General features: G+C 45.1%; 3 protein-coding genes and 2 pseudogenes across 13 annotated transcripts in view; 4 read left to right on the top strand and 1 right to left on the bottom strand.

Moving 5' to 3' along the window:
- The first annotated feature begins 7,504 nt into the window (after positions 1-7,504).
- Positions 7,505-34,505, top strand: YTHDF2 (YTH N6-methyladenosine RNA binding protein F2). The gene is made up of 5 exons (XM_081054856.1): positions 7,505-7,858; positions 8,343-8,367; positions 8,949-9,028; positions 11,825-13,411; positions 32,229-34,505. Exons 1-5 carry the CDS (start codon positions 7,832-7,834, stop codon positions 32,250-32,252), a joined length of 1,743 nt encoding a protein of 580 aa, XP_080910982.1. The 5' UTR covers positions 7,505-7,831; the 3' UTR covers positions 32,253-34,505.
- LOC308500329 (large ribosomal subunit protein eL33-like) lies at positions 20,255-20,588 on the bottom strand (annotated as a pseudogene). The gene has a single exon. The product of its transcript is annotated as a large ribosomal subunit protein eL33-like (transcript).
- A 15,718-nt stretch (positions 34,506-50,223) lies between the features above and the next one.
- LOC308500327 (large ribosomal subunit protein eL28-like) lies at positions 50,224-50,634 on the top strand (annotated as a pseudogene). Its single transcript has one exon. The product of its transcript is annotated as a large ribosomal subunit protein eL28-like (transcript).
- Positions 50,635-57,273: 6,639 nt separating this feature from the next.
- Positions 57,274-105,839, top strand: OPRD1 (opioid receptor delta 1). Of its 3 annotated transcripts, none has more exons than XM_081057843.1 (3): positions 57,274-57,329; positions 95,504-95,853; positions 98,559-105,839. In XM_081057843.1, exons 2-3 carry the CDS (start codon positions 95,514-95,516, stop codon positions 99,080-99,082), a joined length of 864 nt encoding a protein of 287 aa, XP_080913969.1. In that variant the 5' UTR covers positions 57,274-57,329; positions 95,504-95,513; the 3' UTR covers positions 99,083-105,839. The 3 variants fall into 3 exon arrangements, with proteins under 3 accessions (XP_080913969.1, XP_080913967.1, XP_080913968.1); XM_081057841.1 differs by lacking the exon at positions 57,274-57,329 and adding an exon at positions 65,499-65,996; XM_081057842.1 differs by lacking the exon at positions 57,274-57,329 and adding an exon at positions 83,032-83,118.
- Positions 105,840-116,465: 10,626 nt separating this feature from the next.
- EPB41 (erythrocyte membrane protein band 4.1) overlaps positions 116,466-117,612 on the top strand; it is a 171,959-nt gene continuing 170,812 nt past the window's right edge. For 4 of the 7 annotated variants that reach the window (XM_081055614.1, XM_081055612.1, XM_081055619.1 and 1 more), the window contains exon 1: positions 116,521-116,617. The gene's annotated coding sequence lies outside the window, so the exon portion shown is untranslated. Of the gene's footprint in view, positions 116,618-117,612 lie in introns of all 7 variants that reach the window. The other 3 variants (XM_081055618.1, XM_081055616.1, XM_081055617.1) reach the window with 2 other exon arrangements.

The raw sequence follows: 117,612 nt of genomic DNA, 5'->3' as shown, positions 1-117,612 counted from the left end.
GGACACGTAGATTCTAAAACCTACCTTTTACACCCGATTGATTTTTCTACCTATGGTGGGTGTCCCAGGCTAAGACACCTGTTTCCTGGGTACTTTCAGCCCAGTATGATTCCTACTACTTCACAACTACCCCAAATTTATGTTATGTCTTAGGAGCCTCTCAGTCTAAAGACTTCTGATGCCCACTCAACCTAAAGTAGACCAGACCCTACTTTGAAATCGCCTTTGGGTTCTGCGTGTATGTTTTCCAATTCTGTACCTTTATTGATAGTTATGGCTTGTAATGTGGTATATATATGGGTTTATTTCTCTAGTCTGAGGACAAGAATGAACCACAGTATTGGATTACATATAAAGGTAAATGTGAGGCTGGGTAATGACCCTGGAGACCAGTTCCTCACTTTGTAGGCTTTGTACGAGCTTCTCCGAGGAAAGCATACATGAGAGTTTACCTGCATGTCAAAGTATGAGTTTTTTTTAAACTTCTCTAATGTTTTCTCTAAAGAAATCTATATATTATAGAACAAACTAGAATCCCACAATCCTGATTCAGCCTGAAGACTTATTTTGTTTGGCCCATGTTTTTGTTTGTTTTAACTTTTTATTGAAGTATAAATGCATACAGGAAAGGCACAAATCACTGTACATTTTCATAAATTTAACAAATGGAATACACCCATAAAATCAGCTTCCAGGTCGAGGAAAAAAAAAAAACTTCACCCAGCTGGGTTAACCACTTTCTAGCTCTCTTAACATCATAGCTTAGTTTGACCTATTTTTGAACTCTTGTGACTAGCTTTTTTTCCATTCATCTTTATTGTGAGATTCACCCATAATGTATGAAACTGCAGTTGGTTCCTTCTCATTGCTGTCTAGAAACTGTTACTGTGCCACAGCTGATCCATTCTAATGATGGGCACTTGGGTAGTTTCCAGTTTTCCAGCTACTATAAATAATGCCTCTGAATATTCTTGCAAGTCTTTTGATGAACATATATATCCATTTATGCCTACACACAGTTTCAAACATTAGGACAGTTCACATGAAAATTCAAGATACAGTTTTTCTTTAAAAAACAAAAAAAACAAAAGCAAGCTCTGACAACAGTGGGTCCACATTTCCTCATAAAAACGCTTGACTGGAACTGAGGCCTATCTTAGACGGGGCCTAACTTCTCTACAGACCCTGTCACTGTATTACAAACCTAGACCTCCTTATTTTGGTACTTTCTTTTCTTCTCTCGCCTTTCTTTCTTTTTTTTTTCTGATTCAATAATGTCTTAGGACACTCTTCCCCTAGATAACTGCAAAGCTTATTTCTTCACTTCCTTCAAGTCTGTTCACATGTTACCTTATCAGAGAGCTATCCTGACCACCTACCCTATGAAAAATGACAGCTTTCCCCTGCACTCGGCTTCCAATTTTCCATTACCCTGCTTTATTTTTCTCTGTTTTACTTATCACCTAACATACATTTTTTCCCCCTAACTAGAATGGAAGCTCCATGAGAGTAGGGACCTTTCTTGTTTTTTAGTCACTGCTGTTTCTACGTTCTCTGGAACAGTCCCTGGCATGTAGTAGAGCTCATGGATATTTGATGCAATAATAATATAATAATAGTAATAATAATAATAACCAATACTTATTGAAGGGAAACTATGTACCAAACAAGCATCGTTCTAAGCACTTTACAGATATTACTCCATTTGATCCTCACAACAATTCAATGTGGTGGATAACATTATTTTATTCATTTTACAATGAAGAAACTAACATTTATCTACTACTCTAAACCATAGGTACATTTTTAATAATGTACCCATCAAATTTATTAAACAGAATCTTCAAATGTACTAGAGAATCTTAAAACCTAAAAGGTACCCTTCAACGAATCATTTTACAATGATGTTTTATTTGATAACATGTTTAGTTTCTCCTTAAGTTGTTTTATTTACTTTAAACTTTTAGTATATTAAAATTTTCAGTTGTAGGTCTGGGCCTAGATGAGGATGCAACTTAGCTGGGATTTCAGAGATATGGGGCAGAGGTTGCTGACCAGATTTTGCTATGTGATGAGCAGCAAGTCCCATTCACCATCTCTCAAGAGTACTGAAGAGGGATTACTGGAGGGAGAAAAAGTTCACTTCCCTGATGAAGGATTTTAGAACCCGGATCATTTGTCCATCTGTCACAGGAAGCATTGATTTATTACTTTGTTAATGGCCCTGAGTGAAATAATGCTGATGTCAGGGTCCCTGGTTAGAACGCCTTCATTTCTTTGCTAAGCTCCTGCTGTGCAGAGCCCAACCCCATGTACCAGTTGTTACACAGGGAACCTACTCCATAGAACACTGTCAGTATTGTAAAGCCTTTGCCAACTGAGCAAAAAGCAGATATTCCCCGGTTCCAGGAACAAAAATGGAACTACTATGCTTCGGAAATTCCAAGTTAACACTTCCATGACTAGGACATTCTCGTTAGTCTTTCTGAGCAAATTGGACATGGCCTCTCATATTCTTGCTTTATTTATCTGTGGCTACCACCCAAGGACCAAAAGGGAAGGATTTACCTGCAAAAATTACCACAAGTAAATTAGACACACATTCATTGGTTTAATTGTGTTTTCCTTGGCACAGATTTAAAATTTCAGGGGTTCCCTGCCTTCATTTCCCCTTGGCACTATTTCCAGAAATCTTGTTTATGTCCATTTTTCTCTCGAGCCTATTGTCTTAGATTGAGACTGTAATGTAAACTGTTCCATAGCACAGTGCTACTTGGACTTTCAAATGCCATGCATCAATAAAAAACACCATAAAAAAGGTCTTAATTAATCAACATGGGGTTCCCAACATATTTTACCAAATAAGAATTTTTCTTTTTTAAGAATATTTTTTAAATGGCCAACTCTATTGGCATCATTTGAAAAGAAGGGGCATTTTTACATCAAAAAGGAGAGAAATAATCTCAGAATAAAGAACAGTCCTCTGTTCTTGAATAAGGTTTATGAATTTAATACATTGAATTAGCTTTAAGAAAAACTCATTATATTATCATTACCTTTCTCACTTCCTGGAAGACTGCTGAAAATTTCTGCTCTCACTTCTAGACTCTGAGTTGAATCTCAAGGCTCCTTTACTGTTGGCTCTTTCTTGGTCTTGTTCTTTTCTGCCCTTCATGTCTTGAACAGCTGCTCGTGGATGTTCACAGCTGTGAATTCCTAGTGTCCTGAGGCCACCTGGCCCAGCTGTCTTTTCTTCTTTTAGCCTCATTCTCACTATTGCTCTTTTCACACCTCCATTCAGTGATTCATAAAACACACCTGTACGTTAAAAAACCAATCATCAACTTATCTTGGGATTTCCACAGTACCTTTCTTTAACATTCAATTAAGCTAGTTAAGTCTGCACATTTAATTTTTTAACCCAATTGGCCTCACCAGATTTTCTTTAATAAAATGGAGATTAACAGTACCAGGAAGAATTTTGAAGATGAGTGAGATAAATTAATTCAACAAACAGTGCTGGATTATAAAGATTAATAATGAAAAATGTTCTTTGCCCTATAAGCAGTCATAGATTTATTGGAAAGGCAATATGTAAGTTAGGGGTTGGCTTTCTTAACTGGGGCTCATGGGATGAATGGGTCTGGGGCAGGGGGTTCTTGATGAAATCAAGCAAAAATTTGGGTGTATGGCCATTTTTCTGAGAAGATTCATGTATCGTTAGATTCTCAACTGTCCAAGACTTCCAAAAGAAGCATTGATATACACAGATAATGTTAATATATTAAAATAAGTTACCGTAAGGAAATATGACCAATATTATAGGTGAACAAAGAATAGAGCAACCTCTTCCTGCTTGGGGGAAGAAATAAACCTTCACTGAGCACCGTCTAGGACAGATAGGAGGTGGGTGGGAGAGATGGCAAGGACATTTGAGGCAGAAAGAACTGCATGTGCAAAATCATGGGTTCCAGGAAAAAAAAGTGTATTTGGGAAAAAATTCAGTGTAGCTGGAGCATGAAATGCACAGTGGGAAATACACAGGATAAAGAGAGTGGAGAGCTTTGGACACTGTGTGTACTAGAGAGAGCCAACAGAAATCTTTAAAAGTTTTTATACTGTCAGTTGTGTGAAGGATATAAACATTTCTCAAGTGGGGGAGTCTCTTCTATTTCTGCCTTACTAAGGGGGTGACTTGGGTAATGAGGTCTACTGTTCCTGAAGAGTATGTAAACTCTGTCCTTTCCTACTTCTTTTTTCTCTCTTATCCCCATTGCCCCCTTTATATATCCAGAAAGATTTCTTTGGTTTCCACCTTCCAGAAGTCTTAAAATGGTGGAACTAGAAGGAAACTTAGAGGTTGTTTTGGTTCAGCTTCCTTATTTTACAGTCTTGGAAATAGACTCTTGAGTGAGGAAATGATTTACTCTCCTTGTTTCCCCTTCTACCTCTCTGGTTGGGTGCTGGGCCTTTTGCTCTTCTCCCTCTCTTCTGAAGAAATCTCATGGACTCCTTTGGCTTCATCTGCCATCCCTATACCAAAGACTCCAAGATTTGTATTCTCAGCCCTGGTTTTTTCTCTGTGCCCCAAACTCTTTAATTGTTTACAAAATATTTCTGATGTTTTATATTCTCCTGGAACCCAGCATGTCCAAGGTAAATTTATAATTCTTCCCTACCCCCACCAATCTCCAGTATTCCCCACTTTAGAAAATGGCAGCTCATCCACCCAACTACTCAAATCAAACCAGGTATCATTCTTGATACCTGTTTCTTCTTTAGTGCCTTTCCCCCAATCCAATCAGTTTATCATTGAGACTTCTTATTTTACCTCCTAAAATGTCCATTTTGTTCATTTCTTACTGTCTTCACTACCACTATATTAGACCGTTATCTTTTGCCTAGATTTTACTGCAACACTCTTCTAATTCCTTCTAATTCCTCTTTTCTCCCCAAATCTGTTTCCCATACTGCAACCAGTTAACTTCTTAAAACACAAACCTGAGAATGCTGCGCTTTTATTAACCCTTTACTAGCCGATCATCCTTTGTAGCTAACATCTAAAGTCCCTGTTTTTCTCCTTTCTTGCCCAATTCTCCAGTCTCATCTGGTGCCACCCTTTCTTATTATGTGCTAGTCATACTGACCTTCTTTCAGTTCCTCACCAGGGCTAAACTCTTTCCCTGCTTGGGGACTTTGCACATGTTGTAACTTCACTTCCTTCTCTCCTTGTCTCCTCATCCTTCAGTTTTTAGCTGAAACTCCCAATCTCAGGGAAAACGTCCTTGCTCCGTTTCTCGCCCCCCCCCCAAACTAGTCTAGGTCTGTCTGTGCTTTCTCATTGCACTGTGCACAACTGTAATTGAAAAACTATTTGTTTACTGTCAGTTTACCTGACTAGTCTATAAGCTTAAAGGGAAAGTAAACTCTTGAGACTCTCCAGCACGTTGCCTGGCCCTCAGTAGCTACTGGTTAAAAGAGGGATTGAATACTTTATCCACACAGTTGCAGAGCTGAAACTAGAACACAAACCCATTTTCAGGACAATTTCTTTTCTCAAACCATGAGGGGTCTGTCCCATAAGATGATACTCCACACTCCAGACTTTCTCTCCCTTTTTCCAGTGATTAAATATATCAGTCTTATGTGTTCTTTTCAGGGGCCTGTTAAAACCAATCTGGTAAACTTGATCCAGGTTTAGAGACTACCCTTTCCCCAAGGATATTTGCATTTTAATTGGGAAGTCCCAGAAAGTTATCCCAAAGAAACTAATCAAAATTTCAGGCACCATAAAGATATCACTGGAAGGAGGGAATTTTTACTTTCGTGCCTTAATGGGATTACAGAAAGTAACCTACGATGTACCAAACTTGCTTTAATGTCTTTTTTTAAAAAACTATTTTCACAACCAAACTTTTAAGGAGATACTATTAACTCCTTGATTAAATGAGGGAAACTCTGAAAGGTTTAGTAATTTACCTAATGTTGCAAATCAGGTGGGGAGGCCAGCTCTTTAGTATCACCCTCCTCCCGCTCCCTCCAGGATAAGACTCCTGGTCAATCCTGTTATCATACCATGCTGCTTTCAAGGGTAAGTGTAGGCAACTGCTTACAGTTTATATATAAATCTGGGCCATGGGGTTAATTGGCTGAGCATCTTTTTTAAAAAAAGGGGGTTACTAGGTTTCTTTTATTCCCTTGCTGGGATCTATGCTCTGAGACGACGTTTTACCGTCTCTTCCAGAAGTCCATCACATTTGGTGCCTGACCTTATTTATTCCAACCATAAGTGTGATTATGGGCAGAAAAAAAATACTTTGAGCATTTTGAGCAAAATTATGATGCAAAATTCAAGATGCCGTGTTATCATTTATTTCACTGTGGAGTCCACCAAAGCCTCCTGTATTCAGGGAGTGAATGATATCAGGTTGACACTTATTAGTGCATTATTTATTTGTTTACTACTATTTGCAATACCAATAGCTATTAGGAGATGGGCTGTCCTAGGATCAAATATCCCTGCCTGAGTTGGGTTTGCCTCTGATTAAAAATGTTTTCGCACATTGTTTGGATCGCCTCTGTATTCTGGTTCCTGAATACAGGATTTCTCTTGGGGGTGTAGGGACACTATTATGTGCTTGGTGTCAGATACAACTGACTGTTAAATAGCTTTGTGACCTTGCAAACATTACTTAACCTGTTTCACCAGTTGCAAAATGGAGAAATTGATAGCTATTTTGAAGATGCTGAAAGTCTTTCACGTAGCTGAAGGCACCTAACAACAAAACCTAACCCGCAGCAGTAATTGAAGTAGCATTAATTTCCTTCCTTTCCCAGATAAGGACATTCCCTCATGAAGTTTGTAGATTTATAGATTCTCTGGACTCGGTGAAAGTACATGTAAAATTTTGTATAGATATGAGGTGTGTCTTCTTTGGAAGTAAAATCCACAATTTAACAGATTATAATGGGGGGGGGGGCAGTGACTTCCATAAAAAATAATTGTAGATTCTCCTCCTTGCAATGGCAAAGGGTGAATCTCTTTTGCAGGGGATCATATTTTTGTGGATGTTTTTGTTCTCTCTGCACATTTTTTACAGTCTGCTAATAGCGGATGGATAACCAGGCTCCTGGCGGGGGGTTGGGGAGGTCTTTCTGAGGCAGGGCCCCCGTGATGTTTCCCTAGAGGCTCTGTGACCCCTCTTCAGGTTCCCTCCCAGATGGAGTGCCATCTGCAACTGTAAAGCGGGTTTAAGGTCTCTCAGTCTTCAGGGGTCGCTTCCAAACTGAAAAACGAGCTTTGGTAGGTTTTCTCAAGCTGAAGTTACTCCCTCCTGGTGTTAGTTAAAACCTCGTGGCGCGTTCCTGGCCGCCCCCACCCTCCTAGGCCCCAACCCTGAGGCTGCGGGGATGGGGAGGACGCGCACGCCGCTTCCGCTCCTCCGGCCCACTAGAGGGCGGTGCGGCCCCGCCTGGTCCTTCCCGAGGTGCTTCGCGCCCGGCTCCTTCCGCGTGGGTGAGTGAATATGAGAGTCAGCGTCGCGCCGCACTCGCCGTCCGCCTCCGCCGCGCGGCGCCCTTATTTCGGCTGCGAGGGGCGGGCGCGCGCGTAAAATCATAGAGACGGGCGTTGAGCTCTCGGGCTAGAGCGTCGCCGAGTCGGAGCCGGAGCCCGAGCCGCGCGCTGTGTCTCCGCTGCGTCCGCCGAGGCCCCCGAGTGTCAGGGACAAAAGCCGCCGCTGCGCCGCCTGCTCCCGCCGCCGGGGCTCATCCGCCGCCGCCACCCTGAGGAGAGTCTGCCGCCGTCGCCACCCGTGAGGATCCGAGAGCCATGTCGGCCAGCAGCCTCCTGGAGCAGGTACAGGCCCGGCCCTCATGCCTCGGCCATTGTGTGAGGCGAGAGGGAGCCTGACTAGGCCCCGGCCCGCCGCCCCCGGTCTGGCCGAGCCGAGGCGGCGCCTCTCGCGGGCCGGGTTTCGGGCCTCACAGGCCGGCCGCGCCCTGCGCCTCGCCCTCAGCCCGCTCTTCCCGCTTCTCCCCGGGCCTCGGCTCTCACTGGCGGCGCCGCGTTCCCTCCTCCGCGGGCCGCGTTGTTCTTCCTTGTTCCCTTCCCCTTCCTTGAATCCCTGGCCCCCTCGCTTTGCTCCTGGCGCGTCGTCCGCCGTTTCTCCGCGGGCGCCCCGGCCTCGCGTGTTTTCCTGCCTCCCCCTCGCCACCATTCCCGACGCCTCCCCGCACGCCTGCTCCTTTATTCCCTTCTCGGGCCCGGCTTTAATTTGTCTTTCCTTTTCCGTTTCTTCCTCGGACAACTTGCTGCTCGGCGACGTTTCCTTCGCCCGCAGAGACCAAAAGGTCAAGGAAACAAAGGTGAGCCCCGCTCCGCCGGCGGCCCCGGGCTGGGCGGGGGCCCCGGAGCGGTGGGGGCGGGGTCTCCGGGAAGCGCCCCCGGGCGAGGAGCTTTCCCGAGCCGCTCGGTGCGCAGGTGCCTCCGACTGAAGCCTTCGACTCTGTCGGTGTGTTCTTGCAGCTGGCTAACAGCTTTTTAGCGAACAAGGAGTAATTCATTAAAGGTGGGGGTGGATTCGGTTTTGAAATGTCTCACTCAGGTCCTTAGTTTCCTGTGGGTCGTAGAAGGCCTTTGTTTTTCATCCTCGTGGATCACCCTCTGGAAGTACTCACGTGTGACGGGGGAGGGGAGGCGGGAGGACATTGAAATCCAGAGGAGCCAATAAAAGGACCTTTTTAGATCAACTTGCTCTGGGTGGAGGGAGACTTGCACGGACGAATGTTGTGCAGCCGTCACTCTCATCTTTATCCTTTTGAGATTCAAACTTAATTGCTCTGTGTAGTGAGGTTTTTTTCCCCTGGTTAGGATCTTCTATGTGATTAGTTTGGGAGGGGGAAGTGTACGATTGAGGCACTCCTCATTTGAATTTTTTTCCCTTTAGTACAAAATGGATCTGTGCATCAAAAGGATGGATTAAATGATGACGATTTTGAACCTTACTTGAGTCCACAGGCAAGGCCCGTGAGTAGTTAACCATTTACATACCTGATCAAAGGGTGTATACCATTGTTCTTTCTCTGCTTTATCGATAAAGCTTCTTTTCCGGGGGTGACTTTCTTAATGTTAAAAAGTTGTTACAGATGTCATAGATCATTAAAATTTCCATCTCTCTTGTCAGCAAACATATTGTACTGAGACTAGTCCTGGTGACATTTTACAACGTACTAACAGTAACGTCTGTTTGAGTGATTCTTCCTCCTCACCAAGAATATACAGTGCAAAACTTAATACTTTCCAGTGTTAAACATTCTGAATTTTCACCCCCGAAACCTTTTCTGTTTGGAAAATTGGATTCATTTGTGATGGAAAAAATCTAATATAAAATCACCTGAATTATATTCAGTGCTATAGAACTGAATAATCTTCCTTTTCTGTGGCCACAGAGTGGTTTTTAGATTAGCAGAACTATTTTGGAGTTAGGTACTCACATTTTCGAGTATAGCTGTATCTGCATCAGTGGAGACCAATTTTGTATCTCTCTGGAGTCTCACTTAAGGGAGCTATAGTATTTACAGAATCAAGTTAAGGGAAGATAAAATACTGTTCAGCACGAACTAAGATCAAGAATGATTGAGGTTTTGCAGTGTAAGTTGTCTTCTGATGTGAACATTAATCGCATCCAGGTACATGATCCTTGCATGTAGAAACTGTATAGTTCTTTTGTGTAAGTATCTTGGGTACCAAAGATAGTCACAAAGTTGTAGCAATTAAATATGACTCGCCAGACAAATAATTCAGAAGGAAAATTGGCAATAACTCATCCAAAATATCCTAAAAGAAGCTTATGGAACATTTATATAAATTCGGAACAGATGCTGTATGATATGTGTAATAGTCTAGAGTAACTTGACATATTAGCGTATGCCCATATTTGGACCCAATACTTACATAAAAGTTTTAGATTTCTTATGTAAAAATTTCTGCTTTGAATGTATAGAAACCACTTAAGCTAGTGATTGGAAAAAAGTTTTTGCAGAAGACAACCAGTTAATCAGGAAAAGTAGGAGAGGAAGTAGAGGAATGAACTATTAATAGGTTCCTGCTATTGAAGTAGTTTGCTTACGTAATTATAACAGGGAGAGTGGGAGCATTTGGAAATATAATTGTAGGTAGTTCTTGTGAAGCATTGTGTAATTCAGATTTTTGAGCTCAGGGGCATGTGAGAACCTGCCAGTTCAGGTGTAAGCATTCAGCTATATAATGGCATAACCTGTGATGTTAAGTGCATTTTTTTTTTTCTCAAGCTAAAGTTGAAATGTCTTTATTTAAAAAATATTGGGGAAAATATAAATCTTGGTTGAATAGACAGCCTGATAATTTTGACCATTGTAGTTTGTCGTCAAGAATAATTCATTTATTTTTTTAACCAATTTTTCATTGCCTTATGTTGGAATAATCTTTCAGGCGTAATCCATTGATTTTTATAGACTGAATTTCTTACACATAATGGGTTTGGGTTTATTAAAATATGAACACTATCTTTGAGAAATACTTTTAATTTTAAGAGAGGATACGTGTGAAAAGACAAGTTTTGTGTTTTGTTTTTGTTTTTAAGGAAAGTTTAAGTTGGCAGAGAGAAGCACTACCATTTTATTAAACCACATTAGTGGAAACATTTACTTTTGAAGAGATGTATTTTAGTGACTAGGGAGGAATACTACTGGTGTTAATACAAACCCAAGGCCTAATGTAGTTATGGTCTTCCAGATATCTTAAGAGCAAAACTCCCTATTTTGACTAGTTAACGGATTCTTATGTTCAAGAGCTACTTTGAAGTCAGGGTAAAGTATTGTTTACTTTTGAGTTGAGCTGTATCTACAGCTATAGAGATAAATTTTAGGTATCTCTAGCTTATTTAAAGGACTATTATGTGAACTACAGGATTCATTAAAAAAAAAGTGAAAATGCTTTCAGCACAAACTCGGATAAATGATTGAGGTTTTTGCAGTGTAACCTGTCTTGTAATGCATGTAAGTTTATATTTCTGGTTGTTGAGGATGATTCCTTTTTAAAAGGTGATGGACTGTACAGTGTCTTTGGAGTTATACTCCTGTTTTTAATGAAAAGGTTAGGTGTGCATTTCAGCTTACAGCCATTAATTTTATAGGAGAAGCAGAACAGGTAGTAACATTTTTCTAGTTTTAAATGCTCTGGAAGCTACTCTATATTTCCTTTCCAAGTTATAATTTAATAGTGACATCTGTTGATGTTCCCAGGTAGCTTGCCAAGAGGCTGCCACTGTAAACTAGGTGTAGTGAACCTTGTCTTTTGGTTTGATTGAGGAATGGCTGCACAGGTTTTTGGGCTAGAACTTGAAATTTCCAGTTCTTTTTGTTTTATCTGTTATAGTATAGTTTTAATAGGAAACTTTTGAACACTCCTTTGTTGTGCCAAAATTCCCACTCACACCCAGAGATACTGATTTTAATAAAAGCATCATCTCAACACTTTCTATATATAGAGCAGTACTTCACTATTGGTGAGATCTGGGCTTTTCCCTTTACTGAATTATAGTGCTAGAGTTAAGACCTATATTCACTGTAAGCCGGTTTAATTTTAAATATTTCAATTATTAAACCAAAATATCTAACAATACAAAAATAGCAAGTTTATGGGAAGAGAACATCTGAAATGGTTACCTTTTTTATGGTAATAGTGGAAATATTTGAATCGTGTAAATAATTGGAAGAGTAAATATCCTGATTGTTTATTTTTGTGTTTAGTTTTGATTTGCCCCCCTTTTTTCTTCTTCCACAGAATAATGCATATACTGCCATGTCAGATTCCTACTTACCCAGTTACTACAGTCCCTCGATTGGCTTCTCCTATTCTTTGGGTGAAGCTGCTTGGTCTACTGGGGGCGACACAGCCATGCCATATCTAACTTCTTATGGACAGCTGAGCAACGGAGAGCCTCACTTCCTACCAGATGCAATGTTTGGACAACCAGGAGCCCTTGGTAGCACTCCATTTCTTGGTCAGCATGGTTTTAATTTCTTTCCCAGTGGGATTGACTTCTCAGCTTGGGGAAATAACAGTTCTCAGGGACAGTCTACTCAGAGCTCTGGATATAGTAGCAATTATGCTTATGCACCTAGCTCCTTAGGTGGAGCCATGATTGATGGACAGTCAGCTTTTGCCAGTGAGACCCTCAATAAAGCTCCTGGCATGAATACTATAGACCAAGGGATGGCAGCACTGAAGTTGGGTAGCACAGAAGTTGCAAGCAATGTTCCTAAAGTTGTAGGCTCTGCTGTTGGTAGTGGATCCATTACTAGTAACATTGTGGCCTCTAATAGTTTGCCCCCAGCTACCATTGCTCCTCCAAAACCAGCTTCTTGGGCTGATATTGCTAGCAAGCCTGCAAAACAGCAACCTAAGTTGAAGACCAAGAATGGCATTGCAGGGTCAAGTCTTCCACCACCCCCAATAAAGCATAACATGGATATTGGAACTTGGGATAACAAGGGTCCTGTTGCAAAAGCCCCCTCACAGGCTTTGGTTCAGAATATAGGTCAGCAGCCAACCCAGGGGTCTCCCCAGCCTGTAGGTCAGCAGGCTAACAATAGCCCACCAGTGGCTCAGGCATCAGTAGGGCAACAGACACAGCCGTTGCCCCCACCTCCACCACAGCCTGCCCAGCTCTCAGTCCAGCAACAGGCAGCTCAGCCAACACGCTGGGTAGCACCTCGGAACCGTGGCAGTGGGTTTGGTCATAATGGGGTGGATGGTAATGGAGTAGGACAGTCTCAGGCCGGGTCTGGATCTACTCCTTCAGAACCTCACCCAGTGTTGGAGAAGCTACGGTCCATTAATAACTATAACCCCAAGGATTTTGACTGGAATCTGAAACATGGCCGGGTTTTCATCATTAAGAGCTACTCTGAGGACGATATCCACCGTTCCATTAAGTATAATATCTGGTGCAGCACAGAGCATGGTAACAAGAGACTGGATGCTGCTTATCGCTCCATGAACGGGAAAGGCCCCGTTTACTTACTTTTCAGTGTCAACGGCAGTGGACACTTCTGTGGCGTTGCGGAAATGAAATCTGCTGTGGACTACAACACATGTGCAGGTGTGTGGTCCCAGGACAAATGGAAGGGTCGTTTTGATGTCAGGTGGATTTTTGTGAAGGACGTTCCCAATAGCCAGCTGCGACACATTCGCCTAGAGAACAACGAGAATAAACCAGTGACCAACTCCAGGGACACTCAGGAAGTGCCTCTGGAAAAAGCTAAGCAGGTGTTGAAAATCATAGCCAGCTACAAGCACACCACTTCCATTTTTGATGACTTCTCACACTATGAGAAACGCCAAGAGGAAGAAGAAAGTGTTAAAAAGGTAACCAGCTTACCATTCTTAAGACTTTTAGGGAAGGAGAAGGACTAGAGAGAACAGGAGAGGTATTATGTTGACTGTTAATAAAAGCTCTGTAAATAACACAAGTATCACTTAACAGTTCAAGCCTTTATGGAAGTATAATTGGTCTTACTTTTTGAACCTCAGTGTGAAGGAATGTGGGAACATTAATGGAGGACAGATATTTGGGCTTGAAAACAAAGTGTTGAGAAACTGGATTTATATGATGCAGAAAGGGTTGAAGAGTGTGTTTAAAAGAAATGCAAGGGGAATGATTGATGTAATAGAATCATGGAAATTAAAGTAGGAAAAGATTGAGGCTGCAATAAGGCAGAAAAAAAGATAAAAGTTTTGTTGGAATTAACTTGGCCTAAGGGGTACTGTGGTTTTTTTCAAGAGTTGGTGTGTCATCAAGCCTTGACATTGCCCTTCAGCCTGCCTGCGACAACTGGCAATGTCAAGAGGATGTTTCTTAGAACTTACTTTCTTACTTCTATCCTTAGTAGTGTTCTTACTTTTTTCAAAATCCTTTCCCCATGGGAAAAGTTAATGTTTATTATATAAAACTTGGAAAACAGCTAATCAGGAAAAGCTGACCTCTTGCCTTTAATATTTTGTATTCCTGAAGGGTCACTTTCTCTTGTTTCCTTTGTAACAAGTAGGAATGTTGGGCAGAGTGATGGAGAATAGGTCCAAAATAAAGAGTTGAGTTTATTTGAAAGAATTGGTAATGTCTGGTCCCTGTGTATTGAGTGAATGTAAACTTTAGGACCAAAAGGAAGTGATAAATTACTGGTTGAGGCAGATTATACATTAATATTATCTAGAACTCAGACATAAATAAATATAGGATGTGGGTGAAAAGATTATGGGCAAGGAGGAAAATTTTAAAAAAGATCTCTATAAAATGATTGAGAATCCTGAGTGGTTAGCCTTAAATATAAAATAAAAAACAACCTAATAAGCTTATGTAAATGTATTTTCCTTAAATTTGTCATGAATTCATAGGGACCTTATATATTTGAGCAGTGGGAGGAGGACTCTGGTGGATTCTCCACCTCTATAACAGAATCAGAGGTGCATAGTTGTCCAACTAAAGCCGGATGGTTGCCATCTGAGATTCTAGTGTGTACAGACAAATAAGAAATGGAGATACACTTGTCAATGATGCTCAAAGTGTTCGGGAAATGTTGGCTGTCAGAAACATTCTCCTTTTTAGTCCTTTAAACTCTCCTCTTCCCTTCTCCAAAGTTTTAACTTAAAATCTGCCATAATCTTGTAGAAAAAGATAGTTTACTGGTTATTTTTGCCAGATAGCTGAAAGGCTCTAAAGATGCCTTCAGAAGCTCCTGTTTCTAGAGGTGCAAGGAAGGGGGCCATTACCATGTAGTGGCATGACAGATTTTCAATGTGTATGGAGGGCACCCAGGTGCTTAGTTTAACCACTAGAAACATGCATAATATCCATCTCATACTATGAATCTGCTTCCTTTCATCTGCAAAGTTCTGTCCTACATCTTGTGATTAAAAGCAGGATGACAAAGACAGGAATATTTTTAGGAATGCATAGCATAGATGGTAAGATAAACTGATACGTGTTAGAGCCAGTGGGGAAACTTTTTTTTTTTTTTTTTAAAGGTGGGCGCAGCTCACAGTGGCCTATGCGGGAACGAAGCACCACTCTAACCAACTGAGCTAACCGGCCTTGCCAGTGGGGAAACTGGTTTAAAAACAAAGTAGCCCAGATAGGCAAGAAGGTCAAACGAAGAAGTAGGAGATGAGACAATGAAAGCAAGAGGTTGGAGTGATGTGAGAAAGGGGTCATAAATCAAAAGTGTAGGTGGCCTATACAAGCTAGAAGGCAAGGAAATGGATTTCCCATAGAGCTCCAGAGGCATCCAGCCCTGCTGAAACTTTGGCTTAAGCCCAGTGAAACATTTAAGACTTCTGGCCTCCAGAACTGTAACAGGATAAACTTGTGTTGTTTTAAGCCACACACACACATCATAATGATAAAAACGAAGTAGCAAATTTGAGGAAATAGCAAATCTGAGGACTTAATTTATGTAAACTTTTAATCAAGTATGTGTTTGTATTAAGTTCACTTGAGTGGTTCAGTGAATGATAATTTTAATTTCTTAAGTAGGTATAAGATTTATATGTTGGAATTGGCCAGTCTTGTGATGTTTTCAGAGTGAATGTAATAAGGTTTAGGGTCTTTATTAAGCTAACTAATGGATCTTCCTTAAAACCATTCCATAAAGACCTTTGAATAAGTATCCTAATTGTTCTCAGGCAAGTGAACAAACCACCAAGAAAAAAAAAATAAAAGCTTCAATTATACTTGTGTCAGATTACCTTTTAGTTTACCCTTCTGTGAGAAGAACTTGCTGGGGTTTCAGAAAGGTCCCTGTGATTACTTCTAAACCCAGTTACCATTTCAGTCAGTATTGCCTTACTTCGTTGCCCACTGTTATCCTTAACATCCTTACATAACTGACTGTGAACTGTTCTTCCAGTCTTTGTTAGGCTTCCAAGACAAAACAAGTTTCATGAGAATGGGGCTGATACGTAGCTTATTGAGGCAGTAGATTCCCTTAGGTTGGGTGTGTGTGCCTTTGTATTATTTACAAGATTGCAAAACATCTTCGTGCCAGATGGGCATGGTAATTCAGTAAGTAGGGAAAGACATAAATGATGATGTCACAGCTATTCCAAAGTTCTGATACTGGGCACGTGTTTTGGCAGAAACACTGAAGCAGCATTACAGCCATTTTTGCCTAGTATTATTACTGACTTGTTCTGTCACGTGATCTAATTCAGTCTCAACTTTGGAATAGTCTGCGTTATTTGTAATAGTCCTGCATTAATGATAATGTTTTTAAATAAACCTCATAATTGTTGGTTTAGTTTTTGTCTTGTATTTCTAGCCTTTTGACTACAGGTAAAAAGAATAGTAGAGGGGACTAAGAACTGCATAATTCTCTTAAAGCCTAGGCCAGTGTTATACTCAGGCACTTGGGTAAATGAATTTTTTGAATAATAGGAAAGCTAACGGGCGAGTAGAGATAGACATCTGGAGACGATGTGGATATAGTGACAACAGTTCAAGGTGTATAGTTTTAAAAATTTCGTTCTGTTAGGGGAGAATACCAGGATTTCTTTTTTTTTTTTAATTTTTTCAATTACAGCCGACATTTGGTACTATATTAGTTTCAGGTGTACAGCGTAGTGGTTAGACATTTGTTTAACTTAGGAAGTGATCCTCTGCGAAGTCTAGTACCCATCATCTGATAATCATAGAATTGCAGGATTTCAGTACCTCGAAAATTAACTCCTATTTTCAAGCAGACAACTTAAAAATGGTGACTTGGACATACTTAAATTTTATTGTACTGTTTAAGGAATGAGATGAAGCTTTTTATCTTTTCTTTGAACAGCTTTACTGTGTGCTAGACACTACAGAGAACCCAGGAGTGTATTATCAGGGATCCTTACTCTAGTGACAGGTAACAACACAAAACAGAAAAGTGTATTCTCAAGGTACGTACAGGGTGCCAATTGGGAAGCTTGAAGATTGCTTACCCCCAGGCTGGGCTGTGGGTGGATTGGTCATAGAAGGGTCCTGGAGGAAGGGATCTCTGAACTGCATCTTGAAAGATGTAGAGAAGATAGATGTGTTTTGGGAAGAGTGAGCATAGGTTCAGAACAGCCCAAATCTGTACTACTGTATAGATAACTTGGAACAGGAATTCCTGTACCAAGGAATTCCTGTATCAAGTCTAATGGGTATTTATGGAATGAGTTTCTCAAGAGGGAAGTTTGGAGATTAAATTAGTAAAAAGGAGTTGAATGAAATGTTTATGCAGTTACTTTGATATAGAAAATCTATTAAGACAGGTACAAAGTTGGCTTTAAAAAAAGTATTGGAGTCTAATTTGAGTAAGGGTGGAGGAGCTCCTTGATGTAGCCTCTGCAAGGAAGGCGAACAAGTGTGTGGGAATAATAGATATGTTTTTAGATACATACCGCTCACTTCTTCCCTTGTTTCATAATATGTTGCCGTTATTTCTCATCATAATGTGCCTTAGTGTTTGGCAGAATGTTTAGCTTGGAAGAGATGATTTGGAAGAGGAATATGATAGCTGTTATCAAATGCTTTTAAAACTGGTAGGTTTATTCTCTGCCAAAGAGCATTGGAACCAATGGGTAGAGGTTATAGGGAGGGAGATTTTTGTAAGTGAAAGGGAGAACTTTCTAAAAATGGAGTTGTTAGTCACAGGGTTTCTAAAAGATCTTTTATTAGACAGTGTTGGAGGGAAGATTCACACATAGGATAATCTAAATCAGAGACACCAAGGATAAGAGAGGGTTAGCTGGTCCAAGATAACATTTGAAGTTCGTGGAAGAGGAAGTGATGCTACTAAAACCAGGTCTTTTTTGGAAGGTTATTGTTTCTGTTCAATAATTTAGTACCTAAATACTCATGACATATAAAAAATAAATGACTTGAGGCTAGAAGGACATGAAGGCAGAAAGAATTAGTGGATTTCCAGTGAATCTTACTACAGATTAGGTATGTGGGTATTTTTAATACATGTACTGCGTTAAGTATTAGTGAAAAAAATTGTTACCTAGAATGTACTAAAGACTTGCTCATTAAAGGAACATAGGCATGATTATTGAAGAGAAATGTTTTCTTTTTCTAAAATCCAGTTTTTCTATAGTGTTGGCACAAGTAATGTTTCTCTTTATAAGGAAGTATATTTTTTCCTCACAGCCATTTTCCCCCCCCTCATAACCCTTTAATTTGGGCATTTTGCCCCTTGTTGAGAAATATTCGAAGTAATCACCATGGCTCCATTTTCAACTTTAGAAAAATTTAAAAATAGCCAAGATTTAGTGATAACAAAAGTCAGAGAGGAAGAAAACATCACTTTAGCCAAATATATTGTTTTCTTCTTATTAAGTCCTTAGGAAATAAATAACCATGGGTATTGTTCCTTTCCATTTAACATTTCCCCGCTCCACTGCTGTTTTAAATTTCCTCTTCACAACTAGCTAGTGGATATCCTGTTTTAATTGGGATGGCAAACCTGAACTTTATGTAAAATTCTAAGGCTTTCTCTGTCTACTACTGATTTGCAGATTAATTTGTCTATCTGCCAGAAGGGTTGAGGAAATTCTATTTGTATTACTCATCACCTTCCTTGCTTTGTGGATGATAAAATAATGCCTTTCTGCAACTCCTTAAAGGAGGGCTAGAAGAGAATAGATGGCACTGAATTTGGATCTCTTTGAATCATGCTTTTGTATCCATTTTTCAAAAAATGTTTTTGTTGATTGCCGGATAGAACAGATAAACAAGGCACCATCCTTGCCTTAGGACCAGTGATGTTAAGAGGACAACAGAATGGATATGGTATAAGAGTTGTAATAGAAGAATGAAGAGATGTTTTGGCTTTTTCTGGAGAAGAGTGATAACTTTGGGGAAATTAAGGAAGGCTTCATGGCGGAATAACATTTGAACTATGTCAAATAGAATGAGTAATAAGGACTCAAATGATAGCACAGTGCTCAGCCTGTAATTGCTTGGGACATAGTGCACATAAAAGTAAGCTATCTCATCTAATATGTCATTCTCATATTACAGATGAGGAAGCAAGTGCAAAGAGGTTATTTATACAAGGTCTCATAGCTAATAAATGGTGGAGTTGGTATTTCAGTGTAAGTCCAAAGATGTGCCGGATCTGGCTAATTGTGAGCCAACTGTTTAGCTTTCAAGAATGTTAGCAAGCTGGTTGTTAAAAAGTCATTATGAAACAACTTACATAAACTTAAATACATTGTATTAAAAGGTGTTACATTAAATTACATTATAAATTACAGCTTGTAATATGAATTAAAATTAAACTACATAAACTTAAAATACCACTGTTATTACCACTGAACCATAATAAATATTCAGATTCATTCCTCTTGATGTTATTTACACCTGTTGTATCAATATATAATACTGTGCTATTTATACATCTCAACGCCACATTCAGTGATACCACATTGGTATTTGAAATCAGCCATGTTTACACAATGGAAATTGGCAAAGGCGAGATACAGTTCAGGGCTTGAGTTACGTTGCTTTTCTAGACTTAAAGTGATGGAAAAAATGTTAATGCAGTTAAACTTAAGCGTGTCATATTTGTACCTCTGATATGTTTTGAATAACACAAAAATTTGAGGAAATTTTAAATTAGCCAGTTTTGCAAAGAAGTTCCTCAAATCACTTGACGAAACAGTGAAGTTCTGACATGTCTTTGTTTTTTCACTTTTGTCTTAACAAATATGTTGGAACTACGCCCAAAGAGCCACAGTCTTTCTAGTCCCCAAACCCAGAAAAGTGAGCAGAAGGGCGTTCTAGGAAGAGACAGAATGTCTTGTGAATGCTTAGGTTATGTTTTCAGAATAATGAGAAGTTTAATGTGGAAAAGAATGGTAAATGATAAGATTGAACAGGTTGGTTGGGCCCAGTTTATGCAGGATTTTGGATTTTATCCTATTTAGTTTTAGTTGGATTGTGGAGGAAGGGTAGTAGTTAATGTAGAGTGACAGTTTGGAGGACAGGAAGGATGAAATACTGAGCTTTGACTTTGGTAAGTACTTTCACAGACTTTAATCCCTACACCAACCCTGGAAAGCAATCTCCTCCCATATTTGCAGATAGGGAAAGGGAAACTCAGGTTAGCAATTTATCTAAATTCGTCTATTTATTTTTTATTTTATTTTTTTCAAGAGAACAAATCCACTTTATTTACTTTTCCAGTAAGTTTAAATCCTTGAGGGGTACAGCATTACACGGATTCTGTGTCCTATGGTTTTAGCAGGAAGGTTGCTTCGGAATTTGGCACGAACCATACCACTGTTTCCATGAGCACGAGTTACCTTTCCCCAGATTACTCTGGTTTTGTTCGGTTTGCAAACAGGAGTCACTGTGTTATTCTTTGCCTTGTACACCATACGCACATCTCTTGCCTAGATAGAATTCAGTTTCATCTCGAGCATAAACACCTTCAATTTTAAGAAGAGCTGTGTGCTCTCTCCGGTTCCGGAGACCCCGCTTATAGCCAGCAAAAATGGCTTTGGACCACAGCCTTCCAGACATATTTGTCGCTTTAGAAGTCCTGTTTCTAGCAGGGCCTCCCCAGGCGCCAAGATGGCGGAAAAAAAGTAAACTCGTCTATTTAAATGAAGAGAGATAGGTGTAAGTGACTCAAAGATTAAGTGAGAGGCTAGTCTGGGAGAAAAAGACAATGAGAGCATGAACCAAGATGATGGAGATGGGGATGTTGGATTTGAAGAATGTGGTAGATGTGTTTGCTGACTAGTTATTAAAAAAAAAAAAATGGGATGAGCAGCATGTTAGGGTTAGGGTTTGGAGATGTGTTGGCTTTTGGAAATAGTGTTTGGGGTGCCTGTGGGACAATAAGCTGAGCGTAGGATCTGGAGTTCAGGAGAGAGATCTGTTGATCGAAAATTGGGAGTTTTCAGCCCTCAGTGTAGGCAAAGGCATGAAAGAGTTTAAATTATTCAAGAATATTGGTAATAAAAATAATGGCTAAAATCATATCGAACACTTTGTATATTGTCAGTACACAGCTGTTCTGAATACATATGTAAGTTTTCATAATTCTCATACTGTGAGGTAGGTACAAATTGTGAGGTAGGTACAACTAGCTCAGTTTTACAGATGAAGTCACTGAAGCACAGAAAGGAGTAAATAGCGTTGCAAAGTCTCACAAGCTAAGAAAGCAGAGCTGTTCCTACTTCTGCAGTGTGGTTCTAGAGCCAACATGCAGTGAGAAAAGAGGGCCAAAGAAAGAACCCCTAGAAATAACAAAATTTAAAGCATGGGTTAAAGAGGGAGCAAGTGAAATAGGTTGAGATGGAATAGTCTGAACTTTAGAAAGTGAACAAGAAAAGGGGTTATATCTTTTCTTTTTTAAATTTTTTTAAGTGTGTTTTTCCAGGACCCACCAGCTCCAAGTCAAGCGGTTATTTCAATCTAGTTGTGGAGGGCGCAGCTCACAGTGGCCCACGTGGGGATCGAACTGGCAACCTTGTTAAGAGCACCGGGCTCTAACCTACTGAGCTAACCGGATGCCCGGAAAAGGATTATATCTTGAATTAGAATTTCAAGCAGTGAGGTATAATCAATTTATTCAGAGACTGCAGATAGCTAGCACATGATGACTGCAAATGCCAACTGGCTATCTGTTGAATAAAAGTAACATCAGAGTGCTTTGTTCTTAGGAGTTTGAAGGTTTTAGTCTTGACACATTTAACAGACTGCATTTGTTGATTCTATTATTCCAGCTCTTCCTACCCACAAAGTCTTTCAAGCTGTCTGTTACAAGCCTTAAAGAAATTTAGTGAAGTAAAACCAGCTTTTATTTAGTTAGTATGGGCTGTTTTGGTAAATTAGACCATATAGAAATGTCTGAAATACAATTGAGTATTAAAAATGGCAGTATTCTGTTTTTGATATGGCTAACAGATATGGCTAACAATTTTCAATCTTGCAGTGGAATTACCCCCCCCCCCCCCGCTCCCAAACAAAACCTTAAATAGAACCCCCATTTATGTCTAACTTTACATGCTTAGCTTCCTTTCCCTCCTGGGAGATCCCCCAAGCCTCTTTCTATGAAGCATACGAGTAATTTGGAACTCATTGGATGACGTGAGATTTTTAAAACAGGAATGGTGGATGGAAGTTCGTGTGGGAGTCTTGAAATTGAAGAAATGTAAGGATTCTGCAGCTTCAGCATCTCATCTAGGTGTGTTTGGTTTATTTAGTCTGGAGGGAGAAGGCGATGAGGCAGACATACATCTCACAGGAGGTGGAGATGGTACCTATCTGGCTTTGACTGCCCTAGCTTAAGAGATAGTATGGCAAGGAACTGTTACCTGCAGCTGTTTAGGAGTTTCATTCAGAGAAAAAGCGCTGTTCCCTGGGTCAGGGCATACAAAACAATCTCTACATTGAATCCTGCAAGTCTATAAGTGAGCGAGGAAACCGGCTCTGTGGTAGCTTAGATCATCCCTTCTGCCTTTCTCTTTCACAGAAACAGGTAATTCAGTTTAAATATGCATGCTGCTGCCACCTTCCCGAACCAAATTCTTCTGCTTATACTAATTAGTTCAACATATAGTGCTCTAATCATTTTTGATGCTGAATAATCCCGCATTGAACTGATTTAACTCCAGTTAACCACAGGGAGAAGATGTCAAGTAATGAGATGACATAAATGGGACAGTATAGGACAGTGTAGTATATTAAAGTGATAATTTTACAGTATGAGACCAAGTGCAGAAGAAAAGAATAGCAAAACCAGTTATGACTAGAATAAAGACATTTTTATGGAAGACCTGATTTGAGTAGGGTCTGGAAGGATGGATGGGAAAAGATAGTGGAAAGATGAAGGAAGAAAATGGCTAACCCCCAAGTTTGAATTGTTGGATATGGAGGGGAAAGGGAAGAGGCAGGCAGTTTCTTTTCTTTCTAATTTATTTGCACTTACAGCTACTGTAGTATCTGGTGGTTCTTATGGAATAATTAGTACTCCTCTACATATGTTGAAGTTAAAAATTTGGCCATATCACTTGTGTAATCATGAAGTCATTTAGAAAAGGTAGACATAAGTTTTGGCTTCATGTGAACTTTTTTGGTAATCGATGTGCATAAGCATATAGAACTTTTAAAGTGTTTGCATGTAAAAAGTTTGCACTGTGCAAATTTTATATTACTATTTTCAAATTTTACCTTTGCACTTGTTTTTCATTGTAAAGTATAACCAAATTATAATGTATAGGAAAAAAGAAAAATCACCCATAATTCCTCTACTCTGAGAGAGCCATTCATTTTGACATTTTTCTTTCTCATCTTCACCTACACAAGTGGTTTATACGTTTATATTCTGTATAGTATTTTATCCTACTCTTCCCCTTACTGAAGTATTTACCCGTACTTAGTCATTTTTTGACATCTATATATTAGGCACTTTTCATATCTTTACCCTTACAATAATCCTGTAGAATAGTTAAGATTATCTCCATTTTACAGGTAGGGAACTGAGATTCAAAGAGAAATAACTTTCTGAAGACACTTAGCTACGTTGTAGAGGAGCTGGAATTTGTTTTGCCCCAAAGCTTTGTTCTTATACTTTGCTGCACCTTCACATTTATTCAAAATAGCTAACAATAATGTTCTATTACCTATTGATGCCAGTAGCCAGTCACCTCTTTGTGGGTCTGTGAGGAGAGCATAATTGAAATTTCAACTTTCATTTAAGCACTCAGGTTTAATTGTCTCTCATCAGGAGCATCAAAATGGAGTGAATTGGATCTCCTCCACCTAACCTTGTGAAAGTTGCTGTTAATGACAGGCAGCAGGAATAAGGGGGAACAAAAATGTTTCTGGATAATGTTGTAAAATTAAGCGGGAAGATTTAAGTATACCCCACTCTCATTTTGTACACAAACTGCAAGATTACCTTACTTTTAGTGTCATAGCTAGAACTAGAACCCAGACAAGTTCTTGGGTAATTCAGTCATTTATGACACGTTACTTTACTTGGAGTCCATAAGCTGGCAAAGGGATGGGGAGAGAGGAGCAGGGTGGACCTGGGTGAGAGCTTCATTGTATAAACTCCTCCCCCCCCAAAAAAAAAAAGATTGAAAACAAACTGAGTCATCTGGAAAGTATTTATAAAAATACCGATAACTAGGCTCTGCCTTCAGACTTAACTAAACTAGAAATTTTATTTAGTAAGCTCCCTAGGTATCTTACAGGATTAGAAGTGATTGAAGAGACGTTTCTCCTTTTGTACAAGTTACCATGTGGGAGTATGTTCACTGATTCTTATCCTCCCTCACATATTGAATGAGCCTCTTCAGAGGTGAGGCTCTGGAATCTGCAGTCTATCAGGTCTGTAGGTGATTCTCTTGTATTTAAAGTTTGAGAACTCCTGGATTATGCATGTCATTAGTCAGTGTTTTGAGTGCCCCCCACCTCACATTCCTCATGCTCATTTTCCTGCCATTTGCTTTCTGACGTTTTCTTACTTAGTGCTGTAATCCTGCTTCCCCCAACCCCCATTACCTGCTAGTCTCAAGACTTCATCTTTAGAAGCAATGTTATAATTCACATGTGTTTGATAAGTCGGGCTGGGCTGTACCTTTCAGCACTCTGGCCTACCTTAAGGCTAAAAGGGTCTTTTGAGTAGTTTGCCCATTTTTCATCAGCTATCAGTATTATGAGCCTCTGGTGAATTGCCTATACTTTTTGTCCATTAAAAGGTGGCAGTGTCTTTTGCCTAATAACATGTAACTTCATGTTATAACCTACTCTTTAGAGGTATTATGGCTACTTTTAAGAGGCTTTAATGTTTTAAGTTTTACATTTTATTGTACCTTCCTTTTTGTGGGCACACTAATTTTTTAGAGTTGTTAAAGATAATTTTAAGCTATAAGATTTTAATCGCCACTAGCTATCCTGAAGTTGCCCAGACTAAGATGTTGAAGGCTGATTTTTAAAGGTAATCAGTTGTTGGGATGTGGGAAGGGATTCTATATTACATTGATGGGCCTTTAAAATATTTGGATACATATGTATTAGGTTGATATTCTCAATAGAGCATGAATCCTAGGTTCTGTGGTCTTGTTAACATACCATATGTATAGTAGTGGGAAGGCTGGGGCTCTAGATCAAGATCTGGTGTCATATCTGCTATTACTGATTTGAGCACATAAACTCTGAGCCTTAGTATTTTTTAAAAGTAAGGAAAATACCTTACCAGGTTGTTAGGAAGATCAAATGTATATATGAATGAAGTGTTTACATACAGGTCTTTTATGAATGATTGTGACCCATAATGTCAGGCTTATATATGCATGTGTACACATAAATTTACACACACCTTTGTTTACTTGGACTAATCAAATTCTTCAGTAACTTCCATGGTACTTAATAGCTACTGGTTTTTTATTTTTGGGTCCAACCCTTGGAATAGACTGAAAGAAGGTACAAATGCAGAGTATGCTTATTGTGGGAGTAGAGGGGATTTGACAAGCTATTACATACCATACTTGTTAAATTATAACAAATGTTCCGAAGTGTTTTGAGAAATTGGTTTTATTGTGAAATTAGTTTCGGTTCAAATGTAGTTCTTACTGGAGAACCAAGGAGTGATGTGGAGAATGGTCAAACCTGTCAAATCACTTCATTTGGTTTGGAGCTAGTGTTTTCTAATTTTACTTTTAGTTAAGTTGAAAAATGTTAACATCTGTTTATCTTATCCCTTGTTCTGTTACTAGTCAGATTTATTATTCAAGGACTGAAAATAGTGTTTATCCAGGCTTTTTACTTCTGACCCTTTTGGTGAAATGTATATAGTTCAGGTACTAATTAACAGGGTTTTTCCCCCCCTTCTTCCGCCTCCCGCCCCACTCCAGTTCAAGCCGTAGTTTCTCAGTCTAGTTGGACACAGCTCGCTGGCCCATGCTCGTATTACGAGCCTTGTACTCAGCAGCCCGCGGCAGCTCACGCCAACCTGTGGCACAGCTCCAGGGAGAGCTGTTGTTCACAATGTTAGCTGTAGAAGGCGCAGTTTACTGGCCCAGGTGGGAATCAAACCTGTGACCTGGGCGTTAGAAGCACTGTGCTCCAACCACCTGAGCCACTGGGCCAGCCCCTAATTAACAATTTTGATAAAGAATTTGAAGGCAAGAAAGGTTATTAGTTAATGCATTTACTTTATATTGGTGCTCCTATTTCAGTTCCCACAAATTCATTCCAGCTAAATTTATTCCAACTAAATGTCCATTTCTGCACCTGGAAAAACTCAAAAGTGTTGGTGCAGATAGAAGATAGTTTTAATAAAATATTACAGGCCTGCTTTAAATTGGAGAACTGATGAAAAATATTTTTGTTCCTTTGTCTCTGGAAGACAGAATATTACATATAAGTCAGTCTGTGTGCCGTTAGCCTCATTTAACTCTTACTCACATATCAGAAACTGTAAAGATTGATAAGCCATAGAAAGCAATGAAAGTGATTTTAATATATAATCACATTTTTTTCATGTTAACCTGTCTAAGAATTCTCATTTTAGCCAGAGGTACAGAAATTTGTGTTCTTTTCTATCAAGGGAGGGACATAGGAAAAATTAGTTGAGGGCCATATTAAGTAGGTTTAATTGGGGGAGTAAACATTCATCAGATTTTAAAGTTAATAAAATTATACCCAACAAATAAATATGCCTCGGTTGTGTTTTACGGCCCACTTAAAAGTGAAGGGAAAGGGTCGGTAGTAGAAACGAGAAAGGATATTAAGCTAAATAGAGAGCAGATAAACAGGTATCTTCTACAAGTGACCCTTGAGCAACACGGGTTTGAACTACACACGACCCTTTACACACAGATTGAAAAAAACATGTACAGTGAATGGATTTTCTCTTATGATTTGAATGTTTTCTCCAATTTACTGTAAGACTACAGTATGTAATATACATATAACATTCAAAATAATGTGTTAGTTGGCTATTTATGTTATGGGTAAGGCTTCGAGTCAGCAGTTGGCTATTTAAATTTTGGGAGAGTCAAAAGTTATATGCTTATTTTCGACTATATTCAGGGGGGTCAGTGCCCCTAACCCCTGTGTTGTTCAAGGGTCAACTATATATGTATTACAGAGATTTCAAATGTTCAGACTTTAAGTAACATTGCCACCTTGTGGCTTTTAGGATAGTTCCTCCAGAGACGGAAATTTTTTATTTTATAATCATAGATGTAAAGTGGGGAGGGGCTGAAGTGGGGTGGATGAGTAGTGTGAGTTTTACCTCTAGTTATTTAAGCGAAGGACCATATATTGAGGGCTAGAACATCTCCTCCCGCCCCTTGCCTTTTCTTTACTAAATATTGCCAGGGTAGGACTGGTTGATTAGAAATGTCAATAAATACAGCTGACCTACAAATGAAGCCCTTTCACCATAAATTGTCAAGGCATTTAGTGGAATTTTTCCCAGTGGTAATAGGAAATAGTCACAAAAGTGAAAGAAAACTTGCTTGTAAGGGAAGTCTTTCACAGAAACCTAGAAGATTGTAATGTCCAGAATTGGTTAAAAAGAATGTTCCTTGTGTTAGAAAATTCTGAATTAACTTTTCTCACTCTAAAGGACTTGTAAAAAGCTGCTAGGCAGATTTTGTTTTCTTTGTTGCTAAAATACTCTTGTATTTGATGACTTTTAGTATACGTCTGAGGAAATAAAAACATTTCAAGGTTTTATGAATTGTTAAACATAACTTAAATGCAGCCAATTTTTGCAAAAGAAGTAACTGAAAACTGTCACCCCTTCCCATTTTATTAACATTTTATCTTGAAGTGATTTGAAACTTAGAGAAATTTCAAGAATAGTACAAAGAACTTCCATATACTCTTTACCCATATTTACCAGTGTAATATTTTCCCAAATTTGCTTTATCATCCTTTTGGGAAACGTGCGTGATTTTTTCCTGAACCATTTGAGAGTAAATTCCAGACATCATGCCCCTTTCTCCTATTTTGCTGTGTAGTTCCTAAGAACATGCACTTATAATCACATTGCAATTGTTAAAAGTTAGGAAATTAACAATGACAATACTATTATGTAAACTGCGGATTTTATTCATATTTTAGCAGTAGTCTTAGTGTTCCTTTATAGCAATTTTTTGTGTGTGGTCTAGGTTCCGGTAGAGGATCTTTAGTTTTCTTGACTTTTTAGTTTGTTAATCTGCAGTGGTTACACACATATACCCACACCCTACCCTGTTTTGTTTTCATTTTGACATTGACATTTCTGAAGAGTATATACTATTTATTTTTGTTTAATGTCCCTCAGTTTGTCTAAGTTTTTCTCATTAGGTATATTCAGAATATGCTTCTCTGGCACGAATACTACACATAACGTGACTTTGTGTCCTCAGTGCATCACATTAGGAAGTTTATGCCATTATTGGTAATGTTGACTTGGATCACTTGTTTAAGGTGTTCAGCGGGCTCTTCACTATAAAGCTACCATTTTTCTTTTAGTAAGAATAGTTTGAGACTATATAAATGCCTTGTTCCTCATCAGATTTTCACCCTTTAGTTTTAGCATTAATTGCTAATTCTTATTAATATTTCAGATGTTACTGTGATAGTAGTTCACTTATTAAGGTTGTGTATGCTCCACTTGTCAGTTTTGGGCAGTGCGAGGCCCTTCAAGCAGGATATTACTGATTCCTGTTTCCAATCTATATTTTTTAAAATGAAAATGTTTAAAAACTAATTTAAATCTTGTATTTAAATCTTGTATTAAATTCCTAGTATTTAAAATCTTGTGAATCATTTAGTTTTTTTTAATTAGTGCTGAATTCATTTCTTTTACTTTTTAAGTAAGATAGGATGATTTGAATGCTTAAGTATCTGTAATCTCCGAGAAGATGGATGTCATCTTTCTTATTTATAACTATATAAGCTTACTTTTTGTGTATACATCAGTACTATACAGTGGTCCCCTCTTATCCATGGTTTCACTTTCCATGGTTTCAGTTAACTGCCGTGAGTCATGGTTCAAAAATAATGGGAAAATTCCAGAAATAATTCATAAGTTTCAAATTGGGTGCTGCTGTTCTGAGTAGTATGATGAAAACTCACGCTCCATCCTGCTCCATCCTGGCGGCATGTGAATCATCCCTTTGTCCAGTATCCACGCTTGTATGCTAACACCCCAGTGTGTGCGCATGTGCACTCCCCCACACATCACTTAGTAGCCATCTTGGTTATAAGATCACCTGTAGTGGTATCGCAGTGCTTGTGGTCAAGTCACCCTTTACTTAATAATGGTTTGAAAGCGCAAGAATAGTGATGCTGGCAATTCAGACATGTCAGAGAGAAGCTGTCAGGTGCTTCCTTTAAGTGAAAAGGTATACCCACGTATAGGAAAATACATAGTATATATAGGGTTTGGTACTATCTATGGTTACAGGCATCCATTGGGAGTCTTGGAACATATCCCTTGAAGATAAGTGGGGACTCGACTGTATTTGGAAATAGAGCAATTTAGTCAGCTTGCTGAATTTTACCAATGTGATGTTTTCTTGATGTTGAGCAAGAGATTAAAGGTAGCTAATGTCATTTTTATGTAATTTACATAACTTAAAATAAACCTGGCATATAGCTTTCCATTAAGACACAGGTTTTATACTTGCCTTCTTGGCGTCATTGTGTATTTAAGATTCAGGAATGGTTTTATGTTTGAGGCAAAACTGAACACGTATTGGTGAGACTTGGTAGCACATTATAAAGAAGAGCAAATTTTGTGTTTGAAAAATGAGTTGATGCAGTAAGTGCAAATACACATTGCTGTTCTGAATTTCTTCTGATTACTCTAAATGGCTTTTAGTAACTGCTGATGAACTATAAGCGTGTTTCTTAGGCAAAAATGGATTTGGCAAAGTCCAGGTTTTCTAATTTGTTGGTACAATTTGGGGCTAAATTTGTATTAGGATTATATTACATTAAAATAAGAGATAATAGGTAGAATATTTTTCTAGTTTTATTGAGATACAATTAACATATAACATTGTGTTAGTTTAAAGCATGCAGCATAATGATTTTATATATGTATATATTGAGAAATGATTACCACAGTAACTTTAGTTAACATCTATCACCTAACACAGTTACAATTTTTTTTTTCTTGTGATGAGAACCAGAATTTTATTTAAAAGTCAATTGTAGCCTGCTATGCGTTGCTTAAGTAGTTTGTGAGTGAGGTTAATTGAAGACCTGTTCTTTGCTTTCTGGGAGCTTTTGATTGAGTTGGGACTAATTTTACATGAAACAAAGTGGTGCAATTTAATTTTCAATTGTGGATGCAGATTGAGAAGGACATTGAAAGCTGCGGGGGTTAAGGAAGTCTCAAAGTAGGAAAGGGTTTTGAACTGTACCTTGAAGGACAGAAGAATAGACATTCATGGCTAAAAGAATAATAAAAGAATCGGAATGAGAAAGTTAATCAAGAAACACATTAGAGTCCAGATTTCCTGAAGCCAAAGGCAGATTTTGATCAGTAATAGACGAGAGGTTAAATAAATGCTGTCCATCCAAACTGAAAGACAAAACCCGGGATTTATGTGAATTTAAAATTGATAGACCCAAGGTACTCTTGAAAGCTTGACTTTGGTCAACTCTAGAGATCTTTTAAAATTGCAGTTTTCCTATTATGAATAATATATTCATCATCAAAACTTAGGGAGAATATATAGAAAGACCAAAAAGAAAGAAAAAATCGGTACTGCAGCCCAAGAATGTTAAAACTTTTGAGATCTCTTGTGTCGAACTGAGTTTCTTATTCTTGATTTGAGTTTGATATCTAGAGATAGTGTATGGATGAATTATTAAATTTATTAAATTTGAAATTGCAAAATGGCTTATTTAAAAAAACAAATACCCCACGTCTTGTATGTTGGTATGTTGAGTTCATCCCTGAATTCCAGAGACTTGAAGTGGGACATCACAAAAAGATGATTGTTCTTTCTGAATAAATAGTTTACTGTTTTTATATCCATGGAGTAATTTAGTTATAGGATACTCAGTTCATCAAAGCCTCACTTAACTTTGTTGACTTTCACGTAAATATTTGCAATAACATGGTATAGAAAAAGAGCCATATAGCCCTAGGTTTGAATCTTGGCTCTTATTTGGTTAGGTAACTAACTAGGTAAACCTTGGTCAATAAGTCTTTGTGGGGTAATTACAAAGATCATGATTATGTACAGGAGCATGGAAGTCCCTAAATGCTAGTCACTGTTCTTTTTAGTAGGAACCATATGTAACTTCAGAACCATAGTTGACACAGTGTAAGTAAAGGGCAGCAAGTGATGCTACTCGAGTAGATGGCCGAATCAAGTTCAGGCTGTGCTCCTAACCAGCTAAGGCTTTTGCTTTTAAAAGGCATGTGGATTAAATCATATTTAAAAATTCTAATATATGCGCTAGTGTGAAATGGAAAGCTGCTTAGGATAAATTTATGAAAAGCTTGTAAAGAATGATTCTTAAGAAATGAGCATTTAGGTTTATTTCAGGGAATTCTTAGGTATTGCAGTCAGTTTTCAAAATCCATCTCTGTGTGTATTTTAAACTCTAGGGGAATAGGGTAGTTTTCTTACCTGCTGTGGACTAAGCTTTCTATTCTATGTCAGCTCATTGATTCTCCTACAGCCCTCTGAGATACGTATCCTAACTTTACAAAAACGAAAATTGAGGCTTATGAATATGTCTAAGGCTCTGAGACTAGTGTGGGATGACTCTAGTACTGTTAGGTATGTTTTTGTTTTTAGTTTTTAAAGTATACTGTATGTGTTTTGTGTGTGTGTGTGTGTGTGTGTGTATGCTGCCTCCCTTCAGGCTGTAGATGGATGTTTGAGTTATTTCCATTAGTCCCATATTTGGGGGGATTGACAAGTACTAGCCTAAACCAATATAATAGGAAAACAAATCATGTAAGAAATTTTAAAGTCAAAGAAATATAATTTTGTATTTATTGTGATGTCTGAATGTTACTACTTTCATTTAAAATATAAGAAGTAAAAATTTTTATTGGTAGGTAATACTCTGTGTAGAAATTTAATAGAATTAAATTTCTATTGAGTTATTCTATGAAGTTTTAATTCGTAAGCATATTCAAATAAATTTTAACCATTTCAATTTTTCTTTAACCTCCAGGAACGTCAAGGTCGTGGAAAATAAAGGGCAGTTCTTCAGACTGCAGCAACTGTTGCATCTGCATATCCTAAGAGGAAAAAAATGACCTTCAAGAGAATTAGGACTTTTTTCTTAATTTCATTGACTTCAGAGACGATTGCAGACTTGCAGTTTAAGTATTGGAATTTCACAAAAGACATAGGACTTAACTGGAAAATGAAAAAAAAAGAAAAAGAAAAAACTAAACAAAAAATCCCTCTAGATAGTTTAGGTGAAAAATGTCCCTTTTTATTTTGGCTTTGGTTGTGATTTCAGAGCATAATGCTTTTTTTTTTTTGTCTTTTTACTATGTTTTTCGGATTTTAAAGTCCGTAAGTGCATACAGTTTTCTCTAATTTTTAAACCCTTTCCTCCCCCCATTTTGACATTTGCACTTGGAGAACACCTGGGAATTTGATTTTTCCCTTCCGAACTAGAAGAACATTTTTATGAAGAATTTTTGTCTTGGAGAATTTAACAGTGTTACCCAAGGTTATGTCTTTAAGGGTGGTTCATTTTCTCTTACCCTTTGTTACTCAAAGTAAAATACTAGGAGTCCTAAGAAATGTTCTGTTCTTGTACATTATACTGATTAAGTCAGGATTAATTTGATTTCACAGCTAAGAACAGTGGTAAAAACTTGTTTACAGAAATGCATTTTGGAAAGAGAAAAATATTGTAAAACGTGTAGTGAATGTTTCTTCAGTTTGTTCAGCCAATGAGGAAAGGGCATTGCCTTTCTTTTTACCATTAATCACTTCTCAATAAACGTGAGATCCTGTTGAGCATCACTTTTACTACCATTTATTAGTGTTATTTGAGTCTGGTATATTTCATGAAAGATTTAGAGTATAAGGAGTTTAAATAAGTGAGGTGGCAACTATTTTTAGAAAGTTTGCTGAGACGAAATCGTTCAGGCTTGTTTTTGTACCCAGGGCTAGATAACCATGACCTTTGCAAAGGTGGGCCAAAATTTATGTTTTATTTCTGGATACTTCCCAGAGAAGGTAGAGCCACTGCTAAGTCATTCAACAAATATTTCATTGTGAGTACTTATTAGGTGCCAGGCACTGTGCTAATTCAGTAGAAACCTGGCCAGATAGATGTCTTGTGTGCAAAGAGAGCCCAGTATCAAGCATGTAAGTGTTTAATCTGAAATATGGCTTATGTAGACAGGATTCCACATGGATGCAGGTCCAAGAATAAATTCCAGTGGGTTTAGGTCTTCGAACCATGTGAACCATGTAACCATAATGGTATTTTATTCACCCTTGTTTATTTTCTAAGGTTTGGGGCTCCTCTCCCTTAAAAGATTTTTAGTCCTTAAGATGTCCCAATGTTGAAAAGTTAGTTAAATGTGTGCAAACTTCTATAAGAAAGGGTTCTGAAAATGGGTTTTAATACTGTGAACAGTGTTTTGCCCTCAAATGACATTCATCCAGAGTCCAGGCTACTAAATCAAGGGTGTGATAAATTAATAAATGCTGATTTGTAATTACCATGATAGCTGATACTTCAAGTTGAGAACTTTTCTCTGCCTGTCTGAGACATAGTACAGTATACCTAGATATTCCTTCCTATTTGTCAAGTTTTATAAAATAACATTCCCCCCAAATTGGGGAGTCCTTTGTGTTTTCATCAGTTTGAAGATGTCCAGTCTCCAAATTAGAAATGTAACATTTAGTGTTTCCAATTTTCAAATTTTTGTGACTTTTGAGGACTCCCATGGGTTTGTTTGGTATTTCACCTTCAAAAGGGAAATAATCCTGAGAAAAAAAAAATTCAAAAGCAATTTTTACATATATTTTCCTACCTTGTGTTCAGGTTGGATATGAGATCATTCAAGATGCTTTTTTGTAATTTGAAATCTTAGTTTAAGCCAATGCTTCCTAGTCTTTTCACATCCTATAGAAAATACTGGTGTGGCTTTGGGTGCAAACTGAAAGGAATTGCAGACCCTAAGGAATTGCTCACCTTATTCTCCCTGAGTGTTGGGAGTGGTCAGGATGTCAGATTTGTGTATTTAAAAAAAAAAAATCTGAAAACCAATTGGCATTTTTTTGTAGTATAGAAATTAGATTATGTTCATTCCAAGAGTTTGGTCCAAAAGTTGGTTTGGTGAAGACCCCAAAATGCATCTAAAATAGTTCTCTTATTTGCTAAGTGACAACTTTGCCAGTGGAAATGGTTGACTTTTGACTACTTGTCCTCAGTGCTTTTGTTCTGTTGTCATTTGTGAATGTAAGCCTTTGAATAGCCATGTTTGTTTATTTTTCTCCTTTGTTGAAAATGAGGGGAAACTGACCAGTCTCACCATATACCTATCATCAGTGTCAATTCAAAGCATTTTAAACCTTTAATATGAACAAAATGTATAAATCTTCCATTTATTCAATTTAATCTTAAGTGTATTTGATTAGCTATTGTCCCCAATATGTTCATTTTTTTAAAAGAAAATTTATTTTGGAGTAATTTTAGACTTTTGCAAAAATAGTATGCAGAGTTCTCATATACCTTTCACTCAGCTTCCTCCAAATTTTAACATTTTACACAACCATAGTACAGTTATCCCAAACAGTAAATATTGATGCAGTACTGTTAACTAATCTACAGACCTTACTTGGATTGTGCCAATTGTCCAAGGAATGTCTTTTTTTTCCTGGCTCAGCCTCCAATCTAGGATCCCACGTGCATTTAGTTGTTTTAACCTCTAGCCTGTCAGTTCTTTAATCTTCACCTTTTATAACCTTGACATTTGGAGAGTACTAGCCAGTTACTTGATAAGATAGAATGCCCCTCAGATTTGTCTGATATTTTCTTACTATTAGATTGAGGTTATTTTTTTGGCAAGAATGCATAAAAGTCATGTGTCCTCCTCTGCACATTATATCAGGATACATGATGTTTTTATGTCTTATTACTGATGATATTAACTTTGATCGGTTGGTTAAGGTAGTGTCTGCTGGATTTCTCCACTGTAAAGTCAATGATTTTCCCTTTGTGATTTATGACAGGGATATGCTTTAAAACTATCATTCTTTGGTTCACTGGTTTTGACATCTCTGAATTGTTATTGCCTGCAACAAGTGGCGTTTGCTGTGTTACTGCACTATATCTATTATTCCTTTTACATTTAGACTAATCAGAATTCTGTAATGAGCTGTCCCCTCTCCCCATTTTATTTATTCAATTACACCAGTATGGACTCAGGAATATTTTATTCCACGGGTCAGTGCTATCATTTATTTTGTTGCTCAAATTGTCCCGGCTTTGGCCATTGGGAGCTCCGTTAAGTTGGCTCTGGTGTCTTTTTGACTTCCCCCAACATTATGTGGAGCCCTTATTTACTGGTACTACAAGATGTTCCTGGATAGTTCTGTATTTTCTCTGCCCCAGCCCCATTTCTCCAAGGAGCAGGTTCCTTTTATTGGAGAACATTTAGAAACCATCCCTTGATTTTTTTAAGTAGTTCTTTAAATTGCAAGACAAAGGGGTTTTTATTACTGATAATGGAAGATTATGTAGTCTAATCAAAATACCTAACCACTTCATTTCTTCCTCCCTTTTATAGTGCTATATAGGAATCCTACAGAGTCATGAAGAGAGCTTTCACTTGGCTTAATCACCCACAGTGGACCCAATGAATGTGCATTAGTTTGCACATTTCCATAATTTCTCCCTGTAGCCTACTAAATAGAGACCCAAAATATTGGAAGCCCTGGTTTCTATCCCACTAAACTATTTTAGGGGTTCAGAGCTTTTTCTACGTGTGAGAAAATAAATGGTCACATACTAAAAGTTTCCTGTTTTTGTTGAGCTAATAGACTTGAATATTGCCACTTACTTTGACCTTTATTTGAAAAATGATTTATTTGAAGTGTGGTCTGTGTTGTGAATGTAGGACCCTTTGTTCTGAAAATGAGAGTGCAAGTGTCCCTAGGATTCAGATCTGATAGTTGACAGCTTACTCCTGAGAAGCCTTTGGAACTGTACTACTACAGCTGCTGGGTTTGCACGCGGAAAGCTGACATTGCTATGGGATATGCCACCTCACAGCGAGGTTAAGTGGATTGGAGAAGATCCCACAAACCTGCAGGGCTATGCTTCCAGGTTTCCAGGACTGGCGCTGTAGTCCCACCTGCGGGGGAGCATAGAGCGGCACTTCCCAACCCCCAGCGCCGCCGTTCCTCTGGGCTGCCGGGCTCGGTGACTGATCAGCGCGTGCGCGGTGTCCGGTGTCCGCAGCCGCATTGTGGGCTGCGGCTTCAAGCCCGCTGGAGTGCAAATCTGCTCACCTGATGCCGTACTCCTGCGACCCCGCCAACTCTAGCCCGGTGCAGCCTGCGGAGGCCGCTCTGCACACCGTCTCGTTTTTTTTTGTACGCTTTTCCCCTGCCCTGATCAGGCGGCTGTTTTACCGTGAGAAACCGTGAGTTCAGGATGGTGTCTGCCATTGCTTTTGCACCTGCGCACAAACCTCTCTAGTGCCAAACCCTTTACCTTCACAGGTGAGCTGTAGGTCGCCTGAGGGACCGGGAAATGAGATTTCGTGCTACTCTGGTGGGGGCGGCGGGGGTAAGAAATGCCATTCGTGTCATGTATGCTGATTGCTTTCGTTTACCTTTTTAATGCTCAAGTGTAAGTGTGGCTGGCTAAAGTTTGGAAAGCTATTACTCTGGCCCCACCTGCTGGCCATAGGTGCTGCTCACGTGCTCAAAAAAAGTTACTGAGGAGTTGCCCTTTAAAGGAAAGCTCCCTGAGGAAACTCCCAATTTTGCTGCTTTGTTCAGTTCTGCATGTGAGTAACTCATCTGTTCAGTCATTTAGCCTGTATTTTGTGAGCCCCTGTTGGTGCTGTTGGGCACTGGGGGAAGGTAAATGAATCAGTCTTGTTCTCAGAATTCAGTTGAAGGATTTTACTGTAAAATGTTTCGCTTTGTGGGAGATACACACAGGGTGCTTATAAGAAGAGAAAAGGGATATATACTCAGAAGATTACCCTTTCGATACCGGATTTTTCTTCCTAGCTTTTCCTTATCTGGGTGGAAACCTCATGAGCCCCTTGCTGTGTCATCCTCCACAGCTTCAGCTCTTACTCCTGGGTACTCTGTTTCATCATTAACGGGCTGTGTGACGTTGGGCAAGTCAGGGATTGCTCTGACACATTTTTCACTAGAAAGTGGAAATGACCTCTGAAGCCATTTGTATGCTTTTTACAGGGCTTTAAATTCATTTTAACTAGTGCTTTTCTAATTAAAAGCAAAACAACTAGTTCAATTACACATATAGGATAAAAATTGTCTACACCTTGGTAAACGTTTGCTATCTGTCCTTTTAAGCCACTTTTTAAAAAAAAATTTGCTTTATGATATATACATAAAATCAGTATATATAGCATGTGTGTATTCCTAAATATATATGTGTGTGTGTGTGTGTGTATATATATATATATATATATATATATATATATATACACACCTAATTTAAAGTTATTTTCTAAAAATGGAATGATACCAAACTATGTGCAGAAGTCCCCCACCCCCTTATTTTGCAATTCTATGAATTTTGTATTTTGGTCTGCTAAAGAAGGACCCAGGTCCTCAGGACAACCTTATGTGGCTGGCCTAGGATTTGGGCATGAGCAGCGCCCTAAGGGCCTGGGTCTCTGTCATCAGTACAATTTGGCAGAAGCCTGTCCTTTTAGTCTTTTTCCTCTTAAGCACTGAAACCCAAACTCTTACGGATTACTGCTTCCCCAAAGCCTCTCCACTTGAAGAGGTAGGCACTCAGTTTTTAGCTGCATGCCATCCCAAATCAAGGCATCCTGATCTTCAAGTGTAGGACATGCCCTGGGTCTGTGGCTGAAGAGTAAGCTGGCCAGGCCTGGATAAGGAGGACAGTGTAGGGAGGGCTGCTATGTGGCAGGCAGAGTTCTCTGCGTGCATCAGCAAAAACCCAACATCTGCCTTCAGTGGGACTTCAATTCTGGTGGAGAGACAGATTTGTCAGGTGGTGAGCAAACTGCTATAGAGAAAAATAACACCAGGGGTTGAGGCTGGAAGAGAGAGTCATGCTAACAGAAGCCCAGAGAGGAGAGAGATGAAGACAAGTTGGGTAAGGCTGTGAGAAGAAAGTACCCACTTTTGAAAAATGTGCATCACCTTTTCATTTTACCTTACCATGCATCATGTCTCTACCAGCTTAAATTCCGTGGTTCGCCATAATCTCCCTCCCCACCTTCTATTCATTCCCTTCGGCCTTTCTCTTCATCTAATTTGACAAAGCACAGTCCTGGTTACATACAACTCTCCACCTACCTGCCCATGTGCAGTTTAGGGTGGTTGGAGAAAGACATTCAATTAGTGTCTCATTTTAAATTTATGATCGTTAACCTTAGGGAAATCATCAACATTTCCCCATCTATTCCCTCTCCTACTCTTGAGATAACCATTTCATACCTTCTCCCTTTCCTCTAATCTCCCAACACTTAGTATCCTATCTTTGTTCTGTTAATGACTTCCTACTTGACTGAGAAAATTGCAACAATCAGAATGAAACATCACAGACTCCCATTACATCTACTCAGTTCACATAAATGTAGGTCAGTGGTTTTTAAAGGCTTTTCTGGAGACCTTGTCAGAAATGCAAATTATCGGGCCCCACTTCAGACTTAATGAATCAGAAGTGTGTGGGGGGTGGGGACGGGCAACAATTGCTTTAATAAGTGCTCCAGGTGATTCTGATGAACCTTAAAGTTTGAGAAGCAGGGCCCCTGACCTATGCATGTTTCTGTCTAGAAAGAATCCCTCTACGTGTGCACCAGACTTCAGTCTATAACCAACTCAAGGAAATGGCCCCATCAAACCCATCTTCCACATCCCAGTCTTACCTCCATTGGATCACTCCCATCAGCATCAAATGTGCTGTTGCTTCTTCCATTTCCTCCACCAGTTACCACCCATTTCTCTGTTCCTCTTTGCAGCAAAACCCCAAAGAGGAAGCTGTTACTGGCTCCATTTCTTCTCCATTCTCTTTAACCTGCGCCAGCCAGGCTTTCGTCCTCTCAATTCCAATGGAACTGGTCTTGTCAAGGTCACTAGTGCCTGCATATTGGTAATTCTCAGTTCTCATCTGACCTATAAAGAGCATGTGACATGGTTGCTGTTTCCTCCTTGATAGACTCCGCTTGGATTCTAGCACAGCATGCCTCCTCACTGATTGTTCCTTCTTAGTCTCATTGGCTGGTTCCTCTTCTGCTTTTTGTCCTCTTGAATCAGAGTGAGCCAGGGCACAGTCCTTGACTCTATACTCACTAGATTTCATCCAGTCCTGTGGCTTTAAACACCATCCACGTGCCAACGGTTCCCAGATCAGGTCCGTCTCCTGAACTCTGGTATATTCAGCAGTGGGCTCAGCCTCTCCACTGGATGTCTCCCTAGCATCTTGAACCCAATACTTCTGAATCCAAACCGCTTCCTCATCTGCCCCATCTCATTTAATAACATTTATCTTTGCCATTTCTCAGGCCAGGTCCTGGGAGTAATGCTTGACTCCTTTTTGTTTAAAGAAGGTTGTAATTTTTTTTTTTTTTAAGATTTTATTGGGGAAGGGGAACAGGACTTTATCAGGGAACAGTGTGTGCTTCCAGGACTTTTTTCCAAGTCAAGTTGTCCTTTCAGTCTTAATTGTGGAGGGTGCCGTTCAGCTTCAAGTTGTTGTCCTTTCAGTCTTATTTGTGGAGGGCGCAGCTCAGCTCCAGGTCCAGTTGCCGTTGCTAGTTGCAGGGGGCACAGCCCACCATCCCTTGCGGCAGTCAAACCTGCAACCTTGTGGTTGAGAGGACACGCTCCAACCAACTGAGCCATTCGGGAGCTCAGCGGCAGCTGAGCTCAAGGTGCCGTGTTCAGTCTTAGTTGCAGGGGGCGGAGCCCACCATCCCTTGTGGGACTCGAGGAATTGAACTGGCAACTTTGTGGTTGAGAGCCCACTGGCCCATGTGGGAATCGAACCAGAAGCCTTCTGAGTTGGGAGCGCGGAGCTCTAACCGCCTGAGCCACCAGGCCAGCCCTTGACTCCTTTTTTCATATATTTGTCAGAAAGTCTTACTGGTTGACCACTTCTCTGTGGCCACATTTGTGGGCCAAGTCATCATCCTCTCTCACCTAGATAACTGCAGCAATCTCAGCTGGTCTCTGCTTCCACTTTGCTTCTTACAGTCTGCCTTCTACACAGCAGCAGAGTGATCCTGTGAAAATGTACAGATCATGTCACTTCTTCGCTCACACGCTCTCACGGCTCCCATGTCAGAGTAAAGGCCAAAGCCTTCAGCTGCTCACAAAGACTTATGCCATCTGACCCCCCACTCCCACTGTCATCGTACTGTTCTCTCTGCTCACATCTCTATGGTTCTTACCCACTACATTCACCGTGGCCTCCAACCCTTCAGACATGCCTGTTTCGTGTCCGAGGGTCTTCACCTCAACTGTGTCTTCCACCTGGGTTACCTTTGCAAGGCCCACTCAAACCTTCACCTCCTTCGGGTTTTTCAGCCATGGTTACTTTACCAGTCAGGTCTTCCCTGACTATCCTATTTCCATTTGCTATCCCCATCTCCCACACTGCCTGTCTCTCTTGCTCCAGGCTTAACTATAGGCAGAGGTGGACCTGAGATTCCACTCACCCCAGATCTGTCTCTACTCTGGGGGAGGGAGAGCAAATCAAGAAAATTAATAAAAAGCTGTCAAACAGTTTTAAAAATTGAATGTATTGGTAATTACTGGTTGACAGGATTCAAAAAATACAGTTTCTATTCTCCAATTCCAGCTCCTGCTTTCCTAGAGTGATAGAACACCGACCTGGGAGTTAGAAACCTTGGATTTTAGGCCTGGATATTATCACTAAGGAGCTCTCTGATCTGTGGCAAGCAAGTCACGAGGCTTGGTCAGCTTGGGAAGTGAGGGAACTGGGCTAAATGATGTATGAGATTAACCCACCTCCAATCCTGTCATCTCTACTTCCAGAATCCCACTGCTGTTCATGTTTTCGTCCCAGCTGCTACCTCTCTACATGCTGTTCTGCTGGGCTACTGCCTCAGCTTTCTTACTGATCTCCTTCTACTTGTCCTTTAATCTACCTTCTACATAACTGCCCAAGTGAGGTTTGTATTGTTTTACAAATATTTAAATCAGGGCATGCCCATTTCTCTCTTGAACCCTCCAGTGGCTTCCAGTTGCACTTAGAGTCACCTGTGTGCTCTTCACCCTGGCCTACAAGGCCCCTCACCACCTGGCTCTGCTCCTCCACCTCGTCTGGTTTCAGCCACTGTGGTGCCCAGCCCCTCCAACTTGCCAAGCTCATTCCTGCCTTGGCAAATCCTTGGTTTTGATTGTACGTTCTTCCTCCTTGTGTTCCCCTGGTGGGTTCCCTCTTATGTTTTATGACTCAGCTTCAGTGTCGTTTCCTGAGTGTGCACTGCCTTTCCTGACCACTGTATCTAAAGCCAGATCTCCCTTGTTGTTTTGAAATTCAGTTCCCTACTTATTTTCTGCTTGCATCATAACATTTATCACAACATAACATTATTTTAAATCATGCATTACTCACACAATGAGATACCATACAACTGTAAAAAAGAAATCTATGTATTGATATAGAATGATTTCTTAAGCTAATACTGTTAAGTGAAAAAAAAAACCCCAAGGTGCAGTACAGAGTGTATAGAATACCAGCATTTGTATAGTAAATGGGGAGACGACTCTATTTGCTTGTATATGCATATGTTTCCTCCGGGTGGGTACAGAAGAAACTGATACCATCGCTTGCCTCTATGGAGGGTACTAGGTAGCTACGGGCAGGAGTGGGAGGCTTTGCATTGTGCACCTTCTTGTATTTTGAATCATATAATGTACCACCTATTAAAAATAAATAAGTAAATATTTAAAAGTTGTGTACTTGCTTTGTTTCCTAGCTTGCCAAAGAGAACAGAAATGTCATGAGTGTATACCATGACCTTTCTTGTTCACTCTTTTGTTCTCAGCACTTAACACAACACCTGGCACCTAATAGGGCTCAGTAAGTATTTACAGAATGAATGAATGAAAGAATGAAGTCCTGTCCCCACTCTAACACTGTGGTTCTCATGTTAGGGCTTCAAGCATATAAGACATGGATTCCAGGACCCAGCCATTCAGAGGCCCCAAAAGAGACATACATTGTTTTGTAGTGTGGTGTGTACTGGTTTTCATTGTTATTAGTAAGCTTTGAAAAAAGTGATGCAGGACGGTGTGAAAGGTAAAATGTGGAGGACCTCCCTGGCACAGATGCGCTTCCCAGGTGAGAGCCCAGGTAGCCACAAGAGGGCAATGTCCTGCTCATCTTGCCCCAATCATGGCACCATACGAATGGCAGCCTCGGACAGGCAAAGAAGCCCCCTCTCTTTTTTTTCCCTCCCTCCCTCCCTCCCTCTCTCCCTCCCTTTCTCCCTTTCTTCCTCTTTTCTGGCTGCTTGTTTATTTGCGACTTGGTGTAAGGCACACGGTTATGGGATGTCACATGTGGCTTGATAGTAAAGAGTGAGGCTCTCAAGTTCCCTTTTGGTGTTTTGCTGTTGTGATATCAAAGACCCCAACCTCTGCTTGCTGCTTGCTGCAGCCTGCCTAGTCTATGGCGTGGGGAGGGGGTAGGGGCTCAAAAGAGTCTAGTGCCTCTGGAAGTCTGGTGGCTGCTGGTGGTCACTGAGGATGGGGGCCCCCTGGCGTTAGCTTGGCTGGGCTGGCCACCAGGCTGAAGAAACCCCCTTTCCTGTGACCTCAAAACATTCAGGATCACAGCTTCCATCAGACTTCAGATCTGAGACTGTCTTCTGCATTAGATTCTAAACTTCCTAAGCTCAGGAACTGAGTCTGTCTTGCTCACCAGTATACTCAGAGCCTGGCATAGAACAAACGAATGAATGAAGGAAAGTTGAGGTTCTTACAAGGAGTGAAAGCCCTGAATCGAGCTGTCATACCTCATCTAGCCAGGAGGTGGCACTAGAGGAGCATTTTCTGAGTTGACAGCTCACTTTGATTTTCAGTCTGGGAGCAGAGCCCTATTTTGACCAGGGGAGAGGGTAAGTGATTTTTTAAAAATCTAAGCGCTTTAGGCTTAAGGACTAGGGATTGTAAGAAGAGGCACAGATGGGCTAGGGAGACAGAAGTCCACACGGAAATCAACACTTATATAGAAAGGACAAGTACTATTCTGACCCCTAGGAGCCCTGAGAAGGGAGTTGTAAGTTTGTTTGAGGCATTTGGGGAAAGTTCACAGAGGAAGTAACATCTGAACTGGGCCTTGAAAATGAGGATTTATGTGGTTGGAGGACATTCTAGGTAGAAGGAATGGACTCATGGGAATTTGGGAGAATGGTGAATTACCAACGATAGCTGGGTTATCCCAGATTGGTGGGAGATAAAAGGATAAAGAAAAAGTTCTGCTTTCTGAGTTTTTGATGAAAAGAAAGACTTATGAAATTAACTAACGGAATGCATACAGTAGGAGCTCAAGAAATACTGGACTGAGACTTATGTGTCAAGTGAATAGCAGAGGCTCAATAAATATGTTGTGGAATGAATTATGGAACTCTATGGTTTCTTCGCTAAATCATATGTCCTTTCTGATGCTTTAAGAGTGTGTTATCCAAGATTATTTCCCTCTGTGTCCAAAGATCTTCCCAGACAGCTTTTCTTTCCCCCAAAGACAAAAAATCCTGGCCCCAAAGGGGAAAGGATTACAGTACCCTGTGAGGTCCTGGCATCCAGAGCCTTATTAGAGGATTCCTGAGTCCTGTTCCTTGAACATAGATAGCCTCCTTCCTTAGGGCTGAGACAATAGTCATCACTTACATTTTTATAGCAACTGATGTCATCCATCATTTCCATGTTGCTAAATCCACTGGAAACATTTCAAGTCTCATTTTTACTTAACTCAGATGATTGCTTCTTTCTCAAAACATTCTCCTTCCTACTTGTGTGACCCTGCACTCTCCAGTTCGTCACCTGCCTCTCTCCTCTTCTTGATTTCATTTGCCAGCTTCTCTTATTGCTCTCTGTAGCCATTAAAGGTTGAGTTCTAGGCCCTCGCCTCTCCTCTCCTCGTTTCATGCTCTTCTGAGTGATCTCATTCTTCCTGTGGTTTCAGTTACCATCTAGATGTCAACAGTCCTCTCCATAGCCCTCTCTGAGCTCCCACCTCCGCAGCCAACAACAATCTACTTGACTCTGTCACTTAGATGTGTCTTAGGCACCTTAATCTCAACGTGTATAAGGCCTCATCTTCCTCCGCAGAACCTGCTCTCCCTCCAGGGTCCCTGTGATGGCGAATGGCTGCACCAGTCTGTCGCTTCAGCCAGAAGCCTGTGTGAGTCACCCCTGATTCAAGTCCTGACCGTTCCACCCCCTCAATATCTCCTGACTCTTTCTACTGCTCTCCATCCCCACCACTACCATCATCTTGAGCTGCCCCCCTTTTTTTAAAATTAAAGTTTATTGGGGTGACAATTGTTAGTAAAGTTACATAGATTTCAGGTGTACAATTCTGTATGTATCATTTATAAATCACATTGTGTGTTCACCATCCAGAGTCGGTTCTCTTTCCATCACCATATATTGGATCCCCTTTACCCTCATCTACCAGCTCCCTCCCTCCTTACCCTATGGTAGCCACTAAACTATTATCTGTGTCTATGAGTTTTGTTCATTTGATTTTTTTTTATTTTAAAGCAGCCCAACTTTTTAATTTTAATTTTTAGTATTATATTTTAATAGATTTTTTTATTGGGGAATATTGGGGAACAGTGTGTTTCTCCAGGGCCCATCAGCTCCAAGTCGTTGTCCTTCAATCTAGTTGTGGAGGGCGCAGCTCAGCTCCAAGTCCAGTCGCCATTTTCAATCTTTAGTCACAGGGGGAACCGGCAACCTTGTTGCTCAGAGCTCATGCTCTAACTGAGCCACCCAGATGCCCCTGTTTCTTCATTTGTTTGTCCTGTTCTTGAGCTGCCCCTTCAACAGGCCACTCTCTTCTCAGTAGCCAAAGTGACTAAAAATGCAAATATGATCATGGTATGTCTGAAAATTCTTTAGATACCCTCTCATTTCCCTTATATAAGATCCAAGCCCTTTAAACATGACCTTTAAGACCCTGTCTGAGCTGGCTGATTCCCAGCTCTTAGGCTCCAACTCAGGCTGTTCTTTTCCCCACTCTACTTCAGCTCGTTTGAATTGTTTTTTTAATTGGGGAACAGTGTGTACTTCCAGGACTTTTTTTCCAAGTCGAGTTGTTGTCCTTTCAGTCTTAGTTGCAGGGGGCGCAGCCTACCATCCCTTGCAGGATTCGAACCGGCAACCTTGTAGTTGAGAGCCCACTGGCCCATGGGGGAATCGAACCGGCAGCCTTCGGAGTTAGGAGCACAGAGCTCCAACAGCCTGAGCCACAGGGAAGGCCCCAGCTCATTTGAATTTCATTGAAATGTTCACAACCAGATATTTAGAGTGCCTCTTTTGTGCCTGGTGTGGTACTAGGTGCTTGGGTGTTAACAAGGTGAATGTCTCTGTCCTCATGAAGTCCCCCCACTCATCGCCCCGTGTTTTCTCTTCCTGCTTCATGCTCTTTTTACCGCCTCTTCCCTCTGCCTGAATTCCCTCCTCCAGCACATACATTGTATTCCCTTCTTTTGACTCTGACTCTAATTTAGGTCAAAATTAAACGCATTTTCTCTCTGACGCTTTCCTAGGTTGCCCAAGCTCAGTTAGAAACCCCTGTTATAGATTCTCATGGCCCTGAACTTGCCCTTCATTACTCATGCCTGTTTCCCTCACTGGCCCAGAGGCTCCATGAGACTCAAAACCAGATCTGCCATGTTCCCCTGTGCCTGGCAGTGCTTGGCTCATGTCATTAACTCATGTTGATTGAATAAAAGGACATGTCCTTTTCATTTGGATCTGCTTTTTTAGAACATTTGAGGACGACGTCTTCCATGCTGCCATAGTCACGCGTGGCGCCATCAAGTCCACGATCCACTGCCGTGCTGTGAAGGAGGCCACTGATCCCAGCATGTCTCTGGTTCAAGAAAACCGACGTGCAGCCTGCTCAGAGACTTGCGGATAAAGCCCTTTCATGCAGTCAGCTCACCCTACACAAAAGTGGCCCAGGGTCTCACACAAACAGCATGGGCTGTTGGGAGGGATTCTAGTTTCCAGTCTCGGCCAGTTGCTCGTTTTGTGAACAAGTTATTCAGCATTTCTGGTGCTCAGCCTTCCTACCTGTAGGAAAGACGGACATAATAATATGTGTATTGAGGGGCCAACGGGACAGGTTCATGAGCTGTCACAAATGACACATTAATGTTAGCTTCCTTCCCAACCACAAGGCAGTGGGTTAGCGGTCTGGGTTCTGGGTCAGACAGACCAAGGGCTGAGTCCTGGCTCTGTCACTTCCCAGTAAACTGACGTTGGGGGAAGTAATGTAACATCTCTGAGTTTCAGTTTCCTCATGTGGAAAATGGGGACAAAGTCATAACTGCACCGAGGTTGTTGTGAGCACTTATGTGACACTAATGTATAGGGGGGGCTTGGCTCAGAGCCTGGCTAGATGTGCACAGCCTCATGACAGAGACAGGAAGGGGCACAGAGCAGTCAGGTCTGCGGTTCTGATCTTCTCTCGTGAATTCCTTTGGGAACTATTGATTGAGCATCTAATTGGTTGAGAGTCCTGTGGGCGGTGCCATCTGACACGGACCTGCTCCCAAGTCTCATAGAGGAGAGAGACATGTATACATAAGGAAGGAAGCTTTCATGTACAAAGTGATAAAAAATGTATCACTTTCATGTACAAAGTTATTTAAAAAATCAGGGGACTCAAAAACGTGTTAAATGAAAGAAGCTAGAAGCAAAAGAGTACATGCTACATGATGCCATTTTTATGAAGTTCTAGAACTGGCAAAGCAATCCATGGTGATAAAGATCAAAACAGTGGTTCCCACTGGGGTATTGGCTGGGAAGAGGTATGAGGTTAACTTTCTAGAAGTGTTCTCTGTCTTGATCTGGGTAGTGGATCTCTGGGCATGTGCAAATATGTAAAATTCATCCAATGGTACACTTTTAAAATTTGTGTATTTTACTGTATGTAAATTATATTTGAAAAAAAAAAAGAGTTGCTCCAGAGGAGTTTAGAGAAGGGAGAGATTTCTTCTAGCGGTGTGGACAGGGAAGGCCGTGTGACCGGGGCGGGGGGAGCAGGGGAGGACTGCAGTGGGGAGCTGCCGACGTTTTCTCTCCTGGTGGCTCAGTAAGAGAGGATCTAAACAAAGCACTTAAACCTCTCTAATGGAGTCAGGAATCATCAGTAAGTGGTTTTAGAGATTATTTGCTATCTGTTTACAGTACAGGAAAAAGTTTGGGATTATATAATTGCAAAAGTCTTATTCAGGGAGGTAATTATCTAGTGTAACATGAGTGTTCTATTTTGGGGCCTCGTTGCTAGCTCTTCTGGCCCTTGATTCCCTTTGGCTAATGTGATTGCGAGTTGTTTCACAGGTTCTCTTCTGTCGGAGGGAGCTGGGTGATGGGAGGTGATGGATGGGGGAATACAGAGTGGAATGATAAATCACATTTCTGCCGGGCTTCCCTGTTCACAAAGCACCGATGCACACAGCATCTCATTCGATAGCAATCTAGGAGGGAGGCGGGGGTGTCACTCACGGTTATTGATTGTAAGCAACAGAAACCAATTCTAGGGAGCTTAAGCAGAGAAGGACTAGTATTCAGAGGTTGTCACATAGGTCACAGAATCAAAAGGAAAGCTGGAGAACTAAGGTCAGAAAACAGGCAGTCATCAAGGAGGGCTTACTTAAACCCGTGTGTTTTAGGGTGTCTTTGTTTCAGCAGCTAACTATTACAATTATGTTTGGGAATGACCAAGAGAGATTTTCAAGAAAGCGGTAGCATGGACATGGATGGTGGGACGTCATTTGGCCAGCAGAGAAGGGAGATTCTGGGAGGAAATACACAAAGGCAGGGAGGTAGGAAAGAATGGTGAGGGTGGATTTGGGGTACAAAATTTGTGCAAGGTTGCAGTGAGAGAGAGAGCTGGGAAGGCAGGTTGAGGCTGTTTTGTGGAGAGCCTTGCGTGCATGGGTGATGAGTTTGTACTAATGGGCAGTAAGCATCTTTGGACATTTTTGAGTAAGGTAATGAGATTTTCTATTTGTACTTTAAGGAGAATAACCTGGTACCCATGAGGGGATTGAGTGAAGCAGGAAGAGTCTGGACCAAGGCCAGCTGACATGGTGAGCAATAGCGTCAGCCACTCCTGAGAGTCAGAGGAGAATGAGCACCAAGAAAGAGCTTTGGAACCTGGGTCATTGGTAACTGTGGAAAAAGCAGTTTCAGGAGCGTGCTGGCATTGCTGCTCACTCCCAACAGGGAGGCCACTGGGCAGATGGAGCTGTAACTCAGGCGGTGCCAGGGAGAAGTGCATGCCCCCTGCAAGTTACTTGGGGGCCTCTTGCCTGGCAAAACGGTGACCCCACCCCCACCCTCACCCAGCCCCCTGCCATTCACATTCTCCACAGACTTCATTTGCCTATTTTACTTATAACTTAGCAGGGATGAGAAAAAAAGATGCTATTTTAAAAAGCTGCCTGAAATGGAAAATTTTGTTATATATATTTAACTGTAAACAAACAAACAAACAGAAAAACGCAGCCTGGCAGCATTTTCTATACAAAGGCAGATTTCACCTTGGTGGGTGACTGTGTTTTTCTGAACATCCTAACTCCTTGGCCTCTGGTTATGCAAAGCAACTCTGAGAAGGAATGCGGAGGGAAACGCTAAGACCAGAAGAGCTAACCACTTTGCACCATGAGATAAAGGGCAAGCCTTTTTGGGTGGAGACACGGTTAGTTGTAATTTTGTTGTTGCCGTTGTCTGGTTATAAATGCTGTTCTTGTTTTCTTTCTCTGGAGGGCCCAGGAAATGCATGTGGGGCATGGTTTGGACACAGAAAAGACAGAAGGCCTGATCTGAGCAGGGAAGGCCCCATAGTGTGGCAGAGGTTGTGGGGTGGGGGGAAGGCTGAGGGACCAGAGAGCCATGACTCAGGGGCCTTATAATGTCTATATTTGAGTTTTCCAGTAGGACATCCATTTTAAGTTTTCGTTTACTGAATTGCAGTTTCCTCAGAATTTATTCAAGCTATCAGTAAGACTTGTTAGCTACCACGACACTGGAATTAGCCTGGGGCTAGTGCTGCTTAGGGAATGAGGGGAAGAAGAGTGGCCCTTTCGTTTAGTGAAGGTGATTAGGAGCGTGGCAGCAGCCTGAAAAAAGTGATTACAAGACAGCCTGGAACGATCAGGAAAAAAACCAGAGCAGCTGTTCAGATTACACGGAAACAAGGCATATGACTGATGAAGCTATGAGTTTTGGATGCAGACGGTCTTGTTTTGATGACTAGTTCTACCTCACACGCTGTGTGACCTTGAGCAAGTCAGTTAACTTCCCTGAGCTTCATTTTTACTCTATTAAATAAGCATGACGGTGTCTACCTCATAGGGCTGCCATGGGGATTAAAAAAGAGATGGTATGTACATCACTTAGTAGGTTCATGGCACATAGACCAGTTCAACCAGATGAAATTGCTCTTTTGTGTTCAAATATGGTTAAGAGAGGCAAATTCATAGGGTTCAACCTAATAAGGACCCAATAAACACAGGACATTTTAATTATTTTTTTTATTATTGTTGTTATTGTTACTAGTAAGTACCTCTTCTCCAGGAACCCTCAGAAATATTGGCAAGAAGACTAGATCCCCTGCAGTCCCTCCGAAGGGAAGATTGAACTATTTGGTTCTGACGTCCAAGGAGCGGGTGAGCCAGGAAGATTAGAAAAGAGGGGACTTGCTCTTTCGGTCTCCGGCTGCAGCAACGAGAAGAGCTGTCGCCATGTCTGCGCATCCGCAATGGATGGTCGTGCGCAACTGCTCCAGCTTCCTGATCAAAAGGAACAAGCAGACATACAGCACCGAGCAATAATCTGAAGGCCCAGCAACTCCTCCCGCTAGAACGGGCTGATTCTCCGCAAGACGGTGGGCGTGGAGCCAGCAGCCGATGGCAAAGGTGTGGTGGTCGTCATGAAGCGGAGATCTGGCCAGCGAAAGCCGGCCCCCTCCTATGTGCGGACCACCATCAACAAGAACGCCCGGCCACCCTCAGCAGATCCGGCACCTGATCCGCAAGAACAGGTACCGTCCAGATCTGGGCATGGCCGCCATCTGCAGAGCCAGCGCCACCCTGCACAGCCAGAAGCTGGTGACACTAAAGAGGAAGCGGGCTCGCCCCACCAAGAGCTCCTGAAGCAATAAAGCATAAAGTGTCAGCCATCTTTCTCCAACAAAAAAAAAAAAAAAAAAAAGAAAAGAGGGGACTCTCAGGTTCCAACTGTTACCATCTTGATAATAATTTCTCTCCCTTGGACCATTTTACTAAATGTACTCTTAAATTGAACTCTAGGGTTTCCTTACCTTTATTTCCCTTTCAATCCCCTTCTCAAATGCTCTTTGGAACCAGACTTTTACCTGGCCCAGAATTGAAGGAGGAGGCTGGTTGTGGAAGTCGGTGAGGCGTCTTATGAAAACTGCGCTGCCAGGCTGCAAGTCTTAGTTTGGGGTCTCCAGGAGGGCCGGGGAGGTAGCCTTGCCCTCCTTGGAGGCCTGCAGCCCTTTCTGACATCAGGTCCTGTAGGCAGCACAAGCTGGGGGCTGCAGGAGGGCTCTGGAGATGGCAGAGAGAGGAGGCCTTCTTTGGAACCCCGGCCCAAATATGGAGCTGGAAGGGAAAAAAACAGAAATGAACACCCACCTCGTTAACTTGCCTGGCCTTGAGGGCAAAGCGGAGGCAGCTCTGGTTTGGCAGGCAAATGGCCCAGAATTAGCTCTCTGGAGAGAAGAGCAGGACAGTTGGGTTCCTCTCACTCTCACTTTGGAGAGAGAGAAGGGAGAGATGGGCAATTTGCAAGTCTCCTTGGGAGATTTTTTTCATTTCCATAGAAGCCTAAAGAGCAAGATGAGTCATGTTTCCAAATGTAGTGGAAGAAGGAGACCTCGCCTCTCCTTCCCAGCCCCTTGCCATGTCCCCTGCTGGTGATGAGAGACCTTCAGCAGGATTGGTAGCAGGAGGAGATTTATTTCTAAAAAATGAAAATAGCAGAGTTGGATTTTTCTCTGCTTATTGTAAAAGATTTAGACAGTTGCATAAAGATGTATATAAAGTAAACAAAATCACATCATTCCATCATCTGGAAATAGCCCCTGTTAGCATTTTGGTGTCAAGCTTTCTACACTTTGTTTTCTTATGCATTTATATCCAGGGCACCCAGAACTCAGCTGGGGTCTTAAGATTGAGATAAAATGGGCCTGAACCTTTCATTCTGTGCCTAGTGAAAATTCCAATTCCCTCCTCAAAAGCCAGTTTCTCCAGGAGGTGTAAGTGGGCACAGTCACCTCTGTCTGGTTCCTGCTTCCTAATTCCATGGAGCTCTTAGGCCCTGCTCTGTATCCTTTGGCTGTTCTGGTATATAACTCCTGGGGCACAACGGCCTCGTGGTAACTGAGACCTGGAGTTTAGCTCCTTTCCTCTATTTGCAGAAAAATTCTCATTCACAAGAAGTCACGTGTGTATTGCAAACATTCCTAAGGTAGGAGGGACTTAAAGAGTGGGGTTATGTCACAGGAACACAAACCTTTTTTTTTTTTTTTTTTAGATTTTATTGGGGGAAGGGAACAGGACTTTATTGGGGAACAGTGTGTACTTCCACTTTTTTCCAAGTCAAGTTGTCCTTTCAATCTTGGTTGTGGAGGGTGCCGTTCAGCTTCAAGTTGTTGTCCTTTCAGTCTTAGTTGTGGAGGGCTCAGCTCAGCTCCAGGTCCAGTTGCCGTTTCTAGTTGCAGGGGTCGCAGCCCACCATCCCTTGCGGGAGTTGAACCAGCAACCTTGTGGTTGAGAGGATGCTCTCCAACCAACTGAGCCATCTGGGAGCTCAGCGGCAGCTCAGCTCAAGGTGCTGTGTTCAATCTTAGCTGCAGGGGGTAGAGCCCACCATCCCTTGCAGGAGTCGAGGAATTGAACTGGCAACCTTGTGGTTGAGAGCCCACTGGCCCATGTGGGAATCGAACCAGCAGCCTTTGGAGTTAGGAGCACGGAGCTCCAACCACCTGAGCCACCAGGCCGGCCCCAAACCTTTTAAAGCTGAAGGTTGACATGCTGTTCAGAATAGTCTTTGGGTCCTCTGTCAGCATGCTCTGCCTTCACCTCCCGCCCTCCTTCCTTTCCCCTCTTCTTTGCAGGTGCCACCCCAGTTCTTGTTTCTAATGTATCTCTCCTATTGGCTGGTCTGACAGGTAATGCCCTTGGGTATGTACACACTTCCCACCTCAGGTGGTTCATCAAAATGTTATCTTAAAGAGAGACAATTCTCTCCCTAAGGAGCCTGCTGCCATCTGTTAAGGTGACAATTACTTCCACCCTGCTAGACATATCAATCCTTTTTTTGTTTTAAACAAAAATGAGCTCATTCTACACATTCTCTAAGACAACAGAGTGGATATTCTTCATTTCACAAAAGAGGAAACTGAAACGAAAGCCTTGGCCCTTGCCTAAAAACTGCTCTGCCCAGCTCTTCACCTGACCAGGTCTTTAGGTCAGTCCAAACTACGCCCTGGGGTTCTACACACTCGAGCACATCTCTAATTAGTGCGATTAATGTTTGTTTTTTATTTATTGTTTCCTTCTCCCACTAGAATATAAACTCAGTGAAGCTGCAGACTGTCAGTTTTGCTCACTGCTCTGTCTTCAGAATTAATCACATAGTAAGCTGTATTAGTCAGGGGTCTCCAAAGGAACAGAGGCAATAAGATGTGTAAATATACAGAGATTTATTTTAAGGAATTGGCTCATGTAATGATTATGGAGGCTGACAAGCCCACAATCTGTAGGATGGGTTGGCAGGGTAGAGACTCAGGGAAGAGCCGATGTTGCAGTGCGAGTTTGAAGGCTGTCAAGCTGGAGAGTTCCCTCTTGTTTGGGGAAGGTCAGTCTTTTGTTCTGTTCAGATCTTCAACTGATTGGATGAGGCCCACCCATATTATGGGGGCAATCTGCTTTACCCAAAGTACACTAATGTGAATGTTAATCTCATCCAAAAAGCACCCTCACAAACATCTAGAATAATGTTGACCAAATATCTTTGCACTGTGGCCTAGCCAAGTTGACATATAAAATTAACCCACACAATAGGCACATGAAAACTATTTGTTGAAGGAGTGCCTGAGTGAATGAATAAATTACTGAATTTAAGGAAGGTGAGAGTCTTGCCCATGTCACTCAACTGGCAAAAAGAAGGCCTAGGTCGGGGCTGCCGGAAGGCTCAGCTGGTTAGAGCGAGAGCTCTGTACAACAAGGTTGCTGGTTCAATTCCTGCATGGGATGGTGGGCTGTGCCCCCTGCAACTAAAGATTGAAAAGGGCAACTGGACTTGGAGCTGAGCTGCGCCCTCCACAACTAGATTGAAGGACAACGACTTGGAGCTGATGGGCTCTGGAGAAACACACTGTTTCCCAACATTCCCCAATAAAATAAAATAAAAAAGATAAAAGGAAAGCGTAGGTTTTCTGAACTTGATGCAGGCAGCTGTTCTTTCCACACACCACAAGGCTTCTTGGAATGGTGACCAGAGCTAGCCAGCCTTGTTAACCAGGCTTGTGTGGTTCCTAGGGCTATTGTTTTAAATAAAAATGTCAGAGCACAGAAGACATTTCTCCAGCAAGCACTTTACATTCCACAAAGGTCTATGCTCATTACAAAATGTTCCCATCAGGCATTATTACGAAATAGGTCTTTTGATAGAATTTTCACTACCTGTGTGACCTGAAGCTACTAAAAATTTATTCTTTTATAAAAACGAGAGCCTTATCTGAAACCTTGTCCTGCAGGCACAAATACAAGCTAGGAGCTGGACACTCTGGTGTGGAGATCTGGCCGTAATTCACTAACCTATTCATCAAATCCTTACTTCCTTTTGTGCTCTCCACCCTCCAGCCAAACTAAGCTACTTCCTGTTCTCAGTATAGACCCTGCAATTAATTCCCTCTGTATTTCACCCATATTGTTGTCACACCTGGAATGCACCTCCCCCTCCTCTACATATCATCCAGTTATTTATTTATTCAACACATATTTCCTTAGCACCTACAAGGGGGCAGGGACAATCTTTGCACTGGACACACCGTAATGAGCAAGAGGTGACTACCCTTCTGGAGCTCACATTCTAGTATTGGGAAAACAGACACAACTCCAGCCAGTAAGTGAACAAGATAATTTCAGGTGGTGATAAGCACTGGGAAGAAAGCCAGGAAGTAATAACAGGTTGCAAACAGGCTGATGTGAAGTGCTAGGATGGGGGGAGGGGATGTAATTTAGATTGGAGCCCAGTGCTGGTGCTGAAGAGACACCTGAATGGTTAGAGGAGCCAGCCACATGGGGGCTGGGGGAGGAACATTCTGGGCAGAGGGAACAATGCATACAGTATAACAAGTTTGATGTGTTAGAAGAACAGAAATTTTAAAAAACAACATTTGTATTACAGGCTTTCTGTCAGGCATATGCTAGGCTGTGGGTATACAAAGATAAATGGACATGGTCCTTTTCCCTCAAGAGTTCATTATTGGGAGCATTTTAGATCTTGTTCCCAACATCTGTTGTCAGTTTGTCTCAAATAAATTCCTAGAAAATTCTCAAGAAGAAAAAGAGGGGGCAGGCCCGATGGCTCAGGCGATTGCAGCTCCGTGCTCTTAACTCCGAAGGCTGCCGGTCGATTCCCACATGGGCCAATGAGCTCTCAACCACAAGGTTGCTTATTCAATTCCGCAAACGATGGTGGGCTGTGCCCCCTGCAACTAGCAATGGCAACTGGACCTGGGGCTGAGCTGCGCCCTCCACAACTAAGACTGAAAGGACAACAACTTGACTTGGAAAAAGCCCTTCAAGTACACACTGTTCCCCAATGAAGTCCTGTTCCCCTTCCCCAATAAAATCTTTAAAAAAAGAAAAAAAAGAAAGTTCATTATTTTGGGGGGAGGCAGAAATTATAGCTGAGACTCTTTGGGGTATCTACCTGGACCGTGAACCAATGTCTCCACCTCCTACTTTCTCCAGAAACTCACTCCTCAGGGCTGTGGGACCCTGGCAGCCATGTCTGTATTCTGTGAGCCCATTCTTCGGCCATGGCTGATTGGACCAGGAGGGTCACTTGACTCAAGCAGGACCAATCAGGTTTCCTTTTCCTGGACACTGAATGGGGGTTCAAACACTACCCCTGCTTGCGGCTGGCACTAGGACATTTATTAACTCAATAAACATGTCTTGAGCCGCTATTGTTAGGGTGATCGACCTTCCCAATTTTCCCAAGACTGAGAGGTATCTGTGGTAAAACCAGGAGAGTCCCAGGCAAACCAGGATGGTTGGTCGCCCTCTCTGCTGTGTGCCAGGCTGAATGTTAAACCTGAGAATTTAGCAGCTGCGGGTGGTCAAACCCATCACTGTGTCTGGAGCAGAAGAGGAGGCCAGTTTGTAGAGAGAGAAGAATAGAGGAGAAATAAGAAACAGAGTGAGTCCCCAGGATTCTATTCATGGCTCCAGACCCTCCCCAAAGCCAGTTTACATCCCTGACCATGGATTCTCAAACATCCCTATTTCCTTACACTAAATCTCCTTTACTTACGTTAGCTGCTGGGGGTTCTGTTACTTGCGACCAGAGTCCTAATTGATAGAGACAATGTCTGTAAATAATGTAACCCAGGAACCACATGCCTTCACAGAGGTGTCCGTAGTCATGTGTGCAACAGTGGTACTGGAAGGATGTGACCTGACCACTTGGCTACCTCCCCGGGAAAGCCTTCCTCAATTCAGTCTATGGCCTCTGTCTCTCAACTCCCAACAACTTCATCTGACCCTCTGTCATAACACACTGCCTCCTCTGCTTATCTTCTGTGTCACCTTCCAGATTATAAAGATTAATGTATAATTCATCTTTGTATTTCTCCCCAAACATGTGTCTTTTATATGGACAATGCTGGGTTCAGTTATTATATGTAATAAGGGGTTCTACCTGGCCAGGGGAGTGTGACTACTCTTTTGGGGAGTACTGTCTTGCACTCGTGTGGTATGAACACAGTGTATGAACTTACACAAGTTCATTATCTGGTGGGTGTCCAATTCTTCAGAATTTAGATACTAGTAATAATAATAGCAGCTATTTATTTTGTATATATTCTATGTGCTAGGTGAGAAAAAAGCTCTTGAGGCTCAGAAAGAATAAAAGATTTGCCCAAGATCCTCAAATTTATGTCACACAGATGACCACAGCATCTATTTTCAGGCTGCAAACTTATGCTCTCTTTGCCACTGCTGGTGGTGGTGGGTTGGGGTGCAGGATCGCAGGGGCAGAGTGCAGGCTGTTCAACCCCTTCCCTAGACCCCCTGTGTTCTGATTCTAGTCCTCTGGGTCAGACCTGGCTCTGCCCTGGCTCCCTTGTGGACAGTAGGCCTCAGGTCACTCGGTTTGCCAGTCTGGCCAAATCAGGCAAATCTGGCTCCTGGAGCTGCTGTGGTTACCATGGTACCTTCCCCAGGCTCCTCTCAGTGTAAACCTGGGGGCGAGCTGTTTTGAAGCAAATGGGGAAAACAGAGAAAGTCTCCCACTAATGCAGGCAACTAGCAAACAGCTTGCCTCTCCTCGAAATTCCTTTTAGTGCCTCGCAGGTGGGTCTTATGGCCATGGAGCCCAATTTCTCCAGTTCACAGGTGAGGAAACTTGAGGCCCAGGGTGCTTTGCGTTTGACAAAGAGGTTTTACGCCTTGGCCAGGAGGGTCTCTGGAGTCAGAGACCTGGGTTCCAATCCAGCCCCTGCATGACATTGGACAAACTCATGAACCGTTCTGAGTCCTGGATTCTTCATCTGTAAACTGGGCATCGTGACACGTCTTCCCTGGAAGAGGTATGTGAAGGATTAAATCAAATCATATACATACAAATGCTTCTCCAAGTGCGTGGCACGTAAAGAGGTGCAGTTGCCCAAGGTCAATGTGGGGGAAAGTGCATTGTTACAGGATTCAGGAGACTTGGGTTCCCATCTTGATCCTGCTACTGACTTGCTATAAGTCCCTTTAGCACTCTGGACCTTGGTTTTAAGCGAAAGGAGATGTTGCCTAAGCTTTTTTCTAGGTCTGCAGTTCTGTGCATCTGGTGACAGAATGCTCTCCCAGGGCTCCTAAAGCTGTATTTCTTTCTCCACACCACCCTGCCTCACTACCAGAATGCCCTGAGGCCCAGCCAGGAGACTAGCACCCTGAGCCTGAGGGTCCTTTGTGGGAGAGGGAGAGATGCCCCTGGGGCAAGACATTTCCTTGAGGGCTGGGGCTGCCAACACTCAGTGTGACTCCACAGTGTCTATCTTTGGTTCAGGGGCCTGCCCAGGCTTCATGGGGACAGGCTGGGGAACGGACATGGGTAGGTGGAGCAGGATACTTTGGAAGAAGGAGACTGTACCCATCTGACCAGGTTAACTGAAAGCAATTTTTAATACCCTGAGCATCAGAGTGTGAAGAAGAGAGATGGGCAGCTGCTATGCTCCTCAGAGTAATTACTGAGAATAAAGGAGGAGGAGAGAAGGAAGTGGGTGGCATTTAGGGTTTCCAGTGGAATCCCTTACCTCCCTCCAAAGGTGGGGGCGGTAAGGAAGAAGTTTGGGATGGGGTGGGAAACTGAAAAAAATGAGCAGAGAAGAAAAGTAGGGAAAGGAAAGGGAAGAAGTGATTTTTGTCTAAGGACAATGACAGCTTGACAGAAACAGGAGACAGAGCATGTTCACTTCGACCATCGTGTTCTTTGCTCACTGCATCCGAGGAGGCAGGCAGGGGAGGCCCTGTGCCCTGTTCTTGGAGTAGAGGTCTGAAGAAGGCCTTTCTCCCCACCGGGTCACACTTGATTACCTGGGCTGCTGGGGCCCATGCCTCAGAGTCCCCTGGCTTTCTGCTGTGACACGTAGGCCTCTATTCATGCAGATCTAGCTGGCACTGGACTGGGGAACTCTGAGCCTGTCCCACACTCTCCTCCCTGACACTGTCCCTTCCCTGCTGCTGCTCACTCATCTTTCAAGTCCTTTCTAGTTCTCCGCTCATCACCCTCCACTCTGAACAAACAAAGCCTACAATTTGTCACGTGTGAATTAACTCCAGGCAGAACCCAGCACACTATTCAGAACATGTACCCCACACAGGCTAAATCCCAAGATGGATCTATCTAAATCTGGATCACTTTGCCTTGCAAGATCGAGGAAGGAAGGTGGATATAAACATGGTTATTGCAACAATAGTACCAGCTTATTGAAACCAAGAGCTTCAATAAGACAAGAACTTATTGAATGTTTCCAATGCGTCAGGCACTGCGACAAGCTCTGTATTTGCATCACCTCATTTATCTCCTTCACAGTCCCATAAAATAGGTACTGTTATCATTTCCTCTTACTAGGTGAGGAAATTGAGGCTTAGAGAAGTTAAGTTATTCAAAGTCACATAGCTAGCATATGGCAGACTCAGCTTTCAAGCTCAGAGTCCATACTCTTAAATCACAGAATTCCACCTCCCAGTCTCAAAACAAAGATGTATTCATGCCAGTAAACTATGTCCATTTATTTCTTTGTCATTCTTCTTGGGATGTTACCTACATACTGACACATCCTTTAGGAATGCTTTAAGCTGCAAGTAACAAGACAACGTGGCAAACCATTAAGGAGTAGGTTGAACAAGAGGCCTTGAAACAGGCAATCCAGAGCTGGTGTAGTAAGAGCCCAACAACATCACCAAAGTGTCGGGATTGTTCTGTCTTTCCACAGAAAACACCATCATATTGGTTTTTCATCCTCATGTTTATTGCTTCATGATTGCAGATGGCTGCTACAGCTCCAGGCATCACATCAGCATTCCAGGGGGTTTGTTTTGTTTTCTTCTGATGGGGCTTTGCTTTTTATCCCGAAAAAAAAGCCTGTCGGCAGATTTCTCTTTACATCTCATTGGTTACATATGCACGCCTAGACAAATCACTGGTGTAGGAAAGTGTTTATTATCATGGCTCCTGCTTAACAAATGATCCCCAAACCTAGTGGCTTGAAACAACAGCCATTTATTATCCATCAGCTATCTATGGGTAGCTGAGTAGTTCTGGGATCTGATCCAGGCCTGGCTGATCTTGGCTGGGCATATTCGTGTGCCTGTGATCAACTGTTGGGTCAGGTGGGGGTTGCCTGGTCTAGAATGGCTTTACTTATGCACGTGTCTAGTGTTGCCTGGTTGTCAACTGGGGTTATGAGTGACTGGGTCTCTCATCCAGCAGGCTAGCCTAAGCTTGTTTCTGTGGCAGCGATAGGGTGGCCAAGAGATTAGATGGAAGAATGCAAGGCCTCTTGAGGCCTGGATTCTGAACCAACATCCCATTCTTTTGGGCAAAACAAGTCACAAGACCAGCCCAGGTATAAGGGGTGGGGAAAGAGACTCCACAGGTTGGTGGGAAAAGCTGCAAAGTCACTTGCAAAGGGCATCGAGGCAGAGTAATGAAGAATTGTGACTATTTTATAATTTACCACAAATTACCATGATTTATTTAGGCCAGCTCATCTCCTGAGGCAAAGAAGGGGCTCCCTTCCCCCAAATCAAGGGAATACCCCTACCCCTGATCAGGGGACAGTTGCAGGGAATAAAACAAAGACATGGTTTTTGGGCAGATGGCTGACAGTGTCTGGATGGGGGCTAACCCGGGCACAAGGCTTTGCAGCTCCATTTTCTCCAAAGCACCTTTCTGTTTTCTGAAGAGGGTGATTCTCATCTGTCGTAAGTTGATGACTAGTCTGGGCCTCATGATTGTTCCTCTAACAGGTGTATGCATTTCCTCCACAACACTGAGGTGCAAAAACAATTTAAAAATGAATAAATAATATGAACTCTGCCTCTGGCCCCATCGGCCAGGGTTACGGGAAAATCCAGTGTCAGTCCCCAGAGGGTGGGGCGGGGTGGGTGAGTGATCTAGTCTCCCTGAGATTTGTATGATCCAGGAAACAGGAGGCAAAGATCTTTCGCATTTGGTCCATGAGGAACTCCTCCAAGTTGCTTTCATCAAGCCCCAGGGGTCCATTTGAAAGTGGAAGACTCTATCTCTGCTCCCTTGACCTTGAACTTGTTGCAGAAAATTTCCAGGCTCAGTCTTTACTCCAGGAAACTCCTCTGGCCTCCCTTCTCTCCTGCCCTGGCTACCCTACCTCTTCAACTCCATTCCCCCTTCTTCCTGACAGACTTAGGTCTCCCAAGCAACATCGGGATGGGATGGTTTCCTAGGAACCCAGGACCTGGCTGTGCTTCCAGGAGGGGGACATACCCAAAGGGAACAGACAGATAATGGTGTCATGTAAACTGATCTGGGGGAGCAGGGAAGGAAGCCATACGTCAGCTGAGACGTGACGGGCACATAGGAGAGGGTTAGGGGATGAAGGGGAAGGGGAGCTAGCAGCAGCATGTTCCAGACAGAGGAACCATCATCACAGCAATCACTAGCATATATTGAACACGGCCTATATGCCAGGTGCTATAAAGTGGTACTGTTGTTGTCCCCATCTTATGAAACTTGCAGAAGAAGTCATGTAACCAGTAAGTGGTTGAGCTGGGATTTCACATCCAACCAGTCTGAGACCAAAGCTCCCCTCTTAACCAACTAGATTAACCTGGAGGGGAGAGAAGCAGGTTATTGGGAGACCTACAAACAGTTTATTTTGGCTGGAACATAGCATGCGAAGGGAAAGATGGTATAACAAGAGGCTAGTGAGGCTGAGGAAGGTGAAAGTGTGGAGATTCCTGCAGCCATGTTACTGCTTGAAGGCAGCAAGCCTGGGGCAGGGACATCATTTCAGGGCTATTTCAGTAGTTTTAGCAAGAAATGGTGGTGTGTCTGACTGAAAGACAGTAGTAAGAATAAATAACAATGGCAGGATTTAAGGGTTGTCTGGGAAGAATGGACACAACTTGATGATTGGTTGGAGGTGAGGGATTGGGGGAAGAAGAGGGAAGGCAAGAATGACTCTCAGATTACTGACTTGAGCAACTAGATGGATGGTATCAACCTTTTTCTTTCCCCGATTTGCTGAGTATCCTTGGGGATCTCACCCAGGCTCTCTAGATGCCTGTCTTCCTAGCTATAAAATGAAGATAATGAAACTTGACCTCCCCATATATCCAAACGATGTCAATGTAAGATGAAGTCATCAGAGTGCTTCGAAAAGTCAAAAGTACTTTGCAAATGCAAGTGGTTATTATTTTATGGTTATTGCTAAGGTCCTCCCCATCCTGGGGATTTGCAAATGGAGCCAGACTGAAAGGCAACCCTGGGGACCTTTCTGCTTACTTGGAGAATGAGGAGTTGCTGTATTTTCCATCAGGCTGATCCGTCTCTTTGTCAGGTGGAAGCCACATTCCCACGTACTAAATTGTTAATAGCTTCCCCAGGGAGTTTCTTTCTGCTCTGACTCCTTCTGTGATTTCTGTTTCTCCACTGCTGACATCTTCTGATGCTCCGGTCGGCTCAGGATTTCCTGTGCATTTATGTTTTTGTTTTGTTCCCCTGAAGTCAGGATGGGGACAAGACCCAAGCAGAGTAGAACCGTTCCTTAACCCAGGGGTGGGGAGGGCTGTGTCTAATCTGTCCTCCACCAAGAGCAGGGACCGACTTGAGGGAAAACTCTGCCAAGCAGAGGCAGGAACTATGGGTTCTTGTGTTTTATGGTGGTGACGTTCTAGTTTCTGCTCTGAGAGGCAATGTAGTGTGGTCATCATGGGACTGGCCTTTGGCGTCCCACAGATCGGGTTGGGCATCCCAGGTGTGGTTTGGGCAGGTAACCTAACCTCTGTAAAATGGAACAACGCGAGTAGGACCTCACACCTCTGGGTCTGCTGAGGATTAAAGGAGATCATCCACAAAGCACTTGGCCCAGTGCCTGGCACAGAGCAAGTGCTCTACAAATGGTCGCCAACAAGATCATTTATGAGTTGTGACCACAGAAACGAGGCTGCCTTTTAAAGATGAATAGACGAGAATGCTTGCATCCAAGTAAGACCTGACCTCTTCAAAGTACTCACTTTGGGAGGCTATTGGGGAAACCCCTTTAGATGCCTTTCAAGTTTCCACTGTCCTTCCAATGTCCTCAATGGAGGCCATTCACGTGTTCTTGGCTTGTGTGCTAGTCAGTTCGCGCTGCTGTAACAAAGTACCATGAACCTGGTGACTTATAAACAACAGAAACTTATGTCTCATAGTTCTGGAGGCTGGAAGTCCAAGATCAGGGTGCAGGGATGGTCAGGTTTTGGTGACGGCCCTCTTTGGGATTGTAGCCTGCTGACTTCTTACTGTGTCCTCACATGAGAGAGCAGACGGCAGGTTTTCTTAGCAATTATGGTATTTTGCTCATGTGTTGGGTCAGTTACATATCTTTCCAGCATCTTGACTGTGAGCTCCTCTAAGAGAGCAATGGTCTTACTCATCTTTATGGTTTAATAACATGTGCTCAGGCAGCCTTTGCCAGTTGGCAGAGAATCTGTTATTTCACCAGATCCTCACTCAATCCTTATAGATGAGAAAACTAAGTCTCAGAGAAGTGAAGGGAATTCTTTTTCTGTCTTTTGCCTCCACCATATCTATGGTTTTCCACCATAGCAGTTCTGTCTCCAGGAAGGACTCAAAAAACCTTGTGGAATACAATTTAAAAACATACTCTTCAGCTCAGTGTGGCTTGAGAGTGAGAATGGGGTGGGGAGAGTAAATGGAGTCAGAAGAAGACAGCAATAAACGCTGGTTGGGACCAGACTGGGAGGGCCCCAAAGGCATCTCCAAGGGGTGAGGGTAGACTTGCTTGGTGACGGCCAAAAGCCAAGGGCTGGCCTGGAACCGGCATCTACTATTTCAGTTCCAAGTAAGATGTGGTTGCTGAATTTGTGCAAAGGGTTTCAGTTGCTTAGAAGAATTCCTAGGTCCTCTAATAAGCTATGTCTGCTCTGACTCCCTCACCGAATGGCAGCTCACCAACGTTGGAATTCAACTCCCTATTCAATCACTCATGGAGCACCAGGGGCTGTACTAAGGTGGGGGTACATGAGTGCACAAGACCTATTGTAAAGGTGATGCGCAAAACCCCAATGACTACATAAATAAATATGTAGGAAATTCTGTAAAGAGGGAGATTATGATGCTACAAGAACAAATAACAAGAGGACCTTGTTTATTTGATAGGTAGCGGGAGGCGACAGTTAGTGAAGTGATATTTAACCTAAAACTTGAAGGATAAATAGCACTTAATCTGGGAAGTGGCTGAGTCTTCCAAGTGGAATAAATAGAGTGTGCAAATGTCCTGATGTAGGAAAAAGAATTTGGCTTGTTGGAGGGGTAGGGAGGGGGCCAGAATTCCAATAAAGTAGCCCTCTTCTTTTCCTGCTCTAATTTCTTTCCTCTGGCACCAGAAAAGTCTCTGAGTACCAGGCCCTTTGAGAAGGGGAAAGAATTTTAGCAACAAATGTGACCACAGAGCAAAAATCATCTGCATGAAGAGTCCTTAGATGGTGGAGTGGAAAAGCCTTGGGGTAAGGAGTCTACTGTAGCTGGTAGAGAAGCTTGCACAGCAGCTGGGAGGGGCAAAGAGAATTGAGAGGAGGCTGAACTTGGGAATTCTGCCTTTGTTCTTTCTGGGAAAGGGTAAGAGCCTTGCATGTAGATGGATGACTAAAGCCAAAGAGTGATATGAGTGAGGGAGTTCTTGCCCAGCCACTTTAGGGCCAAGAGCATTGTCCCACAGCCTAGAACTCGGGAACCCCAATGTGGTCCCATTCCATTCCCCCTTGGGACCTTTATTCATCCAACTAGTATTTCCTGAGCACCCACTGTGACCCCTGCTCTCCACTGGGTGCAGGGAGCAATCAGGCCTGGTTCCCAAAAGAGGAAACAGAGTCAGATAGAAATGATTGCCATATGGGATAATTCAGTGCCTAGCCTAGTCTTCTCATCTGTAAAATGGGGACACTAATAATAGAATCTACTCCAAAGTGTTGATGCATGGAAAAGGCACTTATCACAGTGCCTGGAACAGAGTAATGGCTGGCAGAGCGAATGTTCTGGGGAGGACAGGAGCCCCAAGAAGGAGGATGGCTCTGGGTCTGGGCTGGTCAGGTTAAAGAGAGAGTGCAGGAAGTTCCCCCCTCCCATCTGCTCCTACAGCAGCCACAGTGATCTTTAGGGTGGTCTTTGAGATCCTGCCCACCTCTTCATCCCTTCTCCCCACGCTGGCTCCCTGCCTTCTCTTCCTGGCCTTCTTTTAGTCCCTTTGACCACAGTGTCTTTGCACATGTGGACCTGTGGTTCCTTTGGTTTCTTCCCGAAGTTAGTTCATCCCCAAACTTCACATCTCACTTTCAATGTCATTTCTTCAGGGAAGCTGTCATGACCTCTGGGTTTTGTAGATTCTGCGGCAGGAAAGCCTCGCTTCCTTCGTTTCCTCAATTTGTAACTGTATCTTCATTAGTGTAATTTTAGAATTGGGGTCTCTCTCCTCCACTGGGCTGTACGCCCCGGGAAGTAGGAGCTGCACCTAGTGCATCCCCAATAGTACCTGGCTCTTATATTCACCCCCCAAAATCTGTTGAGTGAATGAATGGGGTGCAAAAACCCATGGATAATAATGATTGTTTATGGAGCACCTCCTCTGTGCCCGGCCCTGAGCTAAGTTCTTCACTCACACATCTTAGCTAATCACCCCAACAACCCTCTGAGGGAGGTGGTGTGATTACCCTCATTTTACAGATGAGGGTAATCAAGTTGAGAGAGGTGAAGTGATTTGCTCAAGGTCACTGCTCTTTAATGCAGGGACAGGAGGTGGGATTCACATCCAGGTCCTTCTGACTCCAAAGCAGCAAAGGGGTGTGTGGGGGGGGTGAGTCCCAGCTGGGTGGGGTACACCCGAGCTCTTGAAGCATCTCTAGGGAGGGAGTGGGAAGCCTCCTCGGCCCAGCACCAAACCGGTGGTGCAGAGCCCGCCCCTGGTCCCCAGCGTAGACTAGCGGCCGCCTCCGGGCCACGTGGTGCGCGCGGCGGGTGCGTCCGAGGAGCCCGCAGAGGTTCCAGGCTCAGAGCGCTCCGGGCTCCGGGCGCCGAGAGCGGGAGCGCGGGCGCCAGGACAGGGCCGGTGCGGGCGGCGAGGTGGGCGAAAGAGGCGCGGAGGCAGCGGAGCGGTCCGGGCGCTGCAGCCAGCGTCCTCCAGGCGGCGGCTTCGACCCTTGGTGCGCCCATCATCCCAAGTCTCTGCGCCCAGGGCGCACGGTGGGGAAGGATACGGCTCCGGCTCCCCGGCCGCCATGGAGCCGGCCCCCAACACCGACGCCGAGCTGCAGCCCCCGCTCCTCCTCGCTACCGCTTCGGACGCCTTCCCCAGCGCCTTCCCCAGCGCGAGCGCCAATGCGTCGGGGCCGCCAGGCGCCCGCAGCGCCTCGTCGCTCGCTCTGGCCATCGCCATCACCACGCTCTACTCGGCTGTGTGCGCTGTGGGGCTGCTGGGCAACACGCTCGTCATGTTTGGCATCGTCCGGTGAGTCCGCTGCGAGCTGGCGCCGTGGGTCTGGGGTGAAGGTGGGGACTGCGGGCTTGGGACCCTGACCGCGGACCCCTGAGCCCCAGGGCCTCCATGCTTCCTGCAGGGGGCGCACGGGGCCCAGCGGGGAGACCTCTTCCATTGAGAGGAGGACACTGGAATTTGTATTTGTGTGTGTGTGTGTGTGTGTGTGTGTGTGTGTGTGTAACTAAATAACATTTGGTCATCTGTTGCATTCCCTTCCTTCTGCATCAGGCTGTGTGGGACAGTTTGGCAACAGTTTGCGTCTGTCACAGTTTGTGAGTGGGTGGTTCTGTTTGTGACAGTACAAATGCATTGTATGTTTGGATCTCTGACACCTTGCCGGGGTGGGCAGAGATGCCCAAGGTGCCCTGAGCCTGTGGGGAGACAGCTGTGTGTGGGCTGTCTATGCAGGTGGGGGCACAGGAGAGAGAGAGAGAGAACCATGCTGTGGGAGCACTTACCACATCACATCTGGTCATCTGGTGATGTCCCTGTGTTGATGTGTGCTTGTCCCACACTGTCAGCTTGTGATTCTCCCGGAATGAGAATGTGACAGTATGACTGTTGTTTCATGTGAACCCCGGAAACTCTAGAGCATCCAGAGTGGCCTTGGACACTTGTGTTTGTGCACCCATGTGTGTGTTTGCAATGGAGAGCCCATAGTTCCTGGTACAGTGGGCAACAGCTGTGGGTCAGCCAGGCAGTTCTCTGCACCTGTACCGTGACCATCTGGTCAGGAGCTCTGGACCTTATTTAGAAAGGCCTCACATCTTCCTCACAAGTGTCCTTCTCATTTTCTCCTCCTCGCCTAACAGTCTCTTTTTTTTTTTTTTTTTTGTCAAAGGCAGTAGTGGTTTGTTTTTGGCTGGAGTTTGTGCTTTCACCTCAGGAAGTGAAGCTCTCTTCTTAGTACCATGGATCTTCACAGAATCTAAAACATCATCAGCTTACCCCAGAAGCAGTCCCCGGACCCAGTTCTACCAGTTCAGACATGGGCAAAAGGGTTGAAAGGAAACTCCTATCCTTGTGATAACAAAGATGCCCTGGTATTTACCATTAGTTGGAAATGGGTCCTGCATGCTGGTTGGTTGAGGGCACAGCCCTAAACTCTGGACAGTGGTGCCACCAGGCAGGGCAGAGGGCAGATTGTGGATCCAGGTTGGAGACATGAATGTGGTCTCAGCCCAGTTACTGATGCCCATCAGAGTGGGGGCAACCATTCCTCCTGCCCCATCTCCCACCTGCCTCTGTCTCCCTGTCTGAAGGATAGCAACCTAATCTCAACTGAGAGATATGAATTCCAGAGTATGGGTTGCTGCAGGGCAGAGCATAGTGCATTGGAGTGCGGCACCGGATGAGGTGCGTGGGTGTTGAGGGGGCTTTGGCATTGATGATCTCTGAGGGATCTTTGCTCCCCCAGGAAAAGTGGAGGACACAAGAATTTCCTGTGTTTTCAATGACTCATCACCAGCTACAGTGGGAACATTCCCCCAAGCACAGGCAGGATTGATCTCTGTTTTGCATTTTTGTTGGTGATTCTCCTTACTTTGCCTTCAGAGATTGTACAGGCTGTAGAGTCAGGCCAACCTGTGTATGTATTAATCCCAGCTCTGCCACCAACTGGCTCTATGACTTGGGCAAGTCACTTAGCTTCTTTGAGCCTCACTTTCTTCATCTATAGAATGGGGGTAATAACAGGACCTTCTTCTACAGGGTTTTTGTGAGGTGTCAATGAGAGAGCATATATAGTGCAGCTGGACCTAATAAATGGAAGCTGTCTGTGTGATAAAGAAGAGGAATTTTCCAGATCCTTCAGAATCCAGGGCCTATTAAAAAAGGGAGAGTGAGGGAGGCGCTTGTCTTAAGATGGGCCTGAGAGTAGCTACAGTTCTGCGAGTTCCAGGTTCCTGGTACATACTCCTATGCCCTCTAGGGGAGCCCTTGCTACTCTAGTCTGGCGAAAGCTGACAATCAGTGTGTTCAATTCCATTTCCAGCCTCTTCCCAGGGCCTCTGGCTGGTGGGCTGATGAGCACAGCTCCCCTACTACCGTTGAGCCAGGGGAAAGCCTCTCACTTCTGAGGCTCCACTCAGGGAAGGCCCCCGGCTCAACCTGCTAGGGGTGCTCCCAACCAACCTTCTCCAAATCACATTGTCAAAGGTATTCTGACAGCAGCGTAATGGCCACCCATAGGTCCCATGTTGCTAAGCCATTTCCTGGGCCAACCATCTAAGTGATAACTGTATCTCTGTGTCTGAGTGATCTAGTCCTCACCTACCATCCTGTGGGGTAGGCATTAGAAGCCTCATCATTATCACCCCATTTTACAAATGAGGATCTGGGGTTCAGAGAGGGGCAGATTCTTAGGTTCTTGTTCTAAGGTCCAACAGCTAGCCTAGACCCAGAGCTAGAACCCTGGTCTTGTGACTCTAAGTCCAAAACCTTTTCCAGAGCTGCCTGGGATAGTGGACAGAGAATTGTATGGAAGGATGAGGCAGAATCCTATTCCTCCTCTGGTCCTAGACTCCTCAAAGAATGAAGGAGGAGAGGAAGACTAGGGACAGGGTGGCTGCCTGGGGCTCAGCTTCTGCTGGCAAAGTCCCAAGAGCACTGAGGAGAGGGGAGCCCAGGACAGAGAAAAACCTTTACTCTGTCTGGCTCTCTGTCATCCCATGCAGGGTGTGGCACAACCAATAAGTGAGTCAGTTGATTGGTTGGTTGAATGAATGAATGAATGAATGAATGAATGAATTCTGCCTGCCAGTCTTGAGCATAGGCAGTTTGGGGGTCAGGAGAAGGTTTGCAAAGGTAGTTCTAGAGGACCCTTGGGACAGGAAAGCATGGTGGTATAGTGGCAGAGTGGGGCTCTGGAGCCAGACATCTCTAAGTTCAAAGCCCGTGTTCAAAGCCACTTGCTTGCTGTGTATTTGGGCTTGTGACTTCCCCTCTGACACTCATTTCTTTGCCTTTAAAGTGGGAATAACAAGTGCATCCTGGGTTGTGGTGAGGATTAAGTGAGATAATGTGTTACATCTGAGCCTTTCAAGCCCTTTGAGGACAGGGAGGTTCTATGTGGGAAGGAATGAATTAACTCATTGAAGGAAATTCTGTGGATGCACTGTGTTAGATGCTGAGGTGAAGAAATGGTGAGGAAAAAATATACAACGCCCTTGTCCTCATGGAGCTTAGGGTCTGGTGGGAGAAACAGACATTCATTGGCTAGTCATCCAACAAGCTTAAATTTATAGCTGTGCTGAGGGCTGCGGACGAGTATATGGGGGCTTTGGGATTCCACGATGTGGGGAGGGTCTCACCTGGGCAGGGAGTTCAGAGAAGGTCTCTGAGGAGCTGAAGGATGAGGAGGGGGTAACTGAAAAAAAAGCTGATGGAAGAGGCGGCCAGTTAGGTCAGTTGGTTAGAGCGTGGTGCTCTTAACAACAAGGTTGCCGGTTCCATCCCCACATGGGCCACAACTAGATTGAAACAACTACTTGACTTGGAGCTGATGGGTCCTGGAAAAACACACTTAAAATAAATAAAAGGTTTTTTTTAAAAAAGAGAATACCAATTCGATGAACATTTTCAAAAAAAAAGCTGAAGGCAGAGCGCCCGATGGGAAGACTGACATGGACGAGGGGCTGAAAAACAAGTACACAGGGATCTCAGAATGCCACATCACGATGCACTCTCCATTCCTTCCTCCACACACCCTGGGCCTCTCCCCACTTCTTGGGCCCACCTGAGAGGCCCACTTATCCTTCTGGATGCATGAATGGGGCCTCTGGGAACTGTGCTCTTAGCAAATAGCCTGTGGTTCCCGAGGCTTGTGTGAAGTGTGAGCAGGATGTTTTGGGACATCTGGTCCCCACACAGTGCATCACTCCCTAATTCTGTGGTGTGAGTTTGGTTGGCGTGGTGACTCTGTGGGTCCTCAGAGCAGATGCTGGAACCACTCTTTCTGGGTGGAGTCAGTGCCCTGAGCAGGGCTGGCATCTCAGAGTTCCCATTGGTAGCCCTCTGGGTAGGGTGGAGTGTGAAGAGTTTAGCAGGAGCCCTCATCTCTGATAGGTGAGCCCATCTTTCCTTTACATGGCCCAGAATTTCCTGGTTTGCCTGTCCAAGAATCCAGGTAGGTGAATAGAGTCGGTGCTTTCAACTTGGCCTCTTGCCTGTTCCACAGCCTGCCTTGTCTCCCTGCCTCCACCTTTCCGCATGCTGGTTTCTGCAGGTATGCACCCTGCGTATCTCTCACCGCCCCCACTGCACCCCCACCCAGCCCCCTGCCCTTCTTGACTCTTTCAGGCTGTGGGCTTCTCTTCCCCTTGATCTCTTCCTCAGAGCCATGTCTCTTCTGACTTCTCTTCTTGTATCAAACGCTGGCTCTGCTACCTACTAAGATCTTTAGCAAGTTGGATGGCCACTCTGCTCCTAGTTTCTTCATTTGTAAAATGTGGTACCTGCCTCATAGGCACCTTTGTCCTAAAGATCAGGTGAGATGATGTTGGTAAAGCACCATTTTCCTTCCCATCCCAGGTGACAGTAGCACAGAGCAGGGGGTAGGCTGGGCCAGGCAGCATGGACAGGTGAATGCGGGTTCTGGTTGTCCCCTCTGTCTCCTGCCGAGGTGCCAGGAGTTGCTGGAGTAGGTGCTCAAGTGGCAGCTTTGCAGGATTGGGAGCTCTGAGTCCCTGTGTTGATTTTGGAGGCCCAGCATGAGCCCCTTGCCTTTGGTCTCCCTCCCCTTCTCTTGGGGCCCGGGTTGGAGTTCACAGACCCAGGGACCCTAGGCCAGGAGAGATCCCTGTGAGGTGACACAGTGCTGTGCAAAGGTCACAGCTGGGGTTCAGGTAGTGCCGGGTCTCAATCCCAGCTCAACCACATCCTGGGCAAAGAGCCTAACTTCCCTGAGCCTTATTTCTGCATTTGTAGAATTGGGGTAATCATTGTAGATTATTGGGAAGATGAATGAGAGCACGCATGCGAAAGGCTGTAGTGCAGCACCTGGCACATAGTAGGCCCTCAGTATGGGCCAGATGCTATGAGTAACCAGCACCCCTGCAGCTGCTCCAGGCCAGCAGAGGTGGTGGCTGTGAGGCCAGAGTGTCTGCATTTTCCACCTTTGACTTTTTCCTGCTTCCTGCATCCTCTGCACATTTACTTATTCAACAGACATTTTCTGATGCTGACCCCTGCCAGCCCCACCCAGACTCAGCTCCCACTGCCCAGACTTTCAGCTTAAGCCTCAGCATGGTCTTTGGCTCCAAACACAGCCACGCCTCTCAGGACCCTCTGGTTGGTTACAGCTTCAGGGATAAATGTGGCTTCCCAGAGCTGTGGGAGTCCTGGGGGGTGGGGGTGGGGGGCACCTGACCCCGCCAGAGAATGTGATGGCTATGCGCTCTTGTGAAGGGGAGCAGCAGTTGGCTACAAGGAGAGGTGGGGCAGAGCATTCCAGGCAGAGGGGACAGTATGAGCAAAGAAAGGTTCAGTGGATGATCAGAGCTACAGGGGGCACGGCTGAGCTGAGAGTGCCAGGGCTGGGGTGGCTTTGAAGATGGAGAGGCTGTAGGGACAAAAGCAGAAAGGCCTGGCAAGCAGGCGTCCTCATCATGGTTGTCACGTTGCCTGCTGTGCGCTGAGCTTTGGCCAGGCTCTGGAGCCAGTGACGAATCCACCAACTATAGTCTCTGCCTTCCAAAATTGCCAGTGAGATGCAAATATTAGAGGAACTCCATGAACCAGCCCCAGGTAAGTGGAGGGAGTCATTCTGGTGGGGAGGGGAAAGGGAGGACTAAGGAAGAAGACAGCCTGGCTGGGCTGCGCTAAGGCCAGAGGTTGTGTTGGGGCTTCTGTTCCAAGTCTGGACAGTGGGAGCTGAGGCTGGGCAGGTTCTCGGGTCCCACGGTAAGGCAGCCATGCTGGGAAATGAAGCAGCTTTGGGTCACAGGTCATGGGGAAAAGGACTTTGGAGTAATCTGTCCAGAATGGTGTCCAAGAGGATGAATTTGGTGTGGGTAGGTGTGAGGTGGATGGGATAGGGAGGGCCTCAATGTGGGGAAACCACAGAGGCCAGCTCAGGGTGATGGAAGAGAGCTGTGTGACCTTGGATGGGTCATCTGGCTTCAGTTGTCCCCTTTCAAAACGAAGTGCTGTTGGTCCTGCTGTGCCTCCTGGCCTTCCCCCAGAGCCAACCCTTCCCAGGCCTTGAGTTCATTCACTAAGGAGAGTGTGTGACTCAGGGGCTATGGGTTAGGGCCAGAGGAGTCACATAGGGCACGGAAGAACCTCTCCTGAGCTTCTGCCATGTGCCAGAGCCTTCTCCAAGCCGTACAATGGCCCTGCAGTGGGGGCTGTAGATTCTCATTATAGATGAGGGAGCAGGTGCCTCTCACAGCCAGACAGACGCAAATCCAGATCTTCTCCAAAACTACTCCACTTCCAATCTGCCACTGCTGTCCATGAAACATATGAAGAATGAGGGTGAGAGCTGGGGATGTCTGGCTAGAGAGGGGAGGAACAGGGCAGATTGCCATCTGCAAAGCTCTGAGACCTCTGCTTGGGGTAACAGCAGTGGAGAGCCTGGACACTGGAGTCAGACTGGCCTGGGATCACATCCCAGCTGTGCCACTTACTAAGAGAGTAAGCTTGGGCAGTATATACACATCTTCTCTGAGCCTCAGTTTTCTCATCTGTGAAATGGGAGTAACAGTAGACACATATAGGGTGGTTATGAGAAGTTCATGAGGCATGACGTGAAGGACTTCAGCACAAAACCAGGCATTTCATAAAGTATTCGATAAACATTTTCTATTATTATGTCTATTTAGAAGAGGAGTGAGACTTGCTTCTCATTCATTCGATTGACATTTATGGAGCCCCATAGGAACTAGAATTATTGGGGAGATACTACAGGGAAACTTTATCAGCTCGATATTAGAAATATTCTTTTACTATAAAGATAGCACAGTAGTTATTTCAGAGAAAAGCTTTGTCATTTTGGTGTATTTCCTTTTCACTTCTTTTTTTTTGTCCCTTGCCTCCCTCCCCATATTTCAATGACACCAGGATCACACTATATTAAAATAATGATCACATTATATATAATATTTTATAAGCTGCCTTTTCGCTTAACATTATGTCATGACTATGTTCACATGTTATCAAACATTCTTTGAAAACGTGATGTTTTAATGGCTGCATTGTATGAATGTGTTCTGTTTGGGAGGGTTTATGTTATTTCTCATATTATGCCAATCTAAATAATGCATCTGTGAACATGCTTGAACACTCATATTTGTTAAGGAATTGTGCAATTGTTAAAGCTCTCCAAGAAGATATGGGCTGCTGTGTAATGTAGGCAGCCTGCCATCACTGATGGTAGACAAGAGGACACTGGACAACCACTGGGTGGAGGTTTGGCACTGCAGACTTGGGTGGAGAAAAGATAAGACAAACATAATTTCAGGCTCCTTTCATCATGGCTGAGATTCGGAGAATGCTTCTCAGATGTTGTGATCTCAGATTCCCCTTCTCCCCTTCCTGGCAGATGATGCCTGGACTTTGAGAGGAAGGGGGCTGTGCAGGAGCAAGGCATGATTTCATTAAGCTCAGAGTCCTGGGACCTTTAAATCCAATTGGCTTCCCAGAATATCATAACATGCCCAGGAAGAGGCATAATCGCGGGGTGGAGAAGAAAGCCTGGCTTAACGGAGCAATTTACCATCATACAGGCCTCATTACCAGCTGGGGGGATATAGGGTGGGATGGGGCATCTGGGTTGTGCTCGTTGATTTATAGCTCCCAGTGCAGCTGCAGAAATCAGCAGCTTTGTCTCTGGCCGGGATGGGTGTGTGCGGAAAGAATCTTGTCTTTTGTAGCTTTCTGAGTCTTTCTTGATGAGTGGAAAGAATTCAGACTTCAAAGTCCTGTGAGGTCAAAAAACCCCAGTGAATAAACACAACACAGAGAGAGAAAGGTGGAAACAGCCTGGCGGCCCTCCCTGCAGAAGTAACCTTTTCACCAAGGCATAAAATTTTGAATCATGGATGATGATTCTCTTTATTGAACACTTATTTTGTGCCAGGTACTCTGCTTAGAGATGTGTATATATGAGTATCCCGTTTAATCCTCACATACCCGTATGCTGTTGCCCCCATTTTATAGATGAGGAAAGGTGAGGCTCAGAGAAGTGATGTAACATGTCCAGAGTCCCAGAGTTGGGTTGAAATCAGGCCATTCTGATCTCAGAGCCCACACTCTTAACGATTGTCTAGTCTTCCGCCACTTTGTATGTCAAGTTCAGCCCCTCTGATTTACAAATTAGGAAAACAAGGTGTGGAGAGGTTCTGTGTCTTTTGAGTTAGTGGCCAAGTCAGGACTGGGACCTGCCTTTTCCAACCCCTTGCCTCTTCTTCTTGCATCTCTTTCCATGCTGGGTTAAGGGTGGCTGGAAATAGTAGCACCTGGGAGCATGAGAAGTGGGTTCCTATACAAGCTAGTCCAGCCTGGGGGCCACTGACCACACCTAACAGGCCCCAAAGAACTCCAAGTTTCATGGGGTAGGGCCAGCAGCTGGTGAGACAGAGGGATTCAGGTTCAAATCCGGGTCTGCTTCTTGCTGGCTCTTACCATCGGGCTCACCTTCCTGAGCCTGTTTTCTCGTTTGTGAAATGAGGATGATAGAAAAACACCTACATCACAGGGTTGTGGTAAACACACATTCAGCAGCCCCTTCTAAGTACCAGGCACAATTCTAGGGGCAGGGCGTGCAAGACACTGTCCCTGCCCACATGGAGCCGACATTTTCGTGGGGAATGGTAGTCAATAAATAAATAGATGTGAGGCCAAGGCTATAGGCAATGAAGTCAACTAAAACAGGCCTGGGGAGAGAGCCTGGTAGGGCTGCAGGTATGCATGGGGAGGCAGGGGGGAGAGGGCAACTCAGCAGAGGCCTGGGGCTGGGAGGACGAGGGAACAGTGCCGTCAAAGGTTAAGGGCGATGATGTGTGGCGTTACTAAGGGCCTGGCCCCAGCCAAGAAGTTGTTGGTGATAATGATGCCTTTTGGCTGGTTCCCTAGCTCTTGGGTACCAGGGACAGGGATGAAGCCAAGGAAGAAAAACTGCTTCTCGTGTTCAGCCCAGATGCCCCTGCAAGACAGATAGAGATCATCTGTTTTCTTCCATTACAAAAACTCATCCTCCTGAAGTGCTAGGAAATGCCCCGAATCTAGTGATTTTCCATTCTTCTTTGGGGGGAGGGATTGGAACCCTCCACGTGGCCAGAGGACTGTCCTGCTGGGAGGGGCAGGTAGCCACAAGACACTCCCTCCACTTGCTCAGGCCTTGTCATCCCAGATAAGAGAGGGCTCAACAGCAAAACATGGCATATTGGCTCCATGGAACTTCATACCAAAATTAGAACCCCTGACCTTTCCTGAGTGCTGATAAGGTGGCCAGCTCTGTGCCGAGTGTCTCATGGATTATCTCATTTAATTCTCCCAACTCTATGAGGTTGGTACCACATTTCTCTCCATTTGGCAGATGAGAACACTGAGGCTCAGAGATGATAATTCACTTGCCAAGGGCCACAGTTGGTAAATGGCGGTCAGCCTTGGAGTTGAGGGGCCCTTGACTCCCAGGGCCCACACATGCTAAGTGTCCATGAAGCGATGTCTGTGAAGAAGGTTGAACTCACGATACCTTCTGATTTCAATTGTGGAGAAATAACTTTTTCATATGGCCAGGGATTGGGAGAGGCCATGGAGCAGGGAAGACTGATTTGTTAAGTTATTAAAATAATAAATTATTAATAAATAAAAGTGAAACTCTGTCATGTGTCAGGCAGAGGGAGATGTAATATGTAACACACAGCCCGGTCAAAGGCCTAGAGATGGACTTTTTGGAACGTCTGACTTTGGATGCTGGTTCTGTCCTTTCTATACTCCTAGACAAGCACCTCTCCTCTTTGGGTCACAGTTTTCTTCTGTGAACAAAAAGGGTACATACGAGGCCAGATAGTTATGTTCGCGAACTCCTCCTAGAAAAAGTGCTACCTATCTCATTGCTGAATATCACTATGGTCGCCTTCGAAGTGCTCCCCTTGGGAAACTGCACTGATGTCAGCACCTAGTCCACCCTTGAAAGCAATTTTGGAACTCTTTTTCTGGAATGGCCATCAGAGCTGTCGTCGTATTACCCTTGATGTCCTGAATGTCATCCAAATGTCTGCCTTTCAATATTTCCTTTATCTTCGGGTCAAGAAAGAAGGCACTGGGGGCCAGATCAGGTGAGTAGGGAGGGCGTTCCAATACAGTTTTTTGTTTACATGCTAAAAACTCCCTCACAGACTGTGCCGTGTGAGCTGGTGCATTGTCGTGATGTAAGAGCCATGAATTGTTGGTGAAAAGTTCAGGTCGTCTAACTTTTTCACGCAGCCTTTTCAGCAGTTCCAAATAGTAAACTTGATGAACTGTTTGTCCAGTAAGTACAAATTCATAATGAATAATCCCTCTGATATCAAACAAGATTAGCAACATCGTTGCAACAAGTTCGTGAACCGAATTGTCAGACCTTGTGTTGCTACCACTTCCCAGGGTGGGTGTGAGTCAAAGGAGAGAGTATGTGAAGTGCCCTGCACAGGGCGTGTTCTCAAACAGTGTGTCTTGGGGGTGGGGGACAGGTCAGTCAAACTGTAACATCCACACAGGCTCATTATGAATGATAAACTTTGTGGGCAATATCGTCACGTGGAATTGTGGGAATGGAACCTTTACTTGGCCGTGGTAAGGACTCAAAATAATCAGGAACCCATCAATTACAAGTACTGCAGAAATGAGCATGTGCGTTGGTAATATTACAAGACTTCTTAGAGGAGGCCTTCCAGGCAAAATCTCACATAAGCTCTACAACATTTCTAGAAGGCAGGAAGAATATAGTGTGCCTGTTTTATAGATGAAGAAGCCGAGGCTCCGAGATGGAAGACTTTTTTTTTTTTTTTTAATTGCAAAGATATTTTATTTATACTTATAATATAGAAATATACTTACATTTATATATTTATTTCGTTTTTTCTTTCTTTTTTTTTAATTAATTTATTTATTTATTAGTTTCAGGTGTACAAAACAAGGTAATACTTAGACGTTCATCATTTATATCCCTCATACTGTGAACCCCCCTCCCCCCATCCACTATCCCTCCGACCTCACACTGAACCATCACATTATATATATAAAACTATAGTTGGCATTCATTAATGTTTAGCTTCTGGTGTACAATGCCATGATCAGGTATCCACAGTATCCCTGAGGTGGTCTCCCAAATAGGACGCATGGGAGATGGAAGACTTTTGCCCAAGGGCACCACCGTTAGTATTTGACTGCAGAGCCTGCCCTCTCTCCATTTTATCCCACTGCCTCTCATCACAGTGGACCCTCTCAACAACCCAACGTGCTGGTGGTTGTCATTGCCCTTTTCCAGGTGAGGAGAATGTGTGGCTCCTGGTACCACCCTTAGCCTAGAGCATGGGCTTGTGGGTCTGTCTCAGTCAGGGTCCTACGAGAGAAAAAGAACCAGTAAGATGTTTCAAGGAATCGGCTTATGCAATTGTGGGGTCTGGCCAGACAGGTCTGACGGGCTGGGAACTCTCAGGCAACAGATGATGTTGCAGTTCTTAAAATTTCTTTTTCCTCGCGGAAACCCATTTTGTCCTTAAGGCCGATCTTCATTATCAAAGATAATCGCCTTAAAGTCAACTTATTGTAGATGTTCATCACTGGTACACAATACATTCACTGCAACATCGAGATTAGTGTTTGATGAAATAATTGGGTACTACAGCCTAGCCAAGCTGACACATAAGACTAACCATCGCTGGGTCAGACAGACCCAGGCTTGAGTCCTAGAACTACCACCTTTAGGCTGTGTGACCTTGGGCAAATTTCCCTGCCTCTCTGAGCCTCATCCCCTTGTCTACCAAATGCTGTGATAGTGCCGATGAGGATGAAATGCAACGATGTACGTCAAGGGCCTTTGTGCAGAGCCTGTCACATAGAAAGAGGGGAGACGCACACTAAAATAAATGGTCGTGAAGCAGTTTTTTCTAACCGCAGTGTAATTGTTTGTTCCTGTGTTTGCCTTCCCTTTTATACTGGCTGCTCCTGGAGGGCAGGAACTGTGTCCCATTCATCTTCTACCTTGTTTCCTTCAGTCTCTGGCTCTAAGGAGCCAGCCGTCACTAAGCATTTCTTAAATATCTCGTTGGCACTTTGTTAATGAGATTCCCTAGGTGGAGTTGGGATCTATAATAAAAATCCCCCAACTACCAGATAAGAGGGAAATAGCATGTGCAGGGACCTCAGGCCTCTGTTTTCTCTAGAGTAACCCCTTACTTCTCAGCTTAGGAAATCTTTCCTAAGATTTCCTAATCTCTGATCCCCATCGCCTGTGTTCCCACAGCGCCCTATGTGGCCCCCATTAGAGCAGGGACTACACACATTTTCAAACACGTGATTGCTCATCTCTCTCTTCCCAGTGGAGCAGATGTGGGGTGGGGGGAGTATCCTTTGTTCATAGCTGGAGCCCCATCCTAGGGTGCTGACTGACACTCAGGCGGCATGTCATGTCCATAGGTGTTTGTAGAAGGGACATGTCCTATTTCCAAAGACACATAGATTGACAAGCCACACTCAAGGAACTCTGCTTTCTTGGGCCTCCGTTGTATCTGGCTATTGCATCCCCTGGTCCAGAGCCTTAAGGCAGAAGCAGAGCCAGGGTGATGGAGAAGAGCTTCTCTTTCCTGTTTCCATGAACACGTTGTAGTTGGTTCTTGAACTCAACTGAGCAAGGAGTCTGCCCTGTTTATTGCTGACCTGGCTGGCCTCCCCACTCATGTTCATTTCAGGGGCCCTGTATTTCCATACTCCAGCCCTTAATCTCCTGGGACACACTCACTGGGTCTCATAATACCGTACATATAACCATTTTCCTTCCTCAGGCTTTTCCAGAACTGAGACAGCTAATTAATTTCTGGCCAACTACTACTCTTGTTAAATGGTGGGAAGAAACATAGCTTGCAGCCCTTGCGGCTTACTTGGCTTTGTTTTGCCAGTCAGAAGAGCAACCATCTTTGTCTGCAAATGGAGGGAGCCCCAGCCAGACCCCGGCTGGCTGGCAGTTGCTTTATTTAAGCTGTTTGTTCCCCAAAGTGGGCAAAGCCTTTGGGATCTCCGCTGTAGGTGTGCCTTGGTTTCCTCATTTATAAAACAAGGGATTGAACTTGACATACAGGGAGAAGATGAGGTAGAGATAAGGAGGGTGGGTTCTGGAGTCAGAGGGACACGAGGCCCAACCCACACCCTGCCTCTCCTAGCTGCCTGACTCTTGGTAAGTTATTTCACCTTTCTGAGCCTCAACATTCCTCTCCTGTAAAATGGAGATGATAATGTTCGCCCCCTGTGGTGGCTGTGCAGATTGAGTGGGATAATCAACACACACATGGCCCTTACTTAGCAGGGCAACTGGCACCTAGTAAGTGCTTAGTAAATATTCTCACTAGCCATCTTTTCTTTTAGTGCTAACATCCTGTATTCCTGATGAAAAAAGCCTTTTGTTGGAAGAGCTGGGAAGTGGGAAGTGGAGCAATGTTAACAGACATTGCTTTTGTGTTTTAGGCCACAGCTGGCAAGATGGTTAACCCCTCTGTATGGGGTGCAACAGAAATATATTCTTCACAGTTCAGGAGACCAGAAAGTCTGAAATCAAGCAGGGCTGTGAGCTTTCTCAAGGCCCCAGGGAAGAATCCCTCCTTGCTGGGCTTCCAGTGCTCACTGGCAATCCTGGGGCTTACAGCTCTGTCACTGCAGTTTTTACCTCTGTTTTAACAAGGCTGTGTTCCCTGTCTCTCTGTTTCCTTTTATAAGCACAGCAATCACATTGAATTTATGGCCCACTCTAATCTAGTATGACTTCATCTTAATGAATTACATCTGCCATGACCCCATTTCCAAATAAGGTCATATTCTGAGTTTCTGGGTAGACATGAATTTCGGGGGCACCTAGTTAACCCAGTATACTCTCCAAGGCTCACTTTTCTCCTCTGTATGAAGATGAGTAGGGTTTCCAGGTGGGAATTCCCACCCATTCTCAGGAAGTTTTTTCGCCTTCCCGTTCCCGAATCCCAAGAAAAGTTGGGAAAAGTCGGGAAATTGGGAAAATCGGCTCCTTAAACCCAGTAATACCCACAATGGGAAATAAACGTACTACTCACAATGTATCTGTTAGACATTTCCTATTTATCGCTAGGGTTTCCGGGCGGAAATCCCTCCTCCCTTCTCGGGAATTTTTTTCGCTTTCCAGTTCCTGAATCCTGAGAAAAGTTGGTCGGGAAATCGGGAAAATTGGTTCCTTGAACCCAGGTGATTGGTAGTATTGGCCGTCACTTTATGGAAATGATACATCGTGGAGAACAGAAAACCGTTTATATCTCGGGATTTGGTAACAGGAAAGCGAAAGCAAAAAAAAAATCCTGAGAATGGGTGGGAATTCCCGCCTGGAAACCCGAAGGATGAGAATAGTGGCAATTTCATAGGGTTGTTGGAGTGATTAAATGAAATAATCTATTTAAATGTAAATGACATTTATGATTCTACTGCTGAGTCAGTGTAGCTGCTGTGATGGAGATGGTGGTGAAGATGATGATAATTATGGGGACAGTTCTATCCATGGACCTACCCTACCTTGGTTAATCACTGGACATGGGACCTAGAACATAGACATCTACTAAGAGCCCAGGGTGTCGTCAGGAATTCTGAAGCCTTGGATAGGGGCCCCCCTTTCTCTTTGGCCTTAGCCACCTTGAAGCCTCATCTGAGACCTCGCTCCTGGGAGAGCAGCTTGGAGAAGTACAAAGAACTTGGCCTCCCAGAAGTCAGGAGAGCTGGTATTCTACGTAAGCTTGTACCTTATGTCTTTCCCTCTCCAGGCCTCAGTTTCCCCATCTGTAAAGTGGGAGTTTTGAATTTAGTGTTACAGATCAGAGCCTCTTTAAATGCTGAAGTTCCAGCACAGGGCTGTGTCCCACTGCAATAGTGGCAGGTCACCAAGGGCCAGCAAAGGAATCAGGAGCCTGGGACTCTTGGAGCAGCTCAGCAGGTGTCATTCTGGTCCTATTTTCCTCATCTGGACAAGAAGAGAAGCTACTGTGATATGAGTGTGCCAAGCAGTGTGCTAGAGACATGGTAGGCATGAACTCATTCGATACTTCCCATATCCTCACGAGGTAGGATCATTATACCCAGTTCACGGAGGTGCAAACTGAGGCTCGGAGAAATTAGAACTTGCCCAAGGTCACACGGTTAGAGGCAGAGTTGGGGCTTAAATCTAGATGTATTTGGGGCCAAAGTCTGTGCTTCTCCCTTGGTTTCATCTTTCCTGTATTACGGGCTGCTGTAACACATTACCATGAACTTGATGGCTGTGTTCTCTCACAGTTCTGGAGCCTAGAAATCCAAAAAGTGCCTGCAGGGCTGTGCTGCTTCTGAAGGCTCTCAGGGAGACTCCTTCCTGCCTCTTCTGGTGTCTCCAGGCATTCCTTGGCTTGTGGCTGTATCACTCTGATCTCTGCTTCTGTCTTCACAGGGCCATTTCCTCTTCTCCCTGTGTGTCTCTTACAGGTGCACTTGTCATTGGAGGTAGGGCCACCCAGATAATCCAGGATGGTCTCACTGGAGATCCCTAACTTAATTACATCTGTAAAGACCCTTTTCCCACATAGGGCCGCATTGATAGGTACTGGGGATTGGGATGCAGATTTGTCTTTTTCGGGACCACCTTCAACCTAACACAGTTATTACAGCCTTGGTGGTGACAGTATCTGCTGAGTCCCTGGCCCACGACGTGGACATGCAGGGAGTGGGGAGTTTCTGGAGTGGTGTAGAAGTAGAAGATGAACAAAATTGTGAGCTGGGGAGGCCAGTCTGGGGGCATGTGTGACAGGGACTGCGGATTAAGCTGATATTCTACCAGCAGCGGTGCCAGTGCGGTAAGAAACACTGAAAACCACATTTGGGAGTGGGTGGGTACAGCCAGCTGTGGGGCAGAAACCGGAAATCTGTCCACAGAGGCCAGCTCTGCTGGCTGGGGCCTAGGTCCCACATTATTGGATTTGAGGTTATAGGTCCCACAGCAAAATGGATTTGGCCTCATTTACTTGCCTGGAAAGATGGGAGAAGGCCAAGCATGAGCACTACCCTGTTTCCCCCAAAAATAAGACCTAGCTGGACCATCAGCTCTAATGCGTCTTTTGGAGCAAGAATTAATATAAGACCCGGTATTATATTATGTTATATTACATTATATTATATAAGATCCAGCCTATGCTATTCTGTTCTGTTCTGTTTTGTTCTGTTCTATTCTATTCTGTAAGACCAGGTCTTATATATTATATTAAAATAAGACTGGGTTTATATTAATTTTTGCTTCAAAAGACGCATTAGAGCTGATGGTCCGGCTAGGTCTTATTTTCGGGGAAACATACCTGTGTGCCTGCAACGTGATTTACCTGCGTCATGATTTACCTGCATCATCTTAGGCCCTCCATTAGCCTAAGAGGGTATGTCACCTTTACTCAGATAATAACATTCATGAACGCATGAGGACAAACCAAGATGGGGGCTCCAAGAATGGCCACACACTGCTGAGAAGGCAGCTTACAACCAGCCATAACAGCTACATAACATGTACGGAGCACTGACTTGTATTCACGTAGGTCTCACTTCAGCTGGAGGAGGTGTGTACTGTTGATATCGCCATTTTCCAACGTGGAAAGGAAAGGGTTAGGTGTAGATTCTGTGGTTCCATGAGCAGAACCAGGAAATACAGTGCCAGGTGAGAAGAAGGCAGAGGAAGGAAGGAAGGAAGGAAGGAAGGAGGGAGGGAGGGAGGGAGGGAGGGAGGGAGGGAGGGAGGGAGGGAGGGAGGGAGGGAGGGAGGGAGGGAGGGAGGGAGGGAAGGAAGGAAGGAAGGAAGGAAGGAAGGGAGGAAGGAACTTGCCTACGCTGTGAGTTGTCCCAACAATGGGATGGATTGTGCCTGCAGGTGGTAAGTTCCCTGTTTCCGGGCACACTCAAACAGAAACTGGAGTACCCCATGGTACTCCAGAGAGAGGGAGGGAGGGGAGAAGGGCTGTCTCAGTTGGGCTCTTTGCTCTGAGACGGGTTACCTCCAAGGATCAGGGCATCTTCACTCCTCTGTCCACATGGAGCCCTTACTGTGAAGGGTCCTTCTAGCTCTGAGATTCTAGGAGTTTTTCCTTAGGAGACCCTCGGGTAGCTTTGTGAACCAAAATGCTTATTACAGCATTCTTTATAATTACAAAAAAGTGGAAATAGCCTATATATCTTTCCATCGAGGACTTAGTAAGTAGCTTTATTCGGGAAGCTTAGTATCTATAAATGATACTAGACCCAGCCTGCAGTCTGGTTTTGTATGGTTCTTGAGCTAAAAATGCTTTTGTACTTTTAAAGGATTGTTTAATAAAAAACGAAAGAAGGATATGCAACCTTATGTGACCTACAAAGGCTAAAATATTTACTTGCTGGCTCTTTGCAGGAAAAGTTTGTTGGCCTCTGGACTAGAATAACAATCAGTCACCAAGAATTACGTTAATTTGTATCTATGGTTATAGGAAGATGGTCACAGTATATTTTTGAGAGAAAGAAACAGGTTATATAACAGCATTAGAGCAAGATCCCATTGATAGAAAACAGGGTGTGTGTTTGCATGTTATCTATAACGATGGTCTGCAATATTAATGGTGGTTTTTAAGCTTTCTTCATTAAATGAGTCTGTATTGTTTGAGCATTTTATAGTGAACAGCTGTTATTTTTGACATCTCAAAAAGCATTTGAGAATAAAATTAATTCTAGATACTCCAGCAATCCATGCTGTTTGGGACCAAAGGAGTTTTGATCAAGGCTGAGGACGTTTTGTTTGATTTGGCTCCTCAAGTTCTGTCAGACTGAGGGTGGATGCTCTTACCTTGTTGCTGTTGCAGTTATTGTTTTTGTTTTTAGGTCTCTTGCTCTGACTTTGACCCACATGGGCTGTTGTGCTTAAGTGGAAAAAAAATTCCCCTCAGTTTAGCTGAAAACAAATGAGCTGTTTTGGATAAATGATCCAACATTTCCCTTTGCCATTGTAGGGCTGAGTCATCTCAGATTCAGGGCAAACAGGGTCAGGCTCAGATGTCCTTCAGGGGACCTGGGTTGGTCTGGGTTGAGGATACAAGGGAGGAAGGGTGAAAGGAAGAAGGAGAGAGGGAAGGAGGGGAGAAGGGCTGTCCCAAGTGGGCTCTTTGCTCTGAGACGGGTTACCTCCAAGGATCGGGGCACCTTGACTCCTCTGTCCACAGGGAGCCCTCCAGTAAGTGCTGTGTCCCCTCTGTACGGCATGAAGGGGACATGGTTCCTGCCTGAAGGATGTCCCAGTCTAGTGTGGGAGACAGACACGTTGACATTCATTCATTCACCAAATGTGTTTAGAGCACCTGCTTTGTGCGAGCGCCTGCTGTAAGTTTTAGGTGTGTAGTGGTGACCAAGACAAATGCCATGGTTTCGAGGAACTTATTATATTTTAATTGTCAGAGAGAGTATGTGAGGGGTGCACGGAGTACTTTGGGTCCACAAGACAGCATCTGAAACCGAAGTCAGGAGGAAGGCTCCTGGGTTTCAGGGAAGGGCACTGTGTCTGAATCTCCACTCAGCATCTTTCTGACTCAGCCTCCTTGGGCAAGTTCTCTATAAATTGGAAATCACAAATGCTATCTACCCTTGTAGGGGTGCGAGGAGGATTAAATGATACAAAATGCTTTCCCAGTGCCTGGCACACAGTCGGTATCCAGCAAACGTTCACTCTCTGTTGACAAAGAAAACACAGGTGTAAGGAGTGTGTATACACTCGGGTCTGAGAAAGACCTGGTACAGGTCCAGGCTGCCGCCTCCTGCTGAGCAGAGATGTATGTTTTGTTCCGAACTGACCTCTCTGCCTCGCCCTCCTGGGCCCCGGGCTTGTGCCCAACATTGTTCTGATGTGTATACGTCCCTCTCTCCCTAACCCCATCAGGACTGTGAGCAGATTGTCTCCAAACCCCTTGACACAGCAGGAATGTGTGGAACCCAGATGAATGTTATGGAGCCAGACCACCTCTGGACCAGTTTCCTCCACTTGATTGGGCCCCTCACCGCTGCCAGTGATTGAGAAAGCAGTGCAGGTGGCAAGGAGATGGGGGCCAGTGAACAGCAAAGCACAGGTCCAAGAGGTTGGGAGCGTTGGCTCAGGAAACCAGACCTAAGTTTGCATCCTGTCATTGTCACTGCCTCGCTGTGTCTTTGGGTGAGCCACCTAACTTAGCACCTCCGTAGAATGAAGATGGTATTAACACTCAGGGCTGCAGTGAGGATGAAATGAAATCATGCATTTGCTGCTTTTGGCGTAGTGCCTGGCACATGAAAGAAAAGATACTCAGAGAATATTGCTTAAAGGAGACAAGCAACCCACCCAGAGCTGTCAGACTAGTCCCATCAGGCCTTGCACGCAGGAGGGAATATTTTCACCTTCTGGGCGCAGGCCTTCAGCCGGTCTAACCAATGGCCCCGGGTGTGCCTGGGGGAGAAAATTCTTCCTGGGAGCTTACTTGTCATCTGAGAAGCCCAGTTTTAATGTGGCCCTCCCTGGATGTGCTTCAGTCACAGAACGTGCTCCTTCATATTGAAGGAAAATTAATAGAGGTGGTGATGATGTTCCCTGACAATGGGGCTTGTTTGACAGACGATACGATGGGTGTAGGGCTCTGAAACTCAATGCTTTGTGTAAAGGAAGCCTCGCCGAGGACAGAGAAAGTAATTTGGCAGCAAATTCTCTGGCAGCTACATTATTCAAGATGAGCTCCTCGGGATTTTGATGTAGAAAGAAAGCAAAGCGTTTCCTAATGCATCTCAGAGTCAATAGAGGCGCAGCCGGAGCTTACCGTCCTCACCTTCAGGGTGGGGTCTAATGGTGAGGATTGAACCTTATGAAAACAGCAGAAAAATATCAGAAGAACAAAAACCCAGAAGGATTGCCAATTCTTGTCTACATGCTGGCCAGTAGGCGAGACACTTTTACATGTGTTGGCTCCAAACAAGCATGATTACACTGAAATTACCAACAAAAACCAGGTTTGGAGAGGTGAAATAATTTATCCAAGATCACACACACAGCTAAGTGTGTTAAGGAGCCAAGATCTGAATGGCTCTGAAGTATTCCCTCACTGCATTCTCAAGCTTAGAAAATAGACACAGTGACAGCTTTTGATTACCCACCTCTTTTTTTGTTTTGTAATATGGCAAAATACCATAAAATTTACCATTTTAACCATTTTTAAGTGTACAGTTCAGTGACCTTAATAAGTACATTCACAATGTTGTGCAGCCGTCACCACCATCCATCTCCAGAACTCTTTTCATCTTCCCCACCTGAAACTCCATTCTCATTCAATGATAATTCCTCATTACCCTCTTCTCCCAGCCCCTGGAAACCACCACTCTCCTTTCTGTCTCTATCAATCCGACTACTCTCAGTACCTCATATAAGTGGAGTCATACAGTATTTGTCTTTTTGTGACTGACTTATTTAACGTGGCACAGTGTCCTCAAGGTTCATCCGTGTTTTAGCATGTGTCAGAATTTCCTTACTTTTAAAGGCTGAATAATATTCCATTGTATGTATGTACCACATTTGGTTTATCCATTCATTTGCTGATGGACGCTTGGGTTGCTACCACCTTTTGGCTATTGTGAATTGTGCTGCTATGAATATGGGTGTGCAGATATCTATTTGAGACCCTGCTTTTAATTCTTTTGGGTATATGACCAGAAGTGGAATTCGTGGATCAAATGGCAATTCTACTTTTAGTTTTTTTGTGGAATCACCATGCGTAGCATCTGCACCGTTTTATGAAAGTGTGACAAATAAATTCGTGAACTCATCCTAGAAAACGTGCTGCATACTTTATTGCTGAATATCACCATGGTCACCTTCGAAGTGCTCCCCTTGGGAAACTATGCACCGATGTCAGCTCCTAGTCCACCCTTGAAAGCAATTTTGGAACTCTTTTTCTGGCATGGCCATCAGAGCTGTCATAGTATTACTCTTGATGTCCTGAATGTCATCAAAATGTCTTCCTTTCAATATTTCCTTTAGCTTCGGGTCAAGAAAAAAGTCATTGGAGGCCAGATCAGGTGAATAGGGAGGATATTCCAATACAGTTGTTTGTTTACTAGCTAAAATCTCCCTCACAGACAGTGCCGTGTGAACTGGTGCATTGTCATGATGTAAGAGCCATGAATTGTTGGCAAAAAGTTCAGGTCGTCTAACTTTTTCATGCAGCCTTTTCAGCACTTCCAGATAGTAAACTTGGTTAACTGTTTGTCCAGTTGGTACAAATTCATAATGAATAATCCCTCTGATATCAAAAAAGATTAGCAACATCATTGCAACAAGTTAGCGAATTTAATTGTCAGACCTCATATACTCCCACAGTGCACAAGGGTTCCAATTTTTCCACATCCTTGCCAACATTTTTTATTTTTTTAAAAGATTTTATTGAGGAAGGGGAACCGGACTTTATTGGGGAACAGTGTGTACTTCCAGGACTTTTTTCCAAGTCAAGTTGTTGTCCTTTCAGTCTTAGTTGTGGAGGGCATAGCTCAGCTCCAGGTCCAGTTGCCGTTGTTAGTTGCAGGGGGCGCAGCCCACCATCCCTTGAGGGAGTCGAACCGGCAACCTTGTGGTTGAGAGGACGCACTCCAACCAACTGAGCCATCAGGGAGGCAGCTCTGCTCAAGGTGCTGTGTTCAATCTTAGTTGCAGGGGGCGGAGCCCACCATCCCTTGCGGGAGTTCAGGAACTGAACCGGCAACCTTGTGGTTGAGAGACCACTGGCCCATGTGGGAATTGAACCGGCAGCCTTCGAAGTTAGGAGCATGGAGCTCTAACCGCCTGAGCCACCGGGCCGGCCCCAACATTTGCTATTTTTTATTTATTTATTTTTATTATAATAATAGTATCCATCCTGATAGGTGTAAAGTGGTATCTCATTGTGATTTTGATTTACATTTCTCTAATGATTTAGAATGTTGAACATCTTTTCATGTGCTTAATGGTCATTTGTATATCTTTAGAGAAATATATATTCAAGTCCTTTACCCATTTTTAAATTTGATTTTTTTATCATTGAGTTTTAATTCTGTATATATTCTGAATATTAATCTCTTATCAGATATATGACTTCCAAATATTTTCTCCCATTTTATGGGTGGCTTTTTTACTCTGTTGGGAGTGTCCTTTGAGGCACAAAAGTTTTAATTTTGATTTAGCCCAATTTATCTATGTTTTCTTTTGTTGCCTGTAACTTTGGTATCCTATCTAAGTAACCATTGCCAAATCCAATGTCGAGAAGTTTTCCCTGTGTTTTCTTCTAAGGGTTTTATAATTTTAGCTCTTACGTTTAGCTCTTTTATCCATTGTGAGTTAATTTTTTTAATATAGTGTAAGGCAAGAGGGTCCAATGTTATAGCCACAACTTTTTGAAATAAAAAAAAAAATCACACAAGAATTAGAGACCGATATTAGGATTTTGGGGGTGGGGCAATAAGTGATTTATCTTTATAGAAAATTCAGTCTCTCACCCACTCTTCCTGTGCCCTCCATTTAGGCTCCACACAGTAATCAGAGTGATTTTTAAAGAAATACACACAAATGAAACCACATCACTGCCCTGCTTAAAATCTCTAGTGGCTTCCTGTTGCACTCAGAATAAAATCAAAACTTCTTGCTATTGCCCAAAGGTTCTGCATGATTTTGACCCTTGCTCACTTGTCCTGCTTCATATCTTGTTGCTTCCTCTTCAGCTTACTGCCTGTTAGTCACATGCGATTTCTGACCATTCCTGCAGCTCATCAATCTCTTTCCTGCCACAGGGTTTTTACACATGCTGTTCTTTCTGTCTGAAACAACCTACCCTTATATTCCCATGGCTGGCTCCTTCTCATTCTTCCCAACATGGCAGAAATATTATTTTGTCTTAGCTTGAAGCTCCATAACAAAATGGCATAGACTGGGTAGCTTAAATAACAGAAATTTATTTTCTCACAGTTCTGGAAGCTAAAGTCCAAGATCAAGGTGCCAGCATGGTTGGTTTCTGGTTTCTGTTTGTGGCTTGTAGATGGCTGCCTTCTTGCTGTGTCCTTACACCTTACATGACAAGAAGAGAGAGAGAGAGAGAGAGAGAGAGAGAGAGAGAGAGAGAGAGAGAGAGAGAGAGATTAGTGCCCTTATAAGAAGAGACACACTCTCATGTGTCATGAGGGCCCCAACCCCATGACCTCATCCAAACATAATCATCTCCCAAAGTCCTCATTTCCAAATGCCATCGCATTGGGGATTAGGGCTTTAACATAAATTTCAGTTCACAGCACACCTACCCAGAGAAGCCATCATTGACCTTCCAATCTAAGCCAGGTTTTTTTCACAAGCCCCCTCACACTCCCACTGTGTAATGTCTATCTCTACACCCTGTTTTTATCCTTCATGGTAGAGTGGCAACAGTTGGTAACTATACAGTAATTAGTGCAGCAATGTGTTCAATGTCTGCCCCCTCCCTAAGACCATAAATTTCAAGAAGTCAAGATTGTTATCTCTCCTGTATCCCTTACTCGCTGCCTGGCACATATCAGATGCTCAATTAATACCTATTGGATGAATGAACAAACCTTGGCTTATAACAAGTTCACATTTTTTGACTTTTTCACTAACTGTGATAGTGGGGCAGGAAGGAAGGAAGCACTGAGGGGCAGTATAGTAGAGTCATTACCAGGTCTTGGCACTAGACTGTGGAGTTAAATACCAGCTCTGCCACTTACGGGTCATGTGACCTTGGGCAAGTCATTTTACCTCTTGTGTCTCAGTTTATATTCCTTAAGACATGTGAGCATACATTTGGATGATGAAAAGCAATTGGAAGAGGAGTGATAAGCTGAGCAGGGGTGAGGTGTTGGACTGAAAAGAGGGGTTGGAGATTGATTATAGAGGGAGCAGTGAGACCCCTAGCCGGCCCCCCCATCCTTGTACCCTGCACAATCAGGTGACTGACTACCCCTCCATTCGGCAGGAAGTTAAGTTTTTTTTCACCTAGAGAAGTTAACTTAGAGAAACTCTGAACTTAGGACCAGCAGACACAGAAAGGGTCAGAACAAGATACCAAATGGAAAATGGAGGGGCTCCCCAGACACCTTCTCCATCTTTGCTATCCAGAAATGTGCTCTCCAGATTCTTTTCTGAAGGTCCCAGAGAAGAGAACTACAAACACTAATATTTAGATGTCCTCCAGTATAAAATCAGATCTTCACTCAGTTCCCTTACAGTGAAGTCCACCAGTTCACAAGGACCCCACACTGACACACACACACACACACACACACACACACACACACACATCTGCTAATTAGTTATTCAGTGCTTCATTGAAAGTGCAACCTTTAGTCACACATACCATCAGATATTTGAAGGAAGTCTCCAGGATGGAAGAGAAAGGCCAAAACAGACAAATAGACAAACAAATGTTTTAAAAAAGAAACAAAAGAACAATGCAGAGAGCAGAAGAAAATACAAAACAAAAACTATTAGTATCCTTAGAGAGATAAAAGAAGATATTGTGTCCATAAAATAAGAGGCTATATAAAAAGGAATAAGAAGAAAGGACACTGGGAAAATAAAACATGAGAGCCATAAGTTTTAAAAAGTCAATATAAAGGATGAGAGATAATGAAAAGGAAATTTCCCAGAGGATGTCTTTTTTGTCCCCAAAAGACAAAGAGATGGAGATAAGGTAAGAAAATTTGAGGATCAATCCAGGAGGCCCAATGTCTGAATAATAGATTGTCCAGGGAGTCCAGGAAAAGCAGAGGGGGGAAATGATAAAGAAATGATGTGAATACCTTTCACACTGAAGGACATGAATCTTCAGACTGACAGGACCCAGTAGAAATGAAAAAGAACCACCGTAAGGCACATCACCACAAATGTCAGAGTACTAGGGATAAAAAGAAGATCCTAAAAGTTTTGGCGGTAGGGAGGACAGATAGCATATGAATCATCAGGAATCAGAATGGTTCAGATACCTCAGTGACAACAATGTAAACTAGAAGATAAGAGAGAGCCAGGCCTTCAAAATTCTGATGGAACATGATTTCCAACCTACTATTCCATATACAGTCAAAGAAATCAGATCTATGGACAGAAGAAAGACATTTTCAGACATGCAAGAGTAACAATTTTTCTTCTTATGTGCTTTCTTAGGAAGTAATTAGAGGATGTGCTCCACCAAAATAAGGTCATAAACCAAAATAAGAAAGACTTGCAAGCCAGAAAACCGGTGCTCTAACACAGGAAGACAGGTGTGCAGCTGGTCTGGAAAGCAACCGCTCCCAGATTGAAAGGGGAGGAGGGAGGCTCTAGGAAGTAGATTACTAGGAAAAGAAAAGGAACTGATAAACTATGTGACTGCGCGGAAAAGGCATTTTATGGGTCTGTTGGCGTGTTTGAGGAGATTGAGCAATATGTACACAGAACTAAGCAAGTGGAAAAAAAGAAGCAATTATTAATTCCAGGAAAAACAAAAATCTGTAGTAGACAATAAATGGAATGATCGCATACCACTTGGCTCAGCAGTGGGACGATATCTACAAAGTCATAAGAATGTAAACCCTAAAAAAAAATAAAATATAAACTCTGAATATCAACTTTACGAAAAATTTAAAAATTGTGGCAAAACTATATTCGGAGGATGGAGAAAAGAAGTGGAGTTGAGTAGTGTAAGAGTTAATCCTCATCTAGCATAATAGGGAATTGGTAGGGGACATTACTAGTGTTCACTAACCTCTGGTTCTCCTCCAAGACTGGGCACCTCAAAGACTACTTCTCAGCCCCTTGCCATTGGGTGGGGCCACATGACTAGTTCTAGTCAGTCGGCTTCAGGTGGCAGTGCTAGGTTGCAGCTGGACGGAAGCTTCAATGACTCTGCCGCTGTCTCTTCTCCCTCTTGATCAAGGAGGCCTCTAGGTAACATGGTAGAGCCATGAGACTCAAGCAAACTGGAACTGCCTCATGGAATACAGTTGTCCTGGAGGCACTTTGGAGGGACTCTGAAAGGGTGAGGAAAAAATATGTAGTGTGGTAAGCCACCGAGATTTTGGGATAGTTTGTTACTGCTGCCTAGCCTGGCTTAACTGAATACAAACATCAACAGATACTGTCGAAAATTGGCAAAACCAAGAAATAGCCATTTAAGCATATTATTTAGAATTATGGAGCTAATCACTAAAGACTAACTGAAAACATGAAAAGTAATGGCCTCTGGGGAGCAGGACAGAAGAGTGAGGAAGGGTAGGGGAGAGAGGCACCCGTTTTCATGATAGTACTGGGTGACTTTTTACACTATGTAATTGTACTACATTGGCAGAAATTAATTTTTATTAAAAGCTATATACATATAAGTGGTTTGGAAGGGTTCCCACCAAGCCATTACACTGGCTGCCTCTTAGGAGGCAGTCCGAATGTCTGTGGAACCACAGATGTGACCGGATGTGGGGAAGGGGACTACCCAGATGGAATGCCAGCCTGAGGAGTTTGGGTTTTATCCAAATGGCACTGGGGAACCACAGAAGGGTTGTCAGCAGTAGACTGTCCTCAGCAAATCTGCCTTTTAGAGTGAACAGCCTGACTTGTGGGGCAGAGGCTGCTGGGTGGTCCCTGATGAGGCTTGGACTAAAATATGTGTACAACAAATATCCATACAATAAATGGACAGATATTAGTGCACAAGCCTAATATTTGCCAGGTACTATTTGGTAGGGCCCAAGAGACAGCAGGGAACTAAATGGACAAAATCTGCCCCACGTACATGGGTTAGAGAGACAAATGAAGAGAAAAGAAGATAAATGTAAGTCAGGCTGTGGTTCATGCTATAAAGAAAAATGACGCAGTGTTAGGAGATAGAGAGTGGTGATGGGGAGAGGGGTACTTTACACAGGAAGATCGAGGGCAGCCTCTCTGAGGAGGTGACCTTTGAATAGAGTCCTGAGTTGAGTGAAGGAGCAAGCCATGCAAAATTTGGGGGTGGAGGGTTCCAGGCAGAGACAGCAGCAATCCAGAGGCCCTGAGGTGGAAGTGGGCTTGATGTGTCCCAGGGAATAGCAAAGAGGCCAGGGGGTGGGGCATATCCATCAAGGGGCAGGTCTGGGAGCTGAGGCCCAAGAGGCTGTCTGGGCCAGTTTGTGGAAAGTGGTGAGAACTCTGGGGAGCCCCCAGGGCCATGAGAGCAGGGAAGTGGCATGATTTCTGAGGAGGTCAATAGGACAGGGCTTGGCGCTGGTTAGCTGATGGTGGGGGAGGCCTGTGAGGAGAGGCGCGGCTGGGCTCTGGCTGGCAGTCAGCCCTGGGCCTCTCAGCCCTGCCTGGACCAGCTACCGCACCTTCATCACCCACTTCCCAGCATCCCAGCCCCCTCTGGGAATTGAAGGATCCTTCACAAATCAAAATAGCAGGCAAAGAACAGCCTCTAATTGTTCTGCGTAAAAGAAGCAAAATTAGACGAGTCAGCTGTGGGGTTGAGACCGTCTCCCACACAGCTGTGATCCTGCATCCCCCTGAAGACAGACTTCCCAATCCTTGCAATTCTGCTGTCTCCGAGCAAAACTTTTTGCTTCTCCAACCTCAGGGCAAATGACAGCTATTCTGGGAGGGAGTAGGACAGACGCTGGCCTTGGAGGGCAATGAGTGAGTCAAAATTTTTTCTAAACCCAACAAATCAGTCACTTCATGAAGGAACAACTTTAGCTGATAGGAGCTTGTTCAGTCATTCAAAACCCATTGAGGGCACTCATCCTGGGTGCCTGGGGCTCAGCATGGTATCAGGGGTATCAGATGGGTAGAGATACACAGTGTGATGCCACCCTTAGGGTGGAATGGAGAGAGAGCGCTGGTCTGGGAGTCAGGAGCTGTAAGTTCTTGCTTGGGTCTGCCACTGTCACTGTGTGTGTCCTTGGGTCGGTTTCCCCATCTAGCCCCAGTATGGGCTTTAGGCTGCATAGTGTTTCTCAAACTTTAGAGTCCGTAAGAATCACTTGGTGGGGTGTGGAGTGTTCTTGTTAAAGATAAAGATTTTCAAAGATGAAGATCTAGAAGGTCTGGAGTGGGGGGTCCAAGAATCTGCATTTCTCACAAATTCTTCAGGTAATTCTGGCGGAAGTCTTTGCGTAAAATCACTTCCTCTTAACTTCTCAGGGCTCTTCTGCTCTGAAATTTGAGGAGTCACTCATGCAACCCTCTGTTGGGTTTCTCAGCTCATTCCAGGGACAGGAAAGCAGTTCTTACCCCGGTCAGTGTACCTGTGTGTCTCTGAGATGATCACACTTCACAGGGGCAGTCTGTCAGTGTATGCGGTCTCCTCCAGGCTACCCAGTGCCTAGCCCAGAAGGGGCCATGACCTTAAATGTTGGCCAAACAAGGGGCCAGTTGTACAGGCAGCTGTGCGGCAGCATAGGGCATGGAGGGATGTTGGAGAGTTTTGGGTGCGGGTGAGGTTGCAGACATCTGGCTTGGACACCTACCTGGACTCATGCTCTGGATCAGATGTGTGACGCTGTCACCTGCTGCCCTTCCCCACAGCTGGGTGAGTCCAGCTGCATGGGGATAAGATGGTCTGCAGGAAGGATTAGGAGCCCTGGTCTACTATGGAGGACAATCTAAGGCCCAGTAAGTCTGCTAGGCAGAGTCCCTTCCTCAGAGCTGGCCAGTCATTTCCAAAAGCCAGGTCAGGGGTAGAGGGTCAGGTCACTCTGGTCTAGCCCCCACCCCCTTCATTCTTTGTATATGAAGAATAACAATAGCTCTCATATACCGAGCACTTAACAGGCTTTGGGCTCAGGGCTAAGAGCTTTATCATCTCATTAAATTTTATAACAACCCAGTGAGGTTGGTAAAAGTATCACACCTCTTTTTACAGTTATGGACACTGAGGTTTAGAGAGTTCAAGTTACTAGTGCAACGTCCCTCAGCTGATAAATAGTAGAGGCAGGATTAGAACCTTGACCTCTTTTCCTCTGGAACCCAGTTTTATCTTTAACCATATTGTTTAGTACCTCTGAGAAGATAAGGGCTTTTCCTAAAATACCTTCTGCCAAAGCTGCCCCCAGTCAGAGAAATCCTTTTGCATCTGTTCCAGTGGAAAGGAGTGCTGCGGAATCAGATTGTTCAGGGTTCCAGTCCCACCTCTGCACCTGACCTTCTGCTCCTTGTGTGTGACCTGGGGCCAGTCATTTCGACGCCCTGAGTTTCACGTGAAACTGCAATCTGAAATGGAACAGTTATACATGCACTTCCTTTTAAGGTACACTAAGATGAAGACGGCCACCAACATCTACATCTTCAACCTGGCCTTGGCAGATGCATTGGCCACCAGCACGCTGCCCTTCCAGAGCGCCAAGTACCTGATGGAGACGTGGCCCTTTGGGGAACTGCTCTGCAAGGCTGTGCTTTCCATTGACTACTACAACATGTTCACCAGCATCTTCACACTCACCATGATGAGCGTCGACCGCTATATCGCCGTCTGCCACCCTGTCAAGGCTCTGGACTTCCGCACACCCGCCAAGGCCAAGCTGATCAACATTTGCATCTGGGTCCTGGCCTCGGGTGTTGGTGTACCCATCATGATCATGGCTGTGACTCGTCCCCGGGGTGAGTGAGGGAGGGAGACGTGGTACAGGCCACTGACCCCAGGAGGCAGCACATGGGCCTCTGTGGGTTTGCAGCCCACTTACCAGGGTGGGTGAAGGTGGCTCACCAGTGGAGGTTATGGATTGCTGATCAATGTAAGTGTGGATGGCTGGCCAGTGGGAGTATGGATTGTCAACCAGTGGGAATGTGAATGGTCGGCCAATGGGGAATGTGAATGGTTGACTTGTGAGTTTGAATTACTGGTCAGTGGCCATATGGGTTGCTGGCCAAAGGAAATTTCTAAGTGGGATTATGGATGATTAATCTATGTGCATGTAGCCTCTGGCCAGAAGTGTGTGGATGACTGTCCTATAAGGAGATGGATGGATGACCAATGGGGTGAGGGTGTCACTGACCAGTGAGCAGTGGAGGCCATGAGATATGCAGTCCCATCCCAAACTCCATTCCACCCCAATTTGAAAACCATTGGCTCAAAGCAGGGCCTAGAGATTAGCCTTCAGAGAATGACAGCTAGGTGCATTTCCTCAGAGTAAAATGGTAATTAGTATCGTAAACACCTATGTCCGTCAGGGTAGCTGCTGTAACAGTCTTCAAAGCTCAGTGGCTTAACACGGTATTATTTCTCACTCACATCACAGTCCAATGTGAAAAAGAGAAAAAAAGGGCTCTATTCCATAGTCATTTAGGGATCCAGCCTCCAAATGATGGTTTTGGAATCCTCCACTGCTGGCATCTGGCCAGCAAATGAATATGGAGAGGAAGTAGTGAGAAAGCACCACCATTTTTAAATGTTTTGGCCCATCTCTTCCTAGTGATAGCTGGTCACGTGACCCTAACTTGCTGTAAGGAAGTGGGAGAATTAGTTTAGCAGGATGTCAAAGAACCTGGTCACTAACCTATCTGAGCCACACTGTATCATGTGGTGTTGAGAAGATTAAATGAGGTTATATATGTAAAACACTTAGGGCAAGGCCTGGCTCATTGCCAAGGCCCAATAAATAATAGCAGCTATTAGAATGATTAAACCTGTGAGATAGACAAGGCAGGGACTCCTATCTCCATTTGACTCTAAGGAAACTGAGAATCAGAGAGATCAGATGGTTTACTTAGGGTCACACAGCCAGACACTTGGTGGAATTTAGCTAGAACTCAAGGCTCCTGCCCCCATATCTGTTGCTCCTTTTGGCCTCTGGGGTGAAAGTTTGCAGATCATCAGTGCTGTGGTAGAGGGGAAGGGTAATGGGCCTGGTGGGAGGCTTCTTGGCCACCCTTGACTCTCACAAGGATAGAACCCCCAATGCCCTTATAGTCTCTGAGCTACTGGTTTTGACTCAGCAGCTGGGTCCCATTCCTCACTGTCAGCCTTCAGTTTACAGGCCATTAACTGCAGCCCTGCTGGGGGCCAGGCCAGATGGGCCTCCTCACTCCACATTTCTCTCTCTCTCTCTCTCTCTCTCTCTCTCTCTCTCTCTCTCTCTCTCTCTCTCTCACACACACACACACACACACACACACACACAGATCATTCCCCCAGTGCGCCATCAGCACTTGTTGGTTCTTTATGCCACTTGCTTTGTGACCTTGGACGAGTACACCTCCTCTCTGGGCCTGGTTCTACCATCTGTACAATGAAGCCCTTGGACTCAGTCATCCCTGTGTATCTTGCCAGACTGATGTCCTGTGTCCATTCAGTCTGTGGGTCCCCAGCCCCCTTTTCACAACTCTCAGGCTCTAAGTCCACTGTATGGCTCCTCAATTCCAGAGTCCCAAGAGACCTTGGGAGTCTCCTGGGCCACCTCAGCCCTGTATCTTTATTTCACAACATCCCCTAAGGTGCTAATCCAGCCCAAGCCCACACTCCAAAAACAGGGAGCTCACTGCATCCTGGGTGCCCCTTCTTACCTCTGGACAAGTCTGGCAGTCAGAAAGTTCTTACCGTTAAGGTGTCTGCCTGCCCAGCCCTACCCTGACCTCTGGACTCCCACATGTATCTACCCCGCAGCCCTGTGAGGGTACCAAGAGCTTGAACCCCACTGTGCTTTACTAGCTTTGGCCCATTTAATCCTCAGAGGTTTAAGTCCTGTTATTAGTCCCACTTTACGGAAGCTCTCGGAAAGGTTGACTAATTTGCCTAAGGTCACACCACACAGTTAGTAGGACCTGAGTCCTGCTGTTAACTCATGCTCTTTATGTCACTTTAGCAATATTGTCCCCACTGAAGCTACTTTGAAAACGTGGGGGGTGTTCTGACTTATAATGTCTGGCATCTAATGGGCTTGGGCTAAATTATATCATCACTGTTGCCCATGGACATCGAGGCTTATAAAGGGACTGGGAAGGGATGGATTTTGGACAGGAGTCCACCACCCTCACAGAATGCAGGCGTTTTGAATAAACCGGCTTTTCTTTCCACCAAAAAAACCAAAAACAAACAAACAAACAAAAAAAAACGGGGCGGGGACTGGGAAAGAATATAGGAAGACCTTGTAGATTAGGGCCAATCCTGCTGGGGTCTTGAAGGATGAGTAAGAGTTCATCAAGTGCAGAAGTGAAGGACATTCCAGGTAGCAGAATCACCTTGAGCAAAGGCCAGGAGGAGGCAGTGTAACTGGACCAGGGTGAGAAGAGTGGGCCGACAGGCAGGCAGGGCCCCCTAGGCCCACAAACCCCTCACGCCTGTCTCTTTCCTTGTTTCCTCCACCCAGATGGGGCAGTGGTGTGCACGCTCCAGTTCCCCAGCCCCAGCTGGTACTGGGACACGGTGACCAAGATCTGCGTGTTCCTCTTCGCCTTCGTCGTGCCCATTCTCATCATCACCGTGTGCTACGGCCTTATGCTTCTGCGCCTGCGCAGTGTGCGCCTGCTGTCAGGCTCCAAGGAGAAGGACCGCAGTCTGCGGCGCATCACGCGCATGGTGCTCGTGGTGGTGGGCGCCTTCGTGGTGTGCTGGGCGCCCATCCATATCTTCGTCATCGTCTGGACGCTGGTGGACATCGACCGCCGCGACCCGCTCGTGGTGGCCGCGCTGCACCTGTGCATCGCGCTCGGCTACGCCAACAGCAGCCTCAACCCCGTGCTCTACGCCTTCCTCGACGAGAACTTCAAGCGCTGCTTCCGCCAGCTCTGCCGCTCGCCCTGCGGCCGCCCGGAGCCCAGCGGCTTCAGCCGCGCCCGCGAAGCCACGGCCCGCGAACGGGTTACCGCCTGCACCCCGACCGAGGGCCCCTGACCAGGGCCGACCAGCCCGCCGCACACCCCTCCGGAGTGACCTGGCGGTCACACCGAGTCCTAATGGGGGCGGGGGCCGCGCGGAAGGGAGCAGAAGGAGGCCGCTGTTTTGGAGGAGGGGGCGGGGCTTGAGACAATGCAGGGGCCCAAAGAGGGCGCTCCGGAAGTGGGTGGGTCGCTGGTCGGGGGCGGGGCAGGGGGCAGGACAGTGGGGCGGTGCCTCTGGACTGAGTGCAGATGGAGGGCTCTGGGTTGGGGGCCAGGAGGAGGAGCTAGCGACTCCAGAGGAGTGGGACCTGTGGCTCTAGAACTGGGCACATAAGCGGGACCTGGACAGTGGGGCGGGACCTCAACCTTGGGACAGCCTCGAGTTCTAACCCGGAGCCGAGCCTGTGGGAGTGAGGATCCTGCTTGAGACCTGAAGAGCCTGGGCCCAGGACTCAAGAGGGGCAGTGGTCTGAGAACTGAGCTGAAAGGTTGGGTCTCTGTGTAAGTGAGCAGGGGCCTCTTCTGGAGTGAGCTGGAAGGACAGGACAGTGAGGCGTGGCTACTGCTCCAGATTGGGCTGCAGAGAAAGGGCCTATGTGCAGGAGATAGGGGCCTCAGTTTTGGGGTAGAGTCCCAGCCTCAAGTTCTAGCAAGAGGAGGGGCTCGCCGAGGTCCTTCCACTTGACATCTTTATAAATAAAGAGAAAATAAAATAGAGAAGGAGAGAAATACGTATACCTTGTCTCTCCTTGACAGTCATTTCCTCGGAAGGGGCAGAAGTGCCTCAGCATCGAAGTCGTGTCCCCAGCACGGCATCCCCCTGGGGGTTGGGACACAACAGTGGAGCAGGGCCGGTGGCTCCAGCATAGGGTAGTGGGACAGGGCATCAGTTTAGGTAGGATCCCCAACCCCCAGTTCTATCGGGGCTCAGAAGGAGTTAGGAGGTGCAGTGGCTTCAGTTCCAAAAAACAGAGCTGCTGGTCAGCCTCTGTACCAAGGGATGGTGGTAGGGGGCTGAAGTGGGAAGTGGGGGGTGGTTCTCCTTTGAGGTTAGGTCTTAGAGCCAGAGGGCAGATGCTTTTGGGGGGGTGTCTCTAGAACCCTAGCTTCTCTGGCCCAGGTGCAGGAGGACAGAAGACCGCGAGTTAGAGCTCTCTGGAGAGTAAGTGCACCTGGAACTGGGTGAAGCACCAGTGCAGTTGCCCTCCTCCCAGCCTCTAGGTCTTTGGCTCCTGAGAAGAACCTCCAAGAAATCCTCTCCCTTCTCCTAACATCTGGCTGTGCCCAGTGTGTCCAGTATTTCCAGTGAGCTGGAACTGCCCACACAGGGACCTGACTCTAAAGGAACTGGGGGGCAAGGCTTTTATAACTGTTATGCTAATATCAATGTGTGCTCCCCTCTTTCTTTCCCCCTAGACTTCCAGGTCCCCCACCTGCTCTAGCTGCCCCCTCCAAGCTGCCGAGAGGGAGGTTCCACTGAGAGCTAGGCATAGAAGTTCTTCTCTTCATTTGGTTGGCATTTTATTCAGGCATTCTCATATCTTTGCTTCCCCCAATATTACGGTCTGTCCTTGTTTCCGGTGCCTCATCAACCCCCCCCCCCCAGACACTGCCTCAGTCATATATCCTGACTCCCTATTGAAGCTGTATTCTGACATCCTTGTAAAAACAAATTTAATTTTCTTCCCTTTTTGGGACAGATAGAAAGAAATTGACGTCTTCGTCTCAAGCAAAAAAAAAAAAAGAAAGAAAGAAACAATATACTTCTTTTCCCTTGACAGTCATTTCCTTGGAACAAAAGACTTTCCCCTGTCTGGGAGGCTGTCACTCTAACGGGCTGAACCATCATTCAGGGGGTTGGGGGATTAGACACCAAGATGGGCTTTGGGCACATTAGAAATAGGGATGCCCTTAGTGGGCAAAGCACAGCCCCTTTTTCAGGGTGAGGTCCCCGAAAGCTGTGGACCTGGGAAATTTTTCCCTCCAGGAAAGGCTCCACTAGTGCCCTGGAAGATGTGGGGCAGTGCCCAGCACTCACATCCAGCCTGCTAATCTACCTAGGCCTGAGGTGCCAGCTCCCCTTATCACCTTCACCATCCAAATGGAGCCTGTGACCATAGAGACCTCTGTGTCTGAATGGGGGTGGGTATCAGCAAGGCAGGAACACTCCTGGACACTCCTTATCACTTTGGGACCCCTTCTGAGAATGCCTTGGGGAGATGTCAGAGGAAGGGGACAATTTAGGAACTGGGGAAGACTGGTGACATTGGATCCAGGTCTGCTTATTCTTGCAAGGACTGTGTCCCCTTCAACGTCTCCCAGGGTAGGCCTGTCTCAAGGCTGCTCCAGGTCTGCTCACTGACATTTCCTGTGACTATGACAGATCTGGCTCCCTTTTACCACTTCTCATATATGTTTCTCCTGGGCTCAGCTGGGGCTGGGTCCAGACCACATTTCATTTAAGGTAAAGCAAACCGTCCTGAAATCTACTTCATGCCAGGCTGTGCACATTGGGCACTGAAATTTGGAAATGAGTCAGACACACCTCTGCCCTCAGAAAGTTTGAGCTTGTGCAGGGAGACAAAGCATAAACAGACCACTGCATCTCAGTGTGATTGATGCCTGCAGTGACAAAGCCCTGGGGAGGGTGTCATAGGAAAGTGTCTTTCCTAGCTTTTTACTGAAACATTTGTAGCAATTCTGGAAGAGGTGGAAAGGGGTCAGAGGGCCTTAAAGGATGACTAGGCGTTGGCCACCAGGAAGAGGGCACAGCGTGTGCAAAATCATGGAAATGTTCAAGTGCTTGGCAAACCCAAGAAGCTGTGTGCAGCTGAAGCATGGAACTTAACTGAGTGGTTCTGATGCTAGCCCTTGGTGGACATTGGGTGGGGAGTGGGAAAAATAGTATTACTCTTATTTTAGAGGGAAGTCAGGCTCAGAGAGGTAAAACCACTGACCTCTAAGTCACAGAGCTTGTTAGTGGTGGCAGAACTCAGGGCAGTAGAACTCCAGGGTCCAAGTTTCCAGTGAATTCCAGGCATCATTGAAGTAGAAGAGCCTTGGTAGCTGGAACCCAGGATGAGGTTTCTGAAGACTTAAAACCAAATGGAAAAATCTGAAGGAAAGGGCAATTTTCTATGAACTTTTGTTCCTTCTGGCACTCTCCAGCTCTTCACATTTCAAAATGTACTGTGCATGCTGCATTTTATAACTCCAAATTGACAGTGTAATTCTACATCATCACAAGGCTCTCAAAGCTGTGGAGTAGGTCTGATTTCCCCCCAAATTTCTATTCCTCTCTTTTCAGGAGGTGGGAGGGAAGTTTTTGCCTCTGGTTCCAAAATGTCCTACAGTTTCAGTGATTGAGGCTAGAGTCAGACCTTGGCTTTCCCTCTCTGTGCCTCAGTTTCCTCCTCTGTAAAATGAACTTCCTTCATGGAGTCATTGTGAGGATTTAATGAGTAATGTATGCATAACAAGAAAGATTAATAAAAATAAGATAATTATTTTTTAACCCGCTTATTCTAGTTCAGGATTGCGTGTGGCCAGAGCCTCTCCCGGCAGCTCAGGGCACAAAGCAGCTCAGGGCACAAGGCAGGACCCTACCCTGACACCTTTCCTTCAAAGGCCCATTCACACACACACGCACACTCAGACAGGGACCATTTAGACACACCCATTCACCTCACGTGCATATTTTTGGGATCCCACACAGACATTGGAGAACGTGCAAAGGCCACACAGTGGCCCCGGCCAGGAATCAATTTTTTTTCCATCATCAGTGTTCTAATGACACGACATTGAATGAAACGTTATTCGAAGATCTGCTGTAAAGGCCCCAGCACTGAAGTAAGCTCTTAGCGCATGATAAGTTGCCTTCATTACTTAAAAGTGGAGTTGCAGTGCAGGTCAGAGCTAGAGACCTAGAAGGAAGGGAGATGAGCTTTCAGAACGAGTAATGAAGAGAAAGAAGAAACGGGGGACCCAGCCTGGGAATCCCTCTAGGCTCAGGAGCCGCTGTGGAGAATGAGAAGCTGTTGAGAAGAAGGAGGAGGATGGGGAGAATGTGCTGCTATGGAAACTGGAGGATGAGGGCGTTCCCAGAGGGAGGGAGTGATGGAAAATTTCAAGTGTCATATAAGAGGCTGGGAGTGGGGAGGGCAGGAGGGTGATGGGAGTAAAACGGAGTCCTCAAGTTCAGTCTCCCACATGGCCTGGGAAGCCTCAAACCTGGATTCAAATCGCAGCTCTGAAGCTAACTGGCTGTGTGACTTAGGCAAGGGATTTGCCCTCTCTGAGCTTCTGTTTCTTCCTAGATCAAAGATGAAGGAATGAGTCAGTCTCCAATATGATGCTTAGTCTCTAATAAGATTCCTGATTTTGCTGGATTCTTGGCCCCTCGCTAACAATGTGATCTGAGGCAAGTCACTTCACTTCTAAGAGCTCCTCTGAAGGCTAGAGGAGTTGCCATGAGGTACTTATCAAAGTTTCTAGCATGTAGCAGGTCCCCAAGACAGGGTTATTTTTATAACCACGGTGGGATTGCCAGAGGCAGCTGTATAAGGAGGTTTGCTTGGCTTAAAAATTGAAATGCTCCTCCCAGGAGCATTTCTCCCAGGGGGAGAGGGGCTGCCAGAGTCCTGAGAGGACTGGATGGAGCAACAATCCAGCCCGGGCACCTGCTAGGTCCACCCAAGGACCAGCCCTCTCTGTTTTCAGCAACAGCTTCCTAGGCTGGGGCCTGGCGTCTGGCTTCCTTCCTTGCCTGGCACCTACTGCAGATTCCCATGGGAACAGCTCTGAAGGCTCCAAAGCCCCGAGGAAGGGATGCCCCTGGGTTTTGGCCCCAACACTCACACACAAAACACATACCCACACTTTTCTTTCATTATGGATTTAGTCATTCTTTCTTTTATTTCTGGGCACAGAGCACATAGTGCTGGGAGCTGGGGGGAGTCTGAGCCGGGTCCCCCACTCCGAGCTTGCAGAGACTGGGGACTAGGATAGCTGGCTGTGTGGTTCTGGTGGCAGGCAGTTTGGGAATTCAAAATGGGGCCCAAAGAGGGCCTGGTGAGGGCCTTCAAGATGGACATCATGATGGAGTAGAGCACTAGGCTGGGGGTTGCCTAGGTTCTAGCCCTGTCACCTCCACTGGCCACGAGGTCCACCGGGGGCCCAGCCCTTCCCAGAGTGCAGAATGCTTTCCCACACCCGTCTCAGTGAGAAGCCTGTGTGACGGCAGTAGGTCATACAGAGCACTAGTGCTCATCAGGGCTCTAAGCATTTTACGTGGGGTAATTTATTTCATCTTCACAGCGTAACTATGAAGTAGGCATTATTATTATCACCTCAATTTTACAGATGAGGCAAGTGAGGCTCAGAGAGAGGAATGACTTGCCAAGGCCACATGGCATGTTGATGGCCAGGCCAGCAAGGATCCCATCTTAGATCTGCCAAGCCCATTTCCTCTGCTTTCCTTTTCCTGCCTCCCAAGAGGAGCTCAGTGATTCCACAGAGGACACCAGGGAGTCCTGTGTCCAGCTCAGAGGCATGGACGGAGCATTCCCAGTGCCAGTTTCCGTGTCTCATCACCTTGACAACACAGCCACATGCCAGCCACCCAAGAAACGGCTGTGACCTTGGCAGGGCCCTCTCCCCATTCATTCCCTTCTTGCTTTGGAAGACCTGCTTGCTCTGTAATTTCTCGACTGCCTGCCATAACTTTGCTGTATGACCTTGGGCAAGTCACTTCACTCTTTGTGCCCATTTCCTTAATCGTGGATGACAATGCTTACCTGGTAAGAAATTGTGAAGATTTAGAATGAGGCTGTGAGGGAAGGACCTTGTCTGTTTTGGTCAAGAAAATGTTCCCAGCAAATTGCACTGCAACTGGCACACAATAGTTATTCCACGCAGTGGCTGAACGAAGTGCATGGTGCATAGTAAGTGCTCGACAAATGGAGCTTTTTAATGTTATGTAGTGTTTTAGGTTACATGCTCCGACCTATGTCTCAGTGCTGTAGGCAGGTCAGGAGCAAAGGACTTCCACTTTGAACCATCTCCTTGAGTTTCAGAAGGTGGGACAGAGTGCATGGGAGAAGAAATTATCAAGAGGATGTCTTCTCCCCAAGTACCTTATACATAGCTGTCCCTTTTTATCCTCACTAGGACTGCTCTCCCAGGGACCCAAGAGGTAGGCACAGCCTGGGAGGGAAGAAAGGTCCCTGGGTAGCACTGGCCTAGTCCTTCGAGCCTGAACATTTGAGTCATGGGGATGGAGTTCTGTGGGTGTTGGTGCAGGTGACACCCATCTGAAGGGGCTCATCTTCGAGAATCTCCTCTTGGATTGAGTCCCAAGCCAGGAGACAGGGAATGTGGGTTGACTCTTTGTCTTCCACTTCTTGCTGTGTGACTTTGGGCAGGTTTCTGTCCATCTCTGGGCCTCGGCACAATGGAAGGACAGAGGTAGGCGTTGATGGGTTCTGGGGGTTCTGTCGTCCTGGGAGAGAACAGAGACATTTCCTTCATGTTCCTTGACCCCCAGAAATAGATAGCTATTGGTAAAATCCCCCAGGCATTTGCCCAGGGGCAGGAAAAGGGATGTCTAGAGGTCTGGTGTGTGTCATTGGAGCTGTGCCACTTTGGGGTGAGGGAAGCAGGCATGTCACAAACGAAGCTAGACTCAAACACCTGGCTTTTTGCCTATCCTGGGTCCCATCTCGGTACTGAGGACTCAACCTTCTGTTTTCCCAATAAAGCGAGCACTATTCTTAGTGTCTGCATCTCTGGCTGTTTCTTTTGCTCACCTTCTGTGATTCCCTTGTGTCAGGAGGCCCCAGTCTGGGAGGGTGCTATAGACCTGCTCGCTCACGCTGAGTGGAAAGTATAGCCCTACTCTCAGTACCTGTCTTGGAGGAAGACAAAACACTGTCCTTAAGAACCCCATCTGTTTGAAGAGACAGACACACGAGGCAGCTGTAGCCACTTCCTAGAGTAGACCCCAAACCAAACCAGGCCTCTGAGCCTCCCTCTCCTCCTCCCACCCTCCCATTGGCTCCTCCTTCTTCCCTGTGGCCCACCCCCCTAATCTAAGTCCCTTTCCTACCCCACATGGCTCTTGGGACTCCCACTAACTCCCCCTTCCCTCGACCCTGCCCCCACCTCATTTCCATCCCTCTGCCCCACAGTGACCTTGCCTTTGGCTATAGAATCCCCAAACCTCTGTGTATTCGAGGCAGTCCTGGCTGTAGGAGTTAGAGCCTGATGCCCCATGCCACCTTCTCCACCTCCTCAGTGTTCTCAAATAGTTGTTGGCCCTGATGGTTAATAAGAAACTCTCTGGAAGGGACACTTCCTGGCCCAGGATCTGCCTTCCCACCACATATGACCAGGTCCTTAAGAGGGCACCAGGACCCTCTTCCTCTCCTGGGGCAATCTTCCCTCAGAGACCCAGAGCCTCACCCTGAGGCAGCCCACCTGGGGCCGCTGTGTCACAGTGATGAGCACCCAGGTGGAGCCACCCTGACTCAGCCTGGGATCTCAGCCCTCCTTAGCCATAGACTGTGGGCAGCAGTTGGGCAGGGCTACCAACCTTCCCAGGGAGGGGAGGGGCTTGACTGCTGGCCCTCAACCTGCTTACAGAGAGGGACTCAGGTTAAGGAGACTTCACAGAGCCCTGGCAGCTGCACCCAGAGCTAATGCCCACTGAGGCTAGGAAGGACATCTCTAAAGGTAAAAGAGAAGGGGGTGGGAGGTTGGGATTGGGGGGAGTGGGAAAGAGAGAGAGAGAGACAGAGAGAGAGGGAGAGAGACAGAGAGAGTCTGCACAACATGGGCATGAGCACCTGGGTGTTTATCTGAGTACCTGTGCACAGGGGAGATTTTTCATTTCCCTTCGTGTATGCCCCGAGGAAAGGCATATCTGTATAACCACTCTGGGCATCACTTTCCTCTTTGTAAACTAGAGTAACAATTATAACTAACTTATCAGGACTTTCCTGAGGAAACAAGACAACAGCTGTGCATGGTAACTAGGGCACTTTATTGTTGGGAAACACTCTGCCTTTAACCTTCAATAGCTCTCAGTTGCTTGAAAAATCCAGATGACCTCTCATGCCCCTTCCCAGTGGGGGATTCTAGGAATCTAAGTTCAATCTTGCCTGTCTGCAACCTCAAGCTTGCTCAAAGGAAGGAGGGGGACCCTCTGCGGGAAGAGGCCGTGGGCCCAGCCCAAGGGCAGGCAGTTCTCAGAGAAGTGGAACAGGCCGGGCAGATTCCAGGCTAGTCCCACTTCCTCTGCTTCCAGGAAGCCTTCTGTGATTGCTCTGTACTGACCTTTCACCTTCCTGGAATCCCCCACAGCGGCTACCAGGGCTCCCCACGCTGAGCAAGACCTGCTCTTTCTCAACAGGCTGCCAGCCCCACAGCATCGCCAGACACATGGGAACCCTGCTGCTCCCTAAGGGGAAAAGGAAAGATGGTGGAAAGAAACAGGTTTTTTTTCCTTCAGTAACGTTTATGGTTACTACGGAATGCTCATTATAGAAACTGAGAAACTTTATAAGCTTGAAAAGAAGGGGAGGGAAATTACCCATAGTTTCCCCATTCTATTAACATTTGAGTGTTCTCCCTCCCCCAGGGGCACCCCCAGGGTGTACACAGGTGATTCCAGAGCCCTCTGAAATGGGGTGCGTACTGTGTCACCATGCTGTGTCACATTGCTGCAGGATTCATTGAAGGAGCCAGGGGTCCGGGTTAACACAAAATGTTAACAGGTGCTGAACGGGGGTGGTCCATACGCGCCACACAGCCACATGCACATAGACCCACACTGATCCGGAGGCCACACATACACACACCTGTGTGCACAAACGTCCTCCCCAAACAGGCCTTCACACTGTCAGGTACATCGTTCTCTCACCCAGGCTCCCGGTACCTGTATACATGTTACTCACATACACATGCACATATGCATTCATACCACAGGTACGCACTTGTATTTCTTTGTACACACACTTTCCACCGGGGCACGCACTCATTCATACACCTAATGTTCTTACACGTGAAGTCAACCGAATAGCTTGGCCTGGGAGAAATTTAGGAGAATCTGCGGCAAGATAAGCACATTTCACGGATGCTGCTGCCACCTACTGGCCACGCCTGGCATTAGCACCCTTATTTAGTTTCTACTCCTGATCTGGAGTCTGGCTCAGTCACCTGCTCCACCTTCTCCTCATCCTTGGAAGCTGTGGACTGGAACTGGTTCCTGAAGGAGGGTCTTGAATGAGGGACGCATTCTGTTGGAAGATACTGGGTGAGCGTGGGATGGGCAGGGTGGGGAACTATCACTGACTGACCACCCATTTTGAGTTAGGCACTGCTGTCCTTTACATGTATTATCTCATTTAATTTCTTTCTATCCCATGTGCCTTCTACAATGCCTGGCATTGTAGATTATGACATGAAATGTCATAATCATTATTTCAAGTGAACAACTAAAAACACTGCAAAGGGAGTATTTTTAACAAATGGGGAGTTGGAGGCTCAGAGAAGGGAAGTGACTTGCCCAAAGTCAGACAACGGCTTCCTCTGATAGTCAGGACATTACTCTGAAGAGAAAGATAAGGAAGAAGCAGCAAAGCTGGAAATCTTTACTAAGACTGGCCAGATCCCCACTCCCAGAGGACCAGGGGAAGGGCCAGAGGTGGATGAAGTCAACCTGGAGGCTGATTTCCCCTCCCAGGCAGGTTCCCCTACCCTAAGCTGGCTTCTTCAAATTCATTCATTCAACTAATATATACTATAAACAGTGTGCAGGCTCTGTGCGCAGACTGAGGATAAGCAGTGAGCCAACAGACCAAAGTCCAGCCTCTGCCCTCATTTCGGTGTTGGGTCTCCCAAAGGGCCCCTTCTTTGCTGTCCCATGCGCATGGGCCCCTGGGACCGCCTTTGAACTTCTCTTTGCCATTCTGGCTGTACTGAGCATATAGAAGGTCCAGAATGAGAGCGTGGAGATGGGGGTTGGTGGTGGGAGGGGATGGTTTAGCCCCAACTATCCAGTATTGAGAGTGAGCAAAGAGAGCCTCAAACCTGGAGTCAAGCAGACTAGGTTTGAATCCAGCCTCAGCCACTAACTTGTTCTGTGACCTCGGCCACACCTCTTACGTTTGCTGGGCCTCTGTTAAAGCAAAGGGCTTGAACTTGAATAGTGGTTCCAACTCATAGTTCCTTAGGAGCACCGGGAAAGGCCAAGCATATGGACCTTCCAACACCCCTACACAGCTTCCCTCCATTTTCCACATGGGGCTTCTAAAAGAGTTTGACAGTCACTTGGACTGGTTGGTCTCTAAGTTATTCTTAGCCCTAAAAGTTTTAAGACTCAGTCCCTGTCTTATCTGACCACCAGATTGTGAGCTAGAGAGGGGCTGGGACTGGGTCTGAATCCTCTCTCCCACCCCACCCCCCCAGGCCTGGCTGCAAGGGGCTTAGGATGTGTCCATCTGGACAGACCATATGTGGACAAGCTCAGACTGACAGCACTGCAGGAACTCGGACAATTCTGTACTGAGCAGAGGCTTCCATGCCAAGCGCAGTGCTGGCACTGCCTGGGGAGGCAAGGGCTGGCAGAGACGTCTTCCTGGGGCTCATGGGGGTGGACCCCCAAGCCTGGAAAGCAAAGGAAGATTTCAACTGGATGAATGAAGGATCCCTGAGCAGTCCTGGCTTAAGCAACCCAACCGTTAGGTTGTGGCCACACAGAAGGTGCAGTGACTATGGATTCAGTTCCAGGTACGAAGCTCTGGGAGATCTGAGTGAAAATCCCACCAGAGTGGTGGAGGTGGGAGGAGGGGAAGGCATTGGGAGACATGAACCCTGATCCTGCTCTGGCTTCAGAATTCCCACATCTCCTGTGGGAGACCTCATCCTTGACTCCATCAAGTCTAGGGGTGGACTCACCATGAGGCTATATGTCAGTCAAGGCCTTACACGTGCATAGGCCCTAAAAGGGTCCCTGGCCTTGTGTTCATGTTTCTGTGACATTGGCAGAAATAAAATATGTTCACTTCAACTGGTTAAGACCACTGTCTCTTTCCACTGACTACCCCTCCTTCCCATTGTGTCCTCCAACTTGAATGGCTACAGGCATTTTGTATTCTTAGTTTTGCCCTTTTCTTTTCTTTTCTCCTTCCTTTCTTCCTTTCTTTTTTTTAACCCCTACACTACCAAACCCAGTATAGGTCTGAAGCTTTGAGCCAGAAAACCCTCTGTGGATATGTTACAATTGAACTTTTTCTCCCTACCACCCCCACCCGCCGCCAATTCATATGTTGAAGCCCTAACCCCCAATGCTACGTATTTGGAGATGGGGCCTTTAGGAGATAATTAGGTTCAGGTGAGGTTGTGAGGGTAGGGCCCTCATGATGGGATTAGTGTCCTTATAAGAAGAGATGCCAGAACGCTTGCTGTCTCTCTCTTCATGTCATGTGAAAAGAGTGAAAAAGCAACTGTCTGCAAGGCAGGAAGAGAGACTCATCAGAAATCTGCCATCCTGGCACTTGGATCTCAGACTCCCAGCCTCCAGTACTGTAAGAAAATAAATTTCTGGTGTTTAAGCCACCTAGGCTACAGTTTTTTGTTATAGCGAACTTGAGCCGACTGACACAGAATAAAAACTCCAGGAGCACCACTTGGGTATGTAGAGGAGTCAGATATTCTTGCTTCTCCTTTGGAGACTTGCCATTAAACATATAATTCTCCTGGGTTATCTCAACCCTTATGCACCTCAAGGATTTTCTAAAAACAGCTCAAATAAAGTCATGGCCTGCTACTTAAAGCAAGGAGGCCCACAATTCAGAGAGACACTCACCCCAGTTCACCTGATGCAAAGCGAGGAGCCCAATGGGCCCTTGCTTGTATGTAGCACCAGGTCGGAAGGAAGGGTGGTTCTGGGTGGGCTTCTGTGGAATCCTGATATACTATGCCATGTAAGTGTCAACATAAGAAATGTCCAGGGGGTGGCTGTTTGGCTCAGTTGGTTAGAGCATGGTGCTAATAATACCAAGGTTGCCAGTTCAATTCCCGCTTGGGCCACTGTGAGCTGCGCCCTTGTTAAAAAAAAAAAGAAAAAGTCCAAATATGTAGAGAATTACCTTTTCAACTATAGTTGACATTCAATATTATTTTATATTAGTTTCAGGTGTACAGCGTAGTGGTTAGACATTGATATAATTTATAAAGTGATCTCCCCCAATTAGGCTAGTACCAACCTCGCACTATACATAAATAATTATTGCAATATTATTGACCATATTCCCTATGCTGTACTTTATATCCCCATGACTCTTTTGTAATTACCAATTTGTACTTTTTAATCCCTTCACTTTTTCACCCAGCCCCCCAACCCCCTTCCTATTTGGTAACCATGAATTTGTTCTCTGTATCTATGAGTCTCTTTCTGTTTTTGTTTTTTCAATTTTTAAATTTTGTTCTTTAGATTCCACATATAAGTGAGATCATATGGTATTTGTCTGTCTGTCTGACTTATTTCACTTAGCATAGTTCTCTCTTGGTCCATTCATGTTGTTGCAAATAGTAAGATTTCTTTTTTTTTTAAATCGCTGAGCTGTAGAGAATTTCTACTTATGAGTTTATTTGAGCCAAACTGATGACATATGCCAGGGAGCAAGATCTCAAATGCTCTTGCATTTTTTTTTTTTAAACAGTCCTCCAAATAAGCTTCTGGCCTCACAATTCTGGATCTGGCCTCTGGGTCCTCGGTTTTCCCAACTTCAAAGATTGCATAAAGGCTGTGAAAGGTCTTTGCAGGAGTAAAGACTATCTTTTAATCCTCTCCAAGGCCCTGAGAGAAGAGATGAGGAACAAGGATAAGAGACTGACCTGCGGTCTCACAAATCGTGGTGAGCTGGAGATGCAATCCAAGACAGTCCCACTTAAAAGCCCACTCTTGCACCGCAACCCCTTTCCTCCGAACTAATACCCATGCACTCAAGTCAGCTCCGCTGTAGAGCCCCTGCCACAGCTTCCCTCAGGAGCTCTGTGCCTCCGCGGAAGCAGCCGGATGACCACAAGGTGGCGGCAGACACCTCCTTTCTTTCTCCCTGGCACCTGCTCCTCCCAGGTTCCTTTGCCCTTCAAAGCCAGAATCTTAGACTTCTTAGCACTTCAATCAATTCCTTCCTGTCCTCTCAGGAAATAGTCAGTGCTGCCTTCAAAGTCCTGCCCTTGCCATTTACTGGCTGTGCGATCTCCAGGAGATCACTTCACCTCTCTGACTCATACTCATCCATAAACTAGGGTTATCTGATGGGAACAGGTTCGTGGTGCCTGACAGATACATAACAAACCTGTCATTGGTACCCATAGTTTTTCAGCAGGGGCTTCTGGAGATGAAACCTTCCTTGGGAAGGAGTTCCTCTGGCTGGATTTACCTCCTCCTCACACTGCAGCAAACCCAGAGGAACTCCTGGGCCTTTCAGAGCCCTTAAATGTTTGTTGGTGGGCACCCTCTCTGCCCATGCATGGATCTCTCCCCGGACTAGAGCATCTGACTCAGCTTTTTCTCCATCCTTGCCAACACCCATCTCTTCCTTGGAGAAGGCTCTGCAGCCTCTTGCCCACCTCGATGTCATCCTGGGGAGGGGGCCTCTGAACCACCACTGCCCATCAGTTAGTTCTTCCTCTCCTCTCAGCACGCCAAATGACTGCCACACCCCAGCAAGAACATGGCTGTCTCAAAGACTCCATGGCTAACTCCAAATGTCAGTATCTCTTCCCATCCTACCTTCCCTGGCCTTAACCTGGCATTTAAGGCTTTCCACAATTTGGTCTCACAATCCACTCTAGTGTTCCAAATACACTAGACCATTTTCTGCTCCCAGAGCACACTTTTACTATTCTACTTCCAGGCCTTGTACAGGCTGTTCCACCACCTGGAATGCCCTCTTCCATTTGCATGTAGTAAGTTCATCCTTAAAAGTCTAGCTGGAAGGCTGCCTCCTCCAGGCACTCTTCCCTAATCCTTCAGATGGGATCCTTTCCTCTCTCTGAGCTCTGGGTGTACGGTTGCTTTAGGGCCTTCTCACAACAGAAATGTCCATTATGGATAGAGAGCAACTCTCAGTTTATAAATGGTTTTCCCTTCTCGTTCCTGGAGTCAGCAAAGGCAGGCAGGATGAGTGCCATTACCTCATCTGACTGATGAGGAGACAAGCTGGGAGAGAAATATGACTGGCCAGGTCACATGCCCTGTAAATGGTGGAATCAAGATTTAAACCTGTAACAGACTGTAGCCACACTCCCTGTCTCAGGCCTGAGCTTCCCCGTCTGTCTCCACCATTCCTGGTGGCCTGGTCTTGTGACTCTCTTCCCCTCTTAGACTGAGCAGAGTATTGGTCAGTTTTTAATAGTGTGCTCAATAAAGTTTTGTTGAAGGAACACATGCTCCTGTTCCTCACCCCCACCCTCTACCCCCCAGCCTGTCTCCTGGCCTCTTTATCACCCAACTCAAGACTCAGTCACCCTGGTGGCAGTGTCCAGGCTCTGGAATGATAAGGATTTGGCTGGAGGCCCAGGCAACTCAGATGAGGGGGAGACACAAACACGTTCCTTCCCCTGCCCCCAAGCTTATCAGTTCCCCCACAGGCAAATTGGGTGCTCATCCTAAGGGGAAGACCTGCCTCCCACCCTGTCACCTTCATGCCCTTCATTATTTAAGAGCTGTGTGACCTTGGGCTGTCACTTCCATTCTCTGAGTCTCACATTCTCTTCAGAAGGTTGTTGGCTGTAAGGATTAAATGACATCAAACGAGAGAATGTGTGTAAAATAGTAGTGATCACTAAACGTGAGTTGCCTTCTCTGGAGGTCTCCCCTCACAGGGAGTATCTCAGGTAGTAAATTGCTCCCTATAATCTGGGGAGAGAAGTGCAGACCTCACAGGCAGAGGCAGTGGGACTGGGGACACGAAGTCCAGGCAGCGACAGCACCCCACCCCCATCTCAATAGTGACCAACAAGACCATTCACCCATGCAAGTACGCAAGTCACCTCAACAAGAAACACAGGCTGCCGGGACAGAGAGGCCCCTGGGGCAGGACACAGCTCTCTAAGTCCCCAGGGAGGTGGGCAACTTGTTTATATGACACTGAGAAAGAGACAGAAACAGAGTCACAGCCTGTATGCAAACTAACCAACATGGGCACACCCTTACACGCACGCACACATACACAGAGATGAAAGACACACAAGATCAAGATCAGAAACACATTCCCACATGTACTCCTGACGCACATACTCAGAAACAGCTCTCCCTGGCCACCCCCAACACACACACATTCACAGGCACACACCCTTATCAGGCTGAGCGGGCATGCGCTGGCGCTGCTGAGTCACCCACAGGCAGCTCTGCCCGACGAGCTGGAGCCACGTGCCCCAATCAGGGAGGGAGCCGGCATGCGGCAGCATTTCAGTCTAGTCCTGGCCACTGCGGGGATTTTCCCTGCCCTGCCCCTTAGATTGAAGACTGGAGTCAGAATGCAGGGAGCAGGACAGGAAATCCCTGTTTGCAGAAGCTAAGTCAAGGCATTCACAGACTGCTCTCTCCTGGGTGCATGAATACATGTGGGAGCAATTAAAAAATAATACTAGATCCTTACCTGGTATTTGCATGTGTACTTTCACATACTCTCATTTAATTTTCGCAACAGCTCTGTATACAATAGGGGTTATTATAAGTCCCATTTCACTCCAGAGGGAAAGTGACTTGCCCAAAGGATCAAAACTGTTAAAATGCAGAGCCCAGACTCAACTGCCACCAAATCCCATATTCACCACCGGGCAATATTACCTGATGGGCAGGTGAGAATGTTGGCAAGTAAAAGGTGTGTCAATATGCTTGGGAGCCTGGGTGTGTATGTCAGCTTTCCCCATGGGGTCCACAGAGCTAGAGACTGAAAGGATCTCAAGTGTTCAGATTTCTGGTTAAAAGAACTAAAGCTTCTCTGGTGCACTGGAGCCCACCCACCTATAAGTATATTAGAAAGCATTCCCCAGATCTTTCTAGGGGCTCTGTCAAACTCTGTGAGATCTCCGTGAGCTTCTCCAAGGCAGGACCTGGGCCCTGAGTCCTAAAACAAGACCTGACTAAGAGGAGGATTTGGTGAATTTGAGGGGCAAAACATGAATTTATGACCTTGATATAACACTAACATCAGTAATCACAATAAATGCTAACACTTTTTGAACGCTTACCCTGATACTGGCACTACTCTCCGTGCTACATGGGTTATTTCATTTAATTTTCACAACAACCCTTGAGAGAAATACTTTTATTAACTCCATTTTACAGAGGAGGAAACCGGCTTGGAGAGGGTCAGTAGCTCACCCAAAATAATGCAGAGTTAGAAAGTGGAAGTGTTGGAGATTGAGACCCAGGCAGTCTGATTTCCAGAGCCCATCTAATAGGAAGACCACTGAACTCATAGTCACTTGCTCACAGTAGGCGTCAGTTTTTCTCATTTCCCCAAAAAAGGGATTAGCTTCTCCATGGCTCTCCGATCTGAAATATCCTATTATCCTATGATTCTGTGAGTCCTCTACATGGAAGAGGGATTAGGTTTTTTTCTCTGTGGGCAGACATCCTAGAGGGCAGATTTAGCCTTAATTTTAGGATGAGCTTTTGAAGTCTCAGGACTGTTTTCAAATGAAAGAGGCTAGCTAGCCTGGAAGGTGGTGAGTTTCCTATCATTAAAGTTGTGTGAGCACAGATCTGAAATGAGGGAGAGGGGAGGGGACTTCCACCAGTAACCATATAAGTAAGCCCCTCCCAGCACTGATGGAATGGACCAGCAGGGGGGTAAAGTCTCTAAGAAGAGTGGGGATGAGAGGAACCAGAACCCACATTTACTGAATGTCACCTACTGTGTGTCAGACTTGTGCTTGGCACTTAACATGCCGGTATACCACTAATTCTCAGGAAGACACTGTAAGATTTATAGGTGAGCAAACTGAGATTCAGAGAAGTGACTTGCTGGAGGTCACACAGGATGAAATGGTGGGCAGGTGACCCAGGTGAGTTTTGCCAGAGTCACTTCCCTAAGTCCCTTATGACCAACTCCCTCCCTATCCTTAAGGGCAGTATCACGTGGCAAATTGAGGCATACTTTTGCCAAATGACATCAAAGACCACACCAGCCAATCTAGGAGCTCCCTGCTCAACGCTCCCCTTACCCCCTTACACCGGCTGCCTAGAGCCAGACGTCCTAGTCAGGCCTCACCTGCAGCCCCCGCCCCTTCCCGGTCGCGAAGCTGGCACTCCTCCGCCCTGTCCTCCCCTCCGCCCCGCCGATTGGCAGTTGCCTGGGCCAATCAGAATGCCTCCCGGGTCGGGGGCGGGGCCTTACGCCAGAGTTGCCCTGTCAGTGCAGGTGGAGGCCCCGGCGGGGCAAAGTGGCAGGAACCTCTTAAAGGGCGAGAACCTCGGAGAGCGAGAACGCGGCGGGGCCCGGCCAGGTCTCCGCCCGGTCCGGACGAGGTGAGCCTAGATCGCCCAGGGGGCGACCCGGTGTCCCCGGGAGGGACGTGGTGAGGGACAGATGGACCCACTACCAAGGGTCCGGGTCGTCCCGGTAGGAGAGAGACCAGGGTCTAAGGGTCGGAATAGGGGAGTCTAGGGGCCCCGGGTTCCAAGGTCCAAACTGAGGATCCAGTGGGTCCTGGGCGTCTCGAAGTTTAGGGTGCCGGGAGGGGCACCGGCGACAGAAGAGGAGGTTCGGGAGCTCGGGTCCGGATCTGGACTCTTGCTGCTGGCGGTCCCACCCGGTCCCGGGCCTGTCTGGGTCGGGGGTCCCGGGTTAGGTTCCCGCGGGCGGGTCTCTGGGGAGTGGGGCAGCCCAAGGTAACCCCCCAACCCCGCCCTGTTGGCCCCGCGTGCTCCTGCCGGGCCCAACACAGTGCCTGCTGGAGCGGGCGTGCGGGCGGCGCGCAGCGGGAGGGGGCACCCGGGCCCGGAGCCCCGCGCCCGGCTTTGGCCCTTACGTAACTGACTTTGAGTTTCCGGACTGCGGGACCCGCGAGCTGGGGCACCAGCGCTGTCCCACACACTCCCTTCCAGGTTTGGTCTAGGGGACTTCCCTCTGTGTCTGGTCTCCCAGGTCTCTCGGTGGGTCTCAGGTTCCTGCTAGCTCTCTTTCCCGGATTCCCTGCGTCTCTCACCTCGTCTCTCTGTAGCCCAGTCTCTCCCAGTTCCTCTGTCTTTTCCCTAGAGTTTTCTCGCCGTCACCTACACTTCCAGGCAGACCCCACCTCTTTAGGGTAGCACAGGAGTTCTCCCCTCCAGCAAATTAGAGGCGGGGACTTGTCCACACAGACCCCAGCCCCAGCTTGCCCCAGAAGTGGGGGAGGGGAGGTCGGTCCCGAGAGGGTTGGGGGAGGTTATTTCAAGGCCTTCCCCTGGGAGGGAGTGGAGGCAGCCCCTTCTCTGCTTGGGGAGCTGTTTCTCCGGGAGGAGGAGACTTGGGGGGAGCCTGG

Source organism: Rhinolophus hipposideros, assembly GCF_964194185.1.
Source record: "Rhinolophus hipposideros genome assembly, chromosome: 8".
Taxonomy (NCBI): domain Eukaryota; kingdom Metazoa; phylum Chordata; class Mammalia; order Chiroptera; family Rhinolophidae; genus Rhinolophus; species Rhinolophus hipposideros.
Note: the sequence above shows the minus strand (reverse complement) of the source record. Positions and strands in the feature narration are given on the sequence as shown.

Bases quoted from the DNA above. Each gene is read 5' to 3' on its own strand.
- OPRD1 (XM_081057841.1), top strand. From the start codon at position 65,767: ATGGAGCCGGCCCCCAACACCGACGCCGAGCTGCAGCCCCCGCTCCTC. The intron at 65,997-95,503 runs GTGAGTCCGCTG...CTTCCTTTTAAG, and splicing joins GTCATGTTTGGCATCGTCCG to GTACACTAAGATGAAGACGG. The intron at 95,854-98,558 runs GTGAGTGAGGGA...TCCTCCACCCAG, and splicing joins GGCTGTGACTCGTCCCCGGG to ATGGGGCAGTGGTGTGCACG.
- YTHDF2 (XM_081054856.1), top strand. From the start codon at position 7,832: ATGTCGGCCAGCAGCCTCCTGGAGCAG. The intron at 7,859-8,342 runs GTACAGGCCCGG...CTTCGCCCGCAG, and splicing joins CCAGCAGCCTCCTGGAGCAG to AGACCAAAAGGTCAAGGAAA. The intron at 9,029-11,824 runs GTGAGTAGTTAA...CTTCTTCCACAG, and splicing joins TGAGTCCACAGGCAAGGCCC to AATAATGCATATACTGCCAT.